Source organism: Ruditapes philippinarum, unplaced genomic scaffold (genome assembly GCF_026571515.1).
Source record: "Ruditapes philippinarum isolate M1 unplaced genomic scaffold, ASM2657151v2 ctg3664_1_1_1_1, whole genome shotgun sequence".
Taxonomy (NCBI): domain Eukaryota; kingdom Metazoa; phylum Mollusca; class Bivalvia; order Venerida; family Veneridae; genus Ruditapes; species Ruditapes philippinarum.
This window is the reverse complement of record NW_026853478.1, coordinates 138-110,026: the sequence shown is the minus strand read 5'-3', so window position 1 is coordinate 110,026 and position 109,889 is coordinate 138. Positions and strand designations below refer to the sequence as shown.

Below are 109,889 nucleotides of genomic sequence, written 5' to 3'. Positions count from 1 at the left end.
TTTGAAGCACTGGAAGTGATCATCTGGTATAGTTGATGGTACAGTAGTTGAAGTAGTTGGTAGTGAAGTGCTGTCAAATAAAGATGATGCATCATGGTCCCGGAAATCTGTAAAATCTGATGATGAACTGTTGTCTTTAAAAAAGTCTTGATAATCAACAAAAAGGCAGTTCATTAAGTAAACATAATCTGCAAATATATGGAACATGAGTATAGTTGTGTTGTAAAATTGAACGGTGTACACTAGAATTATCACAATCAGCACATTTCATGTGAGTTTTTGTATAGCACATAGCACATATCACAGATTTGCTTGTAGCAATAACACCCTTTGCTGCATACAGAACATGGAAATTTAGGATTTCTTGATTTCTTGACTGGCATTGAATTTGTACTGAATACTGGTGGCCCTGGATTTGGATGTATATTTCCACTTCTAAGTAAAAAGCACATAATTATAGTTCTTGTATTTAGCCGTAGAAAATATTTATCTAGTACTTTTATGCGTTTTTCTTCGGTTTACGAAATGACTCGATGATAAAAATAACGTCTGGGGGCGAAAGGTACGAAATAATTGAAGTCAAAATAATTTCTTCTGATGTCTCTTCTTGTATACCAGTAAAAATGGGCATACTTCCTGTGTTACAATTGAATGATTGGCACTGTTGATTCAAATAAATGTATTGGTTAAAAGCGTGTAAAATCAAAATAAAAACTGTTGTTGACAAACTTCCAAAAACCGCCATTTTTACGTGCCGTACCGTACCGTACAAACAGTTTAATCAATTTTATTTTGAAAATGCAATGGATTTAATGTATTTTTCAAACTAATTCACATTTAATTTTACTATCACTAAGATATAAAATTAATACAGCTAAATTGACGAATCGTCTTGGGGCGTAAATTATATGGGGCGAACAACACTTCATCTGCTTATAGGTTACAATAATATGATAAATAAATTTCAAAAAGGCATGGCTTGTAAAATCATAAATTGCCAAGGACATCAATAACTTCGCGTAAGGCCTACCAAACCCAAAACATTCAATTAGGTCGCGTTTTGATACAAAAGTCTAAAATATTAGAAGGAGGTTTTGTATTTCTGTTTTTATTAGTAAAATTACAGTTGTCATTTTTCATATTATGCAGATATGGAAAGTTCCATCTCGGATATTGTTTGTGATAAATGTGGGAAACATTTCATTCGCGGATAGGTCTCAAATATTGACCACATGAACAGTCTACACGGCACAGGACCTTATAAATGTTGTGGTAAAACATTTTATAGCCCAGCAAATCGGAAACGTTACGGGTTTTACTGCTGATATTAAGATGACATTCAAACATAAGTCCTCTAGATTTTATTACCTAGTTTGTAAAATAAAAGACCCATTCTAATATACTTTAGGTTGTTTTCTTTTATGCTTTAGATTAAAAAAAACACACACAACATAATAATGGTAAATACAGACACTAATTTGAAAAAAGTTGGTTTCATAAAAGACTAAGTGATAAAATGACTTGGATGTCTTTAAAATCTTAATATAACGAATAACATAAAATGCCGTACCTGTCACGTTTCGATTTGTCACAACATTTACAAAGTCCTGTGCCGAGTAGCCAGTTTATGTGGTCATTAAGACAAATGTTGCCCAACATTATCCACAAACAATACCCGAACTGGAACCGCCCATATCTGCAAACTATGAAAAATGACAACTGTAATTGTGCTTATACTGAAATCGACCTCCTTCTTATATTTGAGACTTTTATTTTAATTTCTGCGATTAATTCATCTATATCGAAACTTCATTTAATATATTCACGTGAGTATGTATTCTGCTATCCATAGGGGCTTTATTCTATCCAGGACCTTTTGGCGGTATTTTTAATATTATTCAAAATTCTTTGAACGTTTAAGGCTAAATGCATCAATCATGATTTTGTTCAATCAATATCTAGGCTATAACCTGCATAGATATTGCCTGCACATAAAATATTGCGTGGGAGTTATCAACAATAAATGTATGCGTGGGAGTTACCCAAATCATTTTTCTCTCATGTTTTGGAATAGAAAATGACCAGTCAACATTTAACATGCCTAATATTTACATTTTCAAATAAAGAAATTCTATGAACATTTTCTCATTGCTAACTCGACGTAGTTTAATCAAATTCATAAAAAATACAAATTTTGCGTGAATGTTACCCGAAATATAATTGTTCACATTGAAAATTTCTGTTGAATTTTTGAGTGTTTGTAAAATCTATGAGCACAGGAGTGGAAACTAAGGTATAGGCGGCAACAATTCTTTATTCTGCGTAGGCTGCAACAGTTCTCGTATGTAAGTAAAAGGGATATAATAAAGAATTACCTTAAAAACACATGTGAAGCGAGGTTTTTAGGCCGCCATATTGTCTGTACGGGTAACCGTAAAAGTCACGTGATTCCCTACCGTGATAAAGCATATGTAATATTCATAAGTGACATTCACAGGGACGCTGATCATTTCCACTACACTATAGTCTATCAGGATTATAACGCTTTATCAGAAATTCGTGCTAAATTTAGAGGCGGGGCTTAATATGCTAAGTGTTCTATCCCATGATTCAAATTATCGAATAAATACTTTTCAGTACTGTATCCAATCAATATTTTAAATTATACAATATATATTTTCAAATATATAACATATATATAGAAAATTATCGCACAAAAATATTGTTTGCTGAACAAATATTTCCAGTAGGATAGAATAAATAGTATGGTATAGCAAATAAAATTAGAGTTATACAAAATAAATATTGGATATAGAACAAAATTAAATTTATTGAATATTGCAACGTTTAACATGCCATAGGCTTTTATCCTTTTAGCAATGTTTTTGTGCACGCGCCACTCGCTTTATGTCAGTTTATTGTCAGTTTTATTTCATACAAGCATTTTTGAAGTATTATTTTCTTTTAATCCAAACAATATTTTTTGCATTAGATATATAGCTCTATATACTTTAAGGACCCGAATGAATTGGTGAATATCGAATATTTTTATGGTTTCGAAGCCAGAGGGTAACTACTAGTGTCCTTTTGTCCAACTGCCTATCATTGGACTATATGCTTTCATTTCTTTCATTTTCGACAACATAAGACACATGTCCTAGGCCTAGAAACACATATGCATTTTGTTTCACAATAAAAAAAATACGGGATAGAACCCCATATGTATCACAAAAATGAGCATCGTTAAAAATTATGTGAAATCACCCTCCTGACTCTCCTCTATATTACTCATTTTGTTTTGATTTCTATGTAGTTTTCATCTTTCTGTCGTGGATTCTGGTGTCTCCAAAACATGCAATGTGTATGAAGAAAATGTCACTAAAATGACAAAAAAACAGCAAAAAAAACCAGAGATTTAACGTAATTTCAATACAGAGATGCTTAACATTCAGACAAATCCTGATTTAAACACTTATTGAGATTTGGCTACAAACGAAGGAATCGCTGCTCAAAATTGCATTTGAGCTTCATATGTGTTGAGGAGATCCATATGCATTTATAAAAATAGCAACGGTGGGAAGGCCTTGGTGGGAAGGCCTTGCTTATTTTGATTTATTGACGTCGTGTGTACTGCAATCATTCCCTTTTACGCCAGCATGCGTTAATTAATTAACTTATTATATATCCGCTCGACTGCACTGTCTGCTTAATAGGGGAGTAATGTAAAGCGTGTTTGAATTTGGTATGATGCAGTAAGAAAGTTAGTGATACTATTTGAAAAAGAATGTTTGCATATTTATTAACCACATCAAGGCACGTTCTTGTATAATATCTACATGGTTCACTTCATGTCCATTGTCGCAATTATGGGTCAATGCCTATTTGACTTATTTAATGCCCGCTTTGTAACTCTTTGAATGGTTTTAAAGAATTTTAAACAAATCTAAACCGCATTGAGCGGACATGAATCCTTTTTCCTAAATGTTATTTTGTGATAGGAGACATTGCCTCTATTAATCTTTTCATGAGTAGCATTACTTGCAATATTATCCATTTCGAGTCCCCGAGGAAATAACAATAACTGTAACAGTTAATAATCGACTGATTGATAAAAATTCTAAAATCCATCTTCTGACATGTCATTATAAATGCTGATGAAACGGTGGTTAGCGTTATACTGGCGCGACAAAAGTATTTACAGCAATATTTTTCTGTGTCTTCGGTTATCCAAATTAGTCAGGAACACCCAACATACTTCTGATTGGCTCATATGGTGTGGGGTTTACAAGAACGGTCTTTGACACGTTACGTAAAAAGTAACTAAGGTTCCGAATTCATTCGATTAATGAAGAGAAGCCAAATATAAATTGAAATTATATGTTTATTAAATTCTCATTTCTGTTTATCATGCGAAAAAAAACAGTTATAATGTATCGAACTCGACTATTATGTAGAAAGATCATTCCCTGGGGCGGCATCTCGGGTTTTCCCTTCAGACAATGTTCTCGGCCCATATTCTGTAAAGAAAAACCTTCGATGTCGCACCAGGCCATGATATTTCCACATAACAGTCTCGTCGCTATAACTATAACTTGTGGAATCTTAAAGTGATAAATATTTTTATGAATGTAAACATTATTATAGAAACATACCGGTATTATATGACACGAAAGCTTTACAAAGTTCAATACTTTCAGTTTGGCTTGTCCAAGTTCCATATCCTTTATTAGTGAATCATACGAGTACTATCCGCTCTGCGTCAACATTTTCATGTACTCGGGCCTTTTAATATTTCTAATGCTAGCATAAGCTAGTAAGCCCTGTCATTGTGGTGATCAAACACACTAATGTTACTATTGAACTTTCAGCCAAAGCTACGAAACCTTAATTGTTCCTTTACATTGGCTATTTAATGATTATATGGAAGTGGTACATAGTTTTGTTGATGGTTTCGACATCACTAATTGATCTCTGCAGCACATACGGTTTGTAATCTTATAGTCCAGTCATTCTATTTATAACCTAGAAAAATTGCAAAAGAATTAATTCCTTGTGCATCGTACGTAACAATGCCTAATTAAGACACAATGTTAAGCCCCGGTCACATATTCACGGATAATGCCACGGAAGAGCTACGGTCTAATCGTTCACGGATTACTACGGAAATGTGAAATTCCGTAGTCCGCTACGGTTCCAGTACGGACACACAACGGTATAAGTACGGAGTCCGACGGATTTACCACCAAAATCCCCCGGAGAGACACGGATTGTTACGGACCGACACGGTTTGATGCGGAGCGACACGAATTAGGACGGACGCACTACGGATACACTACGGTCTGCTACGGTATAAGCACGGGTTAGTACGAATAAGTACGGTCTGATACGGAGAAGAACGAATTGATACGGAGAAGAACGAATTGCCACGGATCTATACGGACCTAATACATCCGTCCACAATCTCTTTCATAAATGCCCCACAAGAAAAGAACACATGGAAAACGAATTGCAGAGTTTAATGATTTCGGCGGAGAGGATTCGGCCTGATCGCGTCTGACCCCCGAGACACATCAGGTCCGATAAAAGTGAATTTCTTGAAGGACGCTGGGTCCTCAACAAGTTCGGCCATGAGAGCCTCATACTAAACATGAAGGGGTCTTCGTAAAAGCCCATCTCCACCATCTTGCCTGTCCTCTCTTACCTGATTAGATATGGACTAGTAATCATTAAAAAAGTGTTGATCAAAACTGCTTCTCTTTTAATTTTAAAATGTGCCGTTTTTTTACAATAATATTTATTATCGTGAATGTTTATGTTTTAAAAATATGTAAAAAGCTTGTTAATTAATCTTTTTATAACTCAAGGGTCAGTGTCCAAGGCTTATGAGACACTTCGTTTTATGTACATATTTACTCAATTTCACGATCCAATGTTTGTAAAATGTGTAACATTAAATGTTATTACTCTATTACTTAAGAATTGTAGTACGATATTAATATATTTTACCTCTATGCATGTCATCTAGCAGCTCGACCACTGCCTGCGCATTCTGAGCCATTTCAATATTAAATTGCAGCCAGTAAATGGCAATTATCATTTATTGAATGTTCCCGCAAATATGTCTGTTTTTAACAAGAAGGTAGTACCCTTGGAAAGTACATGATACTTAATTCATCCGTTCTAAACAGTGGTGGACCGTACAAGTCCGTGTTGCAACGCAATAAACCGTATAAGACCGTGCTAATCCCTGCTTCTCCGTAGTACAACGTATTACGATCGTGGCTTTCCGTATTAATCCGTATTAAAACCGTAGCTTAAACGTAGGTTATCCGTACCAAACCGTGGAAATCCTTGACAAGTTGGTGGGCTACGAATCAGTACGGACTAGTACGGTTTTCGTACGGACCAGTAAGTATCGGTACGTTTTAATACGGACTAGCAGGGATACGCTACGGTTGATTTTTCCGTAGCAAATTTTTGTGCATGTTCAAAAATTGTCAAGGATCGCTACGGATATACCAGGACTACTACGATTGATTACGGTTACAATACGGAGAGCTACTGACCAGTACGGGTAGCTACGGACGATGCCGGAATTAATCCGTGGCTCTTCCGTGGGCGTATTCCGTGAATATGTGACCGGGGTATTATTTTTAAGCCTCATTTCAATGGGGAAAGTGTAAAAATCCAACAATGAAAATGGCGAAAATAATACATTTTGAAGAAGTCCTGTATAGTACACCATTCAGGTGCTTTCTGTGTATATGACGTCATTAAGTGACGTGAAATCATATAAAATGGCGGATGCGCTGACTGGCCGGTGTGTTTTTTCCGTAACAATTGGTGTGATGTTAAGCATTTACTAGGAATATAAAAGAAAGTAAGTTATCTTTTGTAATAATTCCTATAAATTTTGAATTTCAACATTAAACAATGTCTAAAACCTTTGATATTTAAGCCAAAATCGAGTTTACAGCAGAGAAATGAACAATACATAATTATGCATCAAATGAAGGTTACGCCAGTTGCAATTTTCAGGGGCGGTTACTATATCTGACTTAATGATAAAAGGATAGAGTGATTCCCCGTTGGTTTCTTCAGGGGAGGTTACTCTATCTAACTAAATAATTAAAGGTAAGAGTTTACTCTATCTGGCTTTATTATTAAAGGTTAGAGTGATTTTCTTTTGTTTTGTTCAGTGGAGGTTACACTATCTGGCTTTATTATTTAAGGTTAGAGTGATTTCCCTTTGTTTTGTTCAGGATAGGTTACTCTATCTGGCTTTATAATTAAAAGTTAGAGTGATTTCTCTCTGTTTTGTTCAGGGGAGGTTACTCTATCTGACTTATTAATGAAAGGTCAGAGTGATTTCCCTTTGTTTTGTTCAGGGGTGGTTACTCTTCATAATTAAAGGTTAGAGTGATTTCCTGTTTGTTTTTTTTCAGGGGAGGTTACTCTATCTGGCGTGATAATTTCAGGTTAGAGTGATTTCCCTTTGGTTTTTTAAGGGGATGTTACTCTATCTGGCTTAATAAAGAAAGGTTTGTTTTGTTCAGGGGAGGTTACACATTCTGACTTATTCATGAAAGGTTACAGTGATTTCCCTTTGCTTTCTTCAGGGGAAGTTACTCTATTTGACTAAATAATGAAAGGTTAAAGAGAATTCCCTTTGTTTTGTTCATGGGAGGACACTCTATCTGGCTTTATAATTTAAAGTTAAAGTGATTTCCCTTTGTTTTCTTCAGGGGAAGTTATTCTATCTAACTAAATAAAGAAAGGTAACAGTATTTTCCCTTAGTTTTCTTCAAGGGGGGTTACTCTATCTGACTAAATAATGAAAGGTTAGAGTGATTTCCCTTTGTTTTGTTCAGGTAGGGTTACTCTCTCTGACGTAAAATGAAAGGTTATAGTGATTTCCCTTTGTTAAAGTGGAGGCCCGAAGCGTGCATTTTTCTACGACAATGCACTCGCCGTTCTTATTATCTCCCCGTGAATTTTAACATTGAAGGCGCCATTTTGTTTGAAAAATCTTAAAAATAAAAACAATTTTTTGTCGAATTTTGTTGTGAAAACTATCAAGAATGAAAGAAAATGGTCTAACTATGAAAATGAATCCGAACACTTTTATTCAGTCGTTAACGCTGTACAGACGTTTAAAGTATTGTTTACGTGACGTCACAATGTAGCGCCAAACAGCACGTGGAAAACAATCAAATCAATTACGCTATTTCAATGTTGCAAACGTGTTAAGTTTTCCGTTTAACATTTATTTCAATTTTGATAATCTTTATTTCGCTTGAAAAAATATAGAGTGAAATTTAATAAACAAATAAAGATTTATCAACGTTTTCAAAACTCGTTATTTATTTAACGACAGAGGCGGGGCCATATTTAACACAGTATGTTTGACGTCACACGCACTCGTCAATGCATTTGAAATAAAAATGAGCGATTATTTCATACTATTTCACGTTAGTACATCGAGCTCGCTTTGAGGCTTTGCCTTTTTCATATTAAAGAAAGGTTAGAGTGATTTCCCTTTGTTATGTTCAGGGGAGGTTACTCTATCTCACTTATTAATGACAAGTAAGATTAATTTCCCTTTGTTTTCTTCTGGGGACGTTACTCTATCTGACTATATATTTTAAGATTACAGTGATTTCCCTTTGTTTTCTTCAGGGGAGGTTACTCTATCTGGATTGATAATTAAAGGCTAGAGTGATTTCCCTTTGTTTTTTAATTGGATGTTACTCTATCTGGCTTAATAAAGGAAAGTTAGAGTGATTTCCCTTTCTTTTGTTCAGGGGAGGTAACACATTCTGACTTATTCATGAAAGGTTACAGTGATTTCCCTTTGTTTTATTCAGGGGAAGTTACTTTTTTTTGCTTAATAATGAAAGGTTAGAGTGATTTCCATTTGTTTTGTTCATGGGAGGTTACTCTATCTTGCTTTATAATTTAAGGTTAGAGTGATTTCCCTTGTTTTCTTCAGGGGAGGTAACTCTGTCTGGCTTAATAAACAAAGGTAAGAGTGATTCCCATTTGTATTTTTCAGGGGAGGTTACTGTATCTGACTTAATAATGAAATGTAAGAGTGATTTCCCTTTGTTTTGCTCAGGGGTGGTTACTCTATCTGGTTTCATTATATCAGGTTAGAGTGATTTCCCTTTGTTTTGTTCAGGGGAGGATACTCTATCTGACTAAATAATGAAATGTTAGAGTTATTTCCCTTTCTTTTGTTCATGGGAGGTTATTCTATCTGGCTTTATAACTGAAGGTTATAGTGATTTCCCTTTGTTTTGTTCAGGGAGGGTTACTCTATCTGACTTAATAAAGAAAGGTAAGAGTGGTTTCCCTTTGTTTTGTTCAGGGGAGATTACTTTATTAGGCTTAATAGAGAAAGGTTAGATTGATTTCCCTATGTTTTGTTCGGGGGGGGGGGGGGTACTCTTTCTGACTAAATAATGAAGGGTTAGAGTGATTTCCCTTTGTTTTGTTCAGGGGAGGTTACTCTATCTGACTAAATAATGAAATGTAAGAGTGATTTCCCTTTGTTTTGTTCAGGGAAGGTTACTCGATCTGGCTTTATAATTCAAAATAAGAGTGATTTCCCCTTGTTTTCTTCAGGGGAGGTAACTCTATCTACTTAATAAACGATGGTTAGAGTGATTTCCCTAAGTTTTGTTCAATGGAGGTTCCTCTATCTGACTTAATAACGAAAGGTAAGAGTGATTTCCCTTTGTTTCGAACAGGGGAGGTTACTCTATCTGACTAAATAATAAAAGGTTAGAGTGAGTTCCTTTTGTTTTGTTCAGGGGAAGTTACACTATCTGACTTAATAATGAAAGGTAAGAGTGAGTTCCCTTTGCTTTGTTCAGGGGAGGTTACTCGATCTGACTTATTAATGAAAGGTTACAGTGATTTCCCTTTGTTATGTTCAGGGGAAGTTGCCCTTTCTAACTTAATAAACAAAGGTAAGAGTGATTTCCCTTTGTTTTGTTCAGGGGAGGTAACTCTTTCTGGCTTGATAACTGAAGGTAAGAGTGAATTCCCTTTGTTTTCTTCAGGGGAGGTTACTCTTTTTAACTTAATAAAGAAAGGAAAGAGTGATTTCCCTTTGCTTTGTTCAGGGGAAGTTACTCTATCTGACTTATTAAAGAAAGGTAAAAGTGATTTCCCTTTGTTTTGTTCAGGGGAGGTTACCTTATCTGACTAAATAATGAAATGTAAGAGTGATTTCCCTTTGTTTTGTTCAGGGGAGGTTACTCTATCTGACTTATTAATGAAAGCTAAGAGTGATTTCCCTTTATGTTCAGGGGAGGTTACTCTTTTTAACTTAATAAAGAAAGATAAGAGTGATTTCCCTTTGTTATGTTCAGGGGAGGTTACTCTTTTTAACTTAATAAAGAAAGATAAGAGTGATTTCCCTTTGTTTTGTTCAGGGGAGGTTACTCTATCTGACTAAATAATGAAAGGTTAGAGTGATTTCCCTTTGTTATGTTCAGGGGAGGTTACTCTTTTTTACTTAATAAAGAAAGGTAAGAATGATTTCCCTTTGTTTTGTTCAGGGGAGGTTACTCTATCTGACCAAATAATGAAAGGTTAGAGTGAGTTCCCTTTGTTATGTTCAGGGGAGGGTACTCTATCTGACTTATTAATGAAAGGTAAGAGTGATTTCCCTTTATGTTCAGGGGAGGTTACTCTTTTTAACTTAATAAAGAAAGATAAGAGTGATTTCCCTTTGTTATGTTCAGGGGAGGTTACTCTTTTTAACTTAATAAAGAAAGGTAAGAGTGATTTCCCTTTGTTTTGTTCAGGGGAGGTTACTCTATCTGACTTATTAATGAAAGGTAAGAGTGATTTCCCTTTATGTTCAGGGGAGGTTACTCTTTTTAACTTAATAAAGAAAGATAAGAGTGATTTCCCTTTGTTATGTTCAGGGGAGGTTACTCTATCTGACTTAATAAAGAAAGGTTAGAGTGATTTCCCTTTGTTTTGTTCAGGGGAGGTTACTCTATCTGACTTAATAATGAAAGGTTAGAGTGAGTTCCCTTTGTTTTGTTCAGGGGAGGTTACTCTATCTGACTTATTAATGAAAGGTAAGAGTGATTTCCCTTTATATTCAGGGGAGATTACTCTTTTTTACTTAATAAAGAAAGGTAAGAGTGATTTCCCTTTGTTTTGTTCAGGGGAGGTTACTCTATCTGACTTATTAATGAAAGGTAAGAGTGATTTCCCTTTGTTATGTTCAGGGGAGGTTACTCTTTTTAACTTAATAAAGATATGAGTGATTTCCCTTTGTTTTGTTCAGGGGAGGTTATTCTATCTGACTAAATAATGAAAGGTTAGAGTGATTTCCCTTTGTTTTCTTCAGGGGAGTTTACTCTTTTTAACTTAATAAAGAAAGATAAGAGTGATTTCCCTTTGTTATGTTCAGGGGAGGTTACTCTATCTGGCTTAATAATGAAAGGTTAGAGTGATTTCCCTTTGGTTTTTTTCAGGGGAGGTTACTCTTTCTGACTTATTAATGAAAGGTTAGAGTGATTTCCCTTTGTTATTTTCAGGGGAGATTACTCTATCTAACTTAATAATGAAGGGTTAGAGTGATTCCCCTTTGTTTTTTTCAGGGGAGGTTACTCTATCTGGATTAATAATTTAAGGTTATAGTGATTTCCCTTTTTTCTACAGGGGAGGTAACTCTGCCTGACATTAATGAAAGGTTAGAGTGATTTCCCTTTGTTTTTTCAGGGGAGATTACTTTATCTTGCTTAATAATTAATGGTAAGAATGATTTCCCTTTGCTTTCTCACTCAATTTGCAATTTTCAGTGGAGGTTACCCTATCAGATAGACTTAATAATGAAGGATATGTTTGTTTACCATTTTGTGTTTTCTGGGGGAGGTTACTAAAACAAATATTAGATAACTACTTATAAAGATTGGGGAAAGATAACTTAACACGTTCAGAAAAATCCTTTTTAATTCCAGTACTATTTCATCGTTTTTCAAAATAATTTGCATACAAAAATACTAGTAATTGTTTTTGTTTACAAAATCAATGATATCCATCAACTGCATAAAAGACAAAACTGTTGCATGATACAATATTTAATATGAAGTATGGTGCTACCTATGGCGCAAAAAGCTCTTATAAATTATGAATGATTATTCGTAAGTCAATCTATTTCAGTTCCAACAGTTCAATCATAGTTAATCAGAGTTTAAAAAAAATATTTAAATTACTGTTGATAAAATACATCTCAAGTAATCAATGAAACCAAAATATTTAAAACTATTTGTTTTCGGCAAATTCTTTGATATATAATATATAACTCAATATAATTCAAATTAGACTGAACATTAACCAAAAATATTTATAACTAAACTTTCCAATAATATAAATAAAGAAATTTCCAGAGTCAAACTAAGTTATTTAAATTATTGTTCCAAAATAAAACTAAGTAAAGTTATGATATTTCAAGTATTCTTCAAGACTCAAACTAAGTAAAGATATTTTAAGTATTATTCCAGACTCAAACTAAGTTATGATATTTCAATTATTGTTCCAGACTCAAACTAAGTTAAGATATTTCAAATATTGTTAAGATGTTTCAAGTATTGTTCCAGACTCAAATTAATTATGATATTTCAACTATTTTTCAAGACTCAAACTAAGTAAAGATATTTTAAGTATTATTCCAGACTCAAACTAAGTTAAGATATTTCAAATATTGTTCCAGACTCAAGCTTAGATAAGATATTTCAAGTATTTTTTCAGACTTAAGCATATTTTAGATATTGCAAGTGTTGTCCCAGACTCAAACTCAGTTAAGATGTTCCAATTATTCTTCAAGACTCAAACTTAGTTCAGATATTTCAAGTATTGTTCCAGACTTAAACTAAGTTTAAATATTTCATTTATTATTCCAGACTTTAACTAAGTTAAGATTCATATTAAGGAAATATATTTTAAGTGTTGTTCCAGACACAAGCTAAGTTAAGAAATTTCAAATGTTGTTCCAGACTCAAAATCAGTTAAAATATTTCAAGCATTGTTCCAGACTCAAGCTTAGTTAAGATATTTCAAGTTTTGTCCTAGACTCAAACTCAGTTTAGATATTTCAAGTATTTTTCCAAACTCAAACTCAGTTAAGATGTTTCAAGTATTGTTCCAGACACAAGCTAAGTTAAGAAATTTCAAGTGTTGTCCCAGACTCAAACTCAGTTAAGACGTTTCAAGTATTGTTCAAGACTCAAACTAAGTTAAAATATTTCATGTTTTGTTCAAGACTTAAACTAAGTAAAGACATTTCAGGTATTGTTCCAGACTCAAACTAAGTAAAGATATTTCAAGTGTTGTTCAGACTCAACTAAGTAAAGATATTTCATGCATTGTTCAAGACTCAAACTTAGTTCAGATATTTCAACTGTTGATCCAGACTCAAAATTAGTTAAGTTATGATATTTCAAGTATTGTTCAAGACTCAAACTAAGTTAAGATATTTCAAGTATTGTTCAAGACTCAAACTAAGTTAAAATATTTCATGTTTTGTTCAAGACTTAAACTAAGTTAAGACATTTCATGTATTGTTCCATACTCAATCTAAGTTAAGATATTTCAAGTGTTTGTCCACACTCAAACTAAGTTAAGATGTTTCAAGTATTGTTCCAGGCTCAAACTAAGTTAAGATATTTCAAGTATTGTTCAAGACTCAAGCTTAGATAAGGTATTTCAAGTATTTTTCCAGACTTAAGCTAATTATAGATATTTCAATTATTGTTCCAGGCTCTAAATAAGTTAAGATATTTCAAGAATTGTTCAAAACTCAAACTTTGTAAAGATATTTTAATTATTGTTCAAGACACAATTAAGTTAAGATATTTCAATTATTCTTCATAACTCAACTTTTGTAAAGATATTTTAATTTTTGTTCAAGGCTCAAACTAAGTTAAAATATCTCAAGTGATTTTCCAGACACAAGATAAATTATTTCAAGTATTGGTCTTCATAAAAACTAAGCTTTTTTGCATTTATGTACGTTTAAATAGTAAAGCAGTTCCCACATCACAAATTAATTTCAATTTTTTCCCCAAATATTAACAAATATATCAATGTTTCAAACTATGAAAGGACATCGTTAGAATTATTTAGAATTTAAATGATATTGAGATATTTCAAATATTGTCCAGAACTGAAATCGATTTTTAAAATATGTTTAAAGAAATATTTACAAACGCAAAGAAGTTTCCAAGATACAAGATATATTTAAAATGTCAAATGTTGTTCCTTAAAATATTCCAGATATATATAAACTAGTATACAAAATTTTACCCGTGACACAAATTATAGCCAAATATCTAAAATAATACTTAAAAAATCGTGATTCTGTAAGTAAAGGTACTAATTCTTTTTTATATGTACTAAAATCAAAGCATTAATCATTAAATCTACCCTAAAATTGGTTGAAATATTTTAAGTTCTGTATACTTGTAAAAAATGAAGTATCCAATTTTGACTATAGCGTCTTCCTTTTAATTGTTTTTGATGGTAAATTTAATATTACAGAATAATTTGTAAAAGCAAGTATGACCAAAGGGAGACCACTACGGTGTAACCTCCTCCTGAAAATTGAAATGGCGTCAAAGACCAAAGGGCGACTACTCTCCTTATTTGTAATTAAACCATTATGCCTTTTGCGGCTAAATTTTAACAACAAAATGTTATTACTTTTGATTGATATTTGTTGGAAGTTTTACAGTAGCATTATGAAAGTCATTTTCCCGAAAAGTTAATGTTAGTACCGAAGATGTGTGAGAGTTATCAGTTAGAAAAAAATAACAAGTGGTAATGGAGTGTATACTGACGGGAAATGACTTTTTATCATTTTATACTTGTTTTAATGAAGAGAAGTCTCCTTTGGTCCGTTCTTATCATTTGAATTTTCAGGGGAGATCAATCTGTATTTAAAACAATTGCCTCCCTTTTCGCTTGATGTAATTTGCAAAACAATAAATAGACTGATAAATAAATAAATAAATAATTTAAAAAAAAACTATAAAAATTTAAACAGGGAAGTAAAGTTGTTAAAAAAATGAATATCGCGTATCAAAAGCGAACAAAAAAGGCTAAATGATGCTAGCCCCCATCCCCTTTTTTAGCTTTTTGTCAGATCATATAAAAATTGAAAGCGGACTTGTCCAGCTTCCATTTCTGAATACGTTCATTCTCAATTTAGGGAATATAACTTGAATAAAATCAAATTTGAAATTGGTCAGCCAACGGTTTAGTCTGGTCAATCTGAACGGACGTGCAGGTTGGCCTGCCTGCATACTGGTGGCAAAGGCTGGTCATTTTAAGGTCAAGCATGTTATAGGTAAACAACTAAATGGTCACTTGTGACAATATTATTCTTTCATTCCATTTCTTGTTACCTTATTTCAATTTGTTTTTATTTTCATTTTTTTTATTTATTTGACTTTATTGTTTTCATTTTATCTTATTTCATTTATTATTTTTGTTTTCATTTTATTTCGTTATTGTTTATTTCATTTCATTTTGTTGTTTTTATTTTATTTCACTCATATTGTTATTTCATTCTTTTTTCTTCTGGTCGTTATTACAATTATTTTAATATTTTATTTAATTTTTTTCAGCATTGCATGTTTTTGAATGATGAAATATTTTCATCGTTGGAGTTTTCATTATGTATCATTAATGTTGTTTTGGTGGTAGTGTTGATATTCTTGGTGGTGTTATTATTATCTAAATCTTAACAAAATTTAAATGGATGTTTCTATCATGACATTGTTAAATTATCATTATTTCTCATTGTACGGCCTAGTATGTCTTTGTTAACTATTAAATGTTACTTATCAAACTTCTTGAAATATACATTGTAAAAATGGGCATCATTCAATTCTGCAATTTTACTATTGTCATTATGTTAACGATACAGTAATACTGTATGTTATATTAAGTCTTAATAAATGTACATTCCTGATCAAATTTTACTTATTACACCACTTGAAATATACATTGCAAAAAAGTGCATTATTCATTATTGCAATTATACTCATTATTGTCATTACAATACATTGACGGTACAGTATGTTGGTAAATAGAAGCTGTACAATGTAAAAAGCAAAAAAAAATGTCACTTCTAATCTGTTCACATCACGGCATTTATGAAGGTCTTATTTATTCAAGCTCATGTAGAAAATCCAATCGAGCTAACACCATTTATGTTTTTTATTACTACGCCAAAAAGTCATTACTTCATAATTGCCATAAATATTAGACAGTTACATGGTAATATATTTCTTAAACTTTGGCAGAAAAAAATACCATTCAGAAATTGAACATGACGTTTTCAGAAAGATACCAAATCGTATCAGGTGGATTAAAATCTGTTTGTCATATATGATGTAACGGCATGCAGTAGTTCCGAACCGGAAGCATAGTTATTTTGCTGACTGTAGCTCTGGGTGGTGTTTTCTTCATTCCTTCACATTCTCAATTTACCATGTTCCGTATTTCTGAAATGTAAATATCACTGATACACCTGCATTGTAAAAAAATATATTTAACTTAGAATCAACTGTTTTTCCTTAATGGGACTCCACTGAGGTTTTTTTACATGTCGGGACTGGGAACATTTTCCCAAGATTTGTGTATAATGGGACTAAGGTCTGGGCTTATAACTTGTGCGCAAATTTTCAGTTTGAATTATCAAACAACCAGCACATACTAAGAACATGGAGAACAAAATTATTTGTGCTTCGGATATTCAACTGTAATAGAGAACGATTTTCAATGCTGATTGACTGTTCACAACATTTGGCGGCGTCTTTGATGTGCAGCATCAACATTCAACTTGTATAATGTATAAAATATTCACATCACTTGTAACGCTTTGCGTTTCACTTGCAACAGACAACAGACGCACGGGTTGAACCACCAAATTAAAACAATAAGACAATGTTTAAAAAAACTTCATGTTTAAAACAATCATTACTCTTATTCAAAAATGCACATAATAGAAGTCAGGAATACAACAAACAAATAATTACGTCTTACTCATATAGTGGTCATAAAGCTTTTATTCACTTGATGTCATTACAGGATTCTCTTATTATTTCTAGTAAATTCTTATCTGCAATGGTTGGGTTAACCCTTTACCTATATATTATGGTTTGCTCAAATTTTTATTTTGTTATTGAAATTCCACGAACTTCAAATGGACTATTCCAAATTCAATGCAGGGCAGATCCATTACACTTATTAAGTAAGTGAATGGTTACTGGCTCGACAATAATAATTTTTTAGGTTTACTGGCGGAAGAAGGTCCAAAATTGCCCTCTATAAATTATTTTAAACACGATGGGGCACTAGAGTAGAACCACCAATTTTCTCTGCCAATTAAGCTAGCTGTGGATAACCTCTGTGGATCATCTCTGCACATGATTCAAAGTCGCTGCCCATAATGGTGAATGAAAGTATGGGGTGAAAATGATTTCAAGTCAACGAATTCATTAAAACACTCGGTAACGGACGCCCTTTATTATAACTTAATCTTAAAAAAGTTTTATCAAATTTGAATAATGAAAAATGTTCTATACCAGTGTAGGCGTACATTTCATGTATTTACTAAGCCAAAGCAATTCATGACTGAATAACAACAACAAAAGGTAACTGCTTCTGTGTTAAGCAAAGAAAAATATTTTATCAAACCCGAACACGAAACAATTTCCACAAGAGATATAAGCAAGCCTTAAAGCTGCACGCCTCCAGATAAAACAAAAATATTTCAAGAAAACAAACTTAAGAAAAATGTACTCAGATTTTAAGAGAAGTAAAAAGATTAAAATTTTAAGTAATTATTTATGTGCTAAATGTCTTTAACGACCGAAGTCGCAATACTTTTTACCATATTTCTACTGCGTCACTAACGCAGTAATGGCTATTATTGTATATTTTGGCCTTTTTGGTAATTTAAGTAGACTGTAAATGCTGTTTGTAATGTATAAATTACTTTCCTTGTTCACTACACTATATTTTTCTTTTAGATACATATTCAAAATTTACATGAAGAATGAGCATTAAACTGGAGGCATGCTGCTTTAACCTGTGGAAATTATTAAATGGACTTTTCCACATTTTATTTAAGGAACAGTCCATTATAAATAATTATAACTAATTAGCACATTAAAATGAAAATTGGAAGCAAACAGTAAAGATGCTGGTCAAACTTCTCAAAAGTGCAGGCTGGCCTGGCTCTATTCTGGAGGCAAAGAATTATGACCTTCGCTTTCAGCAGGGTAAGAAACAAATCTATACATATATTCATAAAACCCACTATTACCTCATCTTAATCAGTAGGTTCCAGTTCTTTGATAAGGATGCAACATACCAAGATCAGTTTGCCGATGATCATTTCATATCTTTCGTTATTTCCTAATTTCAAATCCTGAAAGTTGAAAAAAATATCTATATATCTAGATTGAAAATTAAGATGTTATCAGAGTGCCACAATCAAAGTCACCAGTTCATTACAAAATACACATTATGCATTAGAAATAATTATAATAGTTTATAGTATAATTATAATAAGACATATTATATCTCCCTTATTTGTAATAAATTTTAATTATCTCCCTTCCTTCTGCACAATCACTTATGTAGTACCAATATTTTTGACCTATTCGAGAATAAAGTTATTGAATGTATATTTTTAGTATTTAGATTGTACATAATGCTTTGAGGAAGCGAGTGATCTCGGAAAGATAGTTCTTTATATTATGTTTAGTTCATTTTTTCTCTAGAAAAGCAACAATAATTACAAAAAGTCATGTTCTATCTGAAATTAACATGCTTCAAAATACAAACATTGCACCAAACTAAAAGTTGTTATTATTAATGAACTGTAATCAGTACTTTCTGGTTATTTTGTGTGGTACAATATGTTGATTAACTCTCAGCCTTCTATTGCCAACATAATATACATATATACCCGTGCGATCAGTGCAGACCAAAATCAGTAGGCATATCCTTGACATCTGCTCATGATCTGCACTATTCATTATAAAGTCAGTACATATTTTGAAATTTTCCCTTTTAAAAGATGAGTAATGGTTTTGTCCAGATTTGAAGATGGGCGAGTCCATTTAAAATATTTCGCAGGGTTAACGGTGTAATCAGCGACTCACAAAAAATTATTGTTCTATGTTAATCTTAAATTTGTATTTCTTCAAATTATCTACCTTCGACCCTGATTTCATCTACTGAGCGTCAGTGGAATTAACTGAGATCATAACATCGTGAAGCAGACACACCGGAAGTCGCAAATTTCCACTTTGAAATTTATTGTCTTCTGCTACCTGTGGACATGGTCTAACAAATGTTACATTTTTTAGCATTTTAAAATAATTGTAACTAAGATTAAAAGTTATTTGTTTAAATTACTGAAATGTTCTTAATGACCCATAAATCATTTTATTATGCTCGTTTGATAAGAATATATTGTAAACTTAAATGATTATTTTAAACATGACTTCTTTAAATCAAGTTAACTAAGTGACATACATGTAATTATACTGTGCTCCTCTTAGTTCACGGCACTGAACACTTTGAAACAAGAAAGAAAACAACACATGAAACTTAGGGTACAAAAATTGTTATAAGCTGTAACATATAGGTATTTTCTGCTGTATGACACAAGGAAACAACAATATATTCAGTTTAAATGAGTCAGACGTAGACCATATGTCGGCCATTTTGAAAACAGTATGTCATCATTTAAATCGCAGTAATGGTGTTTTATTTCAGTTTTTTCATGTTTCACTCAAATTTCTACATGTTATTTCGCATAATTTAAAATATTAAAAGTATGTCTACATTTTATATGAAAATCTATTTTTTCAAGGAACAAGAACATTTAGAAAATGATGATTGTTTCAGACGTATGCACAAATTTAATGGACTAAGTACTGTTGCTTTTTGCAAAAACTTGTAAAATGTTGTTCTATTTTATGTAAAAATCTATAAATTTAAAATATTTTGCTCAAACACCATGTTGTTCAGGTGTTTCAAGAAAATATGTCAATTCTGACCTAAACACTGGTCACATGAAAACATGCCATTACCGTAAAATAAGTGATGACGCGGAATAAGTGATGTTAGTTTCAATCAAAATCAAGTTTAAAGTTAAAGGTGTTTAGATTATGTTCCCCGTTACACAATCATAATGAATTCTGAGGTAGGAAAATACACACAAAACGTATGCAAAACGAAGTGTTTTTACAAGAACATACGACCAAGTGACTAAAATAGCCCTTACTCGTTTTTCAAACAGTTGGGTTAACAAGAGCTGTCGGTAGGACAGCACGCTCGACTATTCTAAGTGCTTGATAGTAAAAGAGCCTTGATAATGTTAAATTTTTAAGTTCACAAAAGGGCTAATTTTTTTTATAAATTCATGTTATAGGCCTTAGAGAGAGTCTAATTATACAGTATTGGCTTGACTATTCGGAAGGTAATGTCACAAGGGTGTTTTACTGAGTATAATAATACTAATTACCTATGAATACATAAATTTGACAGAAAAGGTACAAAAGCTTGTTATTAAGATGTTTTATCAAGTAAATCACTGCTTTATTATTATGAATGCATAAAACTGTCCCAAAAAAGGCACAAACCCTTCAGTGGTTATTGAGATAACAGCTTACAAGCAAAACTTTACCATGAATTTCTAAGTTGAAAAAGGGGAGAAAAATCAGCCTAAATGCAAGATAGAATTATGGATCTTTGTCAGTGACCTACAATTATGACCCTAAATGCATATTTGAAGTTTTAAATAAATATCTTTAATAGTTATTGAGATATGTAAAACTTGCATGTTAACATTAAATAACCAAGATACTAAGTAGAAAAGGGGATATGAATCAGCCTTAATGCAAGATAGAGTTATGGAACTTGGTCAGTGACATACTATTATGACCCTCAAATTATCACCATAAGTGCATGTGTAAAGTTTCAAGTAAATATCTTAGAAGACCTTTAACCTTTAACCAAAATTTCTAAGTTTCAAAGGGGCAAATAAGTCTGCAAATATTGCAGTCAGAGTTATGCAATTTTGCAAACTGATGTACATTGTTTCTATAAAAAAGTATTTTAAATTTCAATTGAATATCTCAAGCAATAATTGAGATATTTGACTTTACAAAAAAACTTTAACCAAAATTTCTAAGTTCCAAAGGGGCATAATTCTGTCAATATTGTAGACAGAGTTATCTAACTTGTCAATCTGATGTATCGTGTTACTATAAATAAGTATTGTAAGTTTCAATTGAATATCTCAAGCAATAATTGAGATTTGACTTTACAAAAAACTTTAACCAAAATTTCTAAGTTAAAAAGGGGCATAATTCTGTCAATATTGTAGGCAGAGTAATCCAACTTGTCAATCTGATGTACCTTGTTACTATAAATAAGTATTGTAAGTTTCAATTGAATATCTCAAGCAATAATTGAGATATTTGACTTTACAAAAAACTTTAACCAAAATTTCTAAGTTAAAAGGGGGCATTATTCTGTCAATATTGTAGGCAGAGTTATCCAACTTATCAATCTGATGTACCTTGTTACTATAAATAAGTATTGTAAGTTTCAATTGAATATCTCAAGTAATAATTGAGATATTTGACTTTACAAAAAACTTTAACCAACGCAGACGCTGACGCCGACGCCGGGGCGACTACAATAGCTCTCATATTCTTCGAATAGTCGAGCTAAAAATGGTTCATTATGTAACATTAGATAATAATGATATGTCAACATTATTATAACATTTACACGAAAGTTTATTTTTCAAAAGTAAACAAGACATACATTACAAAGTTATGATTTCCTTTTTCAAAACCCTAACCTGCTGAAAGCGAGTCCAGTATAGAGCTAGGCCAGCCTGTAACTTCGGGCAGTCTGATATGGTACATGATTGCATCTGTGCGACAACTGTCGTCTGCTAGGATTCTTCCCGACATTTCCTGCTTTTTGTCTGCTCAATGATCAATAAACACTTTTTTACCATCAATCGAACGATAGTCTGAAATATATAGTGGTAGTATTTAGAAATATACAATTTTATCTAGTTTTGTCTTTCAAAAGGAATCCAGTGATGTTTTTTACGTCATCTGAAAACAAACAACAAACTAAAGAACAATAATATTATACTAGACTAAGTCTAAAATGTCGCATTCTGCACCTTAAATAATCAGTATATATAATTATTAAAAATATAACACTCAACACCCATATATCATTATTAGAAATGTCACGTTCTAATCTAAAAGAATCAATGTTATCTTTAATATATTGTCGCATTCTCCACCTATATATTAATGTAATAATCAAAAATATCACATTACTTATATTAAACATCAATATAATTTTACATGTACAAAATTGGGTATTGTACAGCTGAAAATTCAATATAACATTAAATGTATCTCTAATTTCTAATGAAATTGATATAACTATTTGAAATGATGAATAATAATAATTCGAATAGTATAACAAAATCCAACATTTTCAAATCTTTCACAATGTATCAGCAAAGAATCAACTGTCTTATCGACCACCAATGCAAATAAGGCCTAAATTTTCGACAAAGAAAAACTACCATATCACACAAATGACATTAACAACTCCAACAAAAACAAAGAAAAACTACCATAACACGCATAAACAACTCCCACAAAGTGACAAACTAAAACACCGAACCCAAATCGAATAACCCCAATCACACACCAACTCAAAAAAAATGAGAAAGAAACCAAAACAACCAAAATCGATATAAACAATGCACACGAAATATGGTCAATATACATAAACATAAAACATAGCTTTGACAAAAAATCTTCATTTCTAAAATAAAATTTTGTAATTCTACGCAATTTCAGTTACTGACATAATACCATTTACATGTATATATGTATATCAACTTTCTTATATTGTCAAATTTTCCAAATGTAAATTGAATTAAATAAGTATGCTGTTCTTACGTTGTATAATATGTGCTGTCCTTGTTCCACAAGCATGGCCCGATATAGTATGATTACTTGCAATATCATTGGTTTCTTTTAAAATTTCATCTTCTGAAACTGATAAACTTACGAAGAAAAGTTAAAACTCATTTGTCTAAGAATATCTAGTTTCTAAAAAAACGCTAGTTTCTATAGAAAACTAGATTTTCCTGATTATTGCTCACTACCTTGAACAACGTCATTTAATCTTCATTGTTACACCCATGGACGTCCTCATCAACATTACCATAAACAACATTGTCATAAACATTGCCATCATTTTTACATATCACACGTCAATCATCTACGAAAAATATTTGAGCCGCGCCATGACAAAACCAACATAATGGGTTTGCGACCAGCATGGATCCAGACCAGCCTGCGCATCCGCGCAGTCCCATCAGGATCCATGCTGTTCGCTTACAAACCCTATAACAAGTAGAGAAAATGAAAGCGAACAGCATGGATCCTGATCGGACTGCGCAGGCTGGTCTTGATCCATGCTGGTCGCAAACGCACTATGTTGGTTTTGTCGTGACACGGCTCATTTGATAATTTACAAATTTTATGTGATACAATAACATTTCCCAGATTTTCTGTGAAATATATACATTCTTTCCACTCCACTGAGGTTTTTTGACATGACGGGACTGGAAAAATATTTCTGATAGTATTACTTCATTTGATGTAGATCTATTCTAATAACTCATGTGCAAAATTTCAGATCATAAGCTTGCTCCGTTTTTCCCAGAATAATTATTATAATAGTAAAAATGACCCAAAATTGAAAAGCGTTTAAACGCTTTTCACTTAAATTGGACTGAAAATAGCACAAACATATTATTTTCAATGTATTTCTTGTATATTTCTTAATTAATTTTTTTTTCATATTTCTGTTTTTAGTGCTCATGTGTATCTATGTGAAAAATTAGAATTTTATGTTTTAGGCTGAAGTTCCTTTAAAAAACAGTAACGGCTTCCCGATTTTCATGTGTAATAATATTGCGTTTCGGCTATATAGTTTTAATAAAATATAAAATAACTTACATTTTTTGTTTTTCGACGTCCTTAAATAAAAGAAACAATTCAAACCTCCCATACTTTCGTTTGCGTCACATCCCTTTCACAAACTTTACGCACATGTAGCTAACAGTAAAGTGCATGGAAAATCACTCGACCATGAATCTTGAGCGCTCGGGGACAATATTGTACTGATTGATTCTCACCAAAAAAAAAAATATAAACTAAACCAATCCGTTAAAGACGCCAGCAAAACATTTTCCGATCACTTTTCAGTCACACGATTCAATTTGCTATGTATTTATATAAAACTATTGTTCCCTGGATTATTTTGCACACCATCACGTGACATGCGCGAAACAGTTTTTATTCGCCATTCGAGCATTAAGACGCAAGAACAATTGGAAGTGGTATCAAAATGAAATATTGAAAGAAGCTGGGACCTTAAAGTTAAAAACGGTTTATAATATATAAGTTTAAGGTATTTAATTAAAGGAGCTCCAATGAGACACATTCTTACATAGATAAACTGCATAGACATTTAAAACGGACAAATATGCAAAAGATTTTAAACATATATAGAGGATATTCAAGTTTTTTCTGTAAATACATGATTTATTTTCATGTAGTGGTATGAAAATAAATATTTCATGAGTGGCGGTAGCCCCGAGTGAAATGTGATAATTTTCATGCCACTTGATAAAGCGTTTTAGCAGACATTCGTGCTTACTTCATAGGCGGGGCTTAGTATGCTAAGTGTTCTATCCCATGATTCAAATTATCGAATAAAAATTTTTCAGTAAATCTATACAATAAATATTTAATGATATAATATATTTTTCAAATACAGAACATACATAAAGAAAATAATCGCACACAAATATTTTTTATGATGAACAAATATTTAGCAGAATTGAATTCATATATATTATGGTATAGAATATAAATAAGAGTGATACAATATAAATATTGAATATAGAACAAAAATATTTTATTATTTGAATATTGCAACGTTTATATTGATTATTTTTAATAATATTATTTTTTATTGATATTATTATTATTACCATTATTATTATAATTAAGGTTGTTGTTGTTGTTAATTATAATAAGATAACAATGATGATGATGATTTGATTAAAATTTTCATCAATAAAAAAAATATTTCACAATTTACTTTACATATAGACATATATGTATTTTATAAGCCAGAAATACAAAGAGATTTACAACCAAACCTACAATAACATGTTATTATTTTTTATTTGTTGTTGTTGCTGCTGCTGCTGCTGTGTTTTAACGACTATTCTATAGACCTTTTTACGACGAGGTCTGTCGCTTTGAAAAAAACGATCAAAGGAGTATTTTCTCGCACATGCGCAATCTGCACAGGGCAAAAGATCTCCAACCTACATCTGGGATAGAAATAAAGTAGAAGTTCATAGACAATTCAAAGTAAGTATAAGGTCAAAAACTAGCTTGTAACAAAACACAAAAGATACCTTTATAGCTTTGTGGCCAAGATTGTCATAAAAACGTTTTTATTTAATAGCACTGGAGAGATAATTGTATAAAAGAAACTCACATAAATTTGTTTTCAAACTTTTGAACAGTTTAGATGGGTGGATGAAATACCGAGTTTTTTTTATACAATTATCTCTCCTGTGCCTTTTTAATAAAAATAATTTCGTTATGCCTTTTTGCCATACATAGAATGCGCATGTGCGAAATGCAACATCCGTTACTATGGAACAATCGTATTTTAAAAAAGATCTATAAGAGCTTAGGGTTATTAATTTCAGTGTGGTATCTTGTTATAGCTTAAGTTTATTCCGTCCTGATAGCTAGCGAGGAAGCGGAGTAATTTTAGGCATACGGGCTATTCCATTATTTCAAGTAGCAACATTATTCATCACGAGTCTAAATGGACAGCAAATCTTCTCAGGTGCGAACCCATGCACTTACAATAACTTTATTCCGATTGATTAGTGTAGGTTTGATGGGGAAATTGTAGTGTAGTGTGGGTAGGAAGTTAAGAGAGCCATGCACATTTAGAAGAAAAATCTTCAAATAAACAACTGATTACATTTCATTTCCTTGAAATAGTTTTCGTCTTGGTTTCGTCTGTATCCCCTTTATCACCTGACAGTATCTTGGAAGACGAGAAATGAGTAAAAACTGTTTTATTACTTTATTATTCTATGTATTTTATAGCAATCACAAGACATCGCCCCCATCCAACTACAAAGTCCTACACCTATGCTCAGTCCCAGAATATCTGTCACACATATCTAAGTATGGTGTTAAATAATATACATGTAGCATGCTCGTTGACGTATAAAACGATATTTGGCTAAAAGATTTACAATACAAGAGAGCAATTATTTTCCTTTTTTTTCTCATTTATTTATTTATTTATTTATTTATTTTACAAATTTAAAGTAGAAAAGAAAGTGTATCCGAATTCCATTTCAGCATCCTTTGCCTTGTAATGCGCATCCTGTAAAATAAAAAGGAAGTCAAGTTTAAAGCTTTGCCAAGACATAAGCTTAATTCCTTGTTTACATAAATGTATGATTCAATGCTAAGACATAGGCAAAGACAATTTTGAAATGTATTTTGGCAAACAGTTTTGTGTATTGTCTAGCGATATATGTCCATGTATATTTGATATCTATTAGATTCAAACATATTTATTTAAGCTCGATTGCGAAACGAAATTCTTGCAACTTATATTAATCACTTTCGAGTCCGCTTCCTAAGGCCAACAAGTACTGGTTTTATATGAAGAAACATGGTCAAGACCCCATTAGGGCTCGAACCTATGATCCCTGGGTTGAGAGGTAGACTCCTTAACCACAAGGTCACCGTTCCTGATATTTATATTAATGATATCTGTCATATGTTGCGGTTCGGACCGGAATATCCGTCCCGAGGGGACCCGCCCATTGGGCGGTAACGAGGCTTGCCGAGTTACCGCCCATGGGCGGGTTCTCGAGGGACGGATATTCCGATCCGAACCGCGAACATATGAAAGATATTTTTTCTTGCATATTCTGCCATATTATTTCATATTTAAAATGGTTTACCTCAATATGATATATGTTCATGGAAATTAAAGTCATTTCATCCATAACTATTTTCTTACAATAGCGTATGAACTTACAACTTAAATAACAACGGCGAAATGACGTCATCCTTAGACATATTTCCCTTCTAAAACGACGTCATTTTAACGCGGTTCATTCATAAATGGCGCTAAAATGACGTTGTTGTTTGGCACGCGACTCATCTGGCACCCCCCATGCCAGATGAAATTTCCGGCATGGGTAAAACTCACGGAAACGCCAGTCTGCTATGCAAGAAATAAATTATGTGCTTCAAAATATATACATTAAGCTGGGCAATGAAATGTTGTAAATACATGCACTTAAAGGGGTGTTGACTTACTTACTACCTATTCAATGCTTAAAGGCCCATTATGCCTCAAAAATGTTTTAATTTAAATTTCTTTAAAGCTTTTTATATTTAAGTCCTGTTATACATTCAATAAAGTAACTCATTAGTCAACAATCTTTTGATTTCGTTGACTTTCGGAAATATAAGTTCAGCTACAGTGTGTTTTTTGTCTAATTTTTTTACGAAAGTGAAACTACTTTACATTTTTTTACTTTTTGATTCAGCGCTACTTTCTACAGGTAAAGAGCATGTAACGTGTACTTAAACCACTATTAGAAGGTTATAAAACTCTTTCTAAAGATGAAAATAAAAATGTTCCTGAGGCGTAATGTGCCTTTAAAGCAAAGCATTTAATCAGTTCAAACAAAATTAAATCAAGGTTATACATATGATATTAGGCTTTAAGAATGTCAAATATACGAACTCAAGTTTATAACATTGTAAACATTTTTTAAGCAACACACAAGACCATATACATATTGTTACACTACAAATATTACACAATAATATAGCTTTTTAAAAAAAAACTGGAGAGAAAACAAACTATACTAATAAACACTAAAAACAGTGTAAATTATACCTTGTCAATTGAACTGTGAAGTTCACTTGCAGCGTAGATTGACAATATACCAAACGAGCTCTCGGCGCCGAAGTCCTCAGCGTCCACAGAAACATTTCAATTAGAATCGGTTTCAACGGAGTTAATCTGGATTTCTTCGTCATTCTCTGTTTCAACGGAGTTAGCCTGGGTTTCTTCGTCATTCTTTGTTACAACGGAGCTAGCTTGCGTTTCTTGGTCATTCTCTGTTACAACGGAATTAGGCTGGGTTTCTTGGTTATTCTCTGTAATGACGGAGTAAGCCTCGGTTTTTTCGTCATTCTTTGTTACAACGGAGCTAGCCTGGGTTTCTTTGTCATTCTCTGTTACAACAGAATTAGGCTGGGTTTCTTGGTCATTCTCTGTTACAACGGAGTTAGCCTTGGTGTCTTCGTCATTCTTTGTTACAACGGAGCTATAGCTAGCCTTGGTTTCTTCGTCATTCTCTATTACAACGGAGTTAGCTTGGGTTTCTTCTTCATTCTCTGTTTCAATGGAGTTAGCCTGGGTTTCTTCATCATTCTCTGTTTCAACGGAGTAAGCCTGGGTTACTTCGTTATTGTTTGTTTCAACGAAGTTAGCCTGGGTTTCTTCATCATTCTCTGTTTCAACGGAGTTAGCCTGTGTTTGTTCTTCATTCTCTGTTTCAACGGAGATAGCCTGGAATTCTTCGTCATTCTCTATTCCAATGGAGTTTGCCTGGGTTTCTTCTCCATTCTCTGTTTCAATGGAATTACCCTGGGTTGCTTCGTCATTCTCTGTTTCAACGGAGTTAGCCTGGGTTTCTTCTATATTCTCTGTTTCAACGGAGTTACCCTGGGTTGCTTCGTCATTCTTTGTTTCAACGGAGTTAGCCTGGGTTTCTTCTTCATTCTCTGTTTCAACGGAGTAAGCCTGGGTTTCTTCCTCATTCTCTGTTTCAACGGAGTTACCCTGGGTTTCTACGTCATTCACTATTTCAACGGAGTAAGCCTTGGTTTCTTCATCATTATGTCTTACAACGGAGTTAGCCTTGGCTTTTTCGTCATTCTCCTGTATTTGAGCATTATCGATGGTTTGGAAAAGATGTTGAGGGTAAGTCAAAGTAAATGACCTTGGTACAAATTCCTCTGCCTCTGCTCTCAAGTTAGAAACAACTGGTAATGTGATGTTTTGATGAGTGCTGTCGATAGCCATGACAACTTCCTGCCTGTTTCTGGCATTTTTTTTCTTCTCCAGACTTTTCTTTTCCCGATATTTCATCCATCTCTCCAATTGTTTCTGAGAATACTTCCTTTCTCTTTCCGTTGTCTGTCACCTGGAGCACGAGTGTGGCGTGTTTTTCGTTAATAATATCCTTTGATTCATCCATATTTTATCACATATCGCTTGAAATTTTTTTGCTGTTTAACTATGAATCTTATACTCGTTGCTAAGAAGAAATTACTGCGCAACGAGCGTAGCCCCGTTTGTGCCAGCCCGCATAGCTCAATCGGTTAGAGCGCGAGATTTGTAATCTCGACATTGTGGGTTCGATTCCCGGGCTGGCCAACTAAAATTCCTAATCAGTCTTTTGGATGAGACTTTAAATCGAGGTCCCGTATATGGGTGCTTAAACACTTGGCACGCTAAAGAACCAGGAGAAGCTTCTGGAATTGGGGCATCTTTCTGTATCTGTGATTGCACTATCCTCCAAAAAAATAAAATGACTAAAACTCTTCTGGAGGACTCGCCCATGCGAGTATAAATAAACGCAAATACACACACAGTAGCCCCGTTTGAGATTTATGCCCTCTTGAGATCGGAGTAACCTCTAAGGCTTACAAGCTATTTCAATATCCCAAGTAGCAACATCATTCATCATGGGTTTAAATGGACAGCACATCTTTGGGGCCCATGCAATAGCCTTTATCCGATTGGTAGGGTAGGGTGGGTAGACAGGGCCCCGGAAGTGTTTGTGTAGTGGTAGCGTACTAGCTGAAGGTAGGAAGTTAGGGGAGTCATGCATATTTTGAAAACAAAAAAGAACAAATGAACAACAGACTACATTTCATTTCTACAATATGTATCAAACTTAGCAAGGATGCTCTGGCTAAACTTAATGAGGTCCTACTGTAGCTTGTTGGATTTGAGTGTTGTCATAGCTTGTATGTCTTGTATGTCTTCCCAGTAGACATGCACCAAAATGGGGTCGCACTAAACTGCTGACGAATTAGCTGACGATATAGATATATAGGAAACTGCTGACCAGTTAAATAAAGTATTCTGGTTCCCGATATCTAACAAGTCTTTGCGTAGCGAAAGGGGAAGGAACTCCAGACTATTAAATAAAGAAGGATTATCGGAAAAGGCTGTAGGGAAAACATTGAAGGTGTGAATGTATATAAACACGCCGTTGGGGGTAATAAAAAGACGGGAAATTACCTTTATTCTTTATTTATATTTATAATTTTCACATTTATATGATTATTTTTAATAGATAATTAAACAAAATTGATATATACATGTAAAGTACCATAATATCATACATTTAAAAAAATATATTAACAGCTTTACCTGTAAAGATATGCTAAAAGTTCAATTAGTGTTTTATAAAGAATTACGATGTAATTATTTTTTTATCAAAATCTTTTGTAAACGTAATGTTTTACTAGAAAAAAATCTTGTATTGGAAAAAATTGTATTTTCAAAAGCAATAATTGCAATTAACGTTCATATATGAAGCAATTATATACACAGAGAGTTATAAAATCCCTTTAAACATATGAAAATGTAAAATCACTCTATATTTATATACTGCACAAAAAATAATAACAAGAAGAATACAATGTTTCATATTTGACCTAGGAAACATATTATGAGCAAACAGAACAAATAAGTTCAACATCAACATAAGATATATCAACGGGTGCATCAACACAGTGTTTATGGTACCAATTTAAACATTTATCACATTGTACTTGTTCCCTAAACAAGCAGGCATATTGCACATACAATATAAGTCAATTTGATACGATTATTTGTTTTTTTATTCTCCGAAAACTTAAATTTTACTTTGTAGTAGGGAATTCTGTCATTTTCTTCATTTTCTAAACATTTCAATAAAAAGCTTCTTAATTTGTTAGTATCAAAAATTTTACTTAAAAAAAGTTTTTTTTCTTACACAAAATGAAGTTGCTTGAGCAATTGCAAATACAAATCTGGAAACAAAGTGATATCCCTCGGAATCATTAATTACAACAAAATTAGATAAGAATTGCAGACTCGGTTTGATTGAGTCTGTACATGAGGGATAATAAATAAGTGCAACATCCCTCACGCCCCCTAGCACCGGCTTGAGCGGTACTCAATTCTCAACACTTAATAGTGCTGGCATCAATGATCCCGAAGGACCAGAAAAATATAACAACACTGAAGTGAAGTACAGGGCAACTTTTTACGGCTGCCACACAGCACTTGACAACTGCTGTTGTGAAGTATAAAAATCTGGGAACAAAGTGATCCCTCGGAAGCATTAATCACAACAAAATTACATAAGAATTGAAGACTCGGTTTGATTGAGTCTGTACATGAGGGAATGAATAAGTGTGTAATATGAGACTATTTATATAAATGTATACATGCGCATGCTTAGAAAGTAGTCCAACAGTTCTTGTTAAGATATTATCTTCAGTATTAAACTTGTAGTCATAGAACACACTTGTGTATCTTATTTCTTATTTGAGTTATACGTTTGTCTACTTGTGATATACTCACATACAAAACCACATAACATTACATGGTGTCAGAAATATTGCTGATTTTTTTTAAACATTTGATTTATTATAATGATATAGTTAAAAGTGATTTAAAATAAACAACAACAACAATGGATCTTAGTGGCATTCCACCACCAGTAATGAACTGGCAAAGCTCAAATTTAATTGAACACTGGCAATAATTTAAATTGAACGTGGAACTTATATTTTCTGGACCACTTAAATCTAAATCAGAGAAAGAAAAGGTTTCATACTTATTGCTATGGATTGGTGACGAAGGCAAAGAAGTGTACCGAATATGGGACCTTAATGCAGAAGACGCTAAAAAGCTTAACACATATTATGTAAAATATAAAGATCACGTGCAACCAAAACTTAATCCGATATTTGCAAGATATCAGTTTATGAACGAGATTCAAGGAAGTGACTCAATTGACGCTTTCGTGACGAGGATAAGAAACAAAGCCACAGATTGTCAATTCACAGACAAAAATGAAAACATCCGAGACAGAATTGTATTTGGATGTTATAGTTCCAAAGTACGTGAAAAACTAATAAATGAAGGCGAAAAATTAACATTAGACAAGGCAATACAAATTGCACAAAATTACGAATATTGCCAAAAACAGATGGCAACCATGGGGGCAGCCGCGCAAAAACCAATTGACGCTGTTAAGACGCAAAGGCATTATAGAAGAAAACAATCAGCAAATGGACCCACTAAGACGGGTATGATGCAAGGACATGGATGTCTGTGGACGTTGTGGCACGCGACCACAGGCGCTAGTCACATAATCAAATATTTTTCAAAATCGGCCTATATATGTATCTTTCTATACATATATAGGCCGATTTTGAAAAATATTTGATTATGTGACTAGCGCCTGTGCACGCGACATGACCAGAGAACAAACTGTCCGGCAAAAGGGGCTACATGCTGTAAGTGTAACAAACTGAATCACTTTTCAAAGAAGTGCAAATCACAGAAAAACGCTATAAGTGTAAATCAAATAGGGGACAATAGTGACATTGAACAAAACTTGTGCAATGCAGTTGATGGATACTCAATTAATACGGTGAGTACTAGCTTACATTCTCCAGACTGTGTTAGAACCGAACTTTGTCTTGGCCCAAACAAATGCCGAATCTCATTTAAAATTGACACTGGCAGTACTGCAAAAATTCTGCCTAAGCAATAATTTCAAAAACTGAAATTGAGTACCCCACTTGAGGCCCCTGATTGCAAATTAACCTCATATACAAGGTGAAGCACTTTCAATCTTGGGAACAGAATGTTGACTTGTTATTTAGGAAATCAGTTAATGATTGCAAAATTTTATGTGGTAGCCCAGCAAACATTACATATAGGACCGATGTTGGCCCGATATCATCTTCAATGTCGGCCCGATATCGGCATCCGAAGTCGGCTCGACATCGGATGAGCAACCCGGCTCAAAGTCGGGCCGATATCGGGTACCGACTTAAAGCCGATTTTTTACCTTCATTCATAATGTTAATAAGCTTTTTTATTTCTTACAGCATATTGGTTTGCTTTCCTTAACATATAACAGAACACATATTTATTTTGCAATACCTTTTATTACATCAGCAAGATTAAAATTTCATATACTTAATATATTTTCACATACATACTTCAATGTTTAAAAACCTTGTATGTTTAACTTACGTTTTTTCCATGCTAACGCACATAATAACAAGAAACATGGCAATGCCATGAAACCAGGTTTTCAATTATCACCATTGTAGATATTATGTTGTATTTGAAATACAAATACAAGCAACAAACAATGTAACTATGTGCAATGTAAATATGAATAATGTAGGAGGAATTGCCACAGAGGAAGTGTTCACTATAATTATATTCTGTATAAGGAAAAAAACAAAGGGCCATAATTAACTAAAAAATTATTCAATCACAAAACTCCGACAATATGCGCCAGGGCATTGAATGACAAAGCTACTGTGAACGTTTGAACAAAATCCGTAGAGAACTGTAGGAGTTCAGCACAGAAGAATTTTTCCACTATATATTCTATATAAGGAAAAAAAACAAAGGGCCATAATTAGGTCAAATATTATCCAATCACAAAACCCCGATAATGTGAGCCAGGGCACTTGATAACAAAGCTTCTGTGAAAGTTTGGTCAAAATCCGTTGAAAAATGTAGGAGGAGTTGCGCACTGAAGAAATTGTTTACGCCCGCCCGCCCGTCCGCCCGCCCGCCGACATACCTCAATCTAATAACCAGTTTTTTCCTTCGGAAAACCTGTTTAAAAATTTAGACATTAATCTTTACATGGTTCCTATAAAGATCAGTCAAAATGAAAATGTTTTAACAGAAATACTTAAGTCATGTGACTGGCAATGCAACCTTGCTATATTCATACTACTTTTTGTTTAGATAAAATAAGCTCAATGGCATTTTTCTTACTTGTTCCTTTGCTTTTTTACATCCTATAAACTTAAAATCTGTCTAGAAAGTGTCAAGCTGTTATCTCTGATATATTTAGTAACTGTATTTTAGATTTTGCACATTGATTCATACTCCAGTTATTACGAATTGAGTAAAACTTTAAAAGAATAGCTGACTTTTTTCACATTATCATGTTGAATAGAGTTAAACAGTATTTTGTAATTTGTACATGAGTAATGTCAAGTGTCGATTGTGGTTCCTCCAAGAGTCCCGATATATATTAACTTCTTCAATTGTTTAGTTTTCTGGAGCTCTTTATTTCCACCATGTCTTGATCATTTGCCAGATGAGATATTTCCTGCTATTGAATTTCAGCTCGGTGACTGTTGCCCTCTTTTTCATCACTACATTCTAGAGCAAAAATTTAAAAGAAACCTTATAAGTATATGTGTGTGTGTATAATAAAGATAAAAGTTACAAATATTGTCTTGATCTATATATTTAACACATATATAAAAAGAATATATAATAATTAAACAGTTTTTTTTAAACATTTATGTTAATAAATCAGTAAAAAAAACAATGAAACTTTACATCATAACACGGATTTATATTATAATTATTGTAATGTAAATCCGTGATAATAACTCTAAAGGCTCAAGCTGAATAATTATATTTTCATTATCATAGATATTTTTGTCTTAAAAAACATATACTTACTCATTTTAAGTGTTGCCTAGGACTCTGTTTTGCATCAATTGGTCATCTTTAGCTTCTAAAATGACATTTTCTTTCTACAAAACCAGCTATTTCAGATATCAGCACTCTGATTCAGGTATGTTTGTCATGCCACAGACATATGTTTTACCTGCAATGAATCATTTATGTTTCAAACTTTATACTATATTCTATAAGAAAATATATCAACATAATAATATGTTCACATTGTTACTACTAAAGGACTATGTTAAGAACTGTGTCCTTTCAAAAGGCAAGCAGGCACTATCCATTTCTTTTAATAAAGTAATCAACATTTTATTATTTCTGATTAAAACTTTCATTTGACATCTCTATCATAATTATAACTTTTAATAAAAATAAAAAGAAAAGTATACGGGGAAGTCAAAGACCGGGCCCGCGAAGCGGGTCCGGGCTTTGGCTTTCCCGGCTATAGACTACACGTGTATATTTAAAAGAAAATCAAATAAAAAAACAATAAAGAAATTTATAGAATTCTATACCTATCAACAAAATTTTCAGTGTCAGTTCTAGTCGGGCGCCGCCATTTACAATGTAACTCAATGATAATAGGCGGGGTATTCCGATAACGTACCAAATCTCAACTTTTCGGATAAATAATAATCGTCGAGTGTTCCGAGTGAAAACGAAAGCAGTGCATGTAATACCGAATGACACCTTTAAAACGGAAGGAATGAATGGAATATTTTTACGACTTCCCCGTTCATAGGCTTTGCCTAATTTCATATTAATTTGATGTTTATTCTCTCTCAGTCGCTAAATTTCAGGCAACAATTTAAAAACAGTTGCGAAAATGTATTACAAAATAATTTTCGGCGAAATAATTATGAAATTCCCAAACCTACGTTCAAAATATCAATGACGCCGAATACTACAACAATGAATTTATTCAAAAGCATAAGTAATTTATAAATTTACCAGTAGTAACAGGAAATAAATGTATATTGGATTTTTTCTCAAATAGATTTGAGAAAAAATCCACTTTTTGGCTGGAAAACTTGTTCCGGTTAGGTGGTTTCCTGCTTACATCTGTTGGTGCATGATTGAACGGGAAACCAGCTGCAATCGTGCCAATCGCAACTGTTCGGCCTTTTCCGTCAGTCTTCGGATTAATGATAATAGCCGATGTAAATCCGATTGCAATCGTGACAATTTGGGCGATTCCGTCATACTTCGGAGTAATATTACGGAAATCTAAGCTATTTTAGTTACTGCGGTAATACCAGTTTGTGTATATAAATAGGATTTCTATTTTTACTTGATTTATCGGTTTAAACCGTAATAAATTATAAACGAAATTGTTCCGTTTCATTTGTTTTTCAAGACGCAAAAGTTAGTTTCTGTTATAATTGTTTTTTTGTTTTTTTGTCTGTATTAGTTTTATAATATAATAGAGAATTGTGACTGTAGTATTATTCCATCTTCAAAGGGTGGTCCTGCTTACTTAATCACGCATGATCGAGTTATATTTACATCTACTGAACGCAATTCAACTTCTTGGTGAGGTAATCTAAAAATAGCCCATGCATATCATTAACCTTGCCATATCATAGTTGATACATGATTATTAATTGTTACCACGTAACGAAGTATTTTAGTGCATTTACTTGTCTATAAAGCAAAGGAATGATTTCGCTGCGAAAAAGGGGAAATGAGATGTGCACACTTGTTTTCCTTCAGTATCACGTTAATATTTTTTACGATTGATCATTTTCTTTATTAGTTTTATACAATAGAGAATAGATCTAAATCGTTTTGACAAAAAAAATATTCGGTTTTCCAAAAAAAAAACAACTAAATAAACCCTTTATGATATACAAATACCGTAATTCAAAAAACAAATGTGATAATAAATTGAACCCCCACCCCCCACCCACCCCTCACCCCCCCCCCCCCCCAAAAAAAATTTTTTTTTTAAAGGGTTGGGATGAAGGCACAACTGTGCAAGCCTTTCCTTTTAAAGGAAACTTTATTTAGTTTTGGCGCAAACTTCTTCACATGGCAGGTGTGCTAGAAAAATACCACGTTGTGCAAATCACTTATACACTAAGTCGGCAACAGACATGGAGCCGATATAGCACCGAAGTTTTTTTTATGAAAACGACTTAATTACTCTTTACAAACGCATCGATTTCTTGCTGAAATGAATAAGAGAAGAATATACTAAAAAACTCATTTAATTGAATAACAGGAAATAAATGTATATTGGACCTATATCGGACCGATATCATCCTGTCTTTAACAAGTTCGTCTATATCGGATATATATCGGTTCGACGGCGGAAAGCCGACTTCGATATTCCGACATTTAGCCGATATCGGCCCGATATAGGTATGTTTGCTGGGAAATAGAAATGCATCCCCTCTCTGAGGCTTGCAAACTTCATTAAACCTTGGCCTGATTAAGCTCACATTTTCTGTGGAACACTTCCTCCCTGACAAGAATAAAACATTTTTGACCAGAGAAATAGTCATGAAAGAATACAGTGACCTATTTTCTGGTATTGGAACTATTGATGGTCAGTGCAGTTTGCATTTAAAGGAAAATGCAGTACCGACTATTAACCCACCACGTAGAGTACCCGACGCCTTAAGAGCACGTGTAAAGTCAGGGCTTGACAGAATGATTAAAGACAAGATAATCACAAAAGTCAATGAGCCTACAGATTGGGTTAATTCCCTTGTCGTTGTAGAAAAGCCAAAAACTAGGGCATTACGAATATGCCTTGACCCTAAAGCATTAAATGAGGCAATTCGCAGACCGCATTTACTTTAGAAGATATTACTTCAAAACTTAATGGCGCATCGATTTTCAGTATTCTTGATATAACGCATGCATATTGGAGCTTACAGCTTGACAAATGTTCGTTAATTCTAACTACGTTTAACACGCCGTTCGGAAGGTATAGATGGCTTAGACTTCCGTTTGGTATATCGGCTTCCGGTGACTTATTTATGCAGAAAATTAGCGAAATTCTCGAAGGTCTATCGGGCATAACTGCAATTGTCGCCGACATTCTTGTATACGGTCGCACACAGGAAGAACACGATAAAAATCTAAAGCACGTGCTTGAGCGCGCACGAGAAAATGGTGTCAAATTAAACCCAGATAAATGCAAATTGGTGTACAAGAAGTACAATTTTTCGTTCATGTAGTAAGCAAGGATGGTCTTAAACCAGACCAGTCCAAGGTCAAAGCTATAAGCGAAATAGGTCTTCCAAATACAAGGCCAAAGTTAGAAAAAATTTTAGGTATGGTTAATTACCTTGCAAAATTTGCACCAAATCTCGCAGATGCGACAGCTCCCCTCAGGAGCCTCTTGAGAAAAGATGTCGAATTCTGCTGGAAGAGCAACATGATAGAGCCTTTCAAAAGGTTAAACACATGATATCTTAAGCACCTGTGTTAGGTTATTATGACCCGAAAGCACCACTCACATAAGAGTCTGACAGCTCGAAGGACAGAGTAGGCACGTGTCTCATACAAAATGGCAGACCGATTGCATATGCGTCGAAAAGTTTAACCGAAACTGAAAAGGGTTATGCTCAAATAGAGAAAGAGTTATTAGCCATATTGTATGGTTGTACTCGTTTTCATCAATACACGTACGGGAGACATGTGACTGTACACTCTGATCACAAACCAATCACTGTTATAATAAAAAAAAATTGTCAGCCGCATCACCTAGACTGACATTAAAGTTATCTATGTTCCAGGTAAACACATCCCGGTCAGTGATTGCCTATCTCGACAATGTATATCAGATTCGCAGTCAGAAGTAGTTCAAGGACTTGACAGACATGTGCACACTGTATGTAAACAACTCCACTTCACTGATCAAAGATTGCAAAATATTTCAGAAATAACAAGCAGTGATAAAGAAATGGTCATTTTAAAACAATCATTGAAGGTTTCCCAGAGGAAAGATCAAAGTGCCCATCAGATATACTTGAGTTCTGGAACCATAGGGATGAACTAAGTTATGAAAATGGTCTTATATTTCGAGGTCAAAGAATTGTTATCCCAAAATCACTCCGCTCTGAAATAATGGGTCACATACACACTGGGCATTTTGGTGTAAACAAAACGGTTGAGCGTGGGAAAGAAAATTTCTTTTGGCCCGGCATGATTAAACAAATCACAGAATTTGTTTAACAGTGTAGTTCTTGTCTCTCGCATCGTAATTCAAATGCAAATGAACCGCTTATAAGTCATGAGTTTCCTGATAGACCGTGGCAGAAATTTGGCACAGATACTTTTACTCATGATGGTAAGAATTACTTGATAACAATTGACTACAAGAAAAGCATTGATGCAAAGCATCAAAGGACGTCCAAGCAAGAAATACAAAAAGTGAAGATGAACTAGTAGATATATGATGACAAGATATTCTTATAAACTTTTCAATGGTTAATTGGTTTTTACCAGAATGAACGGGCGAAAGACATTGCATGTTCATTATGAACTTTGATTGGCATGCTAGAGATTAGAATATTACTTGTTATTTCTTTATGATCGTGATTATTAATAGCAACGGATAAACATGTATATACAATCATTTATAATCCATATGTGTAACGCATGACCAACACCACACTTGTGGAATTGTCCCTTATTATGTTATCGCTTTTAGCGAAGACCCCCTCTTAAGGTATCTGTTCACACTTAGTAAAAATATGACACTGGTTATATTACCATGTTGATCATGTTGAGCATAATTGTTTATTATGCAATAATTTTAATATAAAAAATACAGATTTTAGGAATATTGTTTTCCTCTCTTTTTTGTGTTTTATGTGTTATTTTAGTACCGAGTTTTTTATGTTTACTACTCTTTGTTTTATTAAAATTGTAAAATAAATTTTAAGAATTCAATAGTCATATTGACCGACGATTATAAGTCAAAACTTAACTGGAAAAAGTCAGTAAATTATGGTTAATCTTTCAATATATAATATTGTTTATTCTTAAACCATGTACATGTTCATTTGTATTTTTCTTTATCATTTTTTAAATCATCAATCAATTGAATGATTCATAAAATCTCATTTGTAACTTTGAATAATTCCTCGGCATCTTTACTAAACACGAATAACAAATTAAATAAAATGTTTCAAAGTTGATAGTGTCATATTAATACCATAAAAATGTACCTTTTTTCTCAATTATTGTACATATTTATTGTTTTTATCTCATATAGATAAAAAGAAACATGCAATTGTTGTTGTTGTTGTTTTTTTTTCGAATTGTATGTTTGTGTATAATAATAATCAATAAATTTGAGAGTTGATCTATGTTTATTAATTATTGTAACCAAACTAAGTGACAAACAATCATTTTGGATAAAAGCTTATTTATCTGTAAAATATTTGTTCTGTCCTGTTACGATATCAAACCGGGAGAGACCGGACAATAAACGTGTGATACTATTCGCCGGTCACTAGTAAATCCCGGTCAAAATAGACCGGGAGAGACCGGGAATTACCGATAGGAGTACATCCCTCTATAAATAGATTTTCGGAATGTTTAGGTCATCAGCTCATCATTCTATTTTTCCATACCATAATAGCCCTCTGTGTACTACAAAATAATAAATAAAAAAAACCGTAGAGACGGAAAAGGTTATTTCACTTGAAAATGTTTGCATCGCGAAATTCTCCAGTTCGCTATTCATTGTACATATCGCGACATTTTTTCATTTTTAATTAATAATAATCAAGCACTCTCATACCGATCGGAATGATCGACTTTTATTATGACCGACTAAAAGGCTCGAGAAGTTGCTGTCGCCCTTTCACAAAATCTGATTTCATTCCATATAGGGCGCCGCGCTTCGGCGCGGACGCCAATTATAGTCGATTCTTTGAAATGGACTATTTGCCAGATACTCGATCAAATATCGTAATACAAAAACTTCGTGCACATATGTCTCGATATGGAATTGTAGATATTTGTATGAGTGATAACGGACCGCAATTTTTGTCAACAGAATTTGCCGAGTTCGCGAAATCATGAGAATTTACTCACATTACGTCATCACAATATCATAGTTGGTCAAATGGAATGGCTGAAAAGGGTGTGTCGATTGCTAAGAAAACCTTGACTAAGGCAAAATAATCTAGGCAAGACCCATATGTATGTATTTTAGAATACAGAAACACACCTTTAGAATTAATGTGATTACATCCCAAATCATGCAGTTGTTAATTGGACGACGGACAAAGTCTGTAGTTCCAATTTCTGAAGAAAAAAAAGCTTCAGCCCCAGACAATTAGTCCATCAGTGGTTAAATCAAAAATGCAGAAAATCAAGTCTAAACAAAAATATTATTTTGATAAAAACTCAAAAAGTTTAAGTCCACTTCAAGCAAACGACCCAGTTCGTATTCAATTTGGTAAAAAATGGGTACCAGGAAATGTTACTTCAAAGAATGGAGAAAGGTCATACAATGTAAAGACACAAATGGAACAATTTACTGCCGCAATAGGAAATTTCTAATCAAAACTCAAGAAAACCCAAATAACTGATTTTCTCCCTAATGCACTTTATTCATCATGCACACAAAAGATCAAATTACCTGATAATAGTTTCCCACAAAATAGTGACCCTTCTATTAACTCTAATTAAACCACTGGCTAACACATGTGGTAATTATGTAACACGGTCTGGGAGAATTGAAAAGCCTAGTACTCGTTATCAGAATGATACTTATCAGAAGTAAACTGACTGATGATTATACATCTGATAAACGATCATTGTGTAATTAAATAGATTAGTTCGTAATGATTGTTTTTGATTTAAAAAGTTTCTTTATATAATCTTTGCCAATTATTCTTGACTTTATCAATTGGCATAAATGAAAATGAAAAATCTTTGATAGAATGCCCTTCAGAATTAAAATGTTCAGATACATTGGTAATAGTGCCATGGATGTATAAGCTAGGTACAATTATTCCTGATGGCATGAATTCAAAAATACTTTATTAATTTTGTAGATTATAATTCTTCATTTTAATATTTTTTTATAGAAAACTAACCTTATTAGTTATTCCCGAATACGGATTGTAAATGTCTCTCTCTTCCAGAATCCATCTGGCACAATATGATTTCAAAGAATGGTAAATGTTTGTTTCGAAATATTTCAAAAATGACTCACTCCATGATGATTTAAGTTCTGACAGCATATTTTCAAAATTTTCGATGTTTTGACATTACAATAAGGATTTTATATTAGACTCGTATATTTTTTTATCGTCTTTTGAACCACCATGTTTCGAAATCCAAAATTTTTATATCACTAAAAATGTGATTCCAGCAATTAACAACAGGTGCTTTTTTCTAACTGAGCTTCAAATGCTCCAATGATACCATTTTCTCTGTCTGTTATAATGGTAACGTTCGTAGAATTTAAATTTGGAACATTTCATAATTGAAAGTTGTCAGTATAAAGTGTTCCATTTTTTCCATCATTTAAATATATACCAGTCATTCCATAAATTTATGCTGTTTACAGATATATACAATTTAAAATGATTTTAAATCGATCAACATAAAATCATGACTTAACACTTTTTCAATAAGTAGAATATGTAGTTAAATATCCGGGACATCAAAAATTGCATATATTTTTGCATTTAAATATGAATTGTTTTCCATATGTATTTAACATATTTTCAAATACTTTGACCCATTTTGAATGTTGCTGCAATTTAATGCGTTTAACCAGGAGCATTTTGAGGAATATATACAACTTTCAATGTCTAACATTTTAAGCCCCCCATGTTGGTAATCTTCTAATATAAATATTCTAAAATTTTACAATTACAAGACGTATTAATAAAGATACCGACGCCTAAGCTGTTTGTACTATTTAATTCCGCTATTTTAAAGTAAGATTTTCCATGTGTATGCTTGCTCCTTAATTATTAGTAACTTTAGGTGTTATGATATGAATGGCTACCTCTACGTCTTTTTATTTTAATCAAATTATAATCATTGGATTTAAATTAAATACTGTGATAATTTCCAATCAACTATTTCTGAAATCCATGCAAATTTTTTAGGGGTTGTTCTCATCTTTGAAATGAAATCTGATTTGAATTCGGTAATGCAACACATTAATAATCATTATATAATATACATATTCGTCTAGTATAACATCATCATTTTTATAATTAATTATTATTTTCCTTTGTTTATGGTTCAGTTTGAATGACTTTATATCAATTAATTAACAAGATCTATTAAAATGGGGTATAGATGGATACCGAAAATAAGCTATTTTCGCGAAAATAAGATCGCGGCTACGAAAATAAGATTTATTTTTTAAATAGTGCATTTATCTGTTGAAATAATTATGTAAAATATATATTTATGCATTCATTGAATGATTTTACAGCAAATTAAAATTTCAGAACCAAAAAAATATTTAAATAGGTGAAGTTTGAGCCGAAAATACTATCGTACGAAAATAGCTCAAAATTGCTGTTAAAGCGAAAATAAGATCGGGTCTACGAAAATAAGATTTATTTTTTGATATAATGTATTAAAAACGTATTTTTTTGTTTCTTAACAATTGATTTGTATGAATGAAATAATAAATTTCAGAACTAAAAGTATATTTTAAAAAAGTGAAGTTTCAGCCGAAAATACTGTCGTATGAAAATAGCTTAAATTGCCGTGTAAATCGAAAATACGATCGGGTCTGCGAAAATAATATTTATTTTTGATATAATGAATCAAAAACTATTTTTGCTGTTATTAAATGATTTGTTTGAATGAAATATTAATGAATAAAAAATTTTGTAATGAAATACTAGATGTTTGTGCGGCAAATATGGTAAATATTCCAAATTTACTATAGTAAGAACGCATGAACATATTTAACCAAGATGGCATCTACGAAAATATATATAAGATTTACATGGTTCATAACTTATATTAAAATAGTGTTAACTTTACTTTTAATGATTTTGCAAATAAGTTTTAAGAATGAAATGTTCTCTTATAAGACAAAAAATGTTTGTGGTGAAAAAGTATCAAAATAAAAAAAAAGAACTATTGCAAAAACAACCTGAAACAACGACTACGAAAATAAGATCTAGATCTATATAAGAATATGTATCGTACGAAAATAAAATCATAACAGTACTCTACGAAAATAAAATCTGTAAGGAAATAAAAGCTGTATGAAAGTAATGTTCATACGAAAAAAGGTATATACCAAAATAAGATCTTGCTGTAAATAGTTAATACCTGTATGAAATTATTTATTATTTGTGAAAGAACTACATGTACGAAAATAAGATGAATAGATATAATTTATTGACGTATACATATTTGTACATAGTCACAATAAAAAACACGTTATACATAAATCATAAGTCATGGTACGATCATATTGAAAACAAACATTGTTAAACAAAAGTATTTATGGAGAATGTTCTTAAATCCATATTTAAACAATACAAAGTTTACTCTTATTAAAAAATTGCAAAAATGACTTTCATATATTTAATATGTAGTGAATCAACGATTAAAATTACATGATAAATACCATACTGTCGCTTTTTAATGAGCAAAATTATCAAGCGCATACTGGTAAAAATAGTCTTTTAATGGTAATATTAATAAGGTCATATCGACGCTTAGTAGCAAAGATGATGTATTTAGCAAGTCCAATTAATTTGACTTCAAAAGCTGCAAAAATTTAAACATACTCGGCCTTCTGAAAAAATATGGCTTAATGAACTCCCTACGTAATGCAGTATAACAATTGCGAATGATAATAAAATGAAATTCATCCTCAATTTCTTGAAGATTACATAATTCACATTTTCTTTCAGAACGTGGATTTCTATTAGGACCATACCTCTCTGCCTCTATCTTTAATTTATGAGAAGATAATCTAATACGAGATAAATTTTGTCTGTAGGATTTAATGAATAAATTATCAGGATAAAATGCAGGTTCAAATTTGTCAATCAAATGTACATACAGATTAGACAAAAGTGGACTAAGATCTGTAAACAATTCAAAGTCAAAACCTGTATGCATTGATATTCGTACAAAAATAATTGAGAATATGATCTGTATGGAAATACTATATGTACGAAAATAAGATCCTATTGAAAATAAAACTATACGAAAATAAGATCTGTCTGTATTCGACTAAGATTTTTACAATTGAAAGATCTGTAAAAATGAAAGTTGCATGAAAATAATATCCTTACGAGAATAAGATACATATGAAAATAATATATGTAAAAAAATTCCTGTATGAAAATACTGTATATACGAAAATAAGATCCTATAGAAAATGTGATCTATACGAAAAAAAAAAAAAAAAAAAAAAAGATCTGTAAGAAAATAATACGCACGAATATAAGATCTATATGAAAATAAGATCTGTATGAAATAATGTCTGTTTTTTACTAAGATTTTTACGAAAGTAAATTCTGTAAAAATAAAATCCTTCTGAAAATAAGATTTATACGAAAATAATTAAGATCTGTACGAAAATAATGTCTGTATAGGAATAAGACTTATACGAAAATAATATTTGTATGATAATAATATCTTTATCAGAATGATATGAAAAACGACTGTTTATGAAAATAATGTCTTTACAAAATAAGATCTTTAACGAAAATAAGATCTGTGTAAAAATTTGTCTTAATTTTTGATAACAAAATCTGTTAAAATCTGTAAAAAATAAGATATCTATATGAAAATCTGATATGATTGGTGACAATGATAAATCGCCAATAAACACCTTTAATGAAGGGCTTTAATAAGTGTGTGTCAATTACGATAAGTGCGAAGAACCAATAATCCAATCATCGTATTAGCGCATTGATTGCTGCCGACAGTCATGTGCACGTGTCATACGTTGTGTCATTTTTTTCCTTCCCTCAAATAGAAATATCTTGTTTATGCATTATCTAATTAAAGCACTTAAAGCAATAAAGTTATATACTTTTCTTTTACTTAATATAGATATTATTTCCATATTAGAATCTACACGTATCTTCAATTATCTTTTATATTGCTAAAATTCATTTCCATAGTGATATCTTATTTTCATATAGATATCTTAATTGTTTACAGATTTTGATCTCTTTTTCGTATCATTCTGAAACAGATATTATGTTCATATTTAATACATTTGTATTATTTTCGTTTAGATCTTATTTTCGTAAGGAATTTTTTTTTCATGCAAATTTCATATTCACAGATCTTATAAAAAATATTTGTAAAAAGCTTAGTCTCATACAGATTTTATTTTTGCAGAGATCTTATTTTCGTATGCGAGTAAATCTTATATTCGTGCAGATATATCAATTCATGCAGTAATTGTTTTTACAGATCTTATTTTCGTACATACATAGTATTTTCATACAGGTATTATTTTTTAACAAAGCTCATTTTCGTATATATATCTTATTTTTGCATAGATCATATTTTCAATTAGATCTTATTTCGTACAAATTTCAATTCATATATACCAGTATGGATTTTAATTGTTTACAGATCTTACTTTCGTATAGATCATCAATTGGATCTTATTTTCGTACATGTAGTATTTTCATACAGATATTACTTTTCATACAGGTATTTTTTACGAACAGGTCTTATTTTCGTATGTACATAATTTTCAAACTTACGGATCATATTTTCGTGGAGTACTGTACAGTACAGTATAGATGTTTATTTTCGTACATATTCTATATATGCAGTAGATCTTAAACTTGTAGTCGTTGTTTTTAATTATTTTTGCACTAGCTTATTCTTGCTTTTATTTTGATAACTTTTCACCACTACCCTTTCTTGTCTTATAAGAGAAGATTGAATTTACAATCTTATTTGCAAGTAATACAATATAATTTTATAAGTTATTATCTATCTTATTCTTGGGTTATTTTCGCATGCCTTCTTTCTATACTTTCTATACCATGTATGCCGCACAAACGTCTAATATTTCATTACAAAATACTTCATTCTTTATTATTTCATTCATGCAAATTATTTAATAACAATAAAAATACATTTTTCAATACATTTTATCAAAAATAAATCTTATTTTCGTAGACCCGATCTTATTTTCGCTTTCAGCTAGCTTTCGTACGATAGTATTTTCGGCTCAAACTGCACTTTTTTAAATATTTTTTTGGTTCTGAAATTTTAATTTGCTGTTAATTCATTCAATGAATGCATAAATATATATTTTACATAATTATTTCAACAGATAAATGCACTATTTAAAAAATAAATCTTATTTTCGTAGCCGCGATCTTATTTTCGCGAAAATAGCTTATTTTCGGTATCCATCTATACCGATTAAAATGTTTATTTTAACTTTTACAAGCCGATTTCGGTACTGTATGGTACAAATATTTCGGTTCGTGACAAAAATCAGGGAAGTAATCTTGATGTTTAGTTATTTGTTTCTAATTTCATTATAAATAATTATTTCGAACTGATTTTTTGCATGAAAGTCAAACTTAACCTATTGTAATATATTATATAATGAAAAACATATAATAAAACACTTAATTACTGTTATATTGTGATTTTATAAGTTGATTTCGGTAATGAAAAGTTGATTTCGGTAACATCACCGAAATCAAGTTGATTGATTTCGGTATCGTAACGTACCGCCTCAGATATGCCATCAGTATCAAATGCAGGCTATTTAAAACATTTAAAATGTTATCTACATCTCTGTTTAAAGTGATAGGCTTATAATCTTTACGGTATATGGAACGTGGAACAGTTGTAATCTTATACTCAAAGGGAAGTAACCCAAAGAATTCGACAGCCTCGGTCTGGTCGATTGCGCGAACCGTCGAAATGGACAAAACAGGGAACACATCTGAGTCTGTGCTCGCTCAGTTTTGTTCTGTTACAGGTAAAACATCATTTATCCTGTGTTTTTATGAGCCCTATTTAGAAATTTGGTTGCATTTTGCAAAAAGTTCGTTTGATCTCATTCATAAACAAACTATGTGAAATGATTTTCGGATGATATTTTCATTTTCGGATATGTTTTTTGTTTGATCAGATTTTTCTTTACATTTCACTCAATCATTAAGTAAACAAGTTCAAATACTTTTATGACAATTGCAACGCATTAATAAACAAATAAATTCATGACTTTTGGTGAATAAAAAAGCTTTAATCCAAGTGTACTCGTTTGCAGAAATTGTCAACTTCATAATGTTATCGAGATCACAGGAACTTGAAATTCTATCAGTATTAATGATAATATCCAGAATATACCCGATGTTGGGATATAATAAACACAAGGAATGAAACGCCTTTTCCCACCCCAAACATAATTTACCCCGAACAAATCAATAAAACAACGGATCAAAATAATCTATCGGGCCTTTTCGATAAACAATACATAAATGCATCAAATACCACCGATAACTTTTTTTAACCGTGTAGCTTTGTAGGAATAATTCAATGTTTTCTGATTATTTCCCACAATCTCAGTTTGTTGCCGACATCATTTTGTGACGTCACTGGATGTTGATTTGAGGAGAATAATATTTAATAAAATTATTTATAATCAGTTCCAAAAATAACAAGTTTGCAGGTAAAATACTGTCAAACTAGAACAAATGACTAATTCTTTCTTACAATATGACTGAATTTATTTGCTGGGTCACAACAGGGTCTTTCAAATAGATTATACAGGGTTCGTACAGTCTTAAAAAGTGCTTAAATTTCAGTCCCTTTCTTAAATTTTAAAAAGTGCTTAAAAATGATAAAAAGTGCTTAAAAGTCTTTGAATTTGATTACTTTCTTGAAAAGTGCTTAAAAAGTGCTTATACTCGCTACTAAATTAATGTGCTTGAAAATAATTGAATGTCAGACTAGTGTTGGTAAAAATCAACAAATAAAAAGAACAAAACCGATCTTGTTGGACTGTACCAAAATCAATGAATTTTGTAATGTTTGCTCAATGTTAAACAGCCACATATTGCAGTTGATTTGAACTTCACTTCAACCCCTCTATAATGCTCATGTTGTGTTCCAAGGTTTAGCATGATTCTGATATGTAACTCTCATCGCAAGATCACCATATTACCCCACCCACTGCAATTATGTATAATGCTAATGATTTTTACTTACCATTCAATGAATATTGAAATTATTTTTGGAAAACAATTTAATAATGTAGATATATATAATATTGTGATGTTTTAGTATTTATATTTCTATATTTAAAAGAAACGGAAAACCGTCCGTCTGTCTGCCCGCACTACCGAATAGGGATAGAGGGCTATCTAACTGTAAACAGAACAAAAGAGAACAATAGAGTTCGTTCCGTAACAATAGAGTAAGGGGCCATTGGCCCTCTATTAAACAATAGAAAATAACAAAAGAAATGGCCCTTTATTCCAATTCGGCCGGACGTCCGTCCGTCAGTCACACTTTCGTGTCCAGTCCATAACTTTGTCATTTATGAAAGGAATTTGAAATAACTTGGCACAAATGTTTGTTATAATAAGACGATGTGTCATGCTCAACAACCAGACCCCTACCTCCAGGGTCAAGGTCGCACTTGCTCATTCAAGGTCAACATTGTCTATTTGAGGGTATATGCTGTGTCCGGTCCATAACTTTCTTATCTATGAAGGAATTTTGTAAATACTTGCTGTAATTGTTCATAATAATCAGACGATGTGTCATGCGCAAAAACCGGTCACATACCTCCAAGGTCAAGGTCACACTTGGAGGTCAAATACTCACATAGTCTGTTACAGGGTATATTTTGTGTCCGGTCCATAACTTTTTCATAGATCAAAGGATTTTGAAAATACTTCGCACAAACAGTCACTATAATAAGAGGATGTGTCATGCGCAACACCTGCATCCCTACCTCCAAGGTCAAGGTCACACTTAGAGGTCAAAAATTAACATATTCCGTTATAGGGTATATTTTGTGTCCGATCTAGAACTCCTTCAAAGTTAAGGGATTTTGAAATAACTTGGCACAAAGAGTCACAATAATAAGACGATATGTCAAGTACAACACCTGCACCCCTACCTCCAAGGTCAAGGTCACACTTAAAGGTCAAAGATTAACAGAGTCTGTTTTTTGGTATATTTTGTGTCCCCTCCATTACTTCTTCATAGTTTAAGGGATTTTGAAAATACTTGGCACAAATAGTCACAACGATTAGATGATATATCATGCTTAACATCTGTGTCCCTACCTCCAAGGTCAAGGTCACACTTAGAGGTCAAAGATTTACATAGTCTGTTAAAGGGTATAGTTTGTGTCCAATCTATAACTTCTTCATAGTTCAAGGGATTTTGAAAATACTTGGCACAAATAGTCTCAATAATAAGATGTTATGTCATGCACAACACCTGCTCCCCTACCTCCAAGGTCAAGGTCACACTTAGAGGTCACAGCTTAACATGATAGATTTTTAAATTCTGTGTTTCATTTTATTTTTTTAACAAATTTATTATTGCATTTGCAGATCTAGCATTGATCATAATTTTGGACTGAATGTCCTGAGATCCATACCTCAATCTTTTGAAACAGCACAATTTTATGCTGCATATAAAACTTCCCTGGGCGGGGGAAGTTGGTAACTTTGTTACAAATTTTTGTTCTAAAGTTTAAAGATTTTTAAATAACATCATGTCATTAAAATTTTCATTTTTGCTCTTGTATTTAATAATTGCCCTTTTCTTGAACACTTACATGATTTGCTTATAGCAAATTATACCGATTTATACCGAGACATGTTTAATTATAGCGAGAAGGGTTTACATAGTATGTTTCCAGACCATTCTTTTTGAAAGACCCTGGTCACATTAAATAGAGTACTCAAATACTTTTTTTTTTTTAAACGAAAGTACTATTTCAAAGATCTACCATTCTTGTTTGGGGTTTCCCTTTTCAAATTTATTTATAAAAGAAATTTGTTAAAAAGGTTTTACATAATAGAATAATTTGTATAAATGTTGAATAAATAACTGTAATTTTTGGAACTTGTTTAAAATAATTTTAATAAATATTAATTATTCTCCTGGAATCAAAATCCAGTGACGTCACGGAATGGAGTTGGCGACAAACTCAGATCGCGGGAAATAATCAGAAAATGTAAAAATGATACTGAATAAAAAAAAAGAAAGAAAATATTCTTCTTTTTTTTCTTTTTATTTCTCACAGAAATAAGTTAAAGAACTTAAACAGCTATTCACCAACATTATCATTGATATATGTCAAATAAATACCTGTAAACTTTGTCGTCAACCACAGTAAATTGTTCTGTTAATTATAAATTAAAATTTTGTATGCCCCAAAGGGCGGCCTTTTTTGAAGGACCTGAAAGTTAATCTATATTTTCATTGTGAGAAGTGTAATGATAAGATGTAGCTTAAAGTTGAGCATCACAATATATACACTTGTACGATTTGTGTTACAGGAGCAGATGCTGCCATGGGTAGGCAGTTGTTAGAAGCATGTGGAGGAAATTTAGAGCTGGCTATCAATATGCACATGGAAGGTGGTGGTAGTGGTGCTGGTGCATCTAATGCAGTGTAAGAGCTCATGTTATATTTTCATTATTGAGTTAATTTTAGAAATGTAAAAAAACAATGCAGTGTTTTTTTTCACTTTTGGGGGAAGGGGGTCTTTGCTGTTTGGAGGGGGAAAAATGCAATAGGAGGGGGAATTTTATTTCTTCACAAATGAGGAGAAACAAAAACGAATCCAATGCATATTTTAATACACCACTTAACACTGTAAGATCATTGTGTACAACGATATTTAAGAGACCGGTGTGTATACAATGACTGTAAGATTTACTTTTGTTCGACATTGTTTTCTTTCCGGTGAGTAGAAAAGGGGAGCAACTCTAGCAACACAAGTTTAAAATACGTCACATTTTCTTAATATACGGATCTAAAATATTGACAGCAGAATTTAAAGTGTCGCATGTTAAACTTGTTAGGAAGCCGTGAGTAGCTCCCCTTTTATACCTGGGAACAATTTGTAAACAATTTTGCTTAACAGTAAGTCTTACAGGCTTAAAATAAAACATTATTCGGCAGTTATATGCAAAAAAAATGGTATTCATTGCAGGCAAATTTTGGCTGCCATATGGGGGGAAAATTTGGCTTTGAGAGGGAAAAAAACATACTATTTTGAGGGGGGAATGGGGCCGAATTTCGCCGAATATTTTGGTGAAAAAAAAACACTGCAATGTGTTCAAGTTATAACATTATTATCATAGTTTTATTCTTGTTATTTGTATCTGAAAATTTCTTTGTGTTAATTGTTGTGTATTGGTCTTGTTTAGTACAGAACCTGTCAAAAATTGGTAGGCAATAGTGTAGAGCTTTGCTAGGCTGTGCAGATATGCAAGGCTGTATCAGTGTGCAGACAGGGAACCGTATGGTTCTGTATTAGTGGTAACCTCTAAATAACTTTGAGCTTAGGTTGCAAGTGGGAATCTCAAAATGAACGTTTTAATGTAAATATTTTTAACCATGTTTTTATCCATCTTACAGTGATGAAGTAAGGGCTCCCATTCCCCAAATTCAGGAAACATTGGTGGATGATGCTCCAGTATATGGTAAAGTACTGCAATATTAATCAGACTATATATATTATAACCTGCTAAATTTTTTGGAATTAAGTATTGAGATCTCTAAGTGAAATGTACTTCAAAAAAAGCCATGAAACTATTTTTAAGCACTATGAAGATTCCAAGGTCTTATGTTCTTTGTTGTGTTTTTAATTACACCAACATTTATGAAGGGTCAAGAGTGATATTAAGTTTTACTGGAGTGATGGAGGGAAACTTTTATTGTTTTTTTTTTTCAAGAAATGCAGAAGAAATTAATAGGCACCACAAATCCCCTGTTTGCTACATGGAGAATTTCTTCACACAAAATAATCTGTTTAGTCTTTGATAGGATTCGAACCCACATCAACAAGGAACAAGTGATTGGATGTCCTCTACTGTAATTAATCTCTTGTCCAGGAAGGACCTCCTGCCAAAACATAAAAAGTTTACTTGTATAGACATTGTATATTAATCAGTAATAAAATGAATTTAATTTACACACTTTCTGTGACAAATTTGATTGCTTCATTAGTAGTAGATCATCTAATGAGCTATTATTTGTCACTGTAAAGGGGTAAGAAGTTATCTCCTTATGAAATTCAAAAGGAGTTAACCTGTTATTGCACTAAAGTGATAATATGTTACTTTGTACTGTATTACAGGAACATTTCGAGGAAGGAAAAGAAAAACAAGATCTGTGTTTGATGGATTCAGGGATTTTCAGGAAGAAGCTCGTAAGTTTTTTATTTTTGTTTTAAGCTTTACTATTAATAGAACAGAGAGAGTAGACGTTGTCGTCACACTTAAGTTTTTGCCTGCAAGTTGGTATCTACATAACAACTGATGGGAATGGCCAATGGGTTGAAACGGCTCACACTTATTTGAGAACATAGTAGGAGGTCACTGACCAAGGCTAACTCTGACATGGATTTTTTGGGAATGAAGGCCCTTTTTTTAACTTTAAAAATTCACATTATCCAGGCTCTTGTTTTACTATCAAGCTTTGAAAAAAGTCCAGCAGCTGTCCTACTGACAGCCTTTTCTTTACTTTTAAATTTAAGAATTTTCAGTTCTAATATTTGAAGTATTTGGCTTTTTGTCTTTCTTATTGTTTTGGAACACATTTTACAATATAAACCACCACCTTCTGTACCAGTTTGATTGCAAGATATTTACCTGACAATTGTGAAGTAATGTTGCCTGAACAGGCTCTTAAATGTTAGCTGACATACTTTCAATTTTCATCTGAGTACCCGCAATACTGGTTATGGCTATGGACAGTTTTAGAAATGGAAGCTGTAAAAGTCTATGTAAGGAATTTTGCATATTAAAATGTGCAGTTAAATTTGTTAAAAGCAGTAGAAAAAAAGTAAAGTGATTTGTTTTCAGCAACAGGAAGAGGGAGAAGAAAAAGTATATCAATTCTGTTTCTTGATTCAGTTTGTTTACTTTTGCGTTACTTAGTTTGATTATAATACATGTTTTGATATTCTATGACTTATCAGTTAAATTCTGGCATATTGATGTTGCCATTTTGTTTCTATTGATGTTTTTGATAATGATAGAGCTAATAACTATCTTTAAAAATTTGATTTTGCATCTTGGCACTATGCCACATGATCTTTAAATTTTGTATTTTATTACCTTTCAATAATAATGAGAAGCTGGTAAATGCTTGTGGGGAAGAAGTGTGATACTTTTCTCACATAACAAGATTGTTTTTACATATTTGAAAAAGATGCTAAAATAATAACATTTCAACCCCATTGTCCCGGAAAAAACAATATTCTGTCCCCTAGCATCCATCAATACACAATACCAAAATGTTGATCACTTATTTTCATCAATAGCAAAAATGTGAATCACTTATTTTTAAGGTGCAAAATGTGAATTGCATATTCTATTGTATTAATAACTAAAATGTTAATAGTTATTTTTATTAATACCAAAATGTGGATCACTTAGTTTTATCAAAACTAAAAATGTGAATCATCATGTGAGTCAGTTATCTTAATCAAAAGTATTATACCAAAAAATGTAAATTGCATATTTTAATCAGACCTAAGAAGCGCATTACTCATTTGTCATTTTCATATCTGAAATGCTTGATTTTAGTTATACTAAAATGAGCCGCGCCACGACTAAACCCACATAATGGGTTTGCGACCAGCATGGATCCAGACTAGCCTGTGCATCCACGCAGTCTGATCAGGATCCATGCTGTTCCCTTACAAACCCTATAACAAGAAGAGAAACGGATAGCGAACAGCATGAATCCTGATCAGACTGCGCAGCTGCCCATCCTGGTCTGGATCCATGCTGGTCGCAAACCCATTATGTTGGTTTTGTCGTGACTCGGCTCAAATGTGAAATGCTGATCTTTATTGCTTGTTATATTTCAGGTCAACAAGAGGAAGAGCTGATGGCTGGGGCATCAGGATCGAGATCTTCTAGGAAAACCAAAACATTACAGGACCTTTTCAGACCTCCAATAGATATAACTTACAAAGGCAATCTAGCAAATGTGAATATTTGTTCATTTATTAAATTTAAAAGAGTATACTTGGCAGATTGGTAACGGGTCATGACCTTAAACCACTTGTCCCACTGTCACTGCTGTGGATTTGAGTACAGCAACATATTGTTTTATTCTTTCAATAGTTAGCTTTTTGGGTCAGTGGTTTTACTTGGAAGTTTGTAAGCCATTTGTTCGAAACTTTAGGCACTTGTTCTCTGTGATTATCTTAAATGATAGGCATAGTTCTCTTTTCACAGTGTTACATCCCATTTATTTCTGTGTAGTTTAGTGTTATGTCTTATGGACAGCTCTTTTATCATAATGACAGCTCTTTTATCATAATTGTGTGATAACCACAAGGTTACTTCTAGATATTATAAAATTCTCCTTCAAACTGAGAGAATGGATTCATGTTTCGGTTAGTATGAAAACCGATGTTTGTGATACAGTAGTAATTCTTTTTGTTGACAGGCAAGAGAAACTGGTAAAACTCAGGGCAAATGGTTAATGGTGAATATACAGAATGTACAAGAGTTCCCATGTCAGGCACTCAACAGAGATGTGTGGAGTAACTCGGCCGTAAAAGCATTAATCAAGGATAATTTCATTTTTTGGCAGGTAATTTGAAATGAAATTTTTCATTATTTTGGCCGAATTCATTTCTTTAAGTCAAGTTGATATCTTTGATAACATTTTGAGACCATTCAAATTTTGTGACCAGTGCAGATATATTTGAGACTGCAACAGTTTGGGTGATGCCAACATTAGGGTACTTTACCAAGGTAGGTCATGGGAGAATATATGCCGAGGTCTTTATTTAATAATAAGATAAACATATATGTATTGCTGTATTTTTGTTTATTTTTTATGTCAATAAAAGACTTTAATTTCTTAATAAAACAAATAACATTCCAGCTTATCCAATTAGCATGGAGAATGTTACATTAGGCTTAGCTATGCAGACCTTGGGCTTCTTGTTTTAGAATTTGGCCTAGACACATGATGATCCATGACAATTTCATTGATAACTATTGTCAAAGGCCATAAATTTTGTCTAATACTGCTGGCTAAAACAAATTATCATAAGAAGTTGGCAATTATTTAAAGAAAAACAATGTACTGGTACATAACAATGTACTGGTACATGACCATAGAGTTGGTATATGGCTAATATGGTAAAAAAATATGAATAAATAAACAGTGCAAAGATAAGACATACCAAACACCCTACATGTGTTTATAAAGCAATAAATGAGCCGCGTCATGACGAAACCAACATAATGGGTTTGCGACTAGCATGGATCCAGACCAGCCTGCGCATCTGCGCAGTCTGATCAGGATCCATGCTGTTCGCTCTCAGTTTCTCTACTTGTAATAGGGTTTGTAAGCGAACAGCATGGATCCTGATCAGACTGCGCGGAGGTGCAGGCTGGTCTGGATCCATGTTGGTCACAAACGCATTATGTTTGTTTTGTCGTTACGCGGCTCAAATGTATTGCACAAATGTTCTATTTTAGGTGTATCATGACAGTGTAGAAGGACAGAAATACCGACAGTTCTATAAAGTGGACAGCTGGCCATATGTAGCTATATTGGACCCACAGACAGGCGAGAATATGATCACCTGGAGTAAAATAGAACCTCTTACATTCTGTGATCTAGGTAACATGCCTTCTTAATCAGCTGACCGTGTGACATTTGTTTACGGTAACATTGGGTCCCCACTAATGGCCGCCCCCATGATTTAAAATACATTTTCTATTTTTTCTTAGCATCTTTGAATATTTGTATAATAAGCATATTCCTTGGCAAGTGGTATTATTCAATTGAAAAATGAGCAAATAACTTGTAGGTCATGGGCAAGGTCATAATCGATGACCTGATGTTACTCTAAACAAACCATAATCACCCACCCTGTTTTTAAAATTGCGAGAAATTTTATATATCTATTTAACCATTACTAAATTTTTGTAACAAACATGCCTTGTTGTGTATTTGGAACAGCCTTTTGATAATTAAAGGGATTTTATTACCATAAATGCCAAAATTACTTAGCAGACAATAGTATAGGGTCAGTGCTGACTGTTGTATATAATGCAGTCTTTCTTTCTTCCTGTTTTCTTTCTTTCTTTTTTCCTTCCTTTCTTTCTTTTATAAGTTTCTCTTATTTTCTAGATTTTTATATTGAAGAGAAAGGCAAGAATTGCCTCTGCTACCATCCAAAGCATGTAAAATGAAGTTTATCTATTTGTAAACATTACATTTTGACAATTTTTGTCTTTGTCAAAGTTTGTGGCCATTTTTTTTTCTGAAAGCTTGAAAGGTTCTTAAAATATATTTTCTTCAAAGAATGTTGTTGATCGTTTGTTAAATTGAATGTCACTGCAATATTCTATTGTTGAACATTACATTGAAAATTAACTGTTTGATGAATTTGATCCACATTTTTATACACTGTAAAGATTTTCTTTATCCTTACATAAGAAATTCTTTAGTTTTGTAGCTTTCGTGATTTTGACTGCATCTTTTTCTTTCCAGTTTCAGAGTTTTTGACTCAGAACCCAGCAACAAATACCTTGTCCCCAGATCCACCTGCTGCCAAAAGGGTAAGAAGGGTGGGTATCAGATTATTAAAGGCTCTACAAGTGACATTTTAAAATAATTATCGGAAAGTTTGATTGAAAAAATATTTCATTTTTAGCTTTACTTTTTGAAGAAAAAGTGGAGCAATTTTCATGACCACTTGATGGCATAGTCCGTTTGAGCTATTTATTTTAACTTTTTGGTTAATCTTTTTAGCTCACCTGTCATAAAGTGACATGGTGAGCTATTGTGCTTGCTTTTTGTCCGGCGTCCGTCCGTAAACTTTTACTTGAAACAAAATCTCCTCATAAACCGTTTAGCCAATTTCAGCCAAACTTCACAGGAATGTTTCTTTGGTAGTCAACTTTAAATTGTTCAAAGAAGTTAATTCCATGAAAAAAAACTTTTAAAATCCTCTCATAGAAAACAGAAAGAGCAAGAGTTTTAATATTTGGTATGCAACATATGCCTATGTACAGGTGAGCGATTTCAGGGCCATCATGGCCCTCTTGTTGATTGATTTTTTTTTTTTTGGTTTACCTTTTTGGTTATTTTTTTTTGTTTACCTTTTCGGTTAAGTTTTTGGGTTTAACTTTTTGGTTAACGTTTGGTTTACCTATTTTGGTTAAGTTTTTGGTTATGATTGTTAACTTTAATACAAACAATACTATTAGATGCTTCTTAATGAGCTGCTTGTCACACCCATTTTCAGGTCAAAAGGTCAAGGTTACTTGTACCTGTTATAGGTTATAAAGCCCATATTCTTAGAAACAAAGGAATTCACTTCAATTCTAACAATGCCGTTACCAGTTGGATTTGAATACCATCAGGGACTTTTTATTCTCTCCTGTAAGGAAGCTATTCAGTTATCTTACTGAATGTTGGTGGTTCTACTCTGGTGGCCACTTGTGCTTGAAATAATGCATGAAGGGCACCACCAATAAAGCTGGAAAGTCACAGTATGTCCTTTCCATTGTCTAAGTGGGAAAAAAATCAGTTCACTATCAAATAATGTAAAAGTGGAGCCTGCTGCTCCTCAGACAGCTCTTATTATGTCTTTTTTCTTTAAAAAAAAAAAAAGAGCTAGGTCCTTATGTTTGTAACGTTCAGATAAATATTTCTTGCATAGCAGACTGGCGTTTCCGTGAGTTTTACCCATACCGGAAATTTCTTCTGGCAAGGTGGGTGCCAGATGAGTCGCGTTGATATGTAACATATGACAGATATTATTACTCCATTCAAGTTAAAACACTTTTTCAGCTTAAAATAAGAACCAATTTTTAAATGCAAATACATTTTAACTTATTTTTAGTTCTACACAGTTCTGCCCCTTTTTGTTTCAGTATTGATTTGTTTTATGTACAGATGACTGGTCAGTTTTCCAACGTCTTTCTAAAATTTTACAGTTCATTTTCATTTTGTGTTTATATGTGTCAGTTAAAAACAAATGAAGACGGTCAATGTGTTATTAGATGGGAATCTTCAAATTTAAGGGGAAGCAAATTTTTCACTCTGTATCCCATATCTTTGTTTGCAAATACTTATGCTCTATAAAAATTTTTAGAATAATTTGTCTTATATTTAAGGAGGATAGTGTGATAGATGCTTCAGAAGATGATCAGTTACAAGCTGCAATAAAGGCCTCACTTACCGAAAAGTCTAAAGACATCAGTGCTAAACCTATGGAATTTAACAATGACAGTGAATCAGATGCAAGTGATCTAGAAACTTTCACCGATTCAGAGGATGAGTCACAACACAGTTCTGTGAAAACTCGAAAACGATCAAATTCTGGCTCTAAATCAGCTTCTCACGGAAAATCATCACCAACGCGTAAACATTCCCCGAATCGTAACTCAGGCGACGAACAATCTAGCAAGTCAAATTCTAGAAGCTCTCCAGTACGGAGAAGTGTTAGGTGTAATTCCCCTTTGGCTGGTTCTAGTAGTACCTTTGAAACACAAAGACCTCAAAGAAAGTGTTCACCCCAAAGGACAAGAAAAAGGTCTCCTTGTGTTGAAAGTATATCCTCGCCAAGAAAGACATCCCCCTTACGAAGAAAATTATCACCATCAAAAACATCATCCCCTCTTAAATCAGAAAGTATTCATAACGATGTCCATCCAGCAGTTTTGGAAAATATTCGTACAAATTCAATGTCTGAGGATTGTTCTGCCAAAGAGGAGACACCAGTGAAAGAAAGTGCTAGTGAAAGTAGTGAAACCGAAAGTGATAAATCTATGGACATTGCAACTGACCACAGGGATTATAGGTCATTTCTAGGGCCAGAAACAGGTAGGGTTTCCACTTCAGTGAGATGGGCTTTTTTGTAGAGGAAAATGTTATTGCTACAGCTGTTTAAAAAAATTATTAGAGCACCACACTAAATGCTGTCTTCCGGTATATAGCATACAAGATCCTTGGTTTAAACATATTTATTTAACCTAGATTGCGAGACAAGATCCTTTAATCAAAATTCTAAAATCTGGCCTTAACACCCACAGAAATCCACTTTAATATGACTAATTTATTGATTTATATATATATGATAATGAATAAAAAATGTAAAAATCTGTAAAAGCAGTATTTATGCTCTCCAAAGGGTGAGCATATAGTTGCCGCTTTGTCCCTCCGTCCGCTTTTCTTGTCTGGGACATAACTTTGAAACAACAAGAGGTATCAACATGAATCTTTTTACGTAGATAGATCTCATCGAGTAGGTGTGCAGTGCACAAGAACCGTAACTCTGCCTTGCCTAATTTTTGAAATATTGCCCTTTGTTCATTTTAACACTTTGAACTTTGTCCGGGATATTATTCTAAATTTATAAGAATTATCAACATAAAACTTTGTAGGTAGATAGGTCTCACTAAGTAACTGTATCAAGCATTTGGCAGAATAATGCCCCTTTTTAACTTAGAATTTACATTTAAGTTTGCATACCACCTCAGATATTTTCATATTCTATTAACATCTGGCTTTGAAACAAGTTGAAATTTTATACTCTTGTTTGAAAGCAAAATAGGACTTTCTTCAAGACCTATAACTGTAACATGGATTTAAAGAAAAATTTAGCCCTCCTTTTTAACTTAGAAAATTTTACATTATCAAGGCTTTTTTTACTATCAAGCACTAAGCATAGTCAAGCGTTGCTGTCCTACTGACAGCTCTTGTTACACTTTGAATTTTACACGGGACATTACTCTGAAACTATAAGAGATATCATCACAAAACTTTATAGATAGTTAGATCTCATTGAATAGAAGTGCAGTGCAAAAACCCATAACTTTGCCTTGCCTTGTTTTGGAGTTTTTGCATTTGTTCGTTTTTTTTATACTTTCCTGTGTCCAAAACCTTCTCTTGGAGCATCACCCTGTTCAACCGGTTCTTGTTTTCTAGTTTGTGATCATGATTTTTGCAAGCATCTGGAGGTACTGTTGCAACACTGTAGTGAGTTAAATCCTTTAATTTACGGTTTTGTTAAAGGCAAGACAGTGTTGTTACTTACATTCCAAGAATTGATATAGTTATTGAATCAAAACATTATTTAAATATTACATAGATACCATGTTTACCATATATTTATCTCTATAATTTTAGATGAAAAGACAACATTAATGTTACGGTTACCAGATGGCCAGAGGGAGAGACTTTGTATATCATTCTCTTCTAAATTGTTGGTATGTATTTTGTACTTGTTACATAACTTTTTATTAATTTGTGAAAGAAAACATTTTAGATAACCAACTTGTTTAGGGTAGTGTTGAGTCATTTAAGATAATGTGTTTAGGCAAAAAGTTCTTATTTGTAACCAAGAGCTTGTTAAATTTCTCAAATGGACTTTACTATCCATTATCAATGTTGGGGATATCAAGTAGAAAATTTGGAGCTGGTTAGCTTGGCTCTTTTTTGGTGGCAAAGGCTGTTAATTTTAGATTCCAGAGTGTTAAAGGTGAAGGAGAGCCTAGTGCCACTCAACTTTGAAGTAGGGGTTTAAGCTCTTCTCTAGTTACATCCATGTTTTCTCATAATTATGACGTCAGTATTGGTTAGTTTGAGGAAGTGGGCCTGTGCTTTCTACACAGTCATGTTTAGATAAAGTTATAATTAAAATACATTGTTAGTAAAAGGCTCTTTTATTACCAGTTGGAGATGAGGCAGATGTACATACTTTTTTTTTTATCTTTTCATAAAAACGCAAAGTGTGTTCGGAAATTAAATTGATTATGTGATCTGAAAAGATAATAGAAAAGTTGATGCAATCTTAATGTCAGTTAAAAATTTATGTTATAGTGCCGTCATGTACATGTATGTTCTGATACTTTTCATATCTATCTTTTGTGGGGGAGTAGAGGAGTTTAACATCTGTAGGGGCATGGCTATTGGGGCTAGAATTAGTTTTATACAGCAATCTTTAGCTGTACAGTGTAAAGTGGAACAAATTGGTAAACACTTACCATGCTTAGTATCATAAAAAAAGATTTGTTCATCTATAAATCTAGACAAAATCATTCAGTGTATAATTAAGGGGAAAAATTTCATACTAAGTACTCACTATATAAGTCATTGTAAAGATCATAATCGGACGGCACAGATGTATGGGCTGATCTTAGTCTGTATTTATTGTGTGGGTAGAAGCGGGTTACCACCAGTAGCTATCATTAAATAGATCATTTTATATAAAGCATTTAAAATTATGAAGAATATTTTTTTCCTATTTGTTTTTAGGCATTGGTTTTATTTGTTGGGTCAAAAGGATTTTCCAACGAGCGCTTTGAGCTGATAGCTCAGTTTCCACGACGACAACTTTCGCAGTTAGACTACGAGGCATCTCTCAGGGATATCGGCCTACATGCTCAAGAAACCATCTTTGTACAAGCAAGATCTTAATGTTCAGAAGAAAATGGCAAAATGGATCGTAATTTATCAGACTGGGTTTTTTTTTCCCCATAATTTCATAATATGAGCCATGTCACGACAAAACCAACATAATGCGTTTGCGACCAGCATGGATCCAGACCAGCCTGCGCATCCGCGCAGTCTGATCAGGATCCATGCTGTTTGCTATCAGTTTCTCTACTTGTTATAGGGTTTGTAAGCGAACAGCATGGATCCTGATCAGACTGCGCGGATGCGCAGGCTGGTCTGGATCCATGCTGGTTGCAAACACATTATGTTGGTTTTGTCATGACACGGCTCATATTATTTTTTCAAGCATGCTCAATGACTTGAATATCAGGAATATTTCACTCAGATGTGATTGTTTACACTTTTTTGTCGAGTTGACTTAATTTAATACAGATTTTGCATGATTTTTTGGAACATTATTATATTAAATTTTGTTACTATAAGCGTTGAATATCTTTATATTTTCAATAGTAATTTAAAGAAAAACAATTTCATTCTTTATTGATGAAAAAAGCTACATTTGTATATTACCCTCAATTAGAAAGTTTAACTTTTAATGATATCCCATAAAGAAATCAAATGTTGATTTTATTAAAGGTAATATTAAATTTTACCTGTTGCCTTTAAATAACATGGCAATGAGCATAGATAATTGACTTGTAACAGTGCCTAATAGTGAACTACACTAATTACAGAAATCCTGCCCCTAAAGTAAAGATACAACCTGTTCAGGGTAGCAACCTTTGAGAGTGTTGTTGAAAGGTGTTGTTCTAGTGAAGATAAAATTAGTGTAATATATAGTTTTTATATGCCGAAAGAATTTCGGGCATATTATGTTATACCCCCTGGCGTCTGTCTGTCCGTCCGTCCGTCTGTCTGTCCGTTAGCAATTTGGTTTCCCGAGCATAAATTAAGTTCCATTTGGCCCACAATATTCAAACTTCATAGGATGATTGCCCATATTGGGTAGAAGACCCCTATTGATTTTGGGGTCAAAGGTCAAGGTCACTCTGACCTTTAAACTGAAAACAGTTTCCGGAGCATAACTTAAGTTCCATTTGGCCCACAGTGTTCAAACTTCATAGGATGATTGTCCATATTGGGTAGAAGACTCCTATTGATTTTGGGGTCACAAGGTCAAAGGTCAAGGTCACTATTACCTTTAAACTGTAAACAGTTTCCGGAGCATAACTTAAGTTCCATTTGGCCCACAGTGTTAAACTTCATAGGATGATTGTCCATATTGGGTAGATGACCCCTATTGATTTTGGGATCACAAGGTCAAAAGTCAAGGTCACTATGACCTTAAAACTAAAAACAGTTTCCGGAGCATAACTTAAGTTCTATTTGGCCCACAGTGTTCAAACTTCATAGGATGATTGTCCATATTGGGAAGAAGACCCCTATTGATTTTGGGGTCACAAGGTCAAAAGTAAAGGTCACTATGACCTTAAAAATAAAAAAAGTTTCCGGAGCATAACTTAAGTTCTATTTGGTCCACAGTGTTCAAACTTCATAGGATGATTGTCCATATTGGGTAGAAGACCCCTATTGATTTAGGGGTCTCAAGGTCAAAGGTCAAGGTCACTATTACTTAGAAATTGAAAACAGATTCTTGAGGATAACTTAAGTTCCATTTGGCCCACAGTGTTCAAACTTCATAGAATGATTGTCCATATTGGGAAGAAGACCCCTATTGATTTTGGGGTCAAAGGTCAAGGTCACTATTACCTTAGAACTGAAAACAGATTCCGGGGCATAACTTAAGTTGCATTTGGACCACAATATTGAAACTTCATAGGAGGATTGTTATTTGAAGGAGGTAATACTTTATTTAATTCCCATGTCTTACAAATGCTTCATCTTTACTAAAAAAAATCACTTTCGGGCATATAATGCTCCGCCTAGCGGTGCTCTTGTTGAAGACTTGATTCGATTGTTGTTAAGAGGGAATTGTTCTACACAGAGGTTACACTGTATTCTATTATGGAAGTCTGTATGCCAGGTTTTGATAACTGAAGGTCATTATAAATTGCAAAATTGAAGGGGCAATTTTTTCTTGTATTTTTTGTTGTACAAAAAGTATGAAAGTAAACTAAAAGCAAGTTATTTGATTACTTGATCTGATTTATGGTTGTTTAATGTTTACAAAATACAGTTTGTGTTTACTTAGAAGTATTTCAATTCTTTGAAATTGTTTGTTTTAATTTATACAATAAAGGAGAATATTTTTATGTTTGTTTGCTTTCTTGTTATTTTCTTAGTGAACTTAGAATAGAGGTCCAATCTACTCGCCCAGGAGTCTGGGCAACACTTAAAAGTTTTGCATGTATCTTCAAATTTCATTAACCATGCAGTCTGAATTATCTGAAGTGCACCTTTCAAACCATTCATATTTTGGGGGGATGGGGACTTCAGTGTTCCCACCTTTGAAAGCTGGGGGTAAAATAAAAAGTACATAAATTTGTACAATAATTATATGAAGTATGATTAATTTAAGTGCAAAATGTGTTTTACATGTAGTTTAACAGAGTTCTCACTGGGATTTTCAAAGTAAGAGTCCTGGGACTCCCAAGCCAGAAAATATGAGTCCAAATTATGTTAAGCTGCTTTGCTGCAGTTGAATGTTGATGAATAAGAAGAGTGAGGGGATGAGGGGGGGGGGGGGGTCAGAGTTATAACAGAGAAAATGCTTATATAGGAAAATGGAAATATGTCCCAAATAGGAAATATTGTACCTTTAAAAAAGTAATGAATATATTTGAAGAATAATTCAAAAACCATACATCAGACTATAATGCTGCTTTCTTCATGATTCACCCCCTCCTTTTAGGTAAAATTTATTGTGACCAACACATACTGACATATATCTCCATCTCAATTAATGTAACCATTATTTAAGTTATTTAAATTCATTAACAGCATATAAATTGTTACTACACACCTTTAAACAAAATGATAAAAGCTTCCTTTTTGGTGATTTTTTTTTAATTACGAAAAATGACGTCGCGAAAATATGTGACAAATGGAAATTTGTTTCACAATTCTAGTGTTGTTGATTACAATTATATAAAAATTAATATTTTTTGAAAATTTTAAGATTGTTTTTCATCGGCTATACTAACAGGCATTGTAAGACAAAAGTTTCAAATTTGTAATTTACGGCAAAAACTTCATTGTATATCGAGAGATTTTCTTGCTTTTCATCAAATTTCAATGCAATTTAAGTGATTTCTGTTTGAGATATTGCTCCCAAGAATGATTTTTGAATTATACATTTTTAAGTTTCCGATTTTTCTGTGCGTATTTTTACGTTCTTACCTAATTTTCTGTACATTTATGCCTTAAATACGCACATATATATGTGTGTGAATGGGAACACTGGGATTTGTACTTACTGAATAGCGAACAGTGTTTACATGAGCAGGCTAAGGGTCAACATGTAATTGAAGCTTTCACATCAGGTCTCGCACTTATCTTTGAAATAGTAATTGTGGAAAACTGACTACGGCCTGTAATTCTGTCATGTAGTTTGACTGAAATGTAGCCTTCTGCGACCTACCGAAATACTTTTATGTTTTGCATGATAAATGAATTTCCTAAACTGCTAAATTTAGTTGCTTGGATCATCCTCTATGTCTATGGGTTATAAATTTAGGTGATTTTCCAAAACATGTAACAACAGAACAAGTTTTCACAGTCCTTTGTGAACTTTCACGACAGACCTTGTGTCATTTTCTTTCGAATGAAAGCTGTTTCCTTCAAACTTGATGAACATATTTACTTTCAGAGTGTGTTATTTTTTTCAAAGGGGCAGATAATCCAAACATTGTTTGCAAAACTATAACGCTTTTTCAACTGTCTTAACAAAAACTATAAAAAAAAGATTATTTAATTTAAACATGAAATACTTGTTCACTATTATTACATTTTTGAATACAATTAAAGATGGCAGGTTAGAATTTTGACTATTATTTATATTTCCTTTAACTTGGAAATGAGAAATTTTGACAATTTGTCAAAAACCAGCAATGCTTATAAAACGTCTTGTTGGTCAAGTTACTGGGGGGTCGCTTAGGCGTGTTATTTATTCCCATTGAATAAGTAACTTTCTGTAAAGGAAAGTCGATCATGGTTTGCACTTGTCGTATAGGTAGATTCAGTTGCCACCATCAGACAGAGAGTTAGGCCTTAAAGGGAGACACAGGCAAAATTTTCATTTCTTAGTTTTGAAATTTTCATTCATTATTCTGTAAATGTCCTCAAAATGAATACACTAAACAGTCAAAGGAACAAAACTTTTCTCCATATAAAGAATAAAATGGTGTTTTCCTAACTTGACCCGCGTGGGTCAGGTTAGAGCGCTAAAATTTCACAATAGTTGTCACTCTGTACTCTGGAAACGTTTAAAAACATGTCAAATCAATTACTTAGACTTGTTTCAATCATACAATATCCACAATATTTGTTATTGTAACTTCCAGGGTTTGTTCAAATCGCATGACTTGTTTTTAAACTATTCGGTGATTCTGTTCGCGTCAAAATTTCGTACAACATATATAGATATATTTAAACTTCAAACCCAAAATATATAGAATTTATACAGAAATTCATGTTGGGACTTTAAGAAATGACATTTTAGGGTGATTTGAGTACAGAAAATCATTTTTATATTTTTGCCATTATTTTGCCTGAGTATCCCTTTAAACTACATAGCTCATTGGTTATTATGTATGGCTATGGATCTTTGTCGTTCATATATTTCAAAATATGTATGCTATTTTCAATGCATGCGAACGATTGCCACGGGCCAATGGAACTCGTTTAACACGGATAGACGGTTGGCATACACAGACGTACAGATAGTTTTATCCGGTTTTTTTTGCTATATATTAAAAAGAACAAACTTTTTTAAAAACAACTTTTATTGCACGTAAGAACAATAACAATTTGTACAAAAAGTTAGAATTGGTTTTTGATTAGAAATGAGTGATTTTCTTTTTTTTTCTTTTTCGTTTGTAAAACTGCCCCTTGATGAGAAAAACTATCGTGTCTAAAAATAGATCAATTCCATACTAAACTGTTTTGTTTTTTATGCTCGGTTTATCACAGAAATAAGTTGTAACAAAGTCTACATAAATACTGAAAGACTAAATTATGTACACATTTTCAAAAGGCTCATATGCCTGAAAATATGAATTCGAAAAGGCAAAGATGAGTTTTAAAATGTTAAAATTATGGTTTTAGAGCATGCTAGATACTTGTCACCACAGCAAAATGTAAACAAAGTACTAGACTAGTATTTTGACTTACAAACAAAATACCAAATCACTATAACTTTTCCAATTAACAATAGCATCAGAAGCTAAAAAATGTTTTAGGCTCTCGACCAATGAGTAGCATTTTTAAATCTTTTACGATACCAAAAGTAAAAAGCTTTAGAGACATAGAATTAAAATCATTTCTGGGGCATAAATAAATAAAATTATCTGAAACCATTTTATTCAGTACTTTGTCTTGCCTATGTAAAGCATCATGGATTCGTTTTAAATTAAATACAAACTGTCCAGTACTGGAATGAAATATATACACTTTCCATCCGAATGTGGAATGTTTAAACTTTATACAAAATACCTAAAATTAATATAGACAAAGATGATAATTTTTAACAAATTTTAACACACGAAAAATATTTAAGAGGGAATTTTGACGTTAAGATAAAAAGGTTTATCTCTGGAAAAGAACTTTATACAATAAGTATTTCTAATGAAGGTGTTGTGAATCTAAAAAGTAATTTATTGATTTTTTGTGATAAACTAAATGACTCTAAGGTTCATTTGCATATTTATTTTATATTAGTACTCCTTGTGTATTTAAAGAAACTCCACTGAGGTTTAAAAGCCTAAAAACATAACATTTGAATTTCTTACTTAAATGAGCTGGAGCACTTTAAACAGAAATATATGCAAATATAGTTTAAAAATATACTTTGAAATCAATTGAAAATCATATTTTTATGCTTTTTTTAAATTAAAAAATAGAAACATACTAGTAATGATTTTTAATAAGATGTTAAAAAACAACATGAAATAATTGTGGCATATCCAGTTCAAAATGAATAGTAAAGTGACGTGATTATCTGGCGTCATGTCATAATTTGACATCATGAATGATATATTGAGCTGCAAACTATATAAGAATATATCAAATAATTACAGTGGTAGTGGTGGTGTTGGTAGTTTTCACTCTGGATCACGACAGTAAGCCACATTGAATTTACCAGAGCTCAGCTCAGCCACCGCATTTTTTAAGTCTTAAATACAAGTTGTAGGTCTGACTCATAAACTAAATGTTTATGTTAAGACAATAAAGAATGGTATTGTACTGAACTAAGATGATAATTTGGCTTATGGGATACTTATAGAATTCCAATTAGTACTACATCATATATGTTTATGTTTATCTAATCCAATTTAAACAACAGATAAAGTTATCATTATTTTAATTGTAAAATTAATATCAAAATTGTCATCTTGAATATGTAAAGAAAATGTCAAAATAATCATCTTGGTAAATTAATGTAAAGTAAATAACAACATTTCCATCTTGGTAATGTAAAGACAATGTCAAATTATCATCATAGATCTATACTAACAATTTTAAAAGGCAAGGAAACAAAATAGTTAATCATATAAATAAAACAATTTGTCAATCACAACACATATGTAGTTGCAGCACATTTTAACACTGTTAATATTGTTACAAGTAATGCACCCTGTACGTTTTTTTTCCCTGGACTTTTCATTTTTCTTGGCCCCTGATTTTTACTCTCAGATATCACTTCAAAAATATACAATGTACCTATGTCATCATTTTTTACAGTTAACTGTGAAATGTGCTTTGTCGAGTAGAAAAACATAAAGAAAAGAATAAATATGGATATAATAAAGAACGGAAAAAATAAGTCTTTTACAACGACCCGAGGCTCTCTAAACTGGCGTGCAAAATATCAATATAACGTAAATATGTTAAATACTAAAAGAAAAGAGAAACGAAAAACAGGGAAATAATAATGCCAAGATTTTTAGTTCTAAGGTATAACATTCTTGGAAAAGTTTCACGTCAAAACGGACGCGATATGTACAATGGTTATTTTACACTGATTTCTTCAAAAATTATCTTGAAAGAAGAATAATAAGATCTCGTTTATGCATGATATGTTTTATTTGTATGTAAAATAGGCTAAAATTTACTCAAGATTTTACAACAAATAAAAATATTTATTTGAATATTGATCGGTCAAAATAGTTTTCATTTGCATTTATATGAATGCATGAAATTTAATGGTTTTGTATGGTCCTTACTTTGCGAATGACCCTGTTTTAAAAATCGTCCAAATCTGTTAATCTGTGGGAATGGATATAAATATATATTATCAACTTATGACATAAAACCCTAGGGCGGAACCAGGAATGTTTTTATCAGAGGTGGTCGCTAAATTTCGACATATTCTAAAAGAGGGGGTGGGTTGTTGACATTTTATTACTTTTCCAGACGGGGTCATGTTGCGTGATTTTCGCTAAAACGTTATTTGAGATACAAATCTCTGAGGTATTGTACATGCTAACCAACGTGCGTCATGTACCCCCTACCCGCCCCTTTCTCTCCCGATCCGCACATGAGGTCAGGTCAGAATGCATGAGATCTGTTATGACATAGGCTTAAACAGTTTACCACCCACCCTTGAAATAATTAAAGTTTCTATACCTAAGTTGAGCTTTTAAAATTTCATTCAGATATAATTTGTGACCAAGTAACGTCACGTGATTATCTAAGTAAACACTGGACGGATTTAATTTCACAATATATAGTATATTAAAATATAAAATATCTTAAAAACTTCAATATAATTATATATATACTCACATATTATATATACTAAAATATTAACAAACACTAATTCATATAACATTGTACATGTATAATCATTAAAAATATCAACAACAAATCGAGGATCACAGCGTTTACAGATATGTGGTTTCTTCAGGGCTTAACCATTTAGAATAAAAATAATAAATAAAACAAAAATCTCACTGGTATACAATAATCCTACACCAGCTGAATTCTATGTAAATCAAATTACCCTGCTTTGAACTTTGAACAGTTAAGGTCAAAGGTAAAGGAGTTTCAATATGGATATACAAAACTTGTGCAACCAACAGTATAGAGCCTTGTCAGATTGCATGGACGTGTAGGCTATCCTGGCTCTATACTGGTGACAAAGGCCAATCACTTCCGGTTGTAGCATCGAAAGGTATAAAATGATATTTGGTCAGTCCAGCTGAATTAAAAAATGAATTGCCCTATCTAATTTGCTTCTTGTATTCCTACTCGTATGTGGCAAGTGGCAATCAGATATTAAAACCCAATCATAACCTATACTGAATATATATCTACGGCCGCCAAACATTGACGGAGAAAAAAAAGATTTTCATGCACGAAAGCTTTTTATCCCGAGCTAAAAAAAATAATAAATCTTCACAAAAATTTACTTTTGAAAAATCCCAAATGACAAAGTCAATTTCATCTATGTCATTCTTTTAAGAAAAACCAGTGCACATCTAATTTTCAATATAGGCCTACTTAATATTTTATGAACATATACCACTGCAGGCAAACATACAATTGGTGTTTTAACATGCGTTCAATCGCAACAGGTTAGTGACGGAGCTTATGTAACGCAAATTATTTTTGTTTTGAAATAATGTATCTTATATGTATTATGTATGATGCTGTTCGCTATCAGTTTCTCTATTTGTAATAGAGTTGGTAAGCGAACATCGTGTATCCTGATCAGACTGCGCGGATGCGCAGGCTGGTCTGGATCCATGCTGGTCGCAAACGCACTATGTTGGTTTTGTTGTGACGCGGCTCAAATAGATCGGGTTTTTTTTTATTTCGCATAGTCATAAACACTTTCATAGAATCATCTCAATATCAAAGTACTATTAGATGATACGCTATGACTTAAGTTTTATTAAAAAATAATAAATAACCGATTTCATAAGCTGGCATAAGAAAATGATAAACCAATTACATTTGATGAGATTTACAATACAAGATAAACTTTAACTATACACAACAATATTATACAACTTGTTTATCACAGGCAATAACGCTATATGTCCTTCAACAAACCGGCAATATTCGTGAACATACATGTATTAATTTACAATATGATTTCTCTTTTACAATTCTTCAACACCGATTCACACATCAATTATTAAATAAACGTTATTCAAGCATATTTCTTTAAGATAAAAAATAAAGTGTTTGATTTCAGGCAGTTTTGTTGAATTGTTTGTATTTCAATCTATAAACAGATTATATTAATTAGAAATCATACTTTTTTAAATAAAAAAGTATAATTGTTAAGTATAAAATAACATGTATTACTTGAGTTAGAACATTTTTATTTATCTTTTTCCCTATACGTGCGATAAATCGGGATCATCAACTGGTGCCAAGGTCACAACGCCTCCTCCCCTTGGACTGCCCCGATTGGGCGGCGCTTCTTGTCTTCCTGGTCCCGCCTCTCCTGGAAGATGTCGAGGTTCGTCTGCTTGGCGTACAGTTGTCGTTCTTCTTACCGTAGGTTGGTTTCGATTGTTCGACCCTTCGCCTCCCATAACCTCAACTACCTCCACTTTGTTTTTCATGTTCCTGTCAAATTTTAATCGAAATATTAAATACATTTCAATAACAAAATAACACTATTTTTGTATCGAAAAATGAATCGAAATTTATTAAGTACAAGTGTAACATGCTATACATATTCATACTTGATAGTAACTTGTAAAGTTCATTTCGCTTGTAACAATATTACAGACCACCAGAACAGCTTTCTTAAAGTCCCTAATGCTGCGGTCTTATAGCAGACTTAGTTACCTCCCTCCAGCAGTGAGCCTTTTGTTTTTATTTATTTATTTCTAATCTATGACTATGAACAACCTGCTCATAAAATGATACAGACGGATGACTTTCAAAAAGCGAAGCACTGGCATTTAAGTATTTTATGTACACATGCATTATTTTTTTAATGATGTTAAGCATCAAATTAAAAAGCAGAAATATTGGACTTACAACTTGATTATAATTATCACTATGACAACGATCAGAACCAGCAGAAGTATCGAACCCACAACAGCAAGTGCAATCACCCAGGCTGGTGTGCCGCGCTTTTTAGTGTCCTAGAATAGAATAAAGCATGTAAATATATTTTTATTTAAAAGTATACTTCACCACATATATGGTTCACCATTTATATGGTAGCAGTATCGCATTTTGTATTTAATAAAACAATACATGTACTTTTCTCATAAAAGAACAGTTACTGTATAACAAAATATCCTGTCAACTTGCGATCACATGTTGTCAAAGAGCTAAATTTAGACAAAATATACTGTTTAATAAGGCATAAAAGAAAAAGTTACAGAATTTCAAATGAATAGACATACCGTGTCCAACATTATGTAAGGCCAAAAACACGTATCATTCTTTTGTGTAAATGGAAAAAGAAATAAACATAAACGAACACACAAGTATAACAAGCTGATGGACACTGATAGAAAATTTCAAAATCAAAATGTTTCTAATTGAAGATTAATTGGGCTTCACACTAACCGTTCCTGGCGTTGAACCATCATCGACAACCTTTATTGATTCAATCGTTAAAGTTAACGTGGACCCGGTCGCAGACTGTATCTGTGTCGTGAAGGTTGTAACTATCACAGTTTGCCTGTAATGAAAAAGCGTATGAAGTGTAATTCTTTGCTACATTATGCGACCATAATTTGGATGGATCAGTAATTAAACATTCTTACTTTAAGCTGTAGTTTTTAGCAAAATATAAATTTGTTTGTTTAAAAATCTAATATGTTTTTCTTTGCTCACCTATTCAATCCAGTAACAAAAATGAACATTTTCCATTTATTACGAAGGAAAGGGAGTAAGTTTACGTTTATTTTCTTTACTTTAGAATCAATTCGGTTGCTTTACCAGTAGATCATTTTGATAAATTGTAACTTTATACCACGCTCAATATTTCTTTATTAATTATACAATGTTAAAAATGCTGATAAATATTATCGTAAGCCATTTTGCCCATGACTTATCACATTAACAGCCTCCTTACCGTGAATCAATCAATTGCAAAAGCGTTGTTTGCGTCATCAGACTCTGCGTACTTGAAAGAGTTATTGCCCTTTTCCGTCGACTCGCCGACCCTGATGAGCATAACTCATTCGTTGAGTCATAACGAAGGACAAACACCACAACAACATTACCGTCATTATCAACCGTCGGATACCCGTCACTAATAATTACGTCATCTGAGGTTATAAATAACTTTGACGTTGTTGAGCTGAAATTGAAAACGACAGTTTGCATATTAATAAATGAAGATAATTTTCAATGACTACCTGATTATAAAAATCAGTTTCCAAACAGAAGTCTAAATTTTTCTAAAAGATATGAACAAATTTAACCGTGCTTAACAAGGAACACGGAAATCTGACGAATTACATGAAAAGAACGTTCCTGCATTAGCACAAAGCTATATTTAATAATTATGTAATATAACTCTCTTTGACATTAAGGTCTCTTTCAGATGATTTGAACATTGTCATCAGACACTTTCAATTTTAATACATACAATGTGCTTCATGAGAACAAGTTTGCTTTGAAAATTGTGATACATTTATTAATTGAATTAACATACCCCTTAGCCAAACGTATTGAGCGGTATACCTATCTTTCTGGGGGTTGTATAAGGGGAGGAGTCGGTACACTTAATTCATAGACTATCACCAAGGGCGGTGACTTCGGTTAACATTTTTCCGACAGTCATCAGGGGCGATAACCTCATGCAAGATTTAACAGACACAATGAATGATTTGTTTTTCTGTTTTTTTTGTTTTGTTTTTTTATTTTTGATTAACATAATTTGATAATCTCTCGGACAGCGGTCAACCATACCGGGTTTTCCGGATAACTAACCAGTAGTTATCCACTTCTCCACATGTGACCAAGTACTTATCCATTGAAGGTAACTTCGGGTGACAGTTAACCATCATACTGTGAATATTAAAATCAACTTACCTATATGTAAGGCTATCACCGCAGCAATATCTTGCAGTAGCCTCGTTCTGATTACAGTATGAATTTACAGCTCCGGCAACGCTTGACCTAAATTGGGACTTTACTTCTGTGAACTAAAATATCAGAAAATGGTTCTTTATTATAATCACATATTTAAATTATTTAGTAATATAGTACAGTTATCTATAATATCTAAGTGTTTATGTCGAAGGAATAACAAACATGTATTAATTAATGTAAATGTTATTTTTAAAAAAGCTCGCTGTTGGGTTGACTGCAAAATGTCGACTGCTGAAGTTTGCGAAAATAAATAAATTTAATGCATAACGAAATAACATATCATTGCAATGAATTTATTTCCATTTAATGTTCAAACATGTTGATGTTGTTGTTTTTTTTCCCAAAGATAATTTGACAGATAAATTATTTTAATATTTAACAAGGTTGTTGCGTTATAGTTATTCTATTTTCTGAACATAACCAATACAATGTAAGTGCCACGAAAATAAAATATTGTTATCCATTTATACAGCTCCATCTTTTTATCTCTTGTTTTCAAGAATAAAAATAGAAATTTTTATGATTGAATAAATTACCTGTGTAATTGTGATTCCTGAGAAAGCTATTGATACACCGTGCTCCTTTTCTTGTGTAGAAACTGTTAAAAAAATTGCCATATATTATAATTAACAAATCACATCATAGCTAATCATTCAACTCAATCATGATATTGTATATCTACTTTACATTAAAAGACCCCGTCCAAATCAAAGACCATGCCCAAATCAATGACCACTTCTATATACAAAACCACCCAATATCACAGACCAAACTCATACCACAGTCAACACTCATATCGCATACCACGCCCATATGACACATTCAACCCAGAGACCAGACTAACAACAAAGGCACGTCAGTGTCAAACAACCACACGCATATAAAAGATCACATCCATATCACAAACCACACCCATTTCACAAATCATTCCCAACATTTTTTTACAGCTCGATAGCATGAAAGCATCAGTTGGATGTCAACTCTGAATAAATTGATTTAATCTCATTTATGTATTCCAGATTCTTCAATAAGATTATCTTCAATTATTACAAAACTATTTTAAGGATTTCAAAAATGTCTTTCAAAGCTGAACTACACATTTTTTACATAGTTTTTAATATTTTATATACAAATGTAATAGTAACACATTATTCTTTCTCTATTTTTTCCAGTTTCTCACCTGCACAAGCCTCTAGTGTACACACAGTTGTTGCAGTAGTGTCCCCGGTGCAAGGAGCACCATTACCCTGCACTGTAGGGTTTGTGCAACTTCGGGTTCGAGTCTTTACACCACTACCGCACGTGACCGAGCAGTCAGACCATTGACTCCAAAATGAGAGTCCGCCATCACGATCTGTAAAGTACCAAAACAAATGTATAGCGCTGAACTTAAAATCCTCTTTATCAAGCTAAATTCAAACTCGTCTATCTTATATATAGCATTATAAGGGCAATAAAGCCGATGTGAAGCGCCGATTGAATCATAAACATGCCTTCACTTCCATGGCAGTGCTTCATAAAGCGAAGGAAATGAGCCAAGGTTTACAGCCGCTGAATGTTTGTGTGTTGTTGTTTTTTTCCGCCCAAATCAGCTGTGGTAATGCGACACTCGCCGGGGGAACATATTGAGGATTTTTTCAATCTGACTGTCCCCGCAGGAAGAGTGCTAGCTTTACCATGAAATTTTGCGCTTTATCGCTTAATTTGTGTAACGACTCTGAAATACCTTGAGTTTGGAACAATCCATTGTTTATTTTTGTCAAAACAATGTCAAAGTACGATGTGGTTGTAGCCATATAAGGGTATACATTTTTGTTTACATGTTTGCATCGCTCTGACAAGTAGTCACAGCCCCACTAGAGGCCAAATGGTTAAGATTTATACCAGTATACTTACCATTACAAGCGTTATTTGTGCCTAGGGTATAGCCATCCTGGCAAGCACATGTATAACCACCCACTGTGTTTGTACATGCACCTCTCGTTGGATCGCACGGAGACTGTGTTGAACATTCATTTATATCTGCAATGAAATCAGAATCCTTAAATAAAAAAAATCTCTGATTAAATGCCTATTTATAGCACGAGCGTTCATTTTATTAATTGCAATATGTAGGGAACCGATATTCTTTTGGAAAAAATATACATCTACTACATCTGTAAATTAAAATAAGTTTTTGATTAACCATGTTCCTGACTTACCGTCGCACGCCTTTCCATCAGCGTTTAAGGTGAATCCGCCATTACAGGTGCACGTGTCAGTACCAGAGATGCGTGCGCATCCCGATTCGCAAAGAGCTTCAAACGCCGAATCACATTGCACCTCAACTGAAAAACATTTACGAAAAATATGTAAGTATATCAGTGCCATTCAACTGAACAGCTCTTTTGGTTATCTCAATGTTTCTAACTTGTGAAAATTCACCAACAATGATGGCAGACAAAACTAATATAAAGAGCAACATTTTAAAAGGCATCACACCGCACTAATTGAAACCACAGCTTCGAATGGCCAGTTAGGGAGGATTTCTTGGATAAAGTGACTATTCTGAATTTAAATGACTGGTTGTTTTTTTAAAGTGCATTTTCAGCATAAAATTTGTTTTTGTGACATCTAATATGATCATTGGCAAATTCGTATGGTTAGAAATCATATGCTGTTAATTATAGATGTCAAGGCCGCCAATTTTTGTAAGAATTGCTTTCAAACAGTATGCTAGGTATAAACAAGTGATTTTACAGCAGGGGTACAAACTTTCAGCAATAGCAAAAAAAAGCTACGAGACCAAGCACCTACGATCTACGTCAAAATGACTATTACTACATGTATGGCATACCTGTGCAACTTTTCTGGTCTGCAGCAAGGGTAAAGCCTGGCTGACATGTACAGGTAAAGCCTCCAATTGTGTTCACACAAGTGTCCGCACATCCGTCCGTACCAGCTGTACATTCGTTATTATCTTAAACAAAGTAAATAATGGAAAAAATCATTCTTTGTGTGTGATATCTTTAATAGATAAAATTATATATTTGACGGTATGGTGTTGATTTATGTTGCTATCTTTGAATATATAATGTATATATGCGCCATCCTCCGATAAAAATTATATAAAATTGCAATCATCAACTTTGTAACATCATAATCTATTTTTAGAAATATCTTGTAAGTATTTTTGAATTACTGACGTAATAAAACACTAATTACGGTACTTGTACTTACCATTACATGTCTTCTGATCAGACGCCAACGTGTAACCACTGGGACACGAACACGTGAAGCTGCCTGCAGTGTTCGTGCAAGAACCGACCGGGTCACAGTCATGAGTGCCCAATGAACACTCATCGATTTCTGAAAATTAAAACAAAAACGTGTATAAACACTGCATGAAACTGTATGTTCAGCTATTGAAAACCCCAATGTTTAAGATATGATTAAAATATATAAATAAATATATATTACATATTCATCTGTTATGATTCCATGGAGTGTTATTGATTATATACATGTATATACATTGTAATTGTAAATGTCAGAATACGTTTGGTTCCCATTGGACCTATTGTTGTGGCTGTAGACATAAATGGTCTTGGTAACAAGATCAATACCACACCCTCTACTCAAGACTGTTCTATAAAATGACTTATTTACCTTTGATGTGATAATACTTTAAGTATACATGTTTACGCTTCTAATCATTATATTATATTATATAAATATTATATTATATTATATATATTATATTATATTATATATGTATTGTTGTTTTTGTTTGTTTGGTTGGTTACCTGTACAAGTTATGCCGTTGCCTTGGTAACCAGAATTGCAAGCACACGTGTATCCGCCATTTATATTTGTGCACGTGGCAAGAGTAGAGTGACAAGCAGCATCGCCATTGGTGCACTCGTTTATATCTGAAATATATGCGTAAATATGCATGTATATAAAAATGGGATTATTCATTGATACTGTTGTTGCTATTGACGCTATTGATCAGTGTTAAATAATTGAATAACTTTTTAGAATAATCGATAAAAAATTCTTTCATCTTTTTCTTTAAACAGAATTAGTCAAACATGGTTTCTCTGCAACTGGAATAGTCGTAAATTTTATGTGACTTCAGTAAAAGTAGTTAGTAACTTGGCCATTTTTATTCAGTATATGTAAGCTCAAAATACAACTGGAAGCGATATTATTTAGTCATATAATGCCAAATCTGCATTCAGAAATTCGATTTGCAGAAAAAGAGAACGGAAATAAAAATAAGATAATTAATGTAGAAGATTCGCCACAATATCGGAAAATTCCGGAAATATTCGTCTTTTTCCGTGTTTAAAAAAGATAAGACAAGAGTCTGTATGACCGGGAACAACTAGAAATATTTTTTTAAAAAATAACGCTTTCCACATAAATAAACTACACGGAAGATTTAGATACGGAAAAAAGACGAAAGAATCTATACGAGCTATTAATGGAAAAGACGTTAAATGACTTAGCTATTTAATTGTGTCATTTCCTTATTGTATGTAACATTATCAAAGCACAAAACGACAGAATGAAATTCTTATGGATAAGCAATATGGGGTTTAAAAAATTACAACTAGTAAAGCGTGGCTTACCGTCACAGGTTCCTTGGTTAAGTGTATAGCCCGTCAAACATACACACTCATATCCTGGGTCTTGATTACTACATTTACTGTTAGCTAAACTGTCGCAAACACCTGTTAAACACTCGTCAATATCTGCAATAAAGATATGAAAATAGTTCCAAAGGACTAATTTTATGCTTTGTTCATTCCGTCGGGTAAAAAGGCGATATTTTAAGCATTTAATCATTCAAGCGCCTTGTCCGGTATTTACCGGATTACGGTATTTAGTGTGGTGCTCCAATCCTTTTTTCAGTCTCACTCAATGAAATGGAAGTAGGGTCATGTTTGACTAAATCATTTTTTTTATGTTTTATACTCACCTTTGCACTTATTCTCCTCAATTTGCTGATATTGGTTCTCGTCTGCACATTTACATTTGTAACTTCCATCAGTGTTCTGACAAACTACGTTATTAGCAGACGGACATAATGTAGCCCCTTCTGTTGCACACTCGTTAATATCTGAAAACACAAAAAATATTTACTTCAGTTATTATCACTACATAATAATTCATGTACGGATGAAATTAAACTGAAAGTACACGTTGTCACCAAAAGATACAATCGCAAAGAGGGAGCAGAATAGAAAAAGAATTATAAAAAGAGAAGACTAACAACAAATATATCAAGACATCTACACTTTAGATCAGCAGTAAAAGAAGAAAACTAATCCCATCTCGCCATAAATACTTTTACATTTCATTTGCATATGAATATATATTTAATTATAATCATATCGCGTATGAATACATTGTCTTACCGCTGCACGTGGTGGCGTCAGAGTTAAGCTGGTACCCTTTTGCACATGTGCACACATCCGCGCCGTTGACTTTATTACAAGCATATTCACAAGTGTTGCTCGGATCGCATTTGTCTACAGCTGTAACGTTATGAAAAATATTTTATTCAACTCTATGCAAAAGATTATATAATTATTTATATTTGTTAAATAGCTATACACTTGAACATCTTTAAAAAGAAAATATGTTATTTAAAAAGTATAAGGTTTGTTTTTTTCATCCGGTGATCATACATGTTAAATAATGAAACATAGTATTGTATACATCATACAACACACATCCTTTTTTACTTAACAAGAAATTTGATGAGACAATGTTCATAAAGCAATGCAACTTACAGTCACACGTCCTGCCGTCTGCTTTTAGAATGAAGTTGGCCGGGCAACTGCATGTGTAGCCACCGGCAATGTTTGTACAGTGGGAGTTATCATAGCAGTCGTTGGTCGATGATGAGGCACATTCATCCACATCTAAAAAAATGAAGTCCACACGATAAGTTTAACACGAAAACTGCCAAATTAATGTGCAGTCATTTGGTTCTAAAGTGCAAAACCCATAAGCAGCGCTAGCGTTAATTCTACGCATCAATAAATTTATCAAAAAATACAATTCAATCACCTTATTGTTCTAGATTAATTATCTAATTAATAACTTTTAATGTAGAAAAAGAACTATGATGCTTGCAATGGCTTATCGGTGAATGAGCAAAATAATGAAAATATCGTATTTTTTTATTTTAACTTATTTAAAGTTTAAAAGTAAACAGCCTTGGCCGATAAAGTTACAGGAAATTTGGACTAAGAACACTGTGGTACAGTCATTGATATTTTGTATATTTTTCTTTAATCTTTGAATAACAGTTACGAACACTTCTAACCATACAGTATACATAAAATTTTAACAAACCTATTTATTGAACTGAGAAAAGAAAATAAAGACAACCCAAACCTACCATCACATGTTTTGCCATCACCATTTAAAACATAACCGTTACCACAGAAACAAGTATATGAGCCTTTAGAATTAACGCAACCCTGCTCGCAACCTCCTCGGTCATTTTCGTTGCATTCGTTCAAATCTGAAAGGCCGAAAATAAAAATACAAAAAGTACTAAAAAAATAATAAAAAAGAACAATACTTTGACCATGTTGACATGCGACAGCCTATAGTCCATACATTCATGATAATAGATACCTAACAACTTTTTGGGGAAATATTTTTGCGAGACTTCCAGGGCCTTTTTTCTCTTTTATATAAAGTGGAAGTCTTTTCATGGAAACTGTGTCTGTTATAAAAAACATAGTTATAAGGAATCCAACCAAAGATTTCAAATATTGAACATAGAAAAAGTCACCTGAGCATAAAAATCCATCCCCAGTGTAACCGGCAATACATGAACATGTGTAACTTCCGGGCGTGTCCGCGCATTGTCCCTCTTCCGGGTCACAGTCATTAGTTGTAGGGTCAGCACATTCATCGATATCTAAAATTAGTTTAAAATTGAATCATTTAGAAAATCAACACTTATTTTTTTTCAAAATAATTTACATAACACTTGTGTCCATTTTAATATACCCTGAAACAAAAATATTGCTTTTAACAAGTAAAATAAAAAAACATCCAGCAACCACCGCGCAATGTTTGAAAAATAACTTTTGAAAGTTCATGTAGTTTTTTTTTTCAAAAGAAGGTCTGGCATTTCTAGACTCTTAAGAAAGGGCAATCGACTCAAAGTAGAGCAGATCTTGTGTCAGGTCATTTCTGAATTATCAAGCTTCACCAATACTTCAAGATGAATTTAACCACTGAGCGCTGTAGCATAAGTGAAGGATTTTTGTCACTGTCACAGGGTCAGGCTAGTTTGGTCAACGTGTAATCTGGCCAGACTCGACACAGTTACCTTGTCAATGTTTCCTTTTATTTAAAACACTGAAATATCTTACAAAGTCAAAGTAGGTCAACCAAGCGAGTCAGAATTCAATCCCTTATTCAGGCATGCATTTCTAATAACACTTACTTGCACAGCCTAATCCAGACACTGTGTAACCGCTGGGACAACTGCATGTGTAACTTCCCGGGTTATTCACGCACGTGGCAGGTGATTCACAGTCATTAGTTGAACTTGACGAACATTCATTTATATCTGAAATAATGAAAAATAAAGTAACAAAAATAATAATCAACGTGTATATACTACTGGGTCATTAATTAGAATGACATAACATATTTACAGACCAAATACTCACACACTGATAACATTTAAGAAAGAAATGTCCGATCAAGTTTAAACATTTTACCTCATGCAAAATGCGCATGCGCTAAATGCTACTTCCGTTTCTATGGAACTATCGTATTGTAAAAAGGTATATATATTTGTATGGCACTGACGTATATGAAAATCTAAAAACATAGAGCAATGAGTACATTTTCTTCCCTAGAAAGGACAAACATGTGTTTATACTCTTTAAAAAAAGAGTAGCCAAATTTAAACATAGTGGTATTTTTATTTCAATACAAAATAATAAATAACTATAACTTTACTAAAATTTCTAATTTGCAAAGAAGTAGAAGAAGGTGCATATATATGATCAATGAAGTACTTTTTGTACATTGTAATATGATACCAAAAACAAACAAAAAATAAAAGAATTTTTTTTTATATATAAGGAAAAGAAATATTATTTTTGGAGACATAATAGGCCTTTAATTCAGACACATCACACATGTATGTATATGCATTCGAGATCTTTACATTCAATCATTTAAATCAAGGAAATATCAATACCTTCGCATATATAACTCGAGCCTGTTTTAAAAGTAAACCCGGAATTGCACGTGCATGTATAGCCACCGACTGTATTGGTGCAGCTGGCGTCTTCACAAGCGTCTGTACCAGCTGAGCATTCATCTATATCTGTGAAACGTATGCAAATTCAATAAAACAAAAACTACAAAAACCGGAAAACTGTGCAAGATTGCTATATGACACATTACACTTTTCTGGCTGAAAACTAGCAAACTTTGATCTTTAGAAAAGATGTAATCAACATGTTAAATGAAAACCCTATCTTTCCTAGTATTTTTTAGTATGTTTGACAGTTTAAGGAATAAATATATTACACTGAATAGTCAAACATACCAATACATTAATATAAATAAAAATTATGGAATGCCGGTAGGGACATGCCAATTTGCTTATTTGCCAATTGCTGAATTGCTTATTTGCTAATTGCCGATTTGCTTATTTGCCAATGGCTGATAGGCTTAATGACAAATTTGCTTATTTGCCAATTGCTGAATTGCTAATTTGCTTATTTGTTAACCGCTGGTTTACGTATTTGCTTATTTGCCTATTGCTAATTTGCTTTCTTGCAATAGAAAAAGTTTACACTGTGCCGGAAGTATATGGAACATCTGACTACAGACAACCAGTTGAGTCAGATCTGTTAACTTTTACCAACAGTATTCTTGTAAATTCAGTGTTTTTCCAAGAATACTGTTGGTCAATGAATTTAGTTGCAGTGATGCCTACGCAGATATATGTCTACAACTGATGGCTGACATGTCCTTGAGAACACAGACGCTTGGGGTCAGATCCCGTACCCCAACGTGATACGTGCCCCTGTAAACACTCTTATTTAAAATATTTTGATATCTAAACACGAATTGGACATCGTTAAAACTTGTTTTCAAGCAATTTTTACATATACCGGTATGAAAAAATACCATATACCACCAAGTCTCAATAAAGTACTTAATGGTTTTATCGTTGTAACAAATGTCCAATTTGTATTTAAATAAATATTAAAATAGTTTTGATATAGTGTTTACATACGCGTATCACGTTAGGGGCAGGATCTGACCCGCCAGCATCTGTGCTTGAGAATGCCTTATAATGTGTTGCAGCTATATATCTGTTTGTGCAGCTTAAGTCAGAGATTGGTGGCATAATAAACACTTGATTAGTCATATATAAGTGAAAAATATTGGTTAAAGATTGAAAATAAAAGAACTTGAAAACAAAAACTATTTATTATTTTATGGCATATAAAATGTCGTTATTCTCAGCAGATTTGTCACAGAGGGCCTCATTTTAGTGGTACGAACACATAGTATCACGAATGATACATTTGGTGCATGCTTAACACGGGTGTTTGTCTTTGCACTTAAGCAATAGGCTTCGTTTTTAGCTCTGTAAGATTTTGAGATCACTTATGTCAGTGTGTGCATCAACATTTTGCTTTGGTTCAATGGTTTTGAAATTTGGTCACACTTTTCCATTTTTCATATTGTACATTTTACATGCTATCAGGTGACCATGACCATGATCATGACCTAGGGTATAATGGACAAAGCCTCTTTGAATATTGTGTATGCATGCTGCCTATTTAACGCTTATGTGAAGTAACAGTTAGATATACGCAATAGTAACAGAGATATGACAGAAAAAAAAGGTTTCTTAGTACAATACATTGGTGACCTTGACATTAAGTATATAACGGGCACAGCTTCTTCATGTACTTTGTATGCATGCTTGTAACGCAAAGTTTATGCAAAGTTGCAGTAAAATGCATGAATCAGCAAAAGTAACAGAGATATGACAGAAAAACAAGTTACTAAGAATAGCATCCCTATTCTCTGAATAGTGGAGCTAAAACGGAAACTCAAGATAATTAAAAAAACAAACTACTTTCTGAAACTAAATTTATTTTTTTCGAAATTGATTAAAAATGTATCCATCTGTCTTTCTACCTATATTCTAGGTAATGATGGATTGATCATAAATGTCACAAGTTATAATTAACAAAACCTTATAAACATAATATTAACATGATATAGGTTCATGAGCTTGAAATAAAGTCTACAAAGACTTGTTATTTTATATCAAACAAGAACTTAGCGAGTCGGACGTGTCGCCTGACAATAGCATAAAAAATTATGTATACATGTATAAGCAAATAAGCAATTAGCAAATAAGCAAATTGGCAAATAAGCAAATTGGCAAATAAGCAAATTGGCAAATCAGAAATTAGCAAATAAGCAATTAAGTAGTTGGCATATAAGCAAAGTGGCATGTCCCTACCGGCATTCCATATAAAAATATATTATAAATAAAATCATTAATTATGCTAATGTAACTTAGCAGGATGTTAACCACAATCAAGGGAGACAATTGTTATCATTCAACTGCACAAAGGGAGATAATCATAATAAAGCAAGTTCACGTACCGACACAGTTGTTGCTAGAGTCAAGGGCGTAGCCGCTTTTACACGCGCATATTACGTCACCATTCGCCACGGCGCACGTGGCTATAGAGAAGTCACCACCGTTACAGGTAGCTGCTTGTGTACTATCACACGTGGTATCCGCTGTGTAAAGAATTTAAAAATAATGATAAGATTTCGCCTGATATATGAACTTCTTTTGAAGTTTTACTGTATTTGACAAGAAATATTTTGTTTAATGAATTAATAGATATTTTATGTTTTATCCGAAGGGAAAATATGAATTTTTAAAGCTTGTTTCAAGTATGCCATGTATTATTCACAACTATTTTAATTAGAATAAGAATGCAGGTAGACTGAATGGTGATTCATTAGGATTAATGATAAGTTAAACACATGCCGCCAATGATTCAAGAAATTTTCCTTACCCTTATGCCTAAAGCAAGTACATAAAGTCAAAATTTGGGAGCAAATTTGACTGTCTTGGCACAAGATTAAATGGATCTTGTTGCTTAAAAAGGACAAGGACATATCATTAATTGTAAAGATTTTTGTAAGGTTATATGGCCAATTTAAACATAATGTAAAGTTATATAACCCGAGCCGCTACGAAATGGTTATATATGTTCATATACACGATCGCGAAGTTTGTCATGCTACTAATATAATATATAGGTTTATGCATTGTGTATCTTTACTTACGGTTGCACACTCCCCCTGCGGCCGCTGTGAAACCACTCCGACACTTGCACGTGTATGTGTTCACACCGTCCTCACATAATTGTGAACACTCTGTTTGAAGTGCACAGTCATCAATATCTATAAATAGAATGAGAAAATATGAAATTAGGCTATGCAACAATTTAATGGAAACATGTAATTAATATATGACCGAAAGCACTTGTAAACAATGGAAAAAAAACGAATATGCCAAAACCAATAGGATAATTCTAATTTACAAATGTTTAGATTGTAAACAGTATATTTATAAAGCTTATTTTTCTATCATTGCAAAGAAAAAAACAACAACTTACTCTCGCATAAGTCCGTCACAGTATTAAATTGGTACCCAGTATCGCACGTGCACACATAGGAACCAGCTGTGTTTGCGCACTGGCTATTAGCAGGACAGGGGTCAGTCAGTGTGCTGCATTCGTCAATATCTGAAATCAAATGTCTAAAATAAGTCATAAAGAAAACATTTAAAACAAATATAATGTTCGTACTATTATGCTATACATCAAATATTAAGTGCCACGCAAATCTGTTGATACTTCAAAAACCGAAAGGCCTCTTATTGGTGTGGTGACTGTACATTTGCCTTTGTGGCGTGCGGACCGTCCCGGATTCAAAGACGGATAAATGTAATAAAGCGGGACCTGTAAATTACATGAATTATTTTCAATATGAAAAGAAAAAGCTAAAAAACCCATCATGCACAAAGTTACCAGCTTACTGACCTGACTGGTGAATCTGGTACATCCTTTAAAGGAAAATATATTTAAAAAAACACTAATTACAAACATAACAACAGAAGATTTTTTTAAGAAATAACAAAACAAACCAAAATTATATTCTCATTAAGAGTCAATAGCTTTTTACCTTGACATTGACCGGTTTTCCCCGATCCGGTGTCCGAGTAGCCCGCCATACACGTGCATGTAAAACTTCCTGCTGTATTTGCGCACGTGGCTACACTATCACAGTCTGCTAATCCTCGTGTACACTCGTTAATATCTGAAGAACAAAAAAAAAAACAATAAAAAAACATTTTTCAGCAAGTTATGAGCAATCACCATTTCATCAAAATTCACACTGGCAATTTAAATAAGCATATCTTCTATTTTACTACACGTGATTTCAAAAGAGGATAATCAGGTTTTTCTATAAACTAAAGATTTATTTTCATCGAGTGGTAGTATTTATTATTGCTCATTTAAAAAGCGACCGGAAATACGCCAAACTGAAACAAAACTGTTAAATCAACCCTTAGCACTGTTGGCCGGAATAGAATTGACACTTGCGGTCGGTGTAAACTAAGATCTACAGGCATATTATGTCGTCTGTTGTTTGCTATTCAGTCACTACTTATTTTGAAAATTTCCGTAATAATGACGGATTACCAATACAAGACGAGAGATCGTCGCCAATGAGATATCCCGCCCCACACGAACAACTGTATCCACCAACTTCATTAGTGCAAGTCTGACTACATATGCTTGGGTCATTTAAACACTCGTTGAAGTCTGAAAGAAATAAGTAAAACTCAACAAGTACATTCAATGTTAATATATTGGCAATAAAATGTCATTAGATTATGCTAGGAGATACCGCAAATGACATAATGATATATCAATTTGTACACTTAAATAAAAAAAAGCATGCCGATCTACATGTAGATATGTGTATCTTTCAAACAATCATTGCCTATCTATAGTGAATTCAAACCAATAAGAACGTTTCAAACACCCGTTTTTCATAACAAATCTACAGTACACAACATCTGTACAGCAACCATCTTTTTATAACTATAGTATCATTCCCTGCCCCCACTCCTAACACCTCCCCCCCCCCCAAAAAAAAAAAAACAAAAAAAAAAAACAAACAAACAAGCAAAAAAAAACAACAACAAAAAAAAAAAAAACAAAAAAAACGTTAATTGAGACTTCCAAATAAAGGGTGTTGCTATACAGTTGTACATATTGATATATATTTTACAGAGCATTTCACCAACATATGCCCACCCCCTACCCACTTTCATTACGACAAACTTCTTATGATAATGTCAACAACAACAAAACGAATTGATTAAACACAAACACAGAGAACAAACCAACCGTGACATTCCTCGCCATTCCCGGCTAAACCAATCGGACATGCGGCGCACTCAAATCCTGCTGGTTTACTTGCAATCTGATTGGCTGGTACGTCTGAACAAGCCACACCTTCAATTTGAAAAGTTGACATTGAAAACAAGTGACGAAATATGGTCTTACATACATGTACGATTTTAACAGCTGAATAGGTAAAAAATCAAATTCATAACATGTTAAAACAGTTTTTAGGCTTATGATAATTCTTTTTGGCAAAGTATCACACATTACTATTTGCTTTCAAAATCAATGAGAAATTAAATCATTTACTAATTTTACTTGTACTACGAATAAGATCTTAAAAACCGGTCTCCCATGTGTCGGTGCTCTACAACGGACATGTAAAATAAGCTCTGGAACGGTGGATACTGTTGTAGCTTAGAAAAAAATACTCCACCATCCCACCAACAAATAACATATCTCGATGCAGATATGATTAACCGAAATTTCAGAGCAAATGAGCCGAATGAAAAATTTTTTATACGTACCAGTAAAACAAGGGTTGTCTGCGCATCCATCCACATCGGTTTCACAAAATGCACCTTCCCAACCGGCCGTGCATTGACATGGTACAGTGAAGAATATGTTATCCGAGGTCTGACTAAAATCACACACGCCTGAATTCTGGTAAAAAGTAACACAAACATAAGAATCATTTATTCTAAGAATCGAGACTAAATACGTAAAACTGTGTTAAACCACGTGACAATATAAGTTGCACGAAAAGAGTAAATATGTAACGCCGTTACCTAGATATGAAATAAGCAAATCTTTTTGTAAGCATAATTTATAATATACATGTATAAATCAGTTTTGCTTTGATTTGCTTTACTCCTTTTGCAAGAGTCTGATTTATAGTCGGGAGCTTCGCCCCCTTACAAATCAGATAGCCTCGCGTTTCGATGCTACTACTTGTTACATATGTACAAATCGTCGCCTTATTTCCAGAGGGACGTAAGTTGCATTTAGTTACTTTCACGAAAAACGCATTTAAAGTTTTGATATGCTGTACAGCCTTTACCTCTAGGGCTAACGAGCTGAATTTTTGAAAGGATATTTGTCATATGCTTTTACATAAGCATGTCCACTTTCAGGCTTATCAGATAATTACTTTTCCTTATTTATTAAAAACATTTTTTTGAAATTCCCCTGAAAATGAATTTTTGTGTTATAATTTTAGTTCCAAAACGCAACTTCGAGTTACGTCCATATGGAAATAAATTTAAGTCTCAAATCATATGTTACGACTTTCTGGAATGAATAATACATTTGAATTTTCTCCAAAATCTCACAAAATAGAAAACTGTTAGTTTAATTTTTTTTAAAATGGTTTGCTGTCACACATCCCAGTAAGACTATATCTGATGGTCTCTACCACAAAGGTTTGAATCGGGAGACGCCACATTCTGTTTCAAGTCAGATTTAGAAACAGATTTGGCACAAGCACAATAATATTTGTACAGAAACAGCCAACCAAGATGACTGAAGATACTTTTGAAAAAAGCTGTAAACTTTAGGAGTTAAGGAAGAGTTTCTGTGGAGGACACAACGTTAATGGAGTTTCGTGTGAATTTAATGCTAATTTTCAAAAATCGACCTAAACTCAATTTGTGAGTGACCTCCATAGGAAAGTCGTTCTAAACTCTATTTACGTGTGTCCTACTAGATCCTATGTGTTGTGTTGCAAAGTCCAAACGTCCATCTTCATAACAGGAGCATAGAAAAAAGTAAAAATGATTTGAACAGTTTATTTGAACAGTTAATGGAACACAAAAAATACAGCATGGCTAAGTTTGCACAGAAATATATCACTATTACATATGATTTGGAAGTTTGATAAGAAAGAAATATGTCCAATTAATTATAGTACTAGGCAAACAGTTTTTATTACTTCTTATTACAATATTCAATCAATGAGGGTATAATATTATACTGTAGGTCCACATTCATTGACGTTTTTAATGAGAATGGTGTATTTATTAAAGCATTACTGCACTCAGGTTAAAAAGACTCTGACTGACAGCTAGATATAAATCTTGCCACTAGCAAAGTATTAAAGCCCAGTTATGTCAACCATTATTTACATTGAGAATAAAAAAATCACCTGTGTCTTAGCTGAAAACAACAACAATACATGTAGTTAACTGCTTATAAAAGAACCTTAAACATACATTCATCTCAACTGACCAAACACCTTTCAATTCACAATTTAAACTGAGTCATCACTTGACTTTCAATACCAAAAACCATAACAATAAGAATTTAAATGGTTTCTTATGCATAGCAACATTGCTATTTATGATCAAATGATAACATTATGAACACCAACAGTAAACTTTATGAAAACTAAAACAACATATCATACTGTAATACAGATATCATACTTTAGAAACCCCTATCTCAATATATTATCTGATGCACATACAGACTAACAATAACCTGATATTTCTCATAACCCCAACACAGTTCTCATAACCCTAACACAGTTCTCATAACCCCAACACAGTTCTCATAACCCTAACACACTTCTCATAACCCCAACAAATTTCTCATAACCCAAACACAGTTCTCATAACCCCAACACAGATCCCATCTAAGCTTGATTTCAGTCACTGCTTTTCAATCACAAGTTTGCAGCCCCTATAGAACTCCTGATCCATCGCTGGCATGTACTTTAGCATACTTGACAAATCTTTTTTCTTATTTAGTGGAATCACGGGTACTTTTCTTAATTGCTGTGTACTGGGCAGTTCTCTCAGTGTTTCTTCAGTTGTTCTTGTTTGACGTCTGACAAGAATATAATTTTGGTATTGTTGTTCACTGAAAGCAAGTTTAAACTCAACCAGCAATGGCTGGCTCTTAGTATATCTCAAAACTTTGACCTTTGTATAGGGAACTCCTTTGAAATTGATCACAGAACTAGATTTCTGGTAATCTTTAAAGTGGGAATCACATGTCTCCTCTGATATTTCTGATTCTGGTAATCTGCTAGTGTCATAAAAATTCAACGTTACTGTATCAGGAATAGTACTTAAATTTTCTTCCGCATTATGTGCTAAAGATATAGAATCGTCCACATTGTCAAAAGAGTTAAGGTTAGTTTCATTTTGCTCACTGAACTGCTGGTAGCATAAATCATTTGGTACATTGTCAAATATTTCATTTACATCATAAGACTGTTCACCATTGCTCTCAAACAAGTCATCACTATACTGTAACTGATCATCTTCCAGCATGTTCATAACTTCACTTAAATTGAATTTACTAGTACTCATGGTTGTGTATTGAAATAGATGTGTTCAGGTATAAATCCAGAATTTCTGCTTTAAAGATTTCTTTGGAAACGAAGAACACAGTGATATATTGAAGTAGACAAGCTCTCCAGTTGTGTTTTGCAAAATGTTCTGGCACGTTTTAATGTTCAGTTTGACTCCACATGCATCTACACAGATGAGAGGTTTATCTTTGCAAATTACTTCCAATGTTTCTGGTAGTATTCTTGTGAAACTCACATAAATCTGTTCTAGTTTAGTGCTGTCTTTAAGTACCAAGAAATCATCATCTATAAGGTTCGAACATCCACTAACGTTCACTATTTCTAGATTTGGTGCACCATACAGGAAACACAAAGTTGATACTTTCGCATCAGTTATGTCAATCCAAACCAGCGAAGTGAAGTCTGATGTCGTAAATATTCTGTCTAATTTGCATTAGCACAATGGTATGTTGCACAAGGTAGTAACAATGTTTCTGTCTTCCTAGAATGTCGAAGCACCTGATACAAATTGTTTGCTGTCAGTTCCAGTGGGTGTGAGAAGTCAATTTCTTTCCACAATACAGCAGAATTTTCAATTAGATTGTAAAAGAGAACACAGACACGATTGACCGTTCTTAATAGATCTTCAAGTTGTAAAAACTGGAATATTTTCACCAATACTTCACTAGGCAGATCTTGAATCCTTGCACTCCTGAAAATATCAATTTATGGTATTTGAAATATTCAGAAATCATAGTGATCAACAGAAAAAAGTTATAAAAAATAATCATGTTTGAACTTTAGAACAGTCTTATGAAAGAACTGCGCAAGTCCATACTGGCACGCAAACAAGGTCCAAATGGGTTTAATATACAATGTGATCAGCAAAACCATATGGCAGCTTTAAAAATAAAATTTAAACATCAACCAAGAATGACTTGTTAAAACATCTAACTGGTTCTGGTGACTGATTTCCCAGAAAGGGCACACAACGTGTTAAAATATAAGATAGGTGGATACACATTTACTTGGAATGTATGTTACATACTATTTATCTGTGCATACATAATGTAAATGGTGACAAAAAAGTTAAACATAACACACTGAATGGTTCAAGGGGATGTTTTCTGCACAATCCAAACTTTGTCCAAATACAGTGTGCATCCGAAATAGGTCTATTCACTAAACCATTGGAACAGGTGTAAATCAGAACATTTTAAAACACCGCTGTAAGAAATTCTGAAATAAAACAGTACTTTTAGTTTATACTTACATTTTCTATTAAAAATAATTCCCATAACTTGATCAAAATCATGTTAACTTTACGATGCAGTTTTCAAAAATGGATACTTTTGCAAGTGAAAATTGTACCCTAGCACCGTTTAGAGTGAAATCGGCCATTCCCATTGGTTGTTGAGTTACGACTTTTTGGAAATCAAATTATGTGTTTAAACGGACTTACGTCTTCTTGGAACGGAAAATAGCGTATTTATTATTAGTTCTACATGGGTGTAAGTCGGCCCATCTTGTATAGCTTGAAATTACGAATCCAACGATACCAAACATGACATTTTGCCAAAAAATCGAGTTACGTCCCTCTGGTAATAAGGCGACGAAATTCTAACCTGTCTTGAAATTATTGCAATATGGAACGAAAACAAAACAAATCCATATGAGGTATACATGTGGACTTAAAGGATTAAAAAAACACACACACACACACACACAAAAACAAGGTAATCAAATTTCAAAAGAATATTTCATTTGTACTAAAACTTTGTTAAGGTTAATTTGCTTAATTAATAAGTGTAATATGTACATGTTTATGCATACCTTTTCCCTTGCGCCATTATTACCCCGAATAATCTGATAATAGCTAGCATTCGCATGTGGTTAGTTAGGTGCTGATACATTATTCAATGATATAAGAATAAAATCCTAGAGCTTCTTGCAAAAGGATTGTAACTAATTTATGAAACAAAGCGGGGATAAAGCCTTTCTTCAGTATTTTTATTAAATGTTTTTAAGACATTCAAACGTTTAGAGTTGACATACAAAATGAGTTTTAGTTGCTATTTCTTCCATTGTGCATTTAACAAATTTCATTACCTGGCATGCGCAGTACTGAATCTTTGGTTCCCAGATTGTTTGCACTTTTCCATCTGAAGCTGCTATTTTGATTGAAAACGGTGTCGTGTCAGGAACATTAGCAAAGGAAACCAGTCCGCTTCCCGACACAACGCTGACACCTGACGCAGAACCGGAAACAACAGAAAAAGTCACGGTGTCGCCATTTTGGTCGTCTGCTGTCAAGGTTATAATGGAACTGTACGACTGACCGGAAATAAGCTGAACTGGATTTCCACCATTTTTGAAAACTGGAGGGAAGTTAGCTGGAAAAGGCGATTTTTAAATTGTAAATATATTAGAATCTATACAGAATATTGTAGGAAATTTTGATTGCTTGTCTGGTTAAAAAATATGGACGCATTGATACACGAAAATAACAAAGAAGACAGTTTAACGCAATTTTGTATGTATTTTATCACGGACCTTAATGTCAATAAAGGTCAACGATGACCTTAATGTCAATAAGGTCCATGATTTAATCTTATTGGGATTCGAATTAGTTCTTGTTCTATGTACCCTTTTCTTGCAAATTCGTAGAGCACCGGGTGCGTAGAAGGAACAAAAACGCACCGATGTTACCGAGTTATGCCGGCTCGCCACGGCGAGCCGGTATTACGTTAGGATTTTACTGAGAAACAACCTAAAACTCCGAATACATCCACAAATTTAATCGAAGCTTGGCTTCCAGCTTTCTATAAAAATTTATCTATCAGGGCTTAGATCCAAAATTATTTAGCCAATCAAATTTAATCTTACATAGCGTCAAAAAAACCTTCAATTTTCACGCCATATTTAAAAAGCAGCAAGTATTGTTTTGAGCGCAAAGATATTATGATGATTAAAAATGTTTGTTTTCATGAATTCTTTACAATAAATCATATTAACACTGACTTTTGATTTAGCGATTTCACCTGTTCCTCTGTAGTAAGTTTTCGTTTGGTTAATTAACATAAGTATACACCTGGTTCTGTGCATTTTTTCTTTTTCCTTTTTTCCGGTCATTTTATCCTTTCCGGTATTTAGTATATATATTTACTTGCCGGGATCCGGGACGCCCGGACTGGCCGGGATCCGGGATCGTATAAGATATAGAGGAAAAACTTATAAACTATATTTGTGTTGATTATTGTCGTAATGAAAGGCCATTAAACGTTAAGTTTTTTTTATTGTGTGTAATGAACGTTAAATTAATTAAACTTTGGATATAAATATATTTAGAGCTATTTATCAACAAACTTAAAAATCACAATACTTATACTTATAATTATATGCCTAATTAATTGGAAAAATCAAAGACTACATTCTTGAATTGGTCAAATCCCGGGGTCCCTTTATGTTTTAATGCGATCCCAGCTTTTCTGAAAACTATATTCTTGAACTGGCCAATTCCTTGGATCTCTTTATACTTTAATACGATCCCGGCTTTTCTGAAAAGTATATTCTTGAACTGGTCAATTCCCGGGATCCCTATATGTTTTAATAGGATCCTGGCTTATCTGAAAAGCATCTAAGACTGGTTAATTCCCGGGATCCCTATATTTTTAATAGGATCCCGGCTTTTCTGGCTGAATTAATTGACAACTTGTGTTTACTTTAGGACTTGTGTCTGTCACTCATTCCAATACTAAATACCATATTACAACTTAACTTCGTATAAAGAGACATCTTGAATTCTACCTATCTAACATTTATTTGGTTAAGGTCAAAAGGCCATAGAGTAATTGTGCATAGACATAGGGACTTCATTCTATCTGTTTACATGCATCTTCATATATACTCATATTCCTCTTTGTTAAACTGAGTGAAACTGGCTTCCATAACTTTATGTCACTTTTATTTTGATGTTCGCTGAAGTCTCTTCAGCTAACAGAACTGTCATTTTTACATTTAAACGCACCCCTGGACAAAATTTACGAAGCGAGTCGCTACTAGCTTTTTTAAAAGCTAACCTTGTCTAAAATACAATGGACACATGCTATTTTGCGTAAATAGCACCGCCTATAAACAAATCAAACTTGTCATATATCCAGAGCTCCAGATAGCGTCCAGATAGTATACGCATAGAAAATCTAAAATACGCATCACTTTCAAAATTCGTGCGTCACAGTTACGCACAACAAAATGAAAATACGCTCGTATGTCAAAATTTATGCGTGATAGAATAGAAGTGTAAACATTTGATATGTAGAAAGAAAATGTTTTGAGCATAAAAATACAATATATTTCTATTTTATTGCATTGAAAACTAAAAATTCTGTTGTCAACAACGCATGTTAAAAACGAAAGTAGCAGGAAATACAGAAGGGAGGTAACTCCCGTAGATCAACCTGTGAAATTATTGATGAAATTTGTGCCAGATAATCATCGTAGGAGTTAACACAGTATTAAGTTTGTTTAGGCATCTATTGACATGCTTATGCCTCAATATAAACAAAAATATATTATAATTTCTTTAACTTTTGTTGTTGGAACAAAATAACATGTTTTTCACCTGCAGTTTTTTACTCAATATTTTCATACCCAGTCTACAGTTACGGACAATTTTCTCTCAGACCAATACATTTTTTTAAGGAAAGATAAAAAAATCTTGTTTATGTTTCTTTAATTCTAATTTTAACTATAATTGTTCAAACTGGAGTACATGATAAGGTACATGCCAACAGAAATAAAGAAAGAAAAATATTGACTCCTAAAAAATAAAATAATTTCAGGGCTTCCACTAGTGGAAGTTTGGGAGTCATTTACTCCTTCATTTCGGCCTGTGACTTCCGAAAATCAATACTTAACCTTCTTTACCTATATAATGTATCAGAGATTTGGACTTCCAAATTTTGAAAATGGGAGCCCTGATAATTTTGCTGTGTATCCTAAACTTGAGTTCCAGTATACTCTGGGAGTCTGACTTTACATGGCATGTTTTGTATTGTTTCACATTAAATCAGTATTTAATTTGTAAAGGTTTTTCTAAAAAAAAGAAAATAAACAAACAAAACAATAAGTTTAATTTGTTTATAAAAAATGCAAAATGCTTTTTTGACAGATTTTACCCCTTAAGTTTTTCAGAATTTGCATTTAACCCCTCACTCTAAATTTTGAGGGGTAAAAACCCCTTGGCCAAAAAAAATATCTGGAGCTCTGTATATCACTGATTAAAAATTTGACAGCCTTGTGTAAAAATAATAATTCAAGTACTTTTAAAATCCCAAATAGAAACATCCTACTAAATCTTTGATATTGATCAGCACATCTGGCTTTTTCACACATTCCAGTTTAAGTTTTCACGTTTGTTTTGACACACTAATTTGTTTGGAAGTAGGTCGCGAGGGGGTGCTTACCTAATGCTACCTGCTCTTCGGCAACGGCTTGCAAATTTTCTGAAGTACTCAATGCCAATGTAGCATCTTTTGTCACTGCAAAATCGAAATAGCACTCTCTCCTCAACGCTGGGTCCGGGTCAGTCTGACCATCCTCATAGCATAAATTCTGGGCGGAAGTACGCTCTGTTGCATCCGGAAACATGACGGTTAGGTCCGAGTTAAAGAATATCGGGGTAAAGGTCAAGTCGTTTATCGAGGCCCAAGATTCTCCGCTTTTATACGTAAACAAGGAATCGGCTACGTCCACACGCCCTGGAAGTAACATATAAATAAATCATCACTGGGATTGGAATCATAAAGACATAGAATTTAAAGCAATACAAAGACAATTCTAATGTAAAGTTTATAAAATCGTTAGTTTCCTATTCTTTATTAAGCTTTGGCTCATAGTTTGTGTTCATATCATAATAGATAATGTGACAAAGGAACAAATGTTTTACCCTCCTCACATAATTATTATACTGAATGAAATATCTGACAAAATTTGCTACAATTTGCTTAAGTCGTAGAATTGCTTGTTTTCCAACGTTATAGTAATGATGAACCGGGAACAAGTCTTAGAATCGGTAAATAGTAATAATATTCAAACATCTGATGAGATTATTTTTACTACATCATTGCCACAAATTTTCAGTTTACTAAGCGCCGTTCGTTCAAATAACACGATACATTTCAGTGCATTTAAGGAGTTGATTTGGGGTCAAAATTCGACCCTTTCTTTTCTTTCCACTATTACTAGTCTAATCAAAATTCTTTTTAAGATACATTTTACCAATCGAGAGAGACCATTTCTTCGTGTTTGAAATGACAATGGTGTAACATAACAATATAACATATTATTAACTGTTTTCTATGCACTATCCATCCGCACTCTTCATTGGCCTTACCAACTTTTTTCTTAAAGTGAAAATTTAACACGACATTTCATAGTCTACTTACACTGGTTCCCGAACTGTGTGTAGACTTGCTGCTCTGTCAGGGTTGTTGGGTTCCCGGCACTGGAACCATCCGGAAGAACAAAATCATCTGTTATGTCGCCATTGTAATTTCCCATCAAACCTGAAAATGTTTGCAAATTATCACGTTTTCCTATTACATGCATTGTTTTCTTTAAAAAAAATCAATACTTTTCTGTTACTAATTTTCTTTCCATCTTTTGTCTCATTTTTACTTTGCTAAATGAATTTGCAACTGCCTGTGATGTACTCATTTCAGGTGTAATTTGTTCACGGACGTCAGAAATAATTGTTTAACTGTGAACTTATATATGATCATTTTCATATTGTATATATAATCATTTATACTTTATTTTCACATATCTCTAAATTTTACAATCATGTAAGAATACATTATGTATTTAATCGGCGTAAAACATAAAAAATATAATTTTATTTTCTGTAATTAATCGGAGTAAAACATTTTAAAATAAAGAATGTTTTATCTCTTTAATGCGTACGGTACCTTTAATTTGCCCCGTCCACCCCTCGGCTCCTAGCCCAAGCGTAACACCGAGAAGATTGTTTGCTGGTTTAACGTTTACTAGAATGCCGCTGAAAAAGACCATTCTATAAACACCTTCAGCTGTTTTCTGTAGCACGAAATGGTTTGTTGTTGTCGGTGTTGACGTGGTTAACGTTGTCACAAGGACTCCGTTAACGTATGGCTCTGGAATAAACAGAACAGTTACAAGTCAAGTACAGTATAACCCCTGCTGAGCGACCCTCTTTAGAACAATTACCTCTTTGTAGTAACAGTAATTTGTCTCTCCCAAAGAAAACATTCACAATTCATTTCACCTCTGTAAAGCAATACCTCTCAGAAAAAACATAAATATTTGTCTGAAATAGGGTGTTGCTATGCCGAGGTTTGACTGTACTTAAAAATATACAAATATAATAGTAGCTTAAGAAATCTATGAACAAATCTTGGATGTATTGCTTCCTTACAGAAAATGTATACATGTATACGGGTTTAAGTGAGCACCAAATTATATTTTAACTAACCTGTCAATTTAGTGATTTGTATAAACCGAGATAACCAAAAAATTTAGAAAAAAAAAGAAAAAAAAAATAACCACTTCTTACACTAGCGATAAAAATAGTTTATTTGTCATTTACGCCGTAATAGTGATTAAATATATCCCAATATGCTAAAATTTGTTCGTTACTATGGCCTCTTTTTTGAAATGTAAAATAAACATCTTTTGAATACACACGGAGGAAACATGTAACGTTTTAACCCTTTCCCCCATGAGCATATTGTGAAAAATGGCCGTTTTCACTGAAAAGCCTCCTGTTACAATTTCAAACTGCTGTGAAACTATGAAAAATGCTTCAATACTAATTAAACTTGGCACAAATGTTGACTGGACCATTGCCTTTGTAACGACATGCTCAGTCTTAAATTTCCTGTTACCATGGCAACGAGGGGACATCTCAAAATTGCCAAAAAACACTATTTTGCCTCGATTTCTTCCATCAAAATTTATTTCAAAGTGCTGCAACTTCTCAAGGGATTGAGATAGAGTCAAAGGCTTTTCAGCGTTGGTTACACGTTACATTATGATCGACCTGGGGTCATTTTTAGCCTATCACAAGTCCAAAATTTTCTTGGCGATGAGGGGGACTCCGCCCCCCTTCAAACCCCCCTAACAGAAGGGGGCACATCCCCCTTCTGGCAACCCCCTGATGTATCTTTTAGATGGGGGGCGGCGCCGAAAAAGTGCTCAATTTTTTTAGCAACATTTCTCAAACGAAATCATGTGTTTTGGGGCCCAAATAGGACATTTTTTCACTCTTTGAGACCTAAAAAGGGGGGGGGGTCGAAAGTGCGTTGTTTCGCGTATATATGGGGTAAAGGGTTAAATTCTAAACACTACAGGTAATCGTAGTATGATTACATACTGCTATTAGAAAAAATGACTACATGTATAGACCAAATTAATTTGACAAGCAAGAGGGAATGCGGCCTCCGAAACATAGTTTATACAGTCAGTTATTCTATTTAGACATTTTCAGGACGACTTTACTAGATTCCAATTAATTTCTGAAATAAAAGTTTTTTACCCAAAAGATTTTGTTATAACAAACAAATAAGTTTTTGCTAACCGACATCATCTCCAGCAGTGTTAAGTCTCAGCTCCACGACGTCTGATTCTGGTGCCGTCTGCTTTGCGACAACAGACGATACGACTGTTGCGTCACTAGGCGACCCATCAACCTCTAAACTAGTAAAACGAGCTTCCAGTATGAAGTCGTTTCCGGTCACAAGATAGTATTCTCCGCGACCATTGAATGTATAGCTGTGTCCATCTAGCGTCTGAATATGCGGATCCCCTTGGCCACCACCTGTTAAAACAAAATATATTTCCTTTAATAGCCAAAGCGCCAGTATTTCATTCGGATAATTATTTCAAATGTAAAGGACCTAACTGCTGTTTTAAATCAATTTGAAAAAAAAACTGACAGGGCACAAAGCATACATACTGTTGAAAGAATGGCTTTATTATTTTTATTTAGTTATTGTATTGGCTCATTTTCTTCAGATACGTCAGTCGCATTTACAGGACTATACGTCTGTCGAAGTCACTAGCAATTTATTTGATATCATCAAGAAAACAAGCTATAGATAAGTGTGTAAAATATCTTTATCATTATATTAATAAGTCAACATGAATCAAAACGTACAACCACACACATATAATTATATTGAATATCAATATACAATCTAATAACATTCAAAAGATAGAAATAAAACTAAGATAAAACTAAAAGGTTTGTACCCGACGCTCCTGCCTGGAAGTTCTCACTCGTACAAGCAGGCCGTGTGGCAAGATACTGATTGCAGAGATTAGCTGAGGAAAGGGTCGGACCCTGAATACAGCAAGCTTCGTATGACGTCTGCTCATTGGCGTCGTTTGTGTTCAATCTGAAACAGGACCGTGATAACATAAATTAAGATTGATATATACATGTGTAATTAATAGTTTCACAATACCTTAATCCATACTTGGACAAAGCGGTCTTCAATAAAAATGGTCACTGCGACAACATGGGCAAAATTGCAGCTCAAACCAGGGTCTTTGAAATATTCACTCTGTCATTTCACCATTGTCATTTCACTCAAACATTATGTCGTATTTTTGTGCGAATGATAATTATTATGTAACGTCGGGAACGACCCGACGCATTTTAATTAGTTTATTCGACGAGCACAAGAGTTTTTTTTCTGGTTTTTAAATAGTGTTTCAATGGTAGGTCGATTACACCCCTACATGATTATGATGTTGATAAAATGCTGAAAGTATCGATTTCAAGTGCTTTTACTGACTTAATATTTGTGATAATTTTATTTAAATTGCTTTATTGAAACTGATAGTTTATGAACTTCATCATTTTACAAGTATAAGGGAAATATATGGAATTAAGATTTTGAGTGCTGCTTTTACCTGTACAAAGTTTTTCCGTTATAGGCAACATGGTTTGTGGGGTCCAAAAACGTATCATCTGACATGTAACCGCAAACTTTCCCCATAGTTTGCGAATCTTTCTCAGGAATGAAATAGTAGTCAATGTTATTTTCGGTAGTTTTGATTGTCCTTGGGTTTGCTAGTAAACTTTGCGGCATTTGGGCGAAAGTTCCCGGACATTTAGTATACGAAGTTGTAGTGAGCGCAGACTTAGCATCAAGCCAAGTTTGACAAGTGGCAACCGGATGTTCTGTTTCTGCGCTTATAACAAACACAAATACACCTCTTTTTCCATATGAAGGCACGCTTTGGCCATTTGAATAAGTTACAATTCCATTTGCTTGTCTTTTACTTATCAGACTTGCTGCATTGTTTGAAAAACCGTCGTATAATTGACTGACTTGGTCAATATTTTCTATAAATGGTTTCGATGCCACGTTTGCAATAGGCAGCTGAGAGTAATCAAACTTGTAAATTTCCGTGTTAGATGTGCTGGTCAAAATTTGAAGTCCGACCTTGACCGGGTAGTTGACTAAAGCCGGCTGACTTAGAGGTATACTGAACTTCATTTCCCCATCTTGGTAGATAAACGCTGTATATGTAATCTTGGAATCCGACAATAAAAACGCTTGGAAAGTTATCGTCTGCAATTAGAATAATAAGTAAACTTCTTGATTAAACCAACTCTGTGTATATGTAACACTGACAAAACTACTCTTGTTCCATAATTATTATACAAATGAATACTCCAAACTCCAAAAGTAACTTTTTCTTTTAACATGAAAATATGTATATATTTCCTATATCATTATACATGTTAGAATAATCCTTCCATTAGCTTAAAATACTGTATATACATGTATATAGTTAAATTTCATCGCAAATCATGAATATAAAACATATAATTCCATCAATTGTACAGCTGGAAACATTTATACATTAGCCAATCAGATTGCGCGTTATGTACAATATGAAAAGAAGAACACGTACCAATTGGTCGCTTGTGTTGGTTTTCTTCATGCGATTCCAAGTCGCAACAAATGCAACTGTGGGATTAAAACCTGAAGGGAGATACCCCTGAATCTTATCTTTTACCGTCTGAACTGAGGAGCTGTCCGTGTGTAATTGTGTGTAGAGGCCCGAATCCTGTCATACAAAAGATACATGTACGTACTTTGACAAATCATGACGTCACTCATACAAAATGGTGGATGTTAGGACATCATACAATTCTATTTTGATAAGAATGCTTTAGATGCTGTATAAAATCAATCAATTCTATAACCTAATGCTTCTGTTACTACTTTTAAAGACTTTTATTTATATGGCAATGTTGTAATTAAGTTATTAACACTTCCTGTTGCAAGAAGTGATAAGCCTTGCGTTTAGTCAGCTCGCACATCCTTACAGTCTGATCATGCCTATACTGTTATCCAACCAATTAAGTTTTTCAATTTGACTTTCCCCAAAAATTAATAATTCACAATTCCTAAAATAGAAGCTTGAAAAGTCCATTTAAGAAATTCAGCGTATTAAGAAACTTCTTTAAATATAAAATACTCACAGTTTGACTTGACTGCTGTAAATTGGCGTGATAGGGCGCAATAATACATATTTCCTGGTTACTATTCATTATGTAGTTGTTACTCGGAAGTGGTGGGTTAGAGAAGGCCTTCGGATGTCCACTATTTGTGTTCCGTACTGGAGACAAAACTATAGTACCCGACATTGTCGCCTAAATATATATATAAAAATGTGGGATATTTTTATTTATAAATTCATTCTGTATGCTTCAATTATCAGAAAAGCTTCGCCGGTGTGTTTAATCAAAATATGTTTCTAATTCATAAAAATAATAATAATTATAATAATAATAATAATGATAATAATAATAATAATAATAATAATAATAATAATAATCATCATCATCATCATCATCATCATCATCTTCAGCAGCATCAACAACATCATTACAACAACATCTTGAGTAACGTTTTCCTTTTATGATTTATTAATTTCAAATTATTTACTCTGAAGTTCTATCGTCAGTGCAAAACCTTTGTAACTGTAGATGTTCGACTGAAATAGTTTTTTGTTTGACTATTCATCAATTTAACAAAACATGAGCACACACTTACGTAGACAGAACTGGCGTACAGTTGTCCAATACGAAGGGAGACCGGAAATACGTAATAAGCACTGTAGGCGTCGTTAGACGGCGCTTTATTGTCGCTGGAAAACGGTGATATTCTGTTTTCTGGAAAACGTGTCAAATGTCAACAATGACATATTTCATACTATGTTACATAAACATTTCAAGATATTTCAATGTAGGAAACACCATGGTTAAATTATTACTTTTATAAGATTTTATGGCAAATGAAACATCGTTAACCCGTTCAAACTACTTTTTCAAGAATACGTTTTATGCAAAAAAGCAACCGAAAACAAATATAAATAACTAAAGAAAACAACACTTATCAACAAATACTTTTAATTTGAAAATTCAAAATTTGCTACTCGTACCGGAACGTGAAACATTCAACTTTTGTATAAATAGCTATGCCTATGCGAGAAACACATAATAAACATTTGTTTCATAAAAAAACAATTCTTACGCGAGAAATGAGTAAAGGTTATTAAACAATTGTTCCATAAAAAGCAAAGTCCGATGCGAGAAACATATACATGTACATTTTAGTACCCAATAATCAGTTCTCAATGAATATGCGGGGAAAATAAAAAAAAAAATAAAAAAAACACTTACCCAAACACTTGGTGTCACCCGTATTCATTACATAACCTTGGCCACATATGCACTTTGACACAGAGGACGGGTTTTTCGCACTATTCGGAGCTTCACATGTAGCTTGAGTCGGACATCCACCGCAAGCGTCTATAAGAATGATTTTATAGTAACATAATAAAATTATTGTGAATTTTATCCAATGACATCGCTTTTTCAATGTAATTTTATCTGAACTTATTTCACAATATACATGTATAATTTATAATATTTATAATTATAATTTATAGTCAGTGATTTAAATCATTTTAAAACCGGCGATTCAAACTTAAATAGGGATATTTGGGAGGGGATGGGGTTGTAAGATGTACCTTTAAATCATCGAGTGAGCTTAAAAACTGTTTTCATAAGAATGAATTATGACGTTTTTCATTAAAATTATATTATTATTTACTCTAAACAAACATTTCGGATGATTATTCATTAAACAATTCTATAAAATGTAAAAATAACACCATGACGTTAAGCAATTAATCTGTATCCGTGAAACGGGGATTAACGGATTGTTATTATAGTTAGTAATCATTTTCAGTCTAAGGTTGTCTAAATTTATAGAATATTTGTAAGCAAACATAAATGTATGGTACCACATGGCGGTTTTTTTAAACTAACTTCTGCATTGTTAAATGTGAAATGTTATTTGTGAAATTATCACATATAACTTTTTAATGGGTAAATCAGTATTCCACTCAAAAGCATAAAATAATTTGCCGTATCCGACATTCTTTTCAGCTGATCAAAATAATCTTACATTAGTTGTCAATTTAGATGGACTTGTATTAAAACCCTACCAGAAATATCATCAACCTCTACGCAAATTTGCTTTAAAGCTTTTGGATACTTATAAGTAAGTTAACTTTTCTATCACGTGTATGATACGTTTTTCACAGATAACAATTTCTATTTTTGGATCCAGCACAGGCTAAAATAAATTAAAAAATAACATTTAATTTCAGAAATAATATTTACCTGAAGTAGTTGTTGTTGGAGCTGCCGTGGTGGTAGTTGTTGGAGCAGCTGTGGTAGTTGTTGTTGGAGCAGCTGTTGTTGTGGTAGTTGTTGTTGGAGCAGCCGTAGTGGTAGTTGTTGTTGGAGCTGCCGTTGTGGTAGTTGTTGTTGGAGCTGCTGTTGTGGTTGTTGTTGTTGGAGCAGCCGTTGTAGTTGTTGTTGTTGGAGCTACAGTTGTAGTAGTTGTTGGAGCAGCCGTTGTGGTAGTTGTTGTTGGAGCTGCTGTTGTGGTTGTTGTTGTTGGAGCAGCCGTTGTGGTAGTTGTTGTTGGAGCAGCCGTTGTGGTAGTTGTTGTTGGAGCAGCCGTTGTGGTAGTTGTTGGAGCTGCCGTTGTGGTAGTTGTTGGAGCAGCCGTAGTGGTAGTTGTTGGAGCAGCCGTCGTGGTAGTTGTTGTTGGAGCTGCCGTTGTGGTTGTTGTTGTTGTTGGAGCAGCCGTTGTGGTAGTTGTTGTTGGAGCAGCCGTTGTGGTAGTAGTTGTTGGAGCAGCCGATGTGGTAGTTGTTGTTGGAGCAGCCGTCGTGGTAGTTGTTGTTGGAGCAGCTGTTGTGGTAGTTGTTGTTGGAGCAGCCGTTGTGGTAGTTGTTGGAGCAGCCGTCGTGGTAGTTGTTGTTGGAGCAGCCGTCGTGGTAGTTGTTGTTGGAGCAGCCGTTGTGGGTAGTTGTTGTTGGAGCAGCCGTTGTGGTAGTAGTTGTTGGGGCAGCCGTTTGTGGTAGTTGTTGGAGCTGCCGTTGTGGTAGTTGTTGGAGCAGCCGTCGTGGTAGTTGTTGTTGGAGCAGCCGTTGTGGTAGTAGTTGTTGGAGCAGCCGTTGTGGTGGTTGTTGTTGGAGCTGCTGTTGTGGTTGTTGTTGTTGTTGGAGCAGCCGTTGTGGTAGTTGTTGTTGGAGCAGCCGTTGTGGTAGCTGTTGTTGGAGCAGCCGTTGTGGTAGTTGTTGGAGCTGCCGTTGTGGTAGTTGTTGGAGCAGCCGTAGTGGTAGTTGTTGGAGCAGCCGTCGTGGTAGTTGTTGTTGGAGCTGCCGTTGTGGTTGTTGTTGTTGTTGGAGCAGCCGTTGTGGGTAGTTGTTGTTGGAGCAGCCGTTGTGGTAGTAGTTGTTGGAGCAGCCGATGTGGTAGTTGTTGTTGGAGCAGCCGTCGTGGTAGTTGTTGTTGGAGCAGCTGTTGTGGTTGTTGTTGTTGGAGCAGCCGTTGTGGTAGTTGTTGGAGCAGCCGTCGTGGTAGTTGTTGTTGGAGCAGCCGTTGTGGTAGTTGTTGTTGGAGCAGCCGTTGTGGGTAGTAGTTGTTGGGGCAGCCGTTGTGGTAGTTGTTGGAGCTGCCGTTGTGGTAGTTGTTGGAGCAGCCGTCGTGGTAGTTGTTGTTGGAGCAGCCGTTGTGGTAGTAGTTGTTGGAGCAGCCGTTGTGGTAGTTGTTGTTGGAGGTGCAGTTGTGGTAGTTGTTGTTGGAGCTGCAGTTGTGGTTGCTGTTTGAGCTTCCGTTGTGGTAGTTGTTATTGGAGCTGCTGTTGTGGAAGTTGTTGTCGGAGCAGCCGTTGTGGTAGTTGTTGGAGCAGCCGTTGTGGTAGTTGTTGTTGGAGCAGCCGTGGTGGTAGAGTTGTTGGAGCAGCAGTTGTGGTAGTTGTTGTTGGAGCAGCAGTTGTGGTAGTTGTTGGAGCTGCCGTTGTGGTAGTTGTTGGAGCAGCCGTAGTGGTAGTTGTTGTTAAAGCAGCCGTTGTGGTAGTTGTTGGAGCAGCCGTTGTGGTAGTTGTTGTTGGAGCAGCTGTTGTGGTAGTAGTTGTTTGGAGCTGCCGTTGTGGAAGTTGTTGGAGCAGCCGTTGTGGTAGTTGTTGGAGCAGCCGTAGTGGTAGTTGTTGTTGGAGCAGCCGTCGTGGTAGTTGTTGTTGGAGCTGCTGTTGTGGCTGTTGTTGCTGGAGCTGCAGTTGTGGTAGTTGTTGGAGCTTCAGTTGTAGAAGTTGTTGTTGGAGCAGCTGTTGTGGTTGTTGTTGTTGGAGCTGCAGTTGTGGTAGTTGTTGGAGCTGCAGTTGTGGTAGTTGTTGTTGGAGCAGCCGTTGTGGTAGTTGTTGTTGGAGCTGCAGTTGTGGTAGTTGTTGGAGCTGCAGTTGTGGAAGTTGTTGTTGGAGCAGCCGTTGTGGTAGTTGTTGTTGGAGCAGCCGTTGTGGTAGTAGTTGTTGGGGCAGCCGTTGTGGTAGTAGTTGTTGGAGCAGCCGTTGTGGTAGTTGTTGTTGGAGTGCAGTTGTGGTAGTTGTTGAGCTGCCGTTGTGGTAGTTGTTGTTGGAAGCAGCCGTTGTGGTAGTTGTTGTTGGAGCTTTGCAGTTGTGGTAGTTGTCGGAACAGCCGTAGTGGTAGTTGTTGGAGCTGCAGTTGTGGTAGTTGTTGTTGGAGCAGCCGTTGTGGTAGTTGTTGGAGCTGCCGTTGTGGTAGTTGTTGGAGCTGCAGTTACGGAAGTTGTTGTTGGAGCAGCTGTTGTGGTTGTTGTTGTTGGAGCTGCAGTTGTGGTAGTTATTGGGAGCTGCAGTTGTGGAAGTTGTTGTTGGAGCAGCTGTTGTGGTTGTTGTTGTTGGAGCTGCAGTTGTGGCAGTTGTTTGGAGCTGCAGTTGTGGTAGTTGTTTGTTGGAGCAGCCGTTGTGGTAGTTGTTGTTGGAGCAGCCGTTGTGGTAGTTGTTGTTGGAGCAGCCGTTGTGGTAGTTGTTGGAGCAGCCGTTGTGGTAGTTGTTGTTGGAGCTGCCGTTGTGGTAGTTGTTGGAGCTGCAGTTGTGGTTAGTTGTTGTTGGAGCAGCCGTTGTGGTAGTTGTTGTTGGAGCAGCCGTTGTGGTAGTTGTTGTAGGAGCAGCCGTCGTGGTAGTTGTGTTGAGCAGCCGTTGTGGTAGTTGTTGTTGGAGCAGCCGTTGTGGAAGTTGTTGTTGGAGCAGCCGTTGTGGTAGTTGTTGTAGGAGCTGCAGTTGTTGTAGTTGTTGTTGTTGGAGCAGCCGTTGTGGTAGTTGTTGGAGCAGCCGTTGTGGTAGTTGTTGTTGGAGGTGCAGTTGTGGTAGTTGTTGGAGCTGCAGTTGTGGTAGTTGTTGTTGGAGCAGCCGTTGTGGTAGTTGTTGTTGGAGCAGCCGTTGTGGTAGTTGTTGTTGGAGCTGCAGTTGTGGTAGTTGTTGTTGGAGCTGCAGTTGTGGTAGTTGTTGTTGGAGCAGCCGTTGTGGTAGTTGTTGTAGGAGCTGCCGTTGTGGTTGTTGTTGTTGGAGCAGCCATGGTGGTAGTTGTTGTTGGAGGTGCAGTTGTGGTAGTTGTTGGAGCTGCTGTTGTTGTAGTAGTTGTAGGAGCAGCAGTTGTAGTAGTTGTTGTTGGAGCAGCCGTTGTGGTAGTTGTTGTTGGAGCCGCAGTTGTGGTAGTTGTTGTTGGAGCAGCTGTTGTAGTAGTTGTTGTTAGAGGGCAGCCGTTGTGGTACTTGTTGTTGGAGCAGCTGTTGTTGAAGTTGTTGTTGGAGGTGCAGTTGTGGTAGTTGTTGTTGGAGCAGCCGTTGTGGTAGTTGTTGGAGCAGCCGTTGTTGTAGTTGTTGGGGCTAAAAACATAAAAAAGCTCATTTTCATATTTTATAAGGAATTACCAGAATCATTTTGTAGTTTAAACCAAATTTCCTAAATGACATACATTTGACTTTCCTTCAAATCAGTACATTCTTTCATTTAAGCAAACACTTTGCGCAATCTTTCCTGGATCTTTTTATGAGAGAACTTAGAAAGCATCTTTTTTAAATCAGCTGAAACGATTTTGACAGGTTATACGGTCAGTATGAACAGTTCATGTTTATATTATCATAATATATATTCATTATAATTCACAATAATTTAAATAGTTTACACACTAAAAAGATAATAATAATAATAATAATAATAATAATAATATAATAAATAATATTATTATTATTATTATTATTATTATTATTATTATTATTATTATTATTATTATTATTATTATTATTATTATAATGATAATAATAATAATAAAACAAAATAATAAAAATAATGATAATAATGATGATAATGATAATGATGTAATATAATGATAAAAAATAATAATAAAATGCAAGAATAATTCATTAGATTGCAGCCAACAGCCAAAAATGCAAGTACCTCTTAATGATCTGGGGTAAAATTTTCAGAGTTCTATCAAAAAGATAATAAAATTATGAATATCCTTTAATAGATAAAGTCGGAGGAGATAACATTATATATGCAAATAAGTAGTACACGGCAGCTTTAAGGGTGTTTTATATTTGAGCCGCGTCACGACAAAACCAACATAATGGGTTTGCGACCAGCATGGATAGACCAGCCTGCGCATCAGCGCAGTCTGATCAGGATCCATGCTGTTCGCTGTAAGTTTCTCTAGTTGTAATAGGGTTGGTAAGC

General features: G+C 33.6%; 2 protein-coding genes across 5 annotated transcripts; one reads left to right on the top strand and one right to left on the bottom strand.

Annotated features, from left to right (window-relative positions):
* Positions 1-47,875: 47,875 nt before the first annotated feature.
* Positions 47,876-64,935, top strand: LOC132736997 (UBX domain-containing protein 7-like). Of its 4 annotated transcripts, XR_009626656.1 has the most exons (13): positions 47,876-47,995; positions 51,543-51,657; positions 52,630-52,694; positions 53,351-53,422; positions 54,078-54,101; positions 55,091-55,212; positions 55,678-55,824; positions 56,724-56,868; positions 57,745-57,821; positions 59,376-60,084; positions 61,390-61,469; positions 62,518-63,840; positions 64,418-64,935. XR_009626656.1 is itself a non-coding variant. In XM_060724228.1 (12 exons), exons 1-12 carry the CDS (start codon positions 47,938-47,940, stop codon positions 62,677-62,679), a joined length of 1,767 nt encoding a protein of 588 aa, XP_060580211.1. In that variant the 5' UTR covers positions 47,876-47,937; the 3' UTR covers positions 62,680-64,935. The 4 variants fall into 4 exon arrangements, 3 of the variants coding, with proteins under 3 accessions (XP_060580211.1, XP_060580210.1, XP_060580212.1); XM_060724228.1 differs by having other exon boundaries at positions 57,745-57,812; positions 62,518-64,935; XM_060724227.1 differs by having other exon boundaries at positions 62,518-64,935.
* Positions 64,936-71,569: 6,634 nt separating this feature from the next.
* Positions 71,570-108,083, bottom strand: LOC132736996 (mucin-like protein; the record flags this gene model as incomplete). Its single annotated transcript, XM_060724226.1, has 41 exons — positions 71,570-72,420; positions 72,841-72,947; positions 73,381-73,495; positions 73,892-74,119; positions 74,857-74,969; positions 75,453-75,514; positions 76,097-76,270; positions 76,813-76,938; positions 77,118-77,243; positions 77,753-77,875; positions 78,136-78,264; positions 78,702-78,827; positions 79,533-79,655; positions 79,883-80,023; positions 80,322-80,441; positions 80,700-80,831; positions 81,314-81,439; positions 81,716-81,844; positions 82,379-82,504; positions 83,147-83,275; positions 85,591-85,731; positions 86,290-86,406; positions 86,622-86,750; positions 87,190-87,324; positions 87,711-87,833; positions 88,425-88,532; positions 88,949-89,084; positions 93,826-94,109; positions 97,182-97,475; positions 98,163-98,282; positions 98,685-98,888; positions 100,331-100,570; positions 101,005-101,150; positions 101,671-102,335; positions 102,682-102,837; positions 103,256-103,426; positions 103,830-103,948; positions 104,459-104,587; positions 105,377-105,419; positions 106,894-107,510; positions 107,807-108,083. Coding segments are annotated over 41 exons (7,044 nt in total), but the record flags the coding sequence as incomplete, so codon positions are not given.
* Positions 108,084-109,889: the final 1,806 nt, after the last annotated feature.

Bases quoted from the DNA above. Each gene is read 5' to 3' on its own strand.
- LOC132736997 (XM_060724227.1), top strand. From the start codon at position 47,938: ATGGACAAAACAGGGAACACATCTGAGTCTGTGCTCGCTCAGTTTTGT. The intron at 55,825-56,723 runs GTAATTTGAAAT...GTTCTATTTTAG, and splicing joins ATAATTTCATTTTTTGGCAG to GTGTATCATGACAGTGTAGA. The intron at 60,085-61,389 runs GTAGGGTTTCCA...CTATAATTTTAG, and splicing joins ATTTCTAGGGCCAGAAACAG to ATGAAAAGACAACATTAATG.